Source organism: Dipodomys spectabilis, unplaced genomic scaffold (assembly GCF_019054845.1).
Source record: "Dipodomys spectabilis isolate Male_0828 unplaced genomic scaffold, ASM1905484v1 ptg000147l, whole genome shotgun sequence".
Classification (NCBI taxonomy): Eukaryota; Metazoa; Chordata; class Mammalia; order Rodentia; family Heteromyidae; genus Dipodomys; species Dipodomys spectabilis.
In genome coordinates, this window is record NW_024870824.1 from 17178822 (window position 1) to 17319794 (window position 140973).

Genomic DNA, 140973 nt, shown 5'->3' on the forward strand with positions numbered 1-140973 from the left:
TTGATTGAAGTATAAACGGAATACTCTCTCAGTGAAAGAGAACTGAAGAAACATAAATAACTGAAAATCTAATCCCGGCTTACAGTGTGGAGTTTAAGAACATGGTTCAAAGGGTTGTCAGAAAAGTGTGAACAGGTGGTCTGTATTAGACTCCCAACCTTCTAAGGATTACAAATGTGAGCCACCTCCAGCCTGTCTACAATCCCTTTTAGTAGGAAGGAAAAAAATGAGATATGAGCAAGAGAAAGGAGATAATCAAACCTTAAAGGGCTGGGTATCTGTGTACCAAGAGACAGAGAATGAGGTGGGGAGTGAGGGGAGGAGCATTAGAGTACGGAAAGCAGCTGGGAGCTGTTTAGAGAGTGGGGAGGATGATTAGGTGATTGCCTGTCTTGATACATTTCTAGATTGCTTAACTTGCTACTTTAGTAACAACTTGTAAACCTTAAGAAGCTACTGTGAGGTTGAACCAAAAGAAAAAGAAAAAGAAGGAAAATGACCATTCTATAAGAGAGAAGGGAGCTTCTGGACATGCACATCTACCAGCCAAAGTAACTAGAGCAGAAATAAGAGGAGCCATCTTTGGGTCCTAGGGTGAAGAGTAGTCATCCCAGAAGAGCTTCTCTCTTGAATCCAGTACTAAAGAAGGATCTTCATCTGGCAGGTCCATTTCATAGAAGGTAATGCTGAAGACCAGACAGAGCAAGAGACTTGATCAGGGTCACACAGCAGAACTAGAACAACAACAACAAAAAAAGTAATTGCTAGTCCAATAGCCCCCTTCCCTGCCATGATACCTCCCACCAGAGTGCCAGAACCTTTCCAGCTGGAAAGAAAAGGGTTCAGTGTCCCACCTGCTGGGCTTACAGTCTTTTATTCCCGTTCTGGCTGTGCCCTGCTTAGTAGTCTGGGGTGACTAAGGCCGGCTGCCTTGCCCAGTGGCACTGGCAGTTGAGTGGCCTGGAAGCTTCTGGCTCCTACCATTCACTGACAATGACATCTTTTCCTAACTGGGAGAAGAAATGCTCCAAGGTGAAATGTTTTTCAAAGCTCTGTTTTGTTGGACATTTCCTCTTTGTTTGCTGCTTCCTTAATTGTTGCCATGTTATATTTTATTGGTTTAATGTTTTAATTTTGAGCTTGGGTCCGGAGGCAATTCAGTGAAGGGTATGATTTGGAAAATCAAGGAAATAAAGAAATTGTCCTCAGAGGAAGCAGCCTCCCAGGAGCAGAGGACAAAGCTAAGTGCCAGCAACGAATTCTATTAGAGACCTAACAAAAACAAACAACCTGTTGCCAGACAAAGGTATTAGGCCATCTTGGTTTATTTAGGTTTGGACCTTCAAAAAAAAAAATCTCATTCTCTGTTTCTTCCAAGACTGGCCAAGAATGCATATCCAGGTCCTTGTCTGTCACCTCTGGAAATCTTGCTCTCCTCTCAATGAGTGCCTTTCTCTTTTGTAGGAGAGTCAGTCACCATCAACTCACAGACAGTGACTGAGAGCTTCCCGTGGGCCTGGGTCGTGGGCAAAGGCTGCACACCAGGGAGTTTGTATTTGGGTGTTGGTTTTCTCAGCTAGATCAAGGATGTCCTCAAGAAAGCGAAACAGGAGCTAGGTGCTGGTGCTCATGCCTGTAATCTCAGCTACTCAGGAGGCTGAGATCTGAAGATCAAGGTTCAATGCCAGCCAAAGGCAGAAAAGCCCATGAAATTTGTATCTCCAGTTAACCCCCCACAAAAGCCAAAGTGAAGATGTGGCTTACAGAGTAGAGTGCCAGCTTTTGGTGGAAAAAAAAAGCCAAGCTTAGAAAGAAGAGATATGCAAAGCAAGGACAATGTTTTTAACCAGAGAGTTCTGAACAGATTAGTACATCTAAAGATACACTGTCCAAAATGGAAAACACTAATCACATGTGGGGTCAGTACCCAAAATGTGACTAGTCAACATTGAGACTAGAATTCAAAAACTGAGTACACAAAGAGAAATTTTAAATCTCACTTGTATTTTTCACTTATTACATTGTTGAAATGGTAATATAGATATATTACATTCAATAAAATATAAGAAAATTTAAAAACAAGAAAAAGGCCAAGCTAAAACATGAGGCGTGGGCTGGGAATGTTAGGCTCAGTGCTAGAGTGCTTGTCTAGCATGCATGAAGTCCTGGGTTCCATTCCTCAGTACCACATACACAAAAAAAGTGCAAAGTGGTGCTGTGGCTCAAGTGGTAGAGAACTAGTTGAGCAAAAGAAGCTCAGGGACAGTGCCCAGGCCCTGAGTTCAAATCCCAGGACTGGCAAAAGACAAGTTCAAGCCCCAGTGTTTGCACTAAAAGAAAAAGAAAATCAGGTGAAATGGTTTCTGGGAGGAAAAGAAGATAGGGGACTGTGTAAAGAGATCTCAACTCTTATAGTGGTTTATATCCTCATCTTACATGCTAATTGCCCATCCAGCTGGAGCTTTCTCTGATCCCAGGCTTTTGGTTCCCCCTCTTAAAATGGCCCAGTCTGCAAAGACTTGCACTGTCTCCCTGAAAACCAATCCCACCTGGCTTCATTTTACTTCTTACCCAACCTAGATACAGAGACAATGTGTCTCTGCCAACACTTTAGAACCCCATGTCCTTTTCCCCTGCTCACCTGGCAAAACCCTCTACCAACATAAACCCTACTAAGTACTCTCCTCTGCCTGCACCTGGGCAGTTAAACCTTGCTGGTGGAAATCTCAGCAAGACAGGTTGGAACATACATTAAAGACCATCAACCCCATATGGGTTGCCAAGACTACCAGGAAACTGCAAATTCTGTAGGCAAGTTGCTTCTCAGCTCTCTCAATGATCCTTCTCCTCCTTCCTCCCAACACCTCACCACCTTTTCTTCACTCTCAGCAGACCTTACCTCCCACTTGTCAGAAAAAAATAGAAGCTCAAATGAAATCTCCCTTAACATCCCACTACAAACCTACATCTACATCGCACCCATTCTCTTTGTTCTCCCTTCAGGATTCTAGGGAAGTCCTCCCTCCTCATCTCCAAGACCAGCCTCTTCACCCACACTTCCCACTCCTCCTTTCACATTAGTTTCTTTCTTTTTTTTTTTGGGGGGGGGGGGGGGTCTGGTCGTGGGGCCTGAACTCTGGGCCTGGGTGCTGTCCCTCAGCTCTTCAGCTCAAGGCTAGCGCTCTACCACTTGAGCCATAGCGCCACTTCCGGCTTTTTTCTTTTTGCTTATGTGGTGCTGAGGAGTCGAACCCAGGGCCCCAAGCATGCAAGGAAGCACTCTACCACTGAGCCACCTTCCCAGCCCCTCACATTGGTTTCTTAAGATCACCCCAGGAATTAATCTCTCTCCCCCAGTACACATACACCACCACTAGCACCAACATCATCATCATCATCTCTCTTCCCCTTCACATAAACCTCAAAAAAAAACCTGCCTCCCTCGTTCTTCCTATACCCTTAGGATTTCCACTGTCATCTGACCCTCTCTATTACTCTATGTAATAGCCCTTCCTGAATCCCTCCTAGTCTCCATGCCAGTCATTTAAACCAAAGGTCTTTGTCTCCAGCCAGGACCTCTATGCTATCTTCAAACCAGGTTTCCAAGCACATACTTAGGGGCTGGGGATATAGCTCAGTTGTAGAAGGCTCACCGAGCAATAAAAAGGCCCTGCGTTTTACCTATAATACCTACCCTTGTTATCCACAGGCATTTTCAGCTTAAGATAGCTGAAGTAGGACTTGCATTCTCACTTCCCCCACACCATCCTCCTCCTTCAGTCCCTCCCACACATAGCCCTCTTACAGTTTTTCCATCTCAGAGCCAAATTCTATCTGCTGGTTTCCACAGTTTGTCCTGCACTGCCTCTCCCTCTCTCTTTCTCTCCCACTCAGCATCCTCCACTGGGCAGAACCCAAATGTGGCTGACCCTTAGCATGTACTAATCTGCATTCAGCTAGCCATTGAATAACTATCTATTGTGGATTAAAATCTCTATTAATAGAGTTTGAAGTTTAATGAAAGAAGCCATGCTAAACAAATGATCACATAATATAGTTAAAAATTGTAAGTGCTAGAAGAATAAAGATAAGATTTTTAAATGGAATAATAGTGCTGCAAAGTTACACTGCCGCCTGGATTTAAATTCTAGCTTTGCCTCTTAGATTAACTAAGTGAACCTGGACAAGTTATATATAATTTCTCTGTGCCTCAGTTTCTTTACCTATGAAATGGAGATCGTTTTCATTTCTACTATCCAAGGGTGTAACTGAGTTCTAATCAGAAAATGCATAAAAGAGCTGCTAACAATCGTGCATGTGACTGTGTGTGTGGCAGGATATGCAGTTAACACAGTCCAGGTCAAAGTGTTGCCTGGTTGTTCATTATTTCGGTCCTTATCCTTAGATGAATTCCAATGAAGCTATCATTCTATCATTGGAACCAAACAGGAACTAGTTGCTTGGCAAATGGTCTCCAAAGGCTTTTAAGATGATAAGCATCGGGCAGTTTGCCCTCTGACACCGGGTATTTATCAGTGAATCCTGTGTTTCCTGGAGCCCAGTGGTGAAGTGAGTGCAATGGGGAACAGCTCAGATCAAAGGGCACTGATATAAAGACGAGGGAGCCGGTTGCTCAGCTTTTAGTAAAACTGATGGACTTAACAAATTCAGTGAAGTTGCTGGGTGCTGACGGCTCACGCCTGTAACACTAGCTGCTCAGGAGGCTGAGGTCTGAGGATCGCGGTTCAAAGCCAGCCCAGGGAGAAACTTAACGCCAATTAGTTACCCAAAAAAGCCAGAAGTGGAGCTGTGGCTCAAGTCGCAGAGCACTAGCTTTGAGCAAAAGCAGCTCAGGGACTGCTGAGAGTGAGGAAAAGGTGGTAAGGTGTTGGGAGGAAGGAGGAGAAGGATCATGGGGGGGGGGGTAAGGTAAGTTGTCGCTTGCAATGGGTCCTACAGCATGTGTGAAATGAATGGATATTCTGGCAGCTCAAGTCCAGGGAGAAATGTAGCAAATGTGGCCACGGCTGTGAAAGAACTGGAGTGCAGAGGGGAAGGTATGGAAGAGAGGTATTCCTCCCCACCATGGCAGGCCCGGGGGCGGGCTTACGGCTGGCCACGTCCCCGAGCCAATGGGAGGGCCTTTAGGTCTCTACGTCTCCGCCCCCTTTCGCCCGCCAGGACAGGGTCGGCGGTCCACATCCGTACTACATTTCCCAGCGGGCTCAGCGGCCGAGGCGATGAGGAGCCGGAAGTGTGGTGCGCGAGGTCCTCGGGCGCGGGGGAAGTGGCGGGCGGGGTGGGGGGCCGAAGGGGGCGTGCGTGCGAGCAGGCCGGCCGGGGTCGCGGGCATGGCGGAGGCCCGGAAGCGGCGGGAGCTGCTTCCCCTGATCTACCAGCATCTGCTGCAGACGGGCTACGTGCGCGCAGCGCGAGAGGTGAAGGAGCAGAGCGGCCAGGTGAGCGTCCGCGGGCCGCGTGCACGATCCGGAGAGGCGGCCCGCACCCCCGCGGAGGCTGGCCGCTCCCGCGGGATCGGCGCGCGAACCCGGAGTGCGCGGCGGGGGGCGGCGGGGGCCGTGGCCTCCGCCGCCTGCTCGGCCTCAGTTTCCCCGTTTGTGCAGTGGGAGGGCCGACGACGTGGGCGCTGACGCTCGGGGCTTTGTAATTCCCGCGCCTCGTTTCTCCACCCCTTCCTGGTAGCCGTGGGGGTGGGGGGGTTAACGTTTCCTAAGTCTCCGGCCACGTGGCCCGGCGCGGTCCCCCCCCCCCCCCGGTGGTCGGGGTTGCTGCGAGTTGGGGTGGGTTGTGACCAGCCTTGGGGAGCGGCAAGAGAAGAGCCCCCATAATTGCCATCCTTAACACTGATAGGCCAGCTGTGGGACTCGAACTCGTCGTGGTGCACAGTCATTTCAAACGAACTTCATCCGCTGACTTAAGCTGATGGAACAAGGAGCCTGGAAATTACAGTCTGTTAGGTAGAGTCAGAGAATCACGAAGTTGGCCGCACTGTATTGATTGAAGTAGAAGGGCTAGTCTCTCTGAGAAAGGGAAACAGAGTTTGAAGCTAACCATATGGATACTCACCTGATTAGTTTTGGGGGAGGTGGGGTTGTTTTTGCCGGTCGTGGGGCTTAAACTCAGGACCTAGGCGCTGTCCCTGAGCTTCTTTTGCTCAAAGCTAGCTTTTTCTGTGTATGTGGTACTGAGGAATCAAACTCAGGGCTTCATGCATGCTGGGCAAGCACTCTACCACTAAGCCACAGTCCCAGTCCCTGATTGGTTTGAAAGAAATCTCAGGACCTTGGGAAGGGCCAAAGGATGATGGGCCCCAAAACTATATCGCAAGAGAGAGTGTCCACCTTCGTTTGGCATGCAAGAGTGTCTTGTTGCCGGTCACCAGTGGCTTACATCTGTAATCTTAGTTACTCCGGAGGCTAAGGTCTGAGGATCACAGTTTAAAGCCGGCCCAGGCAGGAAAGTCTATGAGGCTCTTATCTCTAATTAACCACCAGAAAACTGGAGTGGCGCTGTGGCTCAAGTGGTAGAACACTGGCTTTGAACTGAAAAGCTGAGGGACAGCACCCAGGCCCAGAGTTCAAGCCCCACGATCATTTGACAAAAAAAAAAAAAAAAGAGTATTTGTTCTATTAGGATCAGACATAATCATAACAAATATACAAATAACAAGCTTGAGCCAGGAGCCAGTGGCTCAGCCTGTATCCCTAACTATTCATGAGGCTGAGATCTGGGGGGGTCACAGTTCAAAGCCAGCCTGGGCAAGAAAGTACATGAGACTCTTACCGATTAACCACCAAAAAGCTGAAAGTGAATTCAAGTGGTAGAGCTAGCCTTAAGCACAAAATCTCAGGGACAGCGCCAAGGCCCTGAGTTCAAGCCCCAAGACTGGCACATAAAAGCAAATGGCAAAAGAAACCCCCACAAACTTGTAGTTCGTTATATCTGATAGATGGAAGGTCTAAATGTCACAAGAAGCTGTGTAAGGGGTAAGGAATGGCAGCATTCGATTATAAGTAGAGTGGTCAGGGAAGCCTTCTTGAGGAGATGACATATGAGAAGAATATGGGAGAATGAGTTATGTATTGCCAGAGAAGAGAGCATTTCACCTAACAAGAATGGCAAAGCCCTTTTGGGAGCTCAGCCACCAGTATTCCCAGGGTGGAAAAGAGTGAAACTGACAGTCTTGGTGTTAGTAGCTTATGGTGCTAGGCCCTGACATGAACTATCTCAGACGTGAGTGTGTCTACAATACATTTCCCATGTTATGATGAAAGTTCTTGAAGTTTGAAGATGTGAGGAGATGAGTGCAACCAGCTGACAGGATCTCTGCCTGACTCTAGGTACATCTGCTCAGGTGTGACACCCTCTGTTCTTGTCACATGACTCAGCTTCCTTAGAACACTGATACACTGGCACTTCTGTTTGCATGGCATGGGCTTGTTGCCCCAGATTCAGGGGCTTAGATTTCACCTAGATGCTTTCTGCTACTGAGAGACTGGCACCATTTGGGTTAAGTTTCTTCCTAGCTACCAGGGGACTGTGGTCATGCCACATGGATGCCTCAAGTGTCTGGGTTGTGGTTTGAGCATCAGAGAGATTGACTAGGCAGACCTTTGAAAGGCTTCTAAAAGGTCAGAAGAAGGAAAAGCCCTGTCTCATAGCCGCTAAGTGAGTAGTGCCAATGGGCCTGGAAAAATGTTATCCTGAAACATTTCAACTCCAGCTTCTCAAAAGTGCCTCTCAGCAATGTACTATTTCAAAATGTTTTTAGCTAGAATTACATGATTGCCCTTCTTGTGTCTGGAAGAACTTGAATGGTACTGTCAAGGCCAAGTAGACATTCTTTCTCAGCAAAAGACCCTCTGTAAAGTGCTTGTGTGTTCAGGCCCCAGGGTTGGGGAGGGAACTGGGTCCAAAAAGGACATTACTGCACTGGGAGGTCATTGTAGTGTTCTCTTTACTTTTTTACAGAAGAATCTTCTGGCTCAGCCTGTCACCCTTTTGGACATCTATACACACTGGCAACAGTAAGTATGGTGGGACTGGGGACCCCCACCCCCCCACCTCCCGTCAGTCATCTAGGAAGCAGCCAGCATATTGGTCTGGTCTCAGATCTGTGACACGCGTTGCCTCCAGAAGCCAGGTCCTACCACATGCCGCAACTTCTGTGTGGACATTTGGTAGGGGAGAGGATATTGAAAGTTATAATCACTTTTATCAACAAGCAGTTATTGAACTCCTGAAGAATGGCCAGTCCTGTTTTAAGAATGGTGGTACTGTCATAAATGATACAGAACTGGTTGCTCCTTTCCTGTTGCTGACTTTAGAGTCAAGGAGGTAGGATAAAACAAGTGGCCATAAAATGCTTCTAGGAAAGACAAAGGCTTGGGGACATGGAACATAACTTAGCAAATCTAGCCTCTAGTTTTGGGGGCTTCTCTGGGGGGGCTGTAACATAAGAGCTCTTGGAAGTAGTGGAGTGAACTAGCTATTGCATTAAAGAGGCAGGCAGAGTACCCGGCAGTGGGTGCTGCTGGTGCTGAGGCCTATAGCTGAGGAACAATGTAGATGAAGCCAGGCAACTGACAGGGCCAGTCCCTGCAGCCTAGCCACAAGTGTCTAGTTGACCCCCAGATCTGGCTTGTGCACCAGTTAGAAGGTAAGCCCGTGCACTGAGCTGGAAGGGAACACATTTGGAGGGAAAACCTCCAAGGACACATGGAGTGTAAAATGGAAATGTAAACACTTTTTCAAGGAGGGGGTCAGTTAAGGGTGCATCATCAGAGAAATGGCTTGTGAATGGATGACTGTTTTCTCTCCCTGCCCTGAGCGTAGCTGAGATGAAGAAGCAGTAGATATACCTCCTAAGGAGTGGTAGTAATCAAAGACGAGTTTTAATTTCTAAATACAAGCACTTGCTCATCAGAGTTATCCAAAAATGAAGTAGATGACAGTAGGAATGAGCCTCCTGCCCTCTGGTATGCAAACAAAGGATGCCAGTCTGTAGTGGAAAGCTAATGTCATGAAAAACCCTATCCACCTTGGTGCTTAGGTGAGCTCAGAGCACATGGCATGCCCTATACTTCTCTCCTTCTCCTTCTTGCTGATGTAGGTGGGGGTTACTTACAGTACTTCTTTTCCTAGCAGATGGTTCTGGTGAGCTATACCACACAACCTTCCTGCTGCTAGCCCCTTCTGTGGGACAAGTGTCTTTCCTGTGCTGCCTAGCTAGTCTTTTTTTTTTTTTTTTGGGTCCGGTCGTGGGGCCTGAACTCTGGGCCTGGGAGCTGTCCCTCAGCTCTTCAGCTCAAGGCTAGTGCTCTACCACTTGAGCCACAGCGCCACTTCCGGCTTTTTTCTTTTTGCTTATGTGGTGCTGAGGAATCGAACCCTGGGCCTCAGGCATGCAAGGCAAGCACTCTACCACTGAGCCACCTTCCCATCCCCATGCCTAGCTAGTCATTCAAACCCAACTACTTGTATAACTTTGTGCAACTTCCTTGACTTCATCTATGAAATGAAAAATAATAGCTATCTCATTGCATTGTAAAGGTTTAATAGTACTGTATGTAATTAAAAAAAAAAAAGTGGCTCAGTGGTAGAGTGCTTGTCTCGCATGCCTGAGGCCCTGGGTTTGATTCCTACGCAGAAAAAGCCAGAAGTGATGCTGTGGCTCAAGTGGTAGAGCTGTCCCTCAGCTCAAGGTAAGTGCCCAGACCCAGAGTTCAAAACCCAGGACCGACCTAGAAAAAAAAAAATCATTATTGGGGCTGGGAAGGTGGCTCAGTGGTAGAGCGCTTGCCTTGCATGCGTGAGGCCCTGGGTTCAATTCCTCAGCACCACATAAGCAAAAAAAAAAAAACCGGAAGTGGCTCTGTGGCTCAAGTGGTAGAGTGCTAGCCTTGAGCTGAAGAGCTGAGGGACAGCACCCAGGCCCAGAGTTCAGGCCCAGGACCGGACCCAAAAAAAAAAAAAAATCATTATTTATGGAGCAGCTACTACAAGCCAAGCATTGTTCTGTGTGTGTGTGTGTGTGTGTGTGTGTGTGTGTGTGTGTATATGTATATATGTGTGTGTGTGCCAGTATTGGAGCTTGAACTCAGAGCTTGAGTGCTGTCTCCTGGCTTTTTTGCTGAAGGCTGGTGCTCTACTACTTGAGCCACAGCTCACCTTTCTATACGAGTCTCACCAGACTTTTGAAGCTAGATCCTCCGATCTCAGCCTCCTGAGCAGGATTACAAATATAAGCCACCAGTGCTGAACTAGAACTCCTCTGTTGGGAGGAAAGAAAACAGGACAAGTTAATACATCACATGTAATAAGTGAAACCTGTAATAAGATGCTCCTGAGAAGTGGCCTTCCTGAGAAGAAGGCAACTGAGTAGTGCTTCCCAGCCTGGGAGAGCCATGTCCTTCTTAGCTGGAAACATAAGACACAGATTGACTCCTGGGAGAAATGGGGAGCAGCGGGGCCAAAGAAAGTGATACTTGAAATGTGGGGGGGCTCATCCACGTGGGTGCTCATCTAACAGTGCTCCAAACTTAACTCCTTGACTCTGGGCAAGGTACTTAGTGACTCCTTTTTCTAGGTGTGTGCAAGGAATTGGGAGATGCTGGGGTAAGCTTGTAGCCCTCCTCTTGGGCCTGTGATTTGGGTGATGAATCAGGCCTGAAGTAAGTAGAACAACAGAGAAAGAGAGAAGTGCTCAGAAGGAAATGAAACCTGATGACAGGGCCTAGAATGTGGTGGGGGGAAGGGAACAGTTGCCAGGGTACATAGAAGGTTTAACTAGACTTCAGTCAGGGAAAGTTCAGCCTGGTACAGGAGGAAAAGGGAGGGCACTGCTGGTGGGGTAAGTTCTGGGGGTGGAGCCCAGAAGTTGTACACAGAGCCTGTCATCGAATGGCCATTAGCTACTGCTGTAATCCTCTGTAACATACCTGGTTCTATTCAAGACTAATCAACAATTATTAGGAGCACTTTTCCAAATGAATAAAAATGCAGTATACAAAATTACATCCATGCTATATTATCATCACTGCACTTAAAATTTTTTTATTATTTAAAAAGTAAACTGGGCACCAGTGACACATCTACAATCCTAGCTACTCAGGAAGCTGAGATCTAAGGAATGTGGCTCAAAGCCAACCCTGGCAGGAAAATCTGTGAGACTCTTAACCAAAAAGCCAGAAGTGGAGTTGGGTCTAAAGTGGTAGAACACTAGCCTTGACCAAAAAGGTTTCAGGGACAGTACCCAGACCCTGAGTTTAAGCCCAAGGACCAGCACAACAACAAAACAGATTTATTGAATTAGGTCTTTTTTAGTGTTTCTAATTAGAACAAATTACTTTTGCTCAGGAAAATAATTGTATGAAAGTTTCAGAAAAAAAAAAAAACAGGATAAAAACTTGAAAGCAGCTCAGCCTATACAAGATTGACTTCATCAGACAAGTCATACTTAGCCCTCCCGGTGGTCCCCATAAGAAGAAATGCTATTTACATTCTACAGATGTGGTAGAGACTACTACAGTGTATGTATAACTTAGATGGCTCAGAGCCCGACAATTCCCTTATTTGAATTTCCACTGAGAGGGGCTGGGAAGGTGGCTCAGTGGTAGAATGCTTGCCTTGCATACATGAGCCCCTGAGTTTGATTCCTCAGCACCACATAAGCAAGAAAAGGCCAGAAGTGGCCCTGTGGCTCAAGTGGTAGAGCGCTAGCCCTTAGCTGAAGAGTTCAAAGACAACACCCAGTAGGAATTCAGGCCCCACAACCACCAAAAAAATAAAAATAAAAATAAATTCCATTGAAATAGAGGTGCAAGATACAAAATTACCTACAGGGCAATTTTGGTCATTGACAAAGAGAAACTTGAAACACTGTTTCAGTCAGCTTGACAAGAACTATTAAGCACAGCAGGAGGTAGCTAAAACCCCATTTAGAACCTTCTACAGAAGTAGAGAGTTAGGAGCCAAAAGTACATATGCTGCTACTATTGTCACTGCTGCCCCTTCTCTGCTGTCTTCTCACCTATGGGTTCCTGGGCTGCTGCAGAGAGTTTGTTTCCTAAGGCCTCTAGGTCCAGCAGTGCAATGTCTATCTTTTGCAGGTCATTGGCCAATAACTGCATGCTGGCACAGTGAGGGAGATCTCTTTGCTATAAGCACGAGGGCTACCATTGGCTAAGGTGTAAATCTCCTTTCTGGCTGCTGGAGTATGAAGGCCCAGTTCTTCAAGATCCTAGAGTCAAACCCAAGTATCAGGCCTGGGGTTTATTTCACCATGGACAACTTTAGTCTGCCCATGCCTGCGGTCACAGTGGTGTTATGTTTACCCTTTTGCTTCTGCCTTTTGCTACTATGGACTGTGTTCTGTTCTTGGATAGAAGACACTTTTTTTTTTTTGTCTTTAAACATTTGTACAAAGGAGTTGCTATTCAACAAAACAGTTTATGAATATGTTGTGTCTTGATCAATGTCACCCCTTTCAACATTCTCATTCAGCACTCCAATCCACCCCTCCCTCACTTTCCTTAATTTTCTAGAGTTTGTATTGAATTTTTTTGCCATTTAACAATGCATGTTGATCTGTGTCACTCCTTCCAATATTTTCACCCCCTTTGACCCACCCCTTCCCTTGGTTTTTTTTTTTTTTTTTTAATTTTTGGGTATATACAATGAATTCTTAACTATATTTCTACTTTTTTTTTTTTTTGTCGGGTCATACAGCTTGTACTCTGGGCCTGGGCACTGTCCCTCAGCTCTTCAGCTCAAGGCTACCACTCTACCATTTGAGCCACTGCACATTTCCAGCTTTTTCTGTTTATATGATACTGAGGAATCAAACCTAGGGCCTCATGCATGTGAGACAAGCACTCTACCACTGAGCCACCTTCCCAACCTTATATTCTGGTTATTTTTTATTTTTATTGTGAAAATACCGTACAGAGGGGTTACAATTACATGGGCAAGATAATGAGTATATTTCTTATCAAGCATTATTGTCTCCTCCTTTGTTTCCCCTTCCCATCCCTTCCCCACCCCCCCCCCAACCCTGCCCGCAAATTCTAGTTCTTTAAAAAAAAAAAATTCATGCCGGGCGCCAGTGGCTCACGCCTGTAATCCTAGCTACTCAAGAGGCTGAGATCTGAGGATCATGGTTCAAAGCTAGCCCGCTTCAAAACTAGCTGAGCAGGAAAGTCCATGAGACTCTTATCTCCAATAAACCACTCAGGAAACCGGAAGTGGCACTGTGGCTCAAGTGGTAGAGTCCAAGCCTTGAACTGAAGAGCTGAAGAACAGTGCCCAGACCCAGAATTCAATCCCCATGACCAACAAAAAAAAAAATCACCTTGATTCCTACCTCTTATCCTCATTGGTTTTTTTGAGGGGGTTTTTTGGTCGGTTGTAGGGCTTGAACTCTGGGCTTGGGTGCTGTCCCTGTGCTCTTCAGATCAAGGCAAGCGCTCTACCACTTGAGCCACAGCGCCACTTCCGGTTTTCTAGTGGAGATAATAGTCTCACAGAGTTTCCTGAGTTTCCTGTCCTGGCTGGCTTTGAACAGCAATCCTCAAATCTCAGCCTCCTGAGTAGCTAGGATTACAGGCGTGAGCCACCGGCGCCCGGCCTCCTCATTGTTTCTTTTTCTTCCCATTCCCTGTTATCTTTCAGTCTTCTTCTCTTCCTAATACTGCCCTGCTGTATGGGGAAGACACCTCTTGACCCTTGTTGTTACAAGAGTTCTGTTTATTTTTCCTTCTCTGTCATTTCATCAACTAGTACTACCTTTGGTTTTCTAAAAGAGTTCTGAGGTGTCTGAACAATTTCTACTGTTACTTTATTCCTGTGATATCCATGTCAGCTGTGGCTGCCTTTTCCAGGGCCTATTTGTTTCCTATAAGAATAAACTACTCAAGCCATTTTGTGTCATACAGCACCCTAGGAGCCATGTTATCTCAGTGTTGCAGAGATTGTCCTGTCTGCCTAGTTTGCTTCATTTATACTTGTACCTCACGATCAAAGTCTTTAAGAAGGGCTGGATAGTGACTTATTGGTAGAGTGCTTGCCTAGCATGCATGAAGCCCTAGGTTCGATTCCTCACTACCACATAAACAGAAAAGGCCAGAAGTAGCACTGTGGCTCAAGTGGTAGAGGTTTAGCCTTGAGCAAAAGCAGCTCAGGAACAGTGCCCAGGCTTTGAGTTAGTGTTGGCCACTCAACTTGCATACTTCCTAGAAACCATGGCACTTGCATGGAGGTTGAGGTTCTTCAAGAAAAGAAATCTCACTGGTCCAACTGAGAAGCAACTGTACTATTAACTGCCACCCAGGTCAAACCTAACTATTTAAGTTCTTCACATTTCCTGTAGAGCCTGGGGACCTGACTATTTAAATTCTTCACATTTCCTGTAGAGCCTGGGAGTGTGGGGAGGTCTGTTCTCAGATGCCGCTAAGGTGTCCTGTCACTGAGTTGGGATAGACAATCTCCCCTGTCCTGCAGGACCTCAGAGCTTGGCCAGAAGCAGAAGGCTGAAGATGACGCAGCACTGCAAGCCAAGAAGACTCGTGTGTCAGACCCCATTACCACCTCTGAGAGTTCGGAGGAGGAGGAGGAGGAGGCAGAAGCTGAAGCCACCAAAGCCAGTAAGCCCCCTGTGTTTTAGGTGCCCCAGAGGACTGGGGAGTGTGCAGGTGCTTGCAGCTACACCCCTAGAACAGTGGCTTGCCTTAGAGGTACAGTGCTCTTCTGCCTTTGCCCTCAGTGTAAATCCTAGAAGGAACTTTTAGGGAAGAAAGGCTTGAGCCTGCCCTTCCTTTGTGGCAGACAATTGTGTGTCTAAGTTCTGAGGATCCAGGGGTGAACCTCATACAGTTGGCCCCCCTGTGAGACCCAGGACTGCATCTCCACAAAGTCCTGGGGGGTTCTGATGGATATGGAAAAAAAACCACATTTGTGCAAGTCCTGTGACCATCCTGGATGTATAATTTATATCCTGTTTAATCTCTGTAAATTATAAATGCAAAGAATGCAACCACATAGTCAAATAGACAGCCATCCATGCAGTAGACCCCTCGTCTGAGTGGCCCAGGGCTATTTGAGAGTCACCTTCCCCTTGGCAGTGTGCATGTGAGTGCTGGGACTGGTTTCAAGCTTAGACAGAGTGGCCCATGGAGGACTCCAAGCCCCTGCTTTTTGATTCTCTTTTTGCCAGCAACAGCCTGAGCTCTACAGAGCCATTGCTGTGTCTCCTAGGCATTGTAGAGCCATGTTTTACTCTCATAGAAAGCAATTTCTTGATTTTTAAAGTAGATTTTCTGATTAGAAAAGTAATGCAGGATTCATATAACATATTCATTACAGAATTTTGAAAACCTGAAAGAAGGCTGGGAATGCTCAGTTGGTAGAGAGCTTATCTAGTGTACACAAGGCTCCTAGTTCAATCTTTAGTACTGAAAAAGGCAGAGAAGCAGGAAAAGAAGTTATCTATATTCTCATAGCCTGTATGTGAATATATGTATGTATACTTCTAATTTCAACACTTGGGCAATGAAGATGAGTAAATAGTTTGAGGCCAACCTATGCTACATAGCATGTCCTAGGGTAGTTCAGGCTGTATAGCAAGACCCTATCTTTGAAACAAACAAAATAATTAACTGATATTTTTGCCTCCTATAATTCAGCAAATTTTATTTATTTTTCCACAGCCTGTGGTGTTTTGTTTTGTTTTGGGCAGTACTGGAGTTTGAACTTGTGACATCATACTTGCTAGGCAGGCTCTCTACCACTCAAGCAGTGAGGCATCCTGTCAACTCTTTGTATTGGTTAATTTTGAGATAAGGTCCTGCTTTCTGCCTCACTAATCTGGACCAAGATCCTCCTACTAGTACTTTGTCCCACATAATTGGGATGACAGGTATATGCATTCAGCTATTGATTGAGATGAACTCATAAAGAACCACAGTCCTCCAGATCTCTGCCTTCCAAATAGCCAGGATTACAGGCTTGAGTCTGGTATCCAGAATCTGGTTTTAAAAGTATTTGTAAGTTGGGCCCAGGGGCTCACACCTGTAATCCTAGCTACTCAGGAGACTAAGTTCTGAGGATCATGGTTCAAAGCCAGCCCATGTAGAAAGTCCATGAGACTTATCTCCAGTTAACCACCAAAAAGGTGAAAGTGAATTGTGGCTAAAGTGGTAGAGTGCTAGCCTTGAGCACAAAAGCTCAAGCACCAGGAATGGCACCAAACCAAACAAATGCCATGTGATCACACTGGATGTATATTTATATCTTGTATAATCTTTTAAAATTACAAACGTAAAACAAATTTATGTTAAACTTTACAAAAACATATAGAAAAAAAGGGAAGTTTCTTTCTTAAACCCTTCCTTGTTTGCATATCTGTGGGTAGCCTGTAAACCTTCTTCTGCATCCACTGTCAAATAGCCATCACACACGCTTGTGTTCAGACAGTATCACTCCATACTGACAGGCTACTAAATTTAATCAAAAAAATTATTTATTTTATTTTTTGGTCCTGGGGCTTGAGCTCTGGGCCTGGGTGCTGTCCCTGAGCTCTTCAGCTCAAGGCTAGCACTCTACCACTTGAGCCACAGTGCCACTTCCGGTTTGCTGGTGGTTAATTGGAGATAAAGAGTCTCATGGACTTTACTGCCCAGGGCTGGCTTTGAACCATGATCCTTAGATCTCAGCCTCCTGAGTAGCTAGGATTACAGGCGTGAGCCATTAGTGCCCAGCTAAATTTAATCAATTTTTAAAGCTATGATAATAGAGTTGGACTTACTTTTTTGGGGTTCTTATTGAGAGAAGTAAGTTAGCATATTTATGGACAACATGTCAGTACGTCTAGCATTTTTTAGATAAGTGATCTTCCTGGGAAAAGGGAATGTGAGCAGTATACCCCAGCTGTCACAGAACAGTGTCTATCCCCAGGAAAACCTGGGGCATGCAGGATGGGGTAGCAAAGGTACACAACGGATGAACTCAGTTGGCCACAAGCTGATAGTGAATAAAGCTGAGAGTTTAATTTTACTTTCTTATAACTTCTGACTATGTTTCAACTTTTCTGTAATTGCCAAAAGAGAAAGTTTTAAGTACCAGGAAGAGAATTAGATCATTCCATTCATTTCAGCAACATTCTCTGTAATAACAGCTTAAAAGTCTTGTCTGTCTAGGATGGAAGAGGAAGTTATCTATAATTTTGTTTAAAGCATTAATAATCTATAAATCTCTACATCTAAGTAGGCCCAGACTCGTGTTCAACCACCTCTTTATTAGGAAATCATCCAGAGTTATGTACTTCCATCTCCTGTATAAGTAGCAGGAAGTATTTCTCTCGTTCCCCCCATTTATCTTTGCTTTATCCTAATATACTTAAAAAAAATTTTTTTAATAAAATAAAAAAAATCTTGCTAATAAAAAAGAAAAAGGAGCCACTTGATTTCCAAGCATTTTCTCTGTGGACATGGAGCTAACTGCTGTACCTTCCTGCTGAGGATTTTCAGGGCTACTATGTACCAGCTGCTATGGAAAGCACCCACCAGAGTTATGTAGGGGTGGCAGGAATGTGACCCAGTTCTTTCCCTCTAGAGGCCTCAGCATCTTACATTACCAGGCACATGGGGAGTCCCTTAAAAGGTGCAAGTGTATCTCTCACGTGACTGTGGTGGGCGTGGCTAATGTATCACAGCACTCTTTCCTGCAAGTGGGGGCTCAGCCTCAGCATCAGGCAACCAGTACCAATTGAATTGTTAGGTGAGGCCTGGCCTAGCTGTCCTTAGATGAGAAAAACCTACCTGGTTCGTTTACCTGTATTTGTTTGTGTTTTGCAGCCCTAAGAGTAGCATCTACCAACTCTTCAATGATAGGAGTGGATTTTCCACCAAATCTGAAAGAAAAGGTCCAGGTGAGTGGGACCACTTTTCAAACTGTTGCCTGTGGGTCTGGAAGTGCCCGGTGGAGAACAATCACCTTAGATTGAGAAGGATAGGGTTGTATTTGCCCAACTGGGATTCAGAGATTGGCCAGCATGGTCTTAGTGAGTCTGTGTGCCTCTCTAGATCTCTTTCCTTTTCTGTAAGATGGGGTCCACTCGGGCTCTGTAGTGGACCACCAGACACATCCTGCACCTGGGATTTGCATTTTCATTCCTCCGTCATCCTTGCACTCCCATCTTCTGAGGAGCACATTGCTAATACCTGGTGAGTTCTAGTCAAAGGATTGAACCCCAGGTGAAGTCCAGATAGTGGAGGCACTGTGGTAAACAAGACACTTGCATTTCTAAAACTAATGACATTTTCTTCATGTCCTTTCTTTCCTTTTTTTAAACGTTTTTTAAATTTTATTTTTTTGTACTAGGACTTGAACTGAGACCCTTGAGCTCTCTCTTGGCTTTTTCAAACTCATGGCTGGTGCCCTACCACTCAAACCTTACCTTCACTTCTAGCTTTTTACTCGTTAGTTGGAGATTAAAAGTCTTAGATCTACCTGGTGAGGCTGACTTCACATCTCAATCCTCAGATCTTAACCTCCTGAGCAGCTAGGATATTGTCATGAAGCACTAGCTCCCAGCATTTAATAGCATTTTCTACATTAGAAATTAGAGGGCTGGGAATGTGTCTCAGTGGTAGAGTGTTTGCCTTGCCTGCACAAAGCCCTGGGTTCAATTCCTCAGTGCCACATAAACAGAAAAGGCTGTAAGTGGCACTGTGGCACAAGTGGTAGAGTGCTAGCCTTGAGCAAAAGAAGTTCAGGGGCAGTGCCCAGGCCCTGAGTTCAAGCCCCAGGACTGGCCAAAAAGAAAAAAGAAACTATTAAGAAGTAGGATATTCATAAGGTTATGCATTCACCAATCAAAATATAAATTAAAAATAAGTAATAATATAGAATGGCATTTTCTAGTAATTCATAAAGTGTTACAGACATAGAAAGGTATGTGTCCCTGCAGCTTGAACATTAGCAGTAATATAAAAGGAATTATGAAGATGAAGTGTGAGACTCAGGGAGGCAGGTTACCCAAACACACCCAACTAGGAGTAGCCTTGCCAGGCCCCCACACAGCAGGCTGAGCTTCTCAAACATCCTGCCATGCAAGATGTTCCTGGCCCTCTTTTCCATATAGGCAAAGACCAAGACTACCAGCAAGACAGTGAACTCCATGCCACATGCTGACTCGGGGAAAGCACTGATCCATCTGCTCTCTGGAAAGTCACCCAAGAAGGCTGCAGAGCCCTCAGCAAGTATCATCTTGGCCCCAGAAACTGAGGAGGAAGGCAGTGTTCAGACCCTCAGAACCACTGCCAGGCCTGGTGAGAAGCCCCCACCTCAAAGATCCAGTTGCTCAGAATTAGGGCTAGAGCCTAGACTGATATGGCTGAAGCTCTGCTTTGTTAAGCTCTGAGACATTCTGGAATCCAGAAGGTTGTCTGTATGACAGGAGGCTCCTGCACCTCGGGCCATTTCCCTTCTCCTGACTCCTAGGTCAGCTCCACGGGCACTGCTGGGGCTTTTCAGAGGGGTAGCCAGAGAATGCTCTGACTCCTCTCTTTCGGGCAGGACACAAGGACCACTGTGGTGGTGCAGAGACTTAAGTGGAAAGGCCTGAATTGGTCTCCATTTTTACATAAATGACGTTCTTGCCTACTTCCATGGACATAATAGCAAATGGAGATTTACAAACTATCAGGTCCTGGAGCATGTTTCTAAGGTCCTATCCTGGCCTTAAGAGGCCCTTAGAGCTGTGCAGGAAAACAGGGATAATGAAGGGCCCCCACTTGGGGCGGGGTGGGGGAGGTTGCATAGGAGACAGTAGACCTATACTCTGTACAGGAGTAGCAAGTGCTGAGCTGGGCTTTCACTAGCAGCTGGCGTTACAGAGGTGCTAGGGAGGGCTGGTGGGTGGGAGAGGGTGTCCCTTAATGTCTCATGTCCACCCTTTAGGAAAGCTGTCAGTGACCCAGGCCAGCAACTCCAGCGAAGACACCACCAGTTCAAGTGATGAGACGGACGTTGAGGTAATTGCCACCCATCTTCAGGACTTTCCTTCTCTGATCCTACAGGACCCTGGTGGGGCTCAACCTCCATGACCAAATCAGATTAGAAGTTGGAAAGGTTGTGGCTGCAGTTAGGAGGAGTCCGGGGCTGCTCATGGCACACCACATAACAGAAGGGCCAGGGTTATGGAAATGAGATGCCATACAGGGCCTTGGAGCACAGTGAAGGGGTGAGGTGGAGACAGCTTGTGTAACTAAATTTGTAAGAGAGAAAGTGGGATACAAGCAGTCGTCACGTATAGATTAGGAAGCTCCACCACCCAGCCTGGAGGGCCACTACAGGAGTTTCATTCTGAGGCTCAGAGAAGCCACTGTAGTTTCCATCTCAAAGGTAAGGTGGCCTGAATTGTGTTTCAGAAAGATTGCTGGCCATGTCCGGCCTTGGAAGATGTTGTATAATAGGAATAGTGGGGCCAGCTGGGGGCTGTTGGAGTGCCTCAGCAAATGCCAGTAGCTGGGACCGGGTGTCCATTTCAAACACTGCTTTAGAAAAGAGATCAGCTAGAGTCAAAGTGGATCAGTGTGATTCCCAGGCTGCTGTCTCAACCACCCAGGGACCCTGTAAAGACTGAGCTTCCCCATATACCACAGTCCTGGTATGGGCTGTTCCTGCCTTGCCTCTTCACTTTTGGGACCTGGATATGACCAGCATAAGGACATTCTTGGCTCTCAGCACTCCATGGCAATGAGGAGTTTGAAGGAGGGTGAAGGACAAGAATACCCCCAGGTTCTGTGGGTCTGTCCAAGCTTGGAGGTGGATCAGGACACTGAATGACTACCTTGGAAATATCAGAATTTTAGAAGCTTCAAGGAAGTCTCGCAAAAAGAATGCAAGTGTGGGGCAGGGACTGTGGCTTAATGGTAGAGTGCTTGTTTACCATGCCTGAAGCCCTGGGTTTGATTCCTCAGTACCACATAAACAGAAATAGCCAGAAGTAGTGCTACAGCTCAAGTGGTAAAATGGCAAAAGCAGCTCAGGGACAGTGCCCAGTCCCTAAGTTCAAGCCCCAGGACTGGCAAAAACAAATAAACAAACATGCAAGTAGGCAAGCCAGGGGGAGGATTGGCCTTCAGATTCCTCCAAGACACCAGCTACTTGAAAGAGCACACATGGATACCCTCTCAGGCTAGATTCTGAGTGTGCCAGGAGGGGAACAAGTGAAATGACTAAATCTGCTCCCCAAGCCTAGTGATCAGTGGTCCCTGAGAGCTGGCCTTGAGTGTTCCGCGCCATAGAAAATGGGTGTGAAGATAATGTCTGTTTCAGGAAATTGTTTGAAGGAAAGGAGTTTTATGAACTAAAGTACTTTCACCACCTAAACCACAATGTCTGTTCATTTCATACTTCTCTCTTCTGATGCCAGGTAAAGCCAGCTCAAGCCAAAACCTTGCCAGCCCCTACTAAAGAGTCTCCAGCAAGAAGGGCTGCCCTGGGCCCTGAAAAGGTGGGTAATGTGATGACACCCCATATCAGGGGAGCTGTCTTCACTCCAACCAGGAGGGCCACTAAACCAGAAGCAGAATCTGAGGGCAGCAAGGAATCTAAGAGTGAGGAGGAGGCCCCCACAGGGACACCTAACCAGGTGAGGGACAGGGGGAAGGCTGCCTGTGGCCGGCCCCTGATGCTGGCAGATCCCCTGTGTGATAAACATCCTAGCCAGAGAATACCTATCCTTGAGATTGGGGCAAAGGAGCTGGGCTAGTGGACTTGTCTTTCCAGCCTAGATGGCTTCTTGCAGAGGGTGAGTGCTGCATCCCACTGCACTGATGATCACTCTGTTAGCCTCAGTCTGTATTTTTGGGGGGTCCGGTCATGGGGCCTGAACTCTGGGCCTGGGTGCTGTCCCTCAGCTCTTCAGTTCAAGGCTAGTGCTCTACCACTTGAGCCACAACGTCACTTCCAGCTTTTTTCTTTTTGCTTATGTGGTGCTGAGGAATTGACCCCAGGGCCTCAGGCGTGCGAGGCAAGCGCTCTACCACTGAGCCACTTTCCCAGCCCGCCTCAGTCTGCATTTCTATTAAACAGGCTACGGTCCTGCACCCAGCCAGTTCTGCTGTGAAGATGATTGAACTTTTAGTTTGGTTTTTGAAACAAGCTCTCTCTATAGCTCAAGATCCTCCTGTCGATTTCTCTCAAGTGCTAGGATAACTGGTATCCTTTAATCCTCCTGCTGAGACTCAAAGTTTTGTGGGGGGGTTTTTTGTTTTGGTTTGTCAGTCATGGGGCTTGAACTCTGGGCTTGAACACTGTCCCTCAGCTCTTCAGCTCAAGGCTAGCTCTCTACCACTTGAGCCACAGCGCCACTTCCAGTTTTCTGATTGGTTTATTGGAGATAAGAATCTCACGGACAGGCTGGGCAGGCTGGGAAGGTGGCTCAGTGGTAGAGCGCTTGCCTTGCATGCATGAGGCCCTGGGTTCGATTCCTCAGCACCACAAAAAAGCCGGAAGTGGTGCTGTGGTTCAGGTGGTAGAGTGCCAGCCTTGAGCTGAAGAGCTGAGGGACAGAGTTTAGGCCCCACAACTAGACCCAAAAAAGAAAAAAGAAAAGAATCTCACAGACTTTCCTGCCCAGGCTGACTTTGAACTGTGATACTCAGATCTTAGCTTCTTGAGTAGCTAGGATTACAGGCCTGAGCCACACCGGTGCCCAGCAAACTCAAAGTTTTGTCTGTCCTATCTGCTTCTCATGTCAAGACCCTGAGCAGGCAACCACTGTGCTAGTTAAAGGAGATCCATTACCTTCCTGGTCTGCTGGAGCCTTTCCCCTGGGATATACATCCCAGGGACAAGGCTACAGAACTAGAAAGCTGTTGGATTAGAGCTGGGAGAAGAGTGAGTGCCCACACCCAGGACTGATAGGCAGGGTAGGGTCACAGCAATATGAAGTGAGTAGGCAGAGAAGACAAGATGGATTGAGCAGAGACCTGGAGCTGAAAAGGTAGGAAACACATGGACATTGTAGGAGGTCATACTTGAAGGATGTTGAGCCCTGAGGTAGGAATAAGCATATATAAAGGCCTGCATGTCAGGGCAGAGTGGAGGCTCAGGGTAGTTTTGCTATGGTTAGAGGCTAGCAGTGTGAGTATCTACTTTTCAGAAGGAACCCACATGAACTTTCACAAAAACTCTGTGTTCTCCATTTTGGTTTAGAATTTGAAAAGAAGCAAATCAAGCAAAGTATGTGTGAAGTATCTGTTCCTTCTACCTGAGAAAGTTCTTAGATGTTAGTTGCCACTTTCTGGGAAAGATTGGTTCAAGGCTGAATCCCAGAACCATTCTGGGAAGATGGCATGTTGCTGATCTTGCCAGAGAAGAGGCCAGGCTGATTTCTTGCCCTAAGAAGCTAAGGACAGGTTTCTGGGGTCAAGGGCCTCAAACCATCCCTCCACATTCAGACTGCAGCGTGCGTGCGTGCGTGCGTGCGTGGGTGCATGCGCATACAAGTTCACTGGGGTTTGAATTAAGAGCCTCTGGCTCTTGCTTGGTGCTTTCGCCCAAGGCTAGTGCTTTACCACTTGAGACATAGCTCTACTTCTGCCTTTTTGGTGGTTAATTGGAGATAAGAGGCTCATGGACTTTTCTCCCTTAGGAGATCCTCAGATCTCAGCTTCCAAAGTAGCTAGGATTACAGGCCAACTCAAACTGTCTCTTGCTTGCCATAGCTCAGTTTCCATTGTTCTCTAGCATGTCCTCCCATTCCTTTCCCCGGCCTAGTCAGATAGGCACTGGGGCTTCCAGCAAGGGACCGACCAGCTATCACCACCCTGGGTATGGAGCAGTACAGAATAGTTCAGAGCAGAATGACATCTGCCATGTAAAGTGTCTACTGGGTCCTTGCAGGGTTGTGAAGTAGAGCAGGGACCATGAAGACCTCAGGTGAGGAGGGATAAAGCCTGATCAGTGTTGATCATAGATGCACCTGGAGATGAGCATAGTCATGGTCAGGGGGAAGCCCTAGAGTGTCTCCAAGCTTTCTCCTGAAGGCATCATGGGAGTAAACCACTCTTCTCCTTTACTACGTAAAGGGCTCTGAGAAAGTTCCCCAAGTTAGAGCTGCTTCAGCCTCAGCCAAGCAGACGCCTGCAAAATGGACTTCTCCAGTGACCCCTGGAAAGACAGGGGCCTTGGCTACCCAAGCCACGAAAGGAAGGCCTGAGCAAGATGCCAAGAGCAGCAGTGAGGAGGAGTCTGACAGTGAGGAAGAGATGCCAGTAATCATTACCCCACTTCAGGTGAGGTCCGCAGGGAGTCCCCTGCAGCCCTGGGCTCCCAGGGTCCTCGCCCTGGGTAGTGCCATCTGTACTATGAGGTATACTCATCCCCAGCCTGTGGCTCTCTCACTCCCATTTCTCATGACAGGCAAAACCCTCAGTGAAGACAGCTCAGGTCAGAGCAACCTCGTTGCCTACCAAGGAGTCCCCCCAGAAACGAGCACCTCCAGTGGCCCCTACAAAGATAGGACCTGCAGTGACCCAGACCCGGGTCCAGGTAGGAAAGCAGGAGGACTCAGACAGCAACAGCGAAGAGGAGTCTGACAGTGAAGTGGAAGCACCAGCAGCTGTGAGCCCCGCTCAGGTGAGGCTGGGGAGATACCATACTCTGCCAAGAAGGGTCTTAGGAAGACTACAGTAATCCCTGTGGGCAGAAAAGGTAGAAGGACTTAGAACATTAATGCAAAGGAAGAGGATGATAAAGGGGAGCCAACCCCAGCCCAAGTGAGGCCCATTCCAGATTTTTGCCCCCAGCATCCAGACCCCCACAAAGGGGAGAGGGGCCCTAAGCCCTGGCTCCTTTGCACTGGGACTGGTGGCTGTCTTGGTCTCTGGTCTGGAAACATCCTTCCTTGAGCTCTCTCTCCCTATTTGTCTCACTCCAGGCAAAACCCTCAGGGAAGAACCTCCCGATCAGACCTGCCTCAGATCCTGCCAAGGGTTCCTTGGGGAAAGGAACTGCCCCAGTGTCCCCTCAGAAGACAGGGCCCAGGACCACCCATGTCAAGGCTGAAAAGTCCAAGGAGGAAGACTCCGAGAGCAGCGAGGACTCCTCGGACAGTGAGGAAGAGGAGGCGGCGGCGGCAGTGGTGACTCCAGCTCAGGTGAGATGGGACAGAAGGCGGCTAGGTGGCCTTACCCTGGTTGCCCTCATGTCAGGCCAGCAGCAAGGAGTCTGCCGCTGGGTCAGGATGTGGGGAAGGACAGCGGGGGCCTGCACCCTAGAACAGATGGGGCTTCCAAATGTATGTACCTCCAGCTGTTTGCCTCCCTGTGGACAAAACCAGCTTTGAAAACCCAGATCAAGGCTTTTCCCTGGAGAGGTGCCCTTGTTACCTCAGATCTGCCAGGTGGCCCCCATATAAGCTAACACCCTAGCCCCCTGGATTGCAGAACATGATTGCAGCCTGCCCTCATCTCTTGCTGTAAACTCATATCCAGAGGCCCTGGGAATGTCCTTTCAGAAGTGAGGAGGCAAAGGGCCAGGACATTACTCCTGAATTTGCCCAGCCACCTCTGCACCAATCTGCCTAGCTTCCCTGGGCTCCTGTAGACCCCCTCTTTTCCACTATTTATCTCAGGGAAAGTCTATGGGGAAAGGACTCCCAAGGGAGAGCTGCCTCAGGACAGGGAATCACTCTAGCATGCCCTGGGAAGACCGGGCCTACAGTTGCCCAGATCAGAGCAAAGGCTTCTGAAGACTGAGAGCAGCAAGAAAGAGTCCAACTGTGAGGAGGCAGCTGTGGCCCCAGCACAGGTGAGGCCCTGAGGGAGGCAGGCCAGGTTACCACTCCTGCTGTTGGGTGTTCAGAAGCCTCTGGACAGCCTCCCTCCCTGCTTTTGTTTTCCACCCAGCCAAGCTCCAGGGTCTCCTCCATAGCCCTGTTGAGTTCACACACACACTTTGCTCAGTCACTGCTAGGTACTGTCAGGGTACTGGTGCCCATGCCTGTAATCCTATCTACCAGGAGGCTGAGAATCTGAGGATCACGGTTTAAAGCCAGCCCGGGCAGGAAAGTCCCCTTGAGACTATTATCTCCAATTAGCCACCAGAAAACTGGAAGTGGTGCTGTGACTCAAGTGGTAGAGCACTAGCCTTGAGCTGAAAAGCTGAGGGACAGTGCCCAGGCCTGGAGTTCAAGCCCTATGACAGACCAAAAAAAAAAGGAAGGCCTACCAAGTAGCCATGTAAGTATGTGTAGGTTGTTCCACTGGATCAAAGTGTGCAGTGAGGCTTGCTGAGTGAAACAGGTGGTCACCTAGGGCTTTTCAGGAAGACTGGCAGCCAATCCAGAGTTGAAAGTCTCCCAGGAGGCAGAGAGTAGAGGCAGAGAAGGAAGCCTGATTTGCCAGTGCCTGTGTGGTATGTATGCCAGGGCCAGAAGCAGACTCTCTGGAGCTACCTAAAAGGTCTACCAGGGCTTTGATTGTTTTTTCTACCCTAGAAATGAGCTCTCCCACGTTGAGTGAGACTATGCACACCAGTCAGGGACCTGTGTCTGGTAATCTCTGGACCATTTATCCCCTGAGGAATGGCTGGGCTTGATGTGCAACAGCCAGGATTCAGACTTCCCACCCTGGGAGATCAAGGGGAAATGAAGATGTTGCCTCTCCCCTTCTGTCACTTGTTTATTACTTTAGTTACCACTTTCTTTTTTCAGTAACCACTCAGACATGGATTGATCCTTTTTCCCCCCTGTACTACAGAACATCTTTCTTGGGATCTTGGCTTCCCCATCTTGCTATTGTCTTGTGACACCGCAGGTCCCAAGATTCTTCTTCTGGGGTTCAAGCTATGTAGTCTTACTGGGAAGACTTCCCCTCTTCTCAGGCTGCAGACACATGCCAGGCCCAGCTCCGCAAAGGATGTCACTGTGTAGGTCACTGGAGTATTTGTCTTCCCACCTGAGCCACCCACCTCTACCTTGAGGAGGCTGTTTTATTTTTATTCTCTGAACCATGGTTTATTTAGAAATGAGTTGTTTAATTTCCAGATAATCTAGGATTACCCAGGTGCCTTTCTATTGTTGATTTCTAATTTAGCTGCACTGTGGTTGGAGAACATGCTCTGTGGCTTTGGTCCTATTTTCCAATGGCTTATTGGATCAAGGTGGGCTTCATGACTTTGATTTTCTCCCATCTGTGAAAGAATGTGTCTATTTTCTGTCTCCTGAGCCCCTTAATGTAGCAAATGCTGTTCTGATGAGCTCTCAGCTGGAACGTTTGAGTCTTGACTTCACCGTGCAGATGAGAGGTGCTAGGGTGGGATGTCTTCTGGCACTAGCCATATGGCATCCCTGTGAGGCATGGCCTTGAGATGCTGCAGATTCTGCATGCCATCTCTCAGCAGCCGGGCTGCTATCTGATCCTGCAGAGTGCTTATTCCTCATAGTTCCCTCTTGGTTGTGCTTATCTCTCTCTTACCTGTATTCACTGAAGACTCTGTCAGGCATTACAGTTCTCTGGATATCACTTAAGATTAGGTTTAAGCAGAAGAAAATTTGCAGTGTTTTTCTGTCTTGCTCTTAGCTCCTGCCTCATAGACCTAAGATAGCTGTCTGAATTCTAGCTGTTACCTTAGCATCCCATCCCAGAGGAGGGAGAAATGTATTTCTATCTTTATGGCTTTTAACTTAGATTTTCTTGACCTGAATTTAATGACATGGACACCAAACTAGAAGGGAGCCTAGAAACATCTTTATTCTGGGTAACTTCATTACAGTGGTGAATTTGAGCATATAGCATGATACCTGTTACTAGGTTTAAGTACTAAAACTCCTATTGAAGTCTCACAAAATCCTACAGGTAGTTGGGCTCTGGTGGCTCACACCTGTCATCCTAGCCTCTCAGGAGGCTGATATCTTGAGGATCACAGTTTAAAGCCAGCCCAGGCAGGAAAGTTTGAGAGACCCTTATCTTTAGCTAACCAACAAAGAGCCAAAAATGGAGTTATGCCTCAAGTGGTAGAGCTGCAGCCTTGATCACAAAAACTCAGAAACAGCACCTAGGGCCCTAAGTTCAAGTCCCTGTACCAACACCAAAAAAATAAAAAATGCTATAGGTGAGCCTTGTTACTAGGCTCATGTTACAGAGGATGAAATGATCAGATGAGCTGGGAACATGGCTCAGTGATAGAGTGCTTGCCTAGCATGTGTGAAGCCCTGGGTTCGATTCCTCAGCACCACATAAACAGAAAAGGCTGGAAGCAGCACTGTGGCTCAAGTGGTGTAGTGGTAACCTTGAGCAAAAGAAACTCAAGGACAGTGCCCAGGCCCTGAGTTCAAGCCCCAGGACTGGCAAAAAAAAAAAAAACGATCAGATGATTTACTCCAGTTTACACAGTTGTTAGATGAAGGAGCCAGAATCCTAGCTTTAGTGTAGATCTGACTGCAGAATGAGTGTTCTTGGCTCCCCCAGATTGCTACTCTCACTTTCTCTCTTCTCTAATTCCCTTCTGTTCCTCCAGACCAAGCCCTTGGGGAAAGCCTCTGAGGCCAAAGCCAGCCCAGCTTCCACAAAGGCACCTTCAGTCAAGGGGGTGGCTCCTGGGAAGGTGGCCACTGCAGTTGCCCAAGCAAGACAGGTCACCCCAGCCACGGTAAGTGGAGCAGAAGGGCCCCCCCCAACAGTGACTTAGCTGGACCAGGCTATGTGTGGCCAGAGCAGCCTCATGATCACCCATCACACCATGAAGTGGGAGCTTAATCCAGAAGAACCACGCTTTCCCCTTCCTCCTCCAATGCCTTTACCCCTCCCATTGTAGGAAAAGCCACCTGCAAGAGCCCCTCAGAATAGCACCATCACTCCAAGGGGTCAGGCACAGAAGGGGTCAATTGTAGAGGCAGAAGAGGACTCAGAGAGCAGCAGCAAGGAATCAGACAGCGAGGAGGAGGCAGCACCAGCCCAGGTAGGCCCAGGGAAAACCACAAGTGTGCCTTGGTCCCTCTTTCTGTAGGGCCCAGCTCCTGGCTCCTGCATACCCACCCTCTCGCTATTCCCTTTCACTCATTTTCACTGCAGACAAAGCCCTCAGCTAAGACAGCTCAGGTCAGCACTATCTCAGCCCCTACTAAAGAGTCCTCCAAGAAAGCCCCTCCAGCACTCACTGGGAAGACGGGGCCTGCAGCTGCCCCGGCCCAGACTGGGAAGCTAGAGGAAGACTCCGACGACGACAGCAGCAGTGAGGAGTCTGATAGTGAGGAGGAGGCAGCACCAGCCCAGGTAGGCCCAGGGAGAGCTATACATGTTCCTTGGGCCCTCACTGTGTAGGGCCTAGCTTTTCAGGTTCTTGCTTACCTACCTTCCAGCTCTCTCTACTTCCTCATTTTCACTGCAGATAAAGCCCTCAGCTAAGACAGCTCAGGTCAGCACTATCTCAGGCCCTACTAAAGAGTCCTCCAAGAAAGCCCCTCCTGCATCCACTAGGAAGACAGGATCTGCAGCTGCCCAGGCCCAGACTGGGAAGCTAGAGGAAGACTCCGACAACAGCAGTAGTGAGGAGTCTGATAGTGAAGAGGAGGCAGCACCAGCCCAGGTAGGCCCAGGGAGAGCTATATGTGTGCCTTGAGCCCTCACTGTGTAGGGCCTACATTTTCTGGCTCTTGCCTACCCACCTTCCAGCTCTCTCTACCTCCTCATTATCACTGCAGATAAAGCCCTCAGCTAAGTCAGCTCAGGTCAGCACCACTTCAGCCCCTACCAAGGGATCCTCAAAGAAAACAAGCCCTCCAGCACCCTCTGAGAAGACGGGGCCTGCAGCTGCTCATACCCAGACTGAGAAGCTAGAGGAAGATTCTGACGTCAGCAGCAGCGAGGAGTCTGATAGTGAGGAGGAGGCAGCACCAGCCCAGGTAGGCCCAAGGAGAGCTCTGTGTGTGCCTTGAGCCCTCACTGTAGGGCTCAGCTTTTCTAGTTCTTGCCTACCTACCTTCCAGCTTTCTCTACTTCCTCATTTTCACTACAGATAAAGCCCTCAGCTAAGGCAGCTCAGGTCAGCACTATCTCAGCCCCTACTAAAGAGTCCTCCAAGAAAACCCCTCCAGCACCCACTGGGAAGACAGGACCTGCAGCTGCCCAGGCCCAGACTGGGAAGCTAGAGGAAGACTCTAACACCAGCAGCGAGGAGTCACAGAGTGATGAGACTCCAGCAGCTGTGACCCCAGTCCAGGTGAGGCCTTCAAGCCACCACAACCTACATGTTATTTAAATTATGACTATAGGACCATATAGGAAAGAAGCACAGATGAATTTGGCCCCACTGCTGGCCTCCTTGTCTCGTAGGTGGAACCTGTAGCCCCTCACCTGGTCCGATAAAGGACATCCTTAGCACCCCATAACCAGCGGGGCTTTGTCAGCACTGGGATGGAGCTGCCCATGCAGTCAAGGCTAGCTCTTGCCAACTTCAATCATAACCTGTTAGAATAAGAAATCTGGGACCACCATGCAGGGGCCTTAGGCTGTGAGGAGGTAGGGAACTCCTTCCTCTGGGCCCACAGAGGCAGGTGCTCCCAGGGGTCTGATCTAGCTTAGTGTGTGGCATCTGGGCAGTGGGAAGGAAGGAAGAGAAGAAGGAGAATCTCTTTTCTGAGAAGTTTTCCTCTCCCTAGCTACAGCAGGCAGCAGAACTGGCTATGTCCAGGGTGACAAATTCCAGTTGGACTCAAGCATGTAATGAAAACAGTGATAAGTGATGGAGGCGGCAGCTAGGGGAAACGAGGTGGATAGTGCCTTTCAGTTTCAGCCATTTGAGACCTTATAGAAATGTGTCCTTGTTATAGGTAGATCTTCCATTTCTTCTTTTTTTGTTTGTGATACAGGAGTTTAATACGTATTGGAGTTTGAACTCAGAGCCTTGTATTTGCTGGATAAAGGTGTTCTATAAGTTGATCATGCCTCCAGCTCTAGATCTTGCATTTCTAAAAGAAGCCAAAGTCCCTACCCCACACCAGACTCTACCCCCTCTTAGGTTTGTTCTGTTTTTTTCATACATAAATGTAAGCACTGAGAATGGAGATGCAGGCTGGGGGTGCAGCTCGGTGATGATGCTGAGATTGAAGGAAAACTGGGTATTCACAAGACCCAGATGGAGATAAGCACTTCACAGAGCAGTGTGTACACATGGGTTGGCGGTGGTCAACACAGGCAGCATCCTGCTGGTTACACACTACTGGAAATTATTATTTTTTTTGTCGGTTGTAGGGCTTGAACTCTGGGCCTGGGCGCTGTCCCTCAGCTCTTCAGCTCAAAGTGAGCACTCATCACTTGAGCCACAACGCCACTTCCAGTTTTCCTGGTTTACTGGAGATAAGAGTCACATGGACTTTCCTGCCAGAGCTGGCTTTGAACCGTGATCCTCAGGTCTTGGCCTGAGTAGCTAGGATTACAGGCATGAGCCCCTGCCACCCAGGTACTAGTGGAAATGTTAAGAGCATAAATTCCAGACTGAGCTATGTGCCCAACCTGGATAGCTGTTATGTTAAGGTTTCAGTGAGGTGCTATGTCAGAAAGTACCACAGTATGGAGGATACAGGTGGGCAGAGCAGAGTACCAGGCCCAGAGGTTGGTTACTGCAAAGACTAGTCCTTCAGCAGCCTGGCATCCATGGTAACCTGGATTTCTTCCATCTCTCAGCTCCACCCACTTTAGTAACCATAGGACTATAGCACTACCTTACAGGCCTTTCCATATCTCAGGCTGGGATTCCCTGCCCCTCTCCAGAGCATGTGAGAAACACCAGAATAGATCTGGGAATATGGAAGAAAGGAAGATTTGCAGGGCAGAGTTGTTGGGGGTTGGTCAACAGTGTACATTATAGTTGCCCAATTAAAAATTAGGAAATGAAACCAGGTGCTCACACCAGTAATCATGGCTACTCAGAAGGCTGAGATCTGAGGATCACAGTGAAGCCAGCCCTGGCAGGAAAGTCTGTGAAACTGTTATCTCCAATAAACTAAAATGCCAGAAGTAGAGCTGTGGCTGAAGTGGTAGAGTGTTCAAGCCCCAGGATCAGCATGCATACACACACGCACACGCACACGCACACGCGTGCGCGCACAGAAATAAGTCTGGCAAGTGGCTCACACCTATAATCCTAGCTACTTGGGAAGCTGAGATTGGAAGGATGTCAGAGTAAAAAAGTTTACAAGAACCTTTCTGAACCAATAGCTGGGCACAGTGGCACATACCTGTCATCCTAGCTGAAATTGGGAGGATTACATTTCCAGGCCAGCCTGGGCAGAAAAATCTGTGAAACTCCATCACGATGAAATAGGCTGGTGTGGTAGCACATGCCTTTTCTCCCAGCTCTGATGGGCAGATCCTGGTTCAAGTGCATTCCTGGGCAGGAAGGAAGACCCTTATCAAAAGTAGCCACTTCTAAAAAGGGATAGAAGTATGGCTCAGCAGTAAAATGTCTAACTAGCAAGCACAAAGCTGGTACCACATAAAGAAGAAGTTTTTAAAAATAGAAATGACATGTACAGATTAGAATCAGAAAGCCAAGTGGGGGTGTGTTTCCATTGGCTGTGGTCATGATAGGCAGCATGCTCACTGGTTGCACTTCCTCAGCTAACGTTCCCCTGTCATATTCTGTTGAATCTTGTCTTCTCTAAAGGATGGTACTTCAAACACTGCCAAAAGCAAGACGCTGACCTCAGCCCCCACGCAGGACACAGAGGAGTCCACAGATAGCAGTGATGAGGAGCTGCCGTGCAGCCAGGTAGGCTGTGCCTTCTCCAGACACGGCTCAGAGTCAAGCTCGGGGCTCAGAGAGGGCAGGGGGAGATCTTCCTCAGAGGAATCTCAATATTCAAGGCCGCATTCCACAATTCTGGAGCTCTTTACTCTCTCAGCACACTGGTCTGCGTAGTTGACCATTGGGGCAGGGTCAAGCCCAGCTCCACACCCCAACTCCTCCATCCTGGGCCAGCCTCCTCCACACTGGGGTGTTTGAGCTGTAAAGTAGGGTCACTGTGGTGTTTATGTATGGATGTTAAGCATCTCAGATCCTGTCACTGTCCTCACCTGAGCAGGAGTGCCTGTTGTCAGGAGCCAGCTGATATTGCCCATTTGAAGGTCAGGCTTGAGCTCTGTGTGTGAACTGAAGTGACATGCTGAGGGAGCACACACACTGCTCCCAGATCCCTGTCTTCCTGTTTCCTGTTGGGAATCAAGAGGCTTCATTGTGGGCCTCGCCTGGGATTGTGCCTGAGTATCCGAGGCTCCTCAAAGGTTTTGCCACTCTCCTCGTTCTGGGTCCCCAAAGGTTTGGTTAAGACTGCCTTTGCTTGCCTTCAGAGGCTCATCTCTTGTGTGGCATGCACTGTTGGTGAACCTAGGCCTTTCTGGTAAGAACAACCTCCTCAGTCCTCAGCCCTTTGGCTAGACCCTCACATGGTGCTGGCATCTTGTAGCCCCACACTTGCAGGGGTCTTTCCCATCACCCCCACCATGTGTGCCATGTTCTTGTCAGTCCATCAAGCAGGTCCAGTGCTGCTTGTGTACCCAGGGTTGGTGCACTCAAATGCCCATCTCAGTAGCCCAAGCTACAGAGGATGATGAACACACTCCCTAGGTGCCAAGCACTGTGTTGAGCCCAGAGAACCTGTGGGAACCTCTTTTTTGTTCTTGTTCTGAGGAGTAAGGCTCAGAGAAGGGGAGAGTTCTGCCCCAGCACCTTTTTGAACCCAGTCAGGATGCATACACTCATCCCTGCCTTGCTGCCTTTACACTCCCTCTCTGGGGCTCAGCCTTTGTCTTTGCCTTCCTGCTCTCTGTGGAATGCTAATCAGGCACCTTCTGAGGTGTTCCACACAGCTGGAAGGGAGAGGGGTGCTGCCTCACCTTTCTCTGTGGGGGCGGGTTAACACAATTAAAAGGAACACCACGCTCAAGCTGAACCAGTCAATTGCTGCACTAGTACTGAGTCCCTATTTTTAAAAAAAAAAAAGTTTTTAAACGGTTGGGAAAAAAGCCAGCAGCTAGAATTCTCCAGGGAGGATTCAGGGAAGAGGGGTACAGCTTGAGACTGTGTCCTCTCCTAACTGGAGGAGTTTTAGCTCTTCAGTGCCCACCTCCGTAATTGTGATCACTGTCATTATTATACAGCATTTCTCTACTGACAAAATTTCTCACTGTGTAACCCATGCTAGCCTGGGTTTTTGACCCTCCTACCTTAGTCTCCTGTGTCATTTTCCTCATTAGCCCATGAGTGGGAGAAAGGGCTGGGTGTCGGGGTGGCTGCAGGGCATGAATAGACACTGACTCAGGCCAGAGTACTTTGCAACCTGGAGTGAATTAGGAAATACATATATTATAATACATATATATATACATATATATATAAGCATATCAACAACAATTAGTACAGTATATCCTCACTATGTCTGAAACCACAAATACATAGTTTTTAATTATTTTAAAGCCCCCCTTATATCACTGCCCAAACCAAAAGCCCTCCAGTTTGAGATTGCATCTGAAAGAAGAGAGAAATAGTAAGAAAACAAACCGAGGATTGACAGCCAGGGCCTTCAGCACCACCTGAACACCATGCAACCCTTTCTAGAAAGAGGCACCATGGATGGCAGGGGTGTCGTGGATCCCTTCTGGATCCTCAGTGCCTGGAGCCCACAGGGAAGAAGCCAACGGCTCGCTGATTGGCTCGACTGCTTCAGTTCTAGATAGAGGTGCACCCCTATGTGCTGTTTCCCCTGCATCGAGCAGGCCCAGGGAGGAATTTTTGGTGGCCCTTCCAACAGTTGGGAAACGAGACTCCAGGAGTCAGAGGGCTTAACCACAAAGCACTCATGACAGAGGTGGGAACAAAAGTGAGGCCACACAGCCTTTAGACCTGATCGTTGCTCCCTGCAGCCCCTCTCCCCTACCCCTGTCCCAGCCCACCCTCCATATCCAGGCCCCCACATCAGCTCCCTGCTACTGCCCTGCGGCTGGGATAGGGTGGCGTGGGCAGGTGGAGTGAGGAGGAGGCTTGTGCTGCTGAGCTGCTTTTAACATCCTGAGACGCTATTGTTTGCCTCAGTGGGTTCGCTGCCTCTCTTGGTCCCTGACAATCTGTTCCTCTGTCTTCTCTCATATATATAGATCCCCTCCCTCCACTGCAAGCCTTCTCCCACTTTCCATCCTTCTCCTTCTCATCTCGTGGGAAGAAAGGCTCTGGAAGTAGCAGATCAGAGTGGCTGTGGGGGAGGCTATTTGGCAGGGGTAGGAAGGGCCTAAGCCCAACAGAGCCTCCACCCCCCAATGGGTAGTGTTCTGCTTTGCTTTATTGCTTTACTTCTCTTTCCATAGCCCTTGGGGATGATGGATACCCAGGAGGTGGCTAGAGCAAAGTGGCAGAGACCTAGCCCTGATTGCCTCCAGGTTCTTAGGCAGCCCTCTTGTCTTTTGTCCCTTCCCCCCCTCCCCCACCCCCCACACACACTGGCCAGGAAGTGAATAGACTTCCAGCCAGTTCTGGCATTTTAGGGGTAGAGCCCCCCTGGCTCAGTAGAGCTACACGTGGGTCTCACTAGCTGGGAGATTGGAGAAGGAAACAGTCCTGTAATCCTCTGGGATGTGGTGTTATATTCCAGACAAAGGGGTTCCTAGCCAGATGAATTTGTCCAATGGTAAGGAGCTACTCTTGCTCCTTGCCTTTTCTCTTACCAGTAAGAATTGGGAAGTACAAAGAACTTCTCAAGATCAAATGATAATGGGCATTATGGTGGACACCTGTAATCCCAGTGCTCAGAGGGCTGAGGCAGGAGGATCACAAATTTAAGGCCAGTCTGAGCTCCATAGGGACCCTATCTTTTTTTATCTTTTGGCAATCATGGGGCTTGAACTCTGGGCCTGAATGCTGTCCCTCAGCTCTTGAGCTCAAATTAGTGCTCTACCACTTGAGCCACTGGGTCACTTCTGGTTTTCTGAGTGGTTTATTGGAGATAAGAGTCTCGGGACCCTTCCTGCCGGGTTACTTTGAACTGCAATCCTCAGGTCTCAGCCTCCTGAGTAGCTAGGATTACAGGCATGAGCCACCAGCGTCCAGCATTAGAGACCCTATCTTTTTTTTGGGGGGGGGGGCTTACTGGTGGAGTGCTTGCCTAGCATGCATGAAGCCCTAGGTTCGATTCCTCAGTACCACATAAACAGAAAAAGCCGGAAGTGACTCAAGTGGTAGAGTGCTAGCCTTGAGCAAAATAAGTTCAGGTACAGCACCTGAGGTGAAGTCCCAAGACTGGTTTAAAAAAAAAAAAGATAATACAAAGAATCTAGACAGGTGCCTGTGGCTTATACCTATAATCCTAGTTACTCCGGAGGCTGAGATCTGAAGATCATAGTTCAAAGCCAGCCTGGGCAGGAAAGTCCATGAGACTCTTATCTCCAATTAACCACAAGAAAACCGGAAGGGGCCCTGTGGCTCAAGTGGTAGAGTGCTCGCCTTGAGCTGAATACAGCTCAGGGATAGTGCCCAGCCCGAGTTCAAGCCCCACAACCCACCAAAAGAAAAAAATCTATACCTTATTCCTATCCTCCTCAGTCACATATTACTGAGTAGGCTCGTTACATATACACCCTACCCTCACGTCCCCAGCATTCTTGGCTTGCTTTGAAGCTGATCTTAGATCTTCCATTTCATCCACCAAGATTGCACTTTGCACCTTGACCCAAAATGGTAAGGACTCTTTTTTTTATTGTTCTTTTTTAAATTTTAATCATAACCACAATATAATATCACACCTAAAAAAATGGCAATCTTATTTCCCCAGTTATCTCATGAATGCTATTTTTATATCTAATGTGTTTAAATAGTAAGAGTCCAAATCAGGGTCATGCACTGTGTTTGTTTACTGAGCCCTTCAGTCTTAATCTATGGGTTCTTCCCTGCCTGCCCACCCCTGTTCGCTTGTGTTGAAGAAACCAGGTTAGTGGGGCTGAGTGCCGCCTCCGAGTCTCGAGTAGGGCAGTGCAACTGCAAACACCTCCCCAGGGAAGTCCTACTTTACAGCCAGATTGCTGATTTTACAGCCCTCATTAGGGGATCATCAATAAAATCAGCCAGAAGAAAGAAAATTAAATTGGCATTCTGATCATGGCCTTGCTTCTAGAAGGCTATGTGACCTTGGCACCTCTCTCCTCTCTGGACTTGTTTGTGGCTTTGACACCTATCTCTTCAGTAGAGATGACCCTGCTGCTCTCAGGTGCTTAGCATGGGGGTCAGTTGGGCTTCTGGGAGCTATGAGGTGGTGTACTAGATCTTGGCAGGTACCTAGGGTGGAAAGGGATGGAGAGGGCCCTGGGCAGCTAGAAAGACCTCTGCCTAGGTGTTCCTGAGGTCCTCTACCCACTTCCCATTGTTTTGGCCAAGCCTTTAATCACTGGGGGGGTGTTTTGTTTTTGTTTTTCAAGGTGATTAAACCCCCTCTGATTTTTGTCGACCCTAATCGTAGTCCAGCTGGCCCAGCTGCTACCCCCACACAATCCCGGGCCGCAAGCACCCCAAGGAAGACCCGGGCCTCGGACAGCTCCACCGAATGTTCTTCCTCCGAGAGTGAGGACGATGACAATGTGATCCCTGCCACACAGTCCTCCACTGGTGAGCCAGGTCACAGCGCCTCTTGTGACAGCCTTGCTGCTCCTGCCAGGCTCAGCTGGGAAGGGCTGCCACCACTGCTGCCCCTTGAGACGAGACATAACAGGCCTCTGGCTGAGTGGCCTAGCAGAGTGCCATGGGGGCCAGGGCTCAGGGTTCTACAGGAGCATTCTGATGGGGCTGACTGAGACCTTATTCTGGAGGATTTGGGTCTCTGCCAGCTCCAAGCATGGAGTCCAGCACAGTATCTGGAAGCTGCAGGGACTAGAACCCTAGAGTCTAAGGAAGAACATATAACTGGCTAGGGTAGCCATCCCTAGTGGCATGTGAAGAGAATTAGGCTGATCCTAAGCCGAGATATTGCAGGGGGAATTCATCCATCAGCACAAGAACCAAGCCAGGCACCAGTGGCTCATGCCTCTAATCAGTCTTAGCTACCATGACCTAGAGGATCATGGTGCAGAGCCAGCCTCTTAAAAATAACCCATAAAAAGCAGGACTGGTGGCATAGCTCAAGTGGTAGAGCACCAGCCAAGCAAGTGCAAGGCCCTGATTTTAAAGCACAGTACTGTGGAGGGAGGGTGAGAGGGAGAGTTCCGAGATTCTTACACTGTCAATAATAGCAAAAAGTTGTTGGTATTGCTGTTATTATAACATGTTAATCAAGAAATAGTGCTTGAAGATGAGAAATACAGCTAGGCACTGGTGGCTCACGCCTATAATCCTACTACTCAGGAGGCTGAGATCTGAGAATCACTGTTCAAAGCCAGCCCAGGCAGGAAAGTCCATGAGACTCTGTCTCCAGTTAACCACTAGAAAATTAAGTGGCACTGGTACTGTAGCTCAAGTAGTAGAGCACTAGCTTTGAGCAAAAGAGCTCAGGGACAGCACCCAAGCCCTTAGTTCAAGCCCTACAACAACCAAGAGAAAAGAAAAGAAAGGCTCACCAAAGAAAAAATACTATAATCCCCTTCCTTCACATAATGCTGCTGACAATTATACTCACTGACTTTCATGAAAATATAAGATACACTTGGGTGTTTTTACATTGAGATCGTCCTGCACCCAGTACCCTGTCCTCATCAACAGATGTATTGGAGTACTGTTGAGCACATGTATTAGAACACTGGAGGTTTCTTGTTACACATTTGAAACGTGAATCCTATTGGCTGCAAAGTAGTACCATAGTTCATTCAGCCAGTACTGCTACTGCATTGGAGACATGAAGAGTCTTTTAGGGCTGTGACAGGGGATGTGTCCAACCCTGTGCACCTCTCCCTGCTGGTTCTCAGAAAGGATGTCTGAACTGAGAAGAGTGTGACACTTGTGGCATGTGGCTCAGGAGTGCTATCCTGCCTGCTGAGAAGAGAGGTGCTGAGAAGACCTAGAACCATTTGTTATCCCTGAGCCTTACCAATTGATAAAGCAACAGCTCCTGCCTGGGAGCTTGGGGAGAGGGGTGAACCAGCTCTCCTGTGTGATCCCTGGGCATAGTACCAGGTCCCTGGTCAGGGCTGGTGATTGGGTAACACCCAGCTGAGGGGTCCAGGTAGCTTCTGTGTCCTGATGTGCTCCTCTCCTCCTTTCAGCTGGTGAAACCAAGGGGGAGACTATGCCTGCTGCTCCCACAAAGGCAGCTCCCAGAGTTGGCAGCAACAAGGAATCTAGTTGGGTACCAAAAGGCAAGAAACAGGAGGCGGCCACCACTCAGGTACAACAGCTAAGGGAGTGGTATGGGCCCCACTCTCCACTACCTTGGCAGGTGCCAGTGAATAGCACAGTGTTTCCTGCCACTGACAGTTACTGCCAGCTGGTGGCAGTCATTGTGGGCTTCAGGTCACTGCCCTGATGCCAGGCTTCCAAGCCAGCTTTACACTGTCAGGAGCAGCAGCCTGGGAACTCGCCCAGGAGCCTGCTGCGCTTTGGGAGCTCTTTCCCCCATCAGCTTTTCCAGTGTGCATGCTAGGCTTTGCTTGTGTTCTTCCCCCTCCCCCATAGTTTTGAAATGCCATGAGCAATAGTTGCCCTGTTTTAGCATTCAGTGCGTGTTCTTCCCAACTCTCCCTATTTTCACTGCATTTTTTTTTTGGCCCTTCCTAAATCTAAAACCAACAGGGTAAGTTAATAACCTATTGTTAATAAAACTGAGCACAGCCTGGCACTGGTGGTTCATGCCTATAATTCTAGCTACTCAGAAGAGTAAGATCAGAGGGTTGTGGTTTGAAGCCAGGTGGGCAGCAAAATCCACTAAACAATCAGAAAAGCCAGAAGTGGAGCTGTGGCCCAAGTGGTAGAATGCTAGCCTTGAGCAAAAATAAGGTCAAGGACAAAACCCAGGCCCTGAGTTCAAGTCCCAGGACTAACACCAGGGGAAAAAACAAAACAGGATACCCCACCCAAGGCTTGGTCAGGATTAGACAAGGTCAGCACCCAGGTTCTAACTCCTATTCCATGCTCTCTGCCTTCTGAGTTTGTCCTCCCATCTCATATAAAGGGAGGAGACCCCTGTATACCATTCCTTCTGAGCAAGCAGTGGTGCTGGGGAATTGGGTATCTGTAGCTTGAAGGGACTGGTGTGCCACCCAGGTGCATGAACAGACTACAGCCCAAGAGCTTATGTAGTGTGGATGCTGAGTGGATTGCTTGACTGTGGTCCCTGTACCCAGAAATTCCACATCTGCCCCTGCCAGGCACCATTTAGGAACAAGGCAGGGAGAATCGTTCCCTCATGGAGCTCCCAAGCCATTGATCAAGGAAAGCAGATGTAGGTGGTCTTCACCAGCTGCTAGGTGCTGTGAAGGAAGTTAGCAGAGAAAAATGGGGTGACCTGCTTTAGGAAGGAGGGGCAGGGAATGTCCTGCACTTAGGAAGCCAGCAGGTACCAGAAACTCAGGGGACTCAAGTAGGGCGAGGGGACCTCACCAACAGGATGAGGTGGTAAGGGGCAGGGCCAGGCGGTGATAGGCTGTGTAGCATAGGAAGGCCCATGGGAGGCTTGGAAAGGTCATCCAGGTTCTTTACATGGCTGTTGGGGGACATAAGGGAGGGAGTACACATGCCCAGGGAAGGCACCAGCTGAGTGCTGGACTTCCAGTCTCTGCCCTGGCCCAGGAGCTCTCTCTGCTCTTTGAGAACATGGTGATTCATTATCTCCCGAGTCCTGTCACGTCTATTCTATTTTAAGTGGCAGTGTTGACCTTTGATTGCTCCTAAGTCCTTACTCCATGCTGTCATGGCATAGGAGGTAGCATCCTAAGAACCCATGGTCTCAAGGTTGCCTGTCACTGTCCAAGTGACAAAGAAGAACCAGGCATCCCTCCCACTGACACAGGCCACCCTGAAGGTCCTGACCTAGAAAGCCAGTGAGGCTCAGTCTCCTTCCCAGACCTTCATCGAGTAGGGTGAGCTTGGGGCGATGAGGGAACCCAACTCACCCAGCTCTGCTCCTAGAGGTGTGGTTTACATTTCAGCTCCACCACATGGCCTGTGCTCTAGCACCAGTCCTTGCCTTTAGCTCTCTTGGCATCCTATGTGCAGGAAGGAACTGGAGAGTATTCACCTGAAAATGGTGGGAAGCCTCACACGAGGCCATGTGTGTGGAGCTTCCTGCATGGGGCCATCCCTGTTGTGCTGGGCAAACACCAGCCCCCTCTAACCTTGATTTCCCTTACACTCTTTTTGCCAATTTAGGTTGGTAATGCCGTGGGAGCTCTCCCTGTGACATCTCCCCAGAGCACCCCTGTCCAGGCCCAAGTGACCAAGAAGCTCAGAAAACCCAAGCTTCCCGGGGGCCAACAGGCCACAAGCACTCCCTTGGGCCACCCCAAAGCCAAAACCCTCAAGAGCCCAGATAACAGCAATAATGGCAGCAGCACCTCTTCAGAGTGCAAGCAGGATGGTAAGGAACCCCAGATGGCCATGTTAGCCCCAAAGCCGGGTAGAGTTACTGGAGGAGAGAGGAGAGCATGAGATGTAGCCTGGTAAGAACTCTGGTCTCAGCTCTGTTTCCCAACCTCATCAGAGGACTTGATCACAACATCCCATACTGGGCTCCAGTTTACTCACTTTTACAACTCCATGAGGAAGTTCATCCAAATGATTCTGCCTTTGAACCACTGGCAGCTTAGTGGATATTTTTGGCTCTCTTTATTGAATTCCCCCGGGTCCCTAGGGTACATATCCACCTTAGAGGTAACCAAAAGGCTTGGGAATTAGAAATGAAAACTGCCAGGTTCCGGTGGTTCATGCCTGTAATTTCAGCTACTCAGGAGGTTAAAATCTGAAGATGTGGCTCAAAGCCAGCCTGGGCAGTAAGTAAGTCCATGAAATTCTTTTCTCCAACTAACCACCAAAAAAACCACAAGTGGAGCTGTGGCTCAAGTGATAGAGCACTAGTATTAAGTACAAATGATAGTATCCAATTCCTGATTTCAAGCCCCAAGACTGGTACCAAAAAAAAAAAGAAAGAAAGAAATGAAACCTATGGCATTTGAGCATCTCCTCTTGAATACTGTGGCTAGTGGGGTTTTGTTGTTGTTTGTTTTTGTCGGTCATGGGGCTTAAACTCTGGGCCTGGGCGCTGTCCCTCAGCTCTTCAGCTCAAGGCTAGCACACTATCACTTGAGCCACAGCACCACTTCTGGCTTTTTCTGCTTATATGGTGCTGAGGAATCGAACCCAGGGCTTCATGCATGTAAGGCAAGCACTCTACCATTGAGCCACCTTCCCAGCCCTGCTGTGGCTAGTGTTGATGGAGGCAATAGGAGGCTTGGGCAGAAGACTGGGGCAGCACAGGCCCACCTGTAACTCTTCTTGCCTGGCTGACAGGACCCCAGGACTCCCAACAGGAGACCTTTGCTTCTTTGGTAGGTTCAGCTCTGACCAAGAGAGAGACCCTGGTGGAGGAGACCACATCTGATTCCAGCGAGGATGAGATAGTAGCACCTTCACAGGTAACTTTCAGTAGGGGCTAGGACATCCTTCACCTGAGGCGTCGTCCTCCCCCCAAGGTCCACAGTAGTTAACCTTCCTTCCAGTCTGTGGAAAGATTTACCTTGACACTAAGTCATGCCCAAACAGAAACATGCCTTAACAGAACTCTTCTTTGGTTACTCCCAACTCTAGTGATTTTCCATTTGCATCAGTAATGAGAAATTTCCTTTTCAAAGAAAAAAAAAAAGAAATTTCCTTTTCAAATGTGCCTAAAATAAGTACTAATGAAAATGGTTCAGGAGGCACATTTGCAGGGCTAAGCCCCTCTCCGGTGTCAGTGCCGCCTGCTTTGCATGGACAGGGTCAGCTTGATCCAGAGCCTTCAGGGCTGCTTTCCTCACCACAGGCCATGAGTATGTATCGGGCCCCGGATGGGCGGGCCCACAGCCTCTTTTACACTGGGCTTCTTCAGTCTCTCCTCTCAGGTTATGCGAGTCCCGGGCTGACCCTGGCCAATTCCCAAGCTTCAAAGGCCACTCCTAAGCCAGACCCAAATCCCTCCATTCCCTCTGCTTTGGCCAAAGATGACCCAGATGGGAAGCAGGAAGCAGACTCCCAACACACAGCAGGCACCATGTCCCCTAAAGCAGGTGAGTCAAGGGCAACAGGACAAAGAACAAGGCCATGGGCCGCCATGTCCCATCCATAAGGTCCTGTATGGGAGTTGGATTCTGGGGATCCAGCTTTGTCCAGCCCCAGAAAGCTGGTGCAGCTGTGAGTGATTATAGAACAATTGTCTTAGACTTGTGGAGTAGGCCTTGACTTTCTCCAGCAATCCCGGCTGACTTCCTCACAAATGGACTCAGTGTCGATGTCAAGATTCAGAGGTAACAAATCTCAGGAGATCCTGGTCAATGGACTGACCCCAGGGCTGCTTTGACTTACTTTGAAGCCTGAACAAGCCTCTGGCCACCTTGGACCCCTGTGTCCTAACCATTAGTCAGGGGGCTACGTTAGGTCATATCAAGGCATGATGCTCAGAAAATAGACAAATGGCATGGGGAGGTGGTGGGAGTGGGCACTGTGAAGTTCTCTGCATGGCCCCAGCCTCATTTGGCATGGAGTGCCCATTTGGACTCTTGAGGTGTGAGCACCTCCACGTCCCAACCTGAGCCCCTTGTAGAGCCCACCATTAGAAGCTTCATGTAGGCCTGAAAGGGGGTGGTGACCATCCCAGGTGACCTGAGAAATGAAGCAGTGGCAGCCCCCAGTATCAGCTGCAGCTTCCCTGCTCAGAGCCAGGGGTGGAATCATTGCTCACTTTCTTCACCATCTTTTTTCTTTACATGAGAGGCGGGTGTGACAAGGAGACATTTTAGAGGGGGCTGTAGGTTTTTTTTTTTTTTTTTACACGTGTAGTCAGCACACAATTATCAAAGGCAAGCAGAGGCGTGGAAAATTCTAAACAAAGGCAGCACCAGAAGTCACTCTGGCAGGCAGTAAACCTGCTTAGTCAGACACCACGTGTGTGCACAGCACACCCCAGCCCAGCACTCCCCCGGGCTGCTGGGAGCCCTGGTCAGGAAGGGCAAGGACTCACTGTGCATCAAAGCTGATGAGCTGAATGTCTGAGTCTGTGGCTTATAATAAGGGACCTCATTACTTATCTAGCTCCTCAGTTCACACTCAAGGACAAAGCCCCCAAGAAGAGCTAGTACCTGACTGGTATCCCAGTAAGGTGGGATACCACATCAACCCTGTCTCCTGTCTCCCAGTACTGCCAGCAAGAATTCCTCCTCCTGTCTGACCTGGCATCTCCCTGTTGGGTGCAGGCCTCTAGTTTAACATCCTATATCCATTATCCATCCTCATCTGGAACTTGAGTGGGGTATTGGCATGAAGACAAAGACAAAGAAGAGCTTTAAGTTAGGAGTAAGGTCTGAGGTGGTGTGAATTGAGATTAGAGAGGACCTTTACTTGCCCCATCTGTTCTGTTGTTAGAGAAATAGTCTTCCCTGTCACCCCTCAGCTTGTAGATCTGTCTCCCAACTCGCAGACTTGTGACCCCAAGCCTCTCCACAGGTAGAAAAGATGCTGCCTCAGGCATACCTCGGAAGCCCCGGAAGCCCAAGAAGGGAGCCATGGGCTTGGCAGCATCCACGCAGGCGCTTCAGAGCAGCATCACCCAGCACCTGCTGGGCCAGCCCTGGCCCCTGAGTGAGGCCCAGGTGCAGGCGTCAGTGGTGAAGGTCCTGACACAGCTGCTAGAACAAGAAAGGAAGAAGGTCACAGACACCACTAAAGAGAGTAGCAAGAAGAGCCGGAAGCGGAAGTTGTCAGGGGACCAGTCAGCCTCCGGGCCCCCCAAGAGCAAGAAGAAGCAGTCAACAGCTGGAGAAGGTGGAGAGGGTACTGTTTTCCCAGAAAAGATCTCCAGGACTTCCAAAAAGAAAGCAAAGAAGGACAAAGGGAGTGGTGACATCAAAGAGAAGAAGGGGAAGGGACTTCCTGGCTCTCCAGGGGCCAAAGACAAGCTTGAAGGGAAGCTGGGGATGGTGAAGGCCGAGGGTGATGATGAAATGAACTCAAAGAGCAAGAAAGAAAAGAAGAAATCCAATAAGAGTAAGTGACATCACGTCCCCTGGTGCGCACGGAGGGCGGCTAGGGACCACATTCAGTGGCATGATCCCCATGCAGAATAAGAGACTCAGAGGTAGTTGTCTAGGGTCCTGGGGCAGCTAGTGGCAAAACCAAGAGTAGATGAGGGGCACCTAGGCCCACACTGTATACCCTGCCTCTGGAGCCCATTCAGCAATCACATCCACTTTCAGCCCTGGGCTCAAGGCTGGGGAAAAGTAGCTCCTCTGCCTCTAACCCAAGGTAGCAAGCAGATCTTGGAGGTGCCTGCTTTTCCTTTCAGTTCTGTAGGTGCTGAATGGACCAGAACCCCTGACCAAGCCTCATCTTCTCTCTAGACTTGTTTCTCCTAAGTAACAGCCTTTTACAGAGCTCTGTGGCTGTGCTAGAGTCTACATGTAGTAGGACTTCTGACTTCCTTCTACCAGCCCTGTAACAGAAGCAGGTATTTCATTCTCATTTTCCAGTGGAAAAAGGCTCAAAGGAGAAAAGCTGCATTTACTAGGCAGAGCCATCCCCTAACCTAGTCCTCTTGAGCACTGCTCTGAGTTTGCCAAGGCAGGTATGCCTATAGATGCCTGGTGCCTAATTGCCGCAGAGCACAGAGCCTAGCTGCTGGGGCCACCCTCACAGCGGGGCTGCCATCACCCCTTGGCGTGCAGAACTTGACTGGATTCCCACTGTCATCTTTAAATGTGTTGAAGTTTGTGTGTGTGTGTGTGTGTGTGTGTGTGTGTGTGTGTGTGTGTGTGTGTACACACATGTATGTGCGTGTGTTGCGTGTATGCCTGTCCTGGGACTTGAACTTGGGTGTGGGAGCTGTCCCTGAGCTGCTTTTGCTCAAGGCTAGCACTCTGCCACTTGAGCCTCAGCTCCACTTCTGGCATTTTTGGTAGTTAATTGGCAATGAGTCTCTTCCTGCCCAGGCCAGCTTTGAACAGTGATCCTCGGATCTCAGCCTCCTGAGTAGCTAGTCTCCTGATGAACCACCAGCTCCTGGCAAGAGAGTTTTCATTTAAAATTCAGCTGAGTTAGCCGGGCTCCGGTGGTTTCATGCCTCTAATCCTAGCAACTCAGGAGGCTCAGATCTGAGGATCGCTGTTCAAACCAGCCCAGGGAAGAGACTCGGTGAGACTCTTATCTCCAATAAATCACTCAGAAAACCAGAAGTGGCACTGTGGCTCAAGCGGTAGAGTGCTAGCCTTGAGCTGAAGAGCTGAGGGACAGCGCCCAAGCCCAGAGTTCAAGCCCCACAACTGGCAAAAACAAAAAACAAAAACAGCTGATTTCCTGGACATGGCGGAACACCTGTAATCCCAACCCTTGGGATACAGACCCAGAAGAATAAGCAATTCCAGGACAGCTTAGAACTACATAGTATGACCCAAAAAAAAAAAAGGCTAAAGTTATGGCTCAGTGGTAGAGCACATGTCTCTTATGCTTGAGGCCCCACCACTTGGAGTTGGGTAGGAAGACTAAAGAAAAATAGAACCAGGTGCTGGTGGCTCACACCTGTAATCCTACTAGTCAGAAGGCTGAGATCTGAGAATCATGGTTCAAAGCCAGCCCAGGCAGTTAAATCCTTGAGACTTTTTTGTTGTCAGCCATGGGACTTGAACTCTGGGCCTGAGTGCTGCCCCTCAGCTCTTCAGCCCAAGGCTAGCACTCTACCACTTGAGCCACAGTGCCACTTCCGGTGGTTAATTGGAAATAAGAGTCTCATGGACTTTTCCTGCCCAGGCTGGCTTTGAACCACGATCCTCTGATCTCAACCTGAGTAGCTAGGATTACAGGCGTGAGCCACCGGTGCCTGGCACCTATGAGACTCTTATCTCATTAAACAACAGAAAACTGGAGGTGGCAGTGAGCACTGTCCTTGAGCAAAAGAGCTCAGGGACAGCACCCAAGCCCCATGATCAAAAAAAAAAAAAAGAGGCTGGGAAGGTGGCTCAGTATGCATGAGGCCCTGGATTCTATTCTGCAGCACCACATAAGCAGAAAAACCCGGAAGTGGTGTGGTGGCTCAAGTAGTAGAGCGCTAGCCTTAAGCTGAAGAGCTGAGGCTCTTCAGCGCCCAGGCCCAGAGTTCAGGCCCCACGACCAACAAGAAAAAGAAAAGAAAAGTAAAATACTTGGTTGGAAAGGAATCATGAAGCTGGACCCTGAAAAATAGTAGGTGTCCTAGCCCAGCTACAGCCTGTTTTGATGGCTTTCCAGGTGTGTGAGGAGAGCTGGGGACCAACGGAGCCCCATGGGCTGAGAAGTTGACTAATCCAATAACGAGGAGTAATCTTGGCTTAGAAAGTTTATTTTATTCCCTCAGAAAAAAAAGACAAAGAGAAAAAAGAAAAGAAGAAGAAAGCAAAAACTATAACCAAAGATCCTGACTCACCATTCCAGAAGAAAAAGAAGAAAAAGGTTGGGAACTTGTGAGGGGTGTGAACCCAGGAAGGGCCTCCTGGGGTGGATGTTAACCCCCTTCCACACTCTGGCCTGGTCATTGCCTTTTTTCCATTCTGGAGCTATAGAAGACCTAACAAGAGGCTGGGAATGTGGCTAGTGGTAGAGCACTTGCCTAGCATGCATGAAGCCCTGGGTACCATCCTTTAGTACCACATAAAAAGAAAAGGGTGGAAGTGGCACTGTGGCTCAAGGGGTAGAGTGCTAGCCTTGAGCACAAGAAGCTCAGGCACAGTGCCCAGGCCCTGAGTACAAGCCCCAGGACTGGCAAAAAAGAAGAAGAAGGAGACCTAACAAGGAAGCGCCTAGGCAGGTGTCTCCCCTCCTAGCCTCTAAAGACCATAGGAGGGTAAAAGGATGTGGGAGGTTGAAGTAAGGAGAGGGAGCAGAAGACCATGGAGTTGTGGGGGAGTTGCCAGGCTTCAGTGGGTGCATGGTGGTGAGTAGAGGGTGGGGGACCCACAGGGACAAGAGCCTTTTGCACTTTCCTTTACAGAAGAAGACAGCAGAGCAGGCGGTGTGAAGGCATATGCCAGGCACAGGGCGCAGGTATGCTTCCTGATCGTCCCAACACCCTGGGGACCATAAGAGAAGGTGGGGCCAAGGTTGATGCCAAAGGCTGGAGCTGCAGCAACCACGGGGCCCACATGGTCACGTGGAGTGGTTAGTTGGTGCCCCTGAACTGCAGTGGGAGGCCTGACTTCATCCTTGGTGGAGAAAAGAGTTGGGCAATCTGACATCTGACTATTTCCTTCCCCTAGGGATATCTTAGCAGAGAAGTGACCATCTCCAGGCCTCTGCCCTCTCCCCATCGTGGATTGGGACTGGATTTTTATCTTCCTCTCCCTCCACAAGACGACAGCCAGCCCTAGGGTCCCGTGCTGGCCAAGCCAGTGAGCCTGCCGGAGGCTGGTCCAAGGAGGAAGTGGCCCCTCCCACAACACAAGGCGCTTCGTATAGATGTGTATAATATATATATTTTTTTTAAGTCACCTGCCTTTCCCTCTACAAGTCCAACATGCTGAAGTCCTTGAGATCTACACACACACACACTCTCTCTCTCTCTCTCTCTCTCTCCTTTCTGCAGACCCAGTGAGGCTCAGCTTAACCCATCCCATGCTGCTGAGTCTCTGGATGATCCCAACTGAGGCTTTGTCCTCTTGCTGTCAGTTTTTCTGGTTAATAGGGTTCTGTTTTGTTTTCTTTTGTTTTAATAAAGTAAAAGACTTAAAAGAAAGGTAGATATTTCCAATGCACTGGAGGAAATGCTGTGAAGTTGGCTACTTAAAGAAAGGCAGTCTGGTGACCCTTAGAGACATCTTGAGAGTCATTCAGAGCCATGCACTTTTAATCCTAGCTATCCAGAAGGCTGAGATCTGAGGATTGCAGCTTGAAGCCAAACCAGGCAAACAAATTTGAAAGACTTAACCTTCAGTTAATCAGTAAAAAGCCAGAAGTGGTATAGCTCAAATGGTAGAGCGCCAGCTATAAGAGAACAAAACAGCTCGGGCTGGGAAAGGTGGTTCAGTGGTAGAGTGCTTGCCTCGCGTGCATGAGGCTCTGGGTTCGATTTCTCAGCACCACATATGCAAAAAAAAGCCAAGAAGTGGCACTGTAACTCAAGTGGTAGAGCACTAGCCTTGAGCTGAAGAGCTGAGCGACAGCACCCAGGCCAAGTTCAGGCCCCATGACTGACCAAAATAAAAAAAGCTCAAGCTCCTGTACCGGCACTACAAAAAAAGATCATTCTTGCCAGGCACAGGTGACTCATGCCTCTAATCCTAGCTACTCAGGAGGCTGAATCTGAGGATCACGATTCAAAGCCAGCCAGCCTAGGCAGGAAACAGACATTTCCAATAAATGACCAGAAAACCAGAAGTGGCGCTGTGGCTCAAGTGGTAGAGCACTAGCCTTGAGCTGAAGAGCTTAGGGACAGCGCCCAGGCCCAGAGTTCAAGTCCAATGACTGACACCCCCCCCCCCAAAAAAAAAAAAGTCATTCTGACTCCAAGGCAACAAGGAGTCCTTTTAGGCTGCATGTTGAGGCTCAGTCTGAGATGGATTGTCGCAGAGCTTCAGTGAAGTGGGAAGCTCCCTGGGCTGAATTGGTAGGGGAGCCTTCCTGGAGGAAGTGTCATTGTAAGTATGAAGGATGAACGATGTTGGTCTCCAAATGCTAGGGTAGACAGGAAAGGGGCTTGCAAAGCAGTTTGGGGGGTTGGGCTTGAGGGCCAGGAGCTTTGGAGGTAGTTGGTGGAATATTGCTGTGACAGTCACAGGAGACACAAGAAAAGGAACTAGACATGTATTAGCCTTGCCTCCAGGCAGTGTGTGCTGGAAGGGCAGGAAGAGGCAAACCTGCAGAATATGTTGGGTATGGACTATTGGGACTCTTTATAGCTCCCCTGTGGACTGAGGGAAGGGAGGGTGGTAGAGATGTTGCCTGCTGCCCCACCCTGGGTATGCAGAGGCCTACCTCTTCCCTGATCAGTGAGGAACACCAGACATTTAGAAGGCTCTGGTAATAGCCAGAACCCAGACAGAAAAAGCATGAGTGGCAGTCTTGGAGACCCAGATTGGCATCCAGCTGGGCACCCCTGCATTTGAGGCCTTGGGTACCCCACCTCATCTCTACAAGTGTGTTGCTTTAGATCAGCGGCTGCAGAGAAGTGTCCTCGTTGAGCAATTTTGACCCACAGAAGTCTTTAAACTTAGAAGTGGTGTGATTTCACTAATGTCAGCTTCTGCAGAACCTCAACCACCTGACAGCCAGAACCTGCACCACCTTGGGACAAACGGCAGGAGCTGAAGAGTGGTTGGCCCATGGGTCCCACAAGGCACCTGGTTGGCTGCAGCCCCTATTCCTGACATGGAGGCCTCAGTCCGTTGTCATCTGTCATCACACCCATGCTGCTCTTAGTATAGAAATGGAATTGAGGACATGGTGGGGGGAAGGGGGGGGGGGGACGGGAGCTGGAACACAAGGAACTTGTGCTTTAGAACTGCAGGCAAGTCTCTTCTCAGAAGTAAGTAAGAGTATTTGCATATTGAACGTGCCACCCAAAATGTCTGTGTCCACAGGCCCCAGTCTGGACCCCTGGGGCTGCATTGTCTTCTTCCTGATGGGTGGATTTAGGTTCTTCAGCCTTATAGTGAGCTGACTTCATCCCCACAGAAGAGCTAGGAACCAGAACATTCTACTTACTACATTTTATTCTCAATGTGCACTATGGCCCAGCCCTGATGGCTGCTTACAAGCTAGCTGAGCAGGGGACCTGGCATTGGCTGGGGTTGCAGGTGTTGAGCAGAGAAACTGCCCCTCCTTGGGGAGTGAGGTGGAAAAGGCCTGAGGGGAAAGGTCAGCAAACGTGCAGCCTAGGGTTTGGGGTAGTGTCCCTCCTCCCTGCCCATGAACCTAGATAATTGATGTTAGGGACTGCAGTGATGTGATCAGGAGTCCACCTCTGGCTTTGCATCCATGCCAACAGATGGGAGTGGACAGGCTGACAGCCCAGGAGGGGCTGCAGGGATGGGAACTTGGGGGACACTGGAGGCACAGGGGAGGGGCTGAGGCAGAGGGGAGCAGGAAACCCGTGGTCACACAAAGCTGGCTGGGTGCTGGAGATTTCTGCTATCTTCACATGATGACTGGAAAAAGAAGAGGCAGGTTGAGGTTAGGGGACGCTCATTTGTTGTCCTTACCCGTTCCTAGCATCACAGAACCACAGAGCAAGAAGACTTGACATACCTTACATACCCCTGTTGAGCTCAAGTAGTGCCCATCAGAGGCTCAAGTAACCTCCCCTAGCATGTCTCCCTCCCCCCCCCCCCCCACGCCATCACTTTACGATGAGATGTGGGAGAATGGCCAGTGGTCATGCTGTGCAACTAGGGATGGCTGCAGGTGACCCCTACTCCACCAGGCCTTACCTTGGCCCAAATCCTGCTTTGTCACACCCAGCCCAGAAGACTGGTCCTCCATGTCCAGTGGCTCTACAAAGAAGCAAGTCAAGTTGTTACTTGCAGGTGTCCAATAACATCCTTCCTAAAGATGCAGGCCTGCAGTACAGGAGTGTAACTGGGGGCCAAGTAGGGTGGTACAGGAGTAGGGAGGTCTGTGGGACTCCCGGTGCATGGAGAGATGTGTGGGTGTGAGAGGAGACATGGCAGAGACAGAAGGATGGCTGGATAGGTGGAAAGGGCAGGACACGTGACAGAGCCAACCACCCGGAAGCTGACATCCCCAGTACCCTGACCCATGGGCACAGGGGGGACCTCTTGCCCCTCAGCTTTCCTAGTCCTTCCTCGTCCTTCAGCTGCTGGCATCTTGGCCCCTGCTTACCACTGCAGTTATGGTGCCCACGGCTCCTGGTGTGGGGGATCTCGGTGCCATTGGGGAAGACGCACCAGCAGTAGCCAGTGCTCCCATGGCACTGGAGTGGCATATAGTTGCCATTCTCATCACATTTGGGACGGAATGTGCCGGGGTGGACGGCAGGGATGTGGCTGACCTCTTCCTGGCACTTGGTCAGTACTGAAGCGACAGGCATGATGGAGACAGTGAGTGAGTAAGCTCCGGCTCTGCAAGACCCACACACTGCTGCTGTGGGCCTAGGATTTGCACTAGTAGCTTCTCTTTACCAACTGCACAGATGGAAAACGGAGGCCTACATAGGGTCCTAGACTAAAGAGGGAGTGGAAGACTGTGTGGCTAATTCACTCTAGAACTTGACTGTGTCTGTCCTTCCTTCCCTTTTTCTTTTTTTTTCTTGCTTTTTTTTTTTTGGGGGGGGGGTGGTCCTGGGATTTGAACACAGGGCCTAGGTGTTTCTGAGCTTTTTTTTTTTGCTCAAGGTTAGCACTCTACCACTTCAGTCACAGCTCCATTTTCATCTTTTAGGTGGTTCACTGGAGATAATGAATCTCAAGGACTTTCCTGCCTGGACTGGTTTTGAACTATGATCCTCAGATCTCAGCCCCTTGAGTAGCTAGGATAACAGGTGTGAATCACTGGCGCTGGACTAATCTTGACCATTTCTTATCCCCCGTGGTTCTGGAAGAAAGCAGCCTACACCTTGAGAATTCTCAGCATGCTACTATTGGGAGCACCCAAGTAGAAGTCAGAAGTGCCCTTTGTTAATGCAAAGAGGTGAAGTAGCAAGGGTCACCTCTTCTGTATGTTGAAAGGGATCACTCACTGGGCTAGGGCCAGATGAGCCATTGGCCAGTCCAGTCTTAGAACTGCACAGTGAATTAGAGAAGTGGGGTGTTGGGAATGCAGCTTTAGGGCTAAAGCATCTTGGTATGTGATGTTGCTGAGGTGGGAGACACCCAGGGCCCTTTCCAAGTGGTGAGGACAGGAATTCCTGCCTGGTAGGCTTTAGGTTGCATTTGCTCCAGAACATCATGTGATCACCCTCCTAGAGTGAGGTGTAGGCTAGGTTTGAGCTGTGTCTATACCCCATGGCATATGTGGTGGGCAAAAGCAAACCCACAAATAAGATGGGGCCAGGGCAGCTGAGCCCAGAGACAGGAAGTTGTGAGGATGGGAGGTGGCATGATGCAGTCACCTGGGACAGCTGGAAATCCTAGCACCCTGTAGGCCCACCCTACCTTTGGTCGGAGCCTCAGTAGGCTTCTCTTCCAGGGAGTTCTTGCTCATTTCAAACAGGAGCCACTGGTGCATCCAGTTCTCAAAGACCTGGTGGGGATAAAGCAGGTGGTTAAGCCTGGTAGCCATCATGGAGCCCTACCCCGTTCAATATGCTGTACTGGGCCAGGCCCCCAGGAACAGAAACATGGTGGCTCAACACCTGGAGTCCACTGCAGCCTGGGTCCGCCTTAAAAGACCCTCAGGACTCTGTCCACGTGGTTCTGTGACTCCAAGTGTTCTTTGGTGCTCAGAGTTTTGTAGAAGCTGGCCCTGCAGCCTCATGAGAACGGCTCACAGCCCTCCCCTCCTTCCACTTAGGGCCAAGTCTCACAAGACATCAGGGAAAAGAGGGTTCCAATGCATGGAAGCCTGCTGACCTTCCAGTTCAGGTTGTCCATGGTGTTTTTCAGGTGTTTCAGGTTCTCTGGGAAGTTCCCTTTCAGCTGTGGGTATACCTGCAGGGGGTTAGACCTCTGCAGAGGAGCAGAGCAGAAAGAAGGTTAAAAAGAGCTCCCTGGCAGGCAATGAGAAATATGTAAGTTATGTTCCTTTGTCCTTCACTCTAAGGAGTGAGCTGTACTAAGCCTGGACCTTGGACTTTAGCCATGATAGGGGCTGAGCCTTATATATAGGATAGAAGCCTGGGCCATGGGCTGGGAAGGTGGCTCAGTGGTAGAGCACTTGCCTTGTATGCTCGAGCCCCTGGGTTTGATTCCTCAGCACCACATAAGAAAAAAGCCAGAAGTGGTGCTATGACTCAAGTGGTAGAGTGCTAGCCTTGAGCTGAAGAGCTGAGGGACAGCACCCAGGCCCAGAGTTCAGGCCCCACAACCGGACCCAAAAAAAAAAAAAAAGAAGAAGAAGCCTGGGCCATATATCCTATGCAGCTGCAAGGCCCCGGGCTGGGAGTTGGGGTCCAGCTTCCAGAACACCTCTACCAATATCCCTAGCCTTCTACTTCCAGACAAGCATCTTCAGGTTTCTACCTCAAAGAAGACCACCACCACCACCACTTCCCCCCCCCACACACACACACACATGGGCTTTCCTCATACAGCCACTATAGTTCCCTGTCACCTGGTCACTTTTCTGCCTTCTATACTAACCAGGAGCTGGTTAGGCCAACAGCCTTGCATAGTGCCTGGCACAGCAGAGACATGCAACAAAAATTTGGGAAGGTGCCAGGTACCAATGGCTCACACCTAGCTACTCTGGAGCCTGAGATCTCAGGATAACAATTCAAAGCCAGCCCAAGCTGGAAAACCTGTGAGACTCTAATCTCCAACCAACCTCTAAAAAATCTGGAAGTGCATCAGATGCCAGTGGCTCACGCCTATAATCCTAGCTACTCAGGAGGCTGAAATCTGAGGATCACAGAAGCCAGAAGGCAGAAAAGGCCAAGAGACTCTTAATCTCCAGTAAACCACTCAGAAAAAGCCAGAAGTGGAGCTGTGGCTCAAGTAGTAGAGCACTAGCCTTGAGCACAAAAGCTCAGGGACAGCATCCAGAGCCAGAGTTCAAGCCCCAGGTCCAGCACCAAAAAAAAAAAAAGGCAGGGAAATCAGGGTGTCTAAGCAAGTCATCCCCAAGATTTTGGCCTGTTTCTACATCTCAAAAATGGTGGCGAGGGGAAGCTGGATTAAACAGGTCTCCTGTGGGTGAGTTTCAGTGAGGCTGGTGTGACGTGGGCCCCCTGTTTGGTAGAGGGGCACCTACTGGCTCCCACACTCACCAGGAGCAGGTGCATCACATGGTCCTGGGTGGTGTTGCCATATTTGGTAGCATTCTGCGGGGGCTGTGGAAGGAGAGGACAGCATTATTAGCCTTGGCTCAGAGGAGAGGGAGCCTGAAGCTGGGGTCTGGATAAGAGTCAGGTCCAGGAACTCAGTTCACCCCAGCCACTTCCAAACATGGGAGCTGGAGTGTATGTCACTACCTTTCTGCCTCTGTGTCCTCATTGGTTACACTAGCATAAGTGTAATAGTGTAATAGTTTTGTGAACAGAAATAGTATTAGTAAATGAAATCAAAGACTTGGAGGAAGAGTAAGGACTATAAAACGCTATGGAAAATAAGTACTTTGTGAACCAGACTGGGGGAGAGAAAGGTACTGGGCCCTCCTAGATGACCAGAATAGCTTTGCCCTCTCACCCTGAGGTGTGCCCTACTCCTCCCCAGCGGAGAAGACTTCTCCCCTTGGCACCTGTCCTCCATCCAGGCTGGACAGCACTCCCCTCCCTCTTCCCTCAGCTGTCCTTACCCCGTGAAGCAGACTCTCCATGGGCAGTGCCTGCATCAGCATGGGGGTAGCCATCCGAATCTGGTTCACCGGCTTGGGGGCTGGAGGGAAGGGAGTACAACATGAGTGTGGTCCCCGTGCCCAGGAGGGGTCAGGGACTGATCTTAGCCCCCAAGGGAGAGGACAGTGGCCTGGTTAGGTACAGAGGTGTGCTCTCTAAGGTGAGAGACAGTGGGTGGTGAGGAAAGTGGATACACACGCTTAGGAAGCTTCATGCGCAGGTTCTCCAGCTGCAGGTTCTGGGAGGTGACTGTCAGCTTGTTCAGCCGGCCCTGCTGCTGATACAGGAAGTAGGCAGTGGTGGCCTGGCCAGCCAGGAGCAGAGCCACCAGGACTGAGAAGCCTGTGTACAGGGCTCCACGGCTGCACTTCCTGTAGAGAGAGGAGTTTAAGTCAGAGGATAATGCAAGGAGCTGTTCCAGTGACAGACAGAGTGTAAGGGAATATGTCTGTTAGCCACCCTAGCAGACACACGTTAAACCCATTCACTGAGCTCCCGGTGGACGTGCAGCTTAAAGACACTCCCAGATTCTTTCAACCACTCAGGTTCCTAAAGTCCTCTTAAGTAGAAATCCCAGAGCTTCCCTTGGACTGTTTGAATGAGAAGGAGTCAAGTTCCTTGCCCTCTTGGCACCTAGTTGTGCCATCTTGCAGTCAAAGTAGGAGTGCCTCCTTTGTTACCTCTGCCATGAGGACCTTTCGAGGATCAAGGCAACCCTCGCTGTTGTTTTTTATTATTTTTATTATCATTATTATTACTTTGGGGGACAGTCCTGGAGCTTGAACTCAAGGTCTAAGTGTTCTCCCTGAGCTTCTTTTTGCTCAAGGCTAGAGCTCTATCACTGGAACCACAGCTCCACTTCTGCCTTTTTGGGTAGGTTAGTGGAGATAAGAGTCTTACAGACTTTCCTGACTGGGCTGGCTTCAAACTACAATACTCATATCTCAGCCTTTTGAGTTGCTAGGATTACAGGCCTGACCCACTGATGCCTGGCTTGAGTTGTCGTTTTGTTGTTGTTGTTAGCAAAAAGGTACAAGCCATTTACCATATAAGGAGTGTCCCTCCCGCGCCCCACCCCCTGCCCATCCCTGGGCAGTGAGATCAGATTTAAGGAGAAAAAGGAAGGAAAAGTGGACCATTAGAAAAGGGGAAGTGGAGCCTGGACATTCTAAGACTTTGGCATTATCCCTCAGGGACATTCCTACACCAGATTTTCTGTGTGTCCTGGACAGCCTTTGAGCCCTAGTGCTTTCATCTGCCTCAGCTTTGGCTTTCTTCTTGGAAACAAGATCTAACAATGAGCACAGAATTATCTCATGGTGATATCTGCAGAGCTGTAGGCATCTATGCCTAGCTGAACTACTCATGTTCTTTGGACTGGTCAGCTGCCCAATGAGGGATGGTCAGACCCTCAAACCTCAGGGAGCCCTTGCAGCTGTAGGCCTTGGATAAAGTTTCAGGGTGCAAACACATGTTACTATACAGGACCCTGTCCTCCCTCCACTCACCCAGTGAGGGGACTACTGGGATCCTGTCATCATCTCAACAGATCCCCTCAAATTCATCTGATGCCAATGTGATGATGAATGGGAATAGAAGCTTTGGCAGAGGGACTGGGTTTTTTTTCTCCCTTCTGCTTTCTGCCTTGTAAAATCACAGCCAGATGCAAACACTTGATCTTGGGCTTCACAGTCTCCATTATGGTGAGGGATCAATTTGTTCGTTATAAACTACCAGCCTTTGGTATTCTGTTACAGCCGCTTAAACTGGCCAAGGCACACCCTGCTAGAAATTGTCCAGATGCATCCTTGCCCCCTTCCTTACTCCAGGGAGGATAGTTTTAGGAACCGCTTAAGATACCCTTCTGCCTAGTAACTCATGATGTCACAGACATGGCTGATTCTCATTGGCTCTATGCTTGCCAGCCCCCCTTGCTTCCTGTTCTAAGGTCCAGGACAAGGGAGAAACACTATTGTAAGGGGAAAGGGAGGAGATCAGCAAGAGAGGGAAACAAATTCCACTTCTTGACCTTCCCAAAGGATGAGCCTGGGCTCTAAAGCCAGTAACAAGTTTAGTTCAAGCTTCATCACCTGCACTCAGGCACCCCAGAGTACAACCTACACCTAGTTCTAGTCCTGGCTTTTCCTCACACCATGTGAGTTTATGGAAGCCCAGGGCCTTCTCCTCTCAAAAAGCAAATAAAACCGGGCTCCAGTGGCTCACACCTTTAATCTTAGCTACTCAGGAGGTTGAAATCTGAGGATCACAGTTCAAAGCCAGCCTAGGCAGGAAAGGCCATGAAACTCTTATCTCCAATTAACCACCAGAATAAAACAGAAGTGGCATTTGTAGCTCAAGTGGTAGAGGACTAGCCTTGAGCTGAAGAGCTAAAGGACAGCACTTAGGCCCAGAGTTTAAGCCCCATGACCGGCAAAAAAAAAAGAAAAAGAAAAAAGCAAATAAACTGACAGATTCCTATTGAAAATGAGATCATGTAACCTGGCTTGGAATCCTGGCTCTGTCACTTACTTAGCATTGGGACCATGGAAAAAAAATCACTTAGCCTAACACAGAGAAAGAGGATTAACTAAAAGAGAAGTAAATAAGAAAATGGAGTAACATTCTTGGCTCATAGTGAGCATGTTATTAATGCTCTATAGGTAAATAAAGTACTATTCTCAGAGGAGCTAATAGTTAAGGTGAGCATCAGACTTCCTTCCTCTTTATGCCTCTGGTTGTCTGTCCCCTGGCTCTGCTAGAATGCAGCTCTTGTCACTTCCCCTTTTCACTTCCTCCTTTGCTTTGTCTCCTTGTGGAATTAAAAAAAAAAAAGTAATTGGCCAAAGTCAGGAGCCAATCAGAACTAGCAAGAACCATGATGTAGCTGTTGCCGGGCAGAAGTGTTCAGGAAAGGCTCTGAATGAGGTTTGGTCTGTGATGGCCTGAGCACACAGGGCTAGGTCAGTTTTTAGAACCAAAGTGAAAACTAGAGAAACTGACGGGCCACCCTCTGAACACTGAGTCCACATGGATCTGCAACTCACTGGGTGGCCTATGGTCAGAAGAGTACATCTCTGCTCCCCACAAATCCTGCCTTCTAAAGGGAGCTCAAATTGAAGTCAAACTAAGTCCTGGTTTAAATGCTGTCTCATGGGCTGGCTCACTGGTAGAGAGCTTGCCTTGCATGCATGAAGCGCTGGGTTTGATTCCTCAGCACCACATAAGCAGAAAAAGCCAGAAGTGGTGCTGTGGCTCCAGTGGTAGAGCACTAATCTTGAGCTGAAGAGCTGAGGATCAGCGCCCAGGCCCAGAGTTCAGGCCCCACAACCAACAAAAGAAAAAAAAATTTTTTGTCTCAAGTACACCAGCTGTGTGAGCTCAGGAAAGTTAATTAACAATATAAGCCCCAATTTTGTATAAAAATGGTGATGAATATGCCCAACTCAAGATCACAAAGAATGAAGTTTAGCTTTTGGTTACTGCCTGGGATGTAACCAGATAAACAGTTGATGAGGACTGGTAACCAGCAGAATAGACGAGAACTATTATTGGGACCATGGTTATTATTACTGAGACCTATAGAGAAGCAGTGATTTATCCAAGGTCCAACCATGGCACTAGCAGAAACTGGACCCGAATCCATTCCTCACAACAGATAGGAGGAGATGGGATCCCATAGGATAGCCATGGGAGTTCACAGGCTGCTGCTCTAATACTCTATAGTTACCTTCACATGACTTCTTTCAGAGTCTCTCTCAAGCTCCTGTCTGCCTGGCAACAGCTGACATCACATCTGGCTGCAAGTCTCTACAGATAACAAATTACTTCCTGAAGTAATGGGTATGGGGGCGGGCAGCTGAATTTTAGTCACATTTAGGGAGTTTCAGGGGGAAATACATGGTTGAGGCAATCTTGTGTCTGGGATAAGGGCCAGGGGTTCTCTAGATAGCCGTGCCAACTTTTTGCTGTGAAAGAGGGGTCCAGTGCACCATATGCCCTACATTGACCCTGAGCCCCTTCTAGAAACTCAGTCAGGGCTCCTGCATGCACTCTGAGCTGCACTGTGATCGCAGACGCTTTCCTCTGCCCCTCACAGAGAGGCTGATTCCCTTCACTCAGATACCTGTGCCCACTGAAATTGGGGAATTCTGTGAGGAACTGCTTCTAGCATCCTCTTTTAGAAACTTCCTCCAGGGGCTGGGAAGGTAGCTCAGCGGTAGAGTGCATGCCTTGCAAGCATGAGGCCCTGGGTTCGATTCCTCAGCACCACATAAACAGAAAAAGCCGGAAGTGGCGCTGTGGCTCCAGTGGTAGAGCGCTAGCCTTGAGCTGAAGAGCTGAGGGACAGTGCCCAGACCCAGAGTTCAGGCCCCATGACCGGCAAAAAAAAAAAAAAGAAAGAAACTTCCTCCACTAGGATCCAGAACATTTTTAAATTTGGTCCAAATTTTCTAACCTGGGATTTATAGCCCAGCTTCAAGGGTGATAGGTGAAATTCTCAATAGTGAGCAGCTCTAGGAGGCAAATTCGGGCTTTCTTCTGATTTTCAGAAGTGAGGAGGGAGAATTGTACAGAGAAATTGACAAACCCAGGGCTCCGAAGGTAGCTCAGTGGTAGAGTGCTTGCCTTGCATGTATGAGGCCCTGGGTTTGATTCCTCAGCACCACATAAGCAGAAAAAGCCGGAAGTTGCTAAAATGGTAGAGTGCTAGCCTTGAGCTGAAGAGCTGAGAGACAGCGCCCAGGCCCTGAGTTCAGGCCCCATGACCAGCAAAAAAAAAAAAAAAAAGAAGGAAAGAAAGAGAGAGAAAGAAAGAAAGAGAGAGAGAGAGAAAGAAAGAGAGAGAGAGAAAGAGAAAGAAAGAAAGAAAGAAAGAAAGAAAGAAAGAAAGAAAGAAAGAAAGAAAGAAAGAAAGAAAGAAAGAAAGAAAGAAAGAAAGAAAGAAAGAAAGAAATTTACAAACCCTTGCTCATTTTCAAGGGAGGGAACTAAGAACCAGAGGGGACAGAAACTGGCTCAAAATCACTCAGAAAGTCAGTGTTGGCACCAAAGAGTCAAGGCCACCTTCATGTGGTTCAGACCAGTGTTCCTGGATACCTGCAAGTCTGAATTATCTAGAATTTGCCCTCTTCTGGTGTTCACACATACCTCTCCTGGGTTCCAGGGCGCTGACCCAAAATGGGCAGTTGCTCGTGGTTAGAGATTAAATCATTCTGGTCTTCCATGGCTCTGGCCTCTGGTCTTCCCCACGGTCTTTGCTGCTGCTGCTGCTGCTACTGCTGCTGCCTCCACCACCAAGTAGTCTGGGACCCGAGCCTCTGCTCACTTCTTAAAGTTGGTGCTGAGGAGGAATCTGATTGGTCCACAGGAGGACACTCCACCTACCTGGTAGATGTGGAAGTGAAAGCCACCAAGTTGGAAATACCCCACTCAAGCAAAGTTGCCTCTTATCTGGGGGGAGGAAGGGGCAGGGGAGCTCCCCAGGCAGGTGGAAAGGCCAGCACAATCTCATTGGCTGACCAGGAATCTCATCACTTGTTTCCAGGCAGACCTTTGGATTCATAAGGCTCTTTGGATGTTTCCAGAAACAGGCAAACAAATATTCTCCCTTGACAGGAAATCACTTTGAAGCAGAAAGTCTTTTATTTGTCTTCGTTTCTCATGGGGCAAGGAGGGTATATGTCTCCCCTGTGAGCTTAGATAAGGTCTCTTCTCCCTTACCTAACATGGACTCAGCCCATCTGAGAGTATTGGTGTGAAGGCTCTAACAGTAATACTTGCCACCATTTACTAAACCTCCTTTGTGTCAGACACAGTGACTGTCATGCTCATGTTGTAGTACCTTCGTTCCAGGTGGAATCCCTGAGGCCTGGAGCCCTTGTGTTCTTAGCTGTTCTACTCTCTTCCTAGTACTGAAATTATGTGGTTCAAATGCAGGAGAATGGGGGCCTCTTCAGGGAGTGAAAAAGGAAGAGCTGGCAAAGGGCTCAGGAGAGATTTAACATATTGGCAAAGTTTTATCACCTTGTCTCTGTACCTGTACACTGACACAGTAAGAAATATGTTTGATCTCTGTCTCTAGTTCTTGACACAACAGCTGCTAAGACCTTGGAATTTTGGAGTGATGTTTATTGGTTGTTTTTGTACTAGTACTGGGTTTAAGCTTAAAGCCCTGTCCTCTTACTTGGCTTTTTCACTCAAGTCTGGCTCCATGTGGAGCCATGCCTCCACTTCTGGCTTTTTGCTGATAATTGGAGAAGAGTCTCAGATTTGTCTGTCCAGCCTGGTTTGAACTCAAATCCTCAGATCTCAGGCTCCTGAGTAGTTAGAATTTCAGGAATAAGCCACCAGTGCCCAGCTTTAAAATGTCATTTTGGGGCTAGGAATGTGGCTTAGTGGTGGAGTACTTGCCAGCATGCATGAAACCCTGGATTCAATTCCTCAGTACCACATAAACAGAAAAGGCTGGAAGTGGTGCTGTGGCTCTAGTGGTAGAGCACTAGCCTTGAGCAAAAAAAGGGCAGGCTTAAGCCAGGTGCTGGTGGTTCCCACCTGTAATCCTAGGTACTCAGGAGGCTGAGATCTGAGGATCATTGGTTCAAAGCCAGTCCAGGCAGAAAAAAATCCCCATGAGACTCTTTTTTTTTTTTTTAATTTTATTTTATTTTATTTGAGAACATACTGTACAGAGGGGTTATAATTACATGGGCAGGATTATGCATACATTTCTTACCAAGCATTGCAGCCTCCTCCTTTGTTTACCCTTCACCTCCCTTCCCAGCCTCCCCCCTCCCCCCCACCAAATCCTTCCCCCCCTCGCCCATGAGACTCTTATCTCCAATTAACCACTCAAAACTGGAAGTGGCACTGTGACTCAAATGGTAGATGGCTAGCCTTGAGCACAAAGAGGCTCAGAGACAGCACCTAGACCCTGAGTTCAAGCCCTACGACCAGCAAAAAAAAAAAAAAAAAAAGATGTCTTTTTGGCCAAGTTTCAGTGGCTCATACCTGTAATCCTAGCTACTCAGGAGGCTGAGATCTAAGGACTGAGGTTCCAAGCCTGTCCAGGCAGGAAAGTCTGTGAGACTCTTATCTTTAATTAATCACAGAAAGAGCTGGAAGAGGAGCTGTGACTCAGGTGGTAGAACACTATCCTTGAGCAAAAGGAGATCAAGAACAGCGCCCAGGCTCAGAGTTCAAGTCCCAGCACTGGCAAAAAGAAAAACAAGATGGCTGGTGGCTGAAAGCTGCCCATCAGCTTCAGGATGGGGACTGGTTGCCAGAGGAACCAACCACGTGAGGAAAGGCTTGGGACATTGAGGGAGGAGAGGGAATGAAATGGAGTTCAGTCACTGCTGGTCAATTATTTCTTCATGTCTTCATCATGGAACTTCCATAAAATCTCTCAACAGGGCTTCTGTGCCCCTGCCCCAGGAGAGGGGCTCACCCCATTCTACAGATTTTCTTGTGCCAGAAATCCTTCCCATACACCTCACCTGGTATACCTCTTTATCTGACTGGTCTTATGTGTCCTTCCTAATCCACTGGTAATAGAGCAATGTGAGCCCGAGTGCTTTACTCCCTCCCAGAAAACAGACTGGAAGCGTCTTCCCAAATACAAGGAACAGAAGCCAGGACTTTTTCTTCTGTCACCATCCTGAACCCCAAGACTGGTGAATGATAGCACCTGTTGGGGAAAAGATTCAGTTGCAGCTAAGGTGGGAAATGTCCAAGCTGCAGGCCATGGAAGGCCTAAGAAGGCATTTGGTCTGGCCTGGCCAAGGCAACTGTAGGAAGGTTTCAAAGTTCAGTCAATCCAGAAACTTTATTCATAGCAACATAAAGTTATATTAAGTGAATCCCAAGGATTTGGAAGGACAATCAAGGAATGTCCACCATAGGAGAGACAAGTACACAACAGGCTGCTCAAGTGTACTTGCCATTAGCTCCCCGTAGCTAGTCCACCTGTATTGTGGTGACTCAAGCTAGTCAGTGCCAGATAGGCTGAGAGTGTACATGTGAGAATGTTAACACACTGTGGCAAAACTACAGATCCATGATGAGAGAAGGTGCAAGGAAATGTCTCCTCTTCAGGTTGATGATCTTGCCTCCAAGATCAACGATGTTGTTGATTTCCCTGTCAATATAGATAACTCCAAACCAACATTTGTCTGTATATCTAAGATCAAGAATCCTTAAAGAACCTGGGCACCTGTGACTTATGCCTGTAATCCTAGCTATTCAGGAGGCTGAAATCTGAGGATCACAGTTCAAAGCTAGCCCAGGCAGGAAAATCTGTGAGACTCTCATCTCCAATAAACCACCAGAAAACCAGAAGTGGTGCTGTGGCTCAAGTGGTAGAGTGCTAGCTTTGAGCTGAAGAGCTGAGGGACAGTGCCCAGGCCCAGAGTTCAAGACCCATCACCAAAAAAAAGAAAAAAGGGACAGCACCTAGGCCTGGGGGGAGGGGGATGCGCATGCATGCATGCATGCGCGCGTGCGCACACACATATACACACACACACACACACACACACACACACAGAGTGTTAGTTTGACCCATCTCACCACTGCACATCAGATTCCTGACTTAGCACAAGATATTTTAAGACATTGAAGGGGGGCTGGGAAGGTGGCTCAATGGTAGAGCGCTTGCCTCGCATGCATGAGGCCCTGGGTTCGATTCCTCAGCACCACATAAGCAGAAAAAGCCAGACGTGGCACTGTGGCTCAAGTGGTAGAGCACTAGCCTTGAGCTGAAGAGATGAGGGACAGTGCCCAGACCCAGAATTCAGGCCCTACTACCAACCAAAAAAAAAAAAAAAAAGACCTTAAAGGATTCTGCAGGAGGTTTCTCTCTGGCTTGTAATGAGACATGCACTTAACACCTGCACAGCTGGCTTTGTGTGTGGGATAACTACAGTATGACAAGCAAGAACTACTGTCATTAGGAGCTATGCATGGCACTACAAGAGGTGAGGACTTGTTTAAGAGACTTGTTTTTACCAATTAAAATCTTGAGCAAGTATTTAAAAAGTTAACTGGGGGCTGGGAAGGTGGCTCAGTGGTAGAGCGCTTGCCTTGCATGCATGAGGCCCTGGGTTCGATTCCTCAGCACCACATAAGCAAAAAGAAAAAAGCCGGAAGTGGTGCTGTGGCTCAAGTGGTAGAGCGCTAGCCTTGAGCTGAAGAGCTGAGGGATAGCGTCCAGGCCCAGAGTTAAGGCCCCACAACCGGACCAAAAAAATAAAAATAAAAAAATAAAAAGTTAATTGGACACCCGTAGCTCACATCTATAATCTTAGCTACTTAGGAGGATGAGATCTGAAGATTGTAGTTCAAAGCCAGCGCTGGCAGGAAAATCCATGAGACTATTAGCCCCAATAAACTACTAAAATAGCTAGAAGTGGAGCTCAATTGGAAGAATGATAGCCTTGAGCAAAAGAAGCTCAGGGAAAATGCTGAAGCTCTGAATTCAAGCCCAGGACCAACACACACACAATAATTTCAGTGTTTTGTTTTGTTTGCCAGTATTAGAGCTTGTACTGAGGGCCTCATGTTCTCATGTGCTTATTTTACTTAAAATTGATACTCTTAGCTTAGGTGGCTCACGCCTGTAATCCTAGCTACTCAGGAGACAGAGATCTGAGGATCACAGTTCAAAGTCAGCCTGGCAGGAGAGTAGTGAGACTCTTATCTCCAATTAACCACGAGAAAATCGGAAGTGGTGCTGTGGCTCAAGCAGTAGCACTTGCCTTGAGCTGAAGAGTGCAGGGACAGCACCCAGGCCCAGAGTTCAAGCCCCAAGACCGACCAAAAAAAATTTTTTTTGATTCCCTGGACTGGCTTTGAGCTGTGATCTGTAGATCTTAGGTTCCTGAGATTATAGTCCTGAGCCATCAGTTCCTGGTTTATTTCAGTTTTTTGGGTTTTTTTTGCCAGTCCTGAGTCTTGAACTCATTGCCTGGGCACTGTCCTTGAACTTCTTTTTGCTCAAGGCTAGCACTCTACTAATTGAGCCACGGTGCCACGTCTGGCTTTTTCTATTTATGTGGTACAGAAGAATCAAACCCAGGGCTTCATTCATGGTAGACAGTACTCTACTACTAAGCCACATTCCCAGCCCTTATTTCAGTCTTAATCCAAATAACTTAATAATATGTCATTTCATCATATACTAAGAAAGTCTTTGTGCACAATCATTGCAGTTCAACAATGTGATGTCAACAGTAGAGTCATACACACATTTTTGTTAAAAGCAGTTTAACAGCTGTCAGTTTAAGGAATTATTGAATGATCTTGACTTGGAGTATGGAGATCTTGCTTATCACCATCAATGGCACAGAAACTCATGAGGTTTTTATGAACTGAAGCATCAAGTTAAGCAGTTCATGGAGACAAAAGGAAGACCTGTCGGAAAACTCAGTGATAGCAAGCGGCTGTGTGACCTAGGATTTACACTGAACATTTCCAAGTACCTCCCAGAGCTGTGTGGCAAACTACAAGGCTCCACTCTGCTTCTTACCCTTGGTTTTCAAAAGTGAAGTAATCACCTGTAATCCTAGCTACACAAGAGCCTGAGACCTGAGGATTATGGTTCAAAGCCCGCCTGGGCAACGAAAGTCCCTGGGCAACGAAAGTCCGTGAGACTCTTATCTCTAATAAACCACCAGAAAACTGGAAGTGGTGCTGTAGCTCAAGTAGTAGAGCTCTAGCCTTGAGCTGAAGAGCTCAGGACAGCGCCCCGGCCCAGAGTTCAAGCCCCACAACCGACAAAAAAAAAAAATACGGTGAAGTCATTTGAAGCTTAAGGCTGTGGAAAGCGCCATTTGAAAGAAATTACCAGAGCACATTTCCCCGCCACGGAAGGACAAAAGGCTTCCATATCACTTGAATATGCCGGTGAATGTGTAAAACTAACTGAAGCATTTAGTGAAAGAGTCAAGAATGTGAAAAGTAAACAGATGGAACTGAACATCTTCACTTCACCATTCAAAGTGGAACCAGCTGACATGCCTGAGAATTTACAACAAGAAATTATTCACCTGCTAATCGATGATGAGTTGAAAGCTAGATACCACAGCCTCACACTGCTTGAGTCCTATTGGTGTTACATAAGCCATGATGAATTTCCCACTTAGAGGAGACAAGCATCGAAACATACATCTGTGTTCACAACTTACTGCTATGAGAAGTTGTGTTCAAAACTTATTATCCCAAATAGTTGTGTGAGCTCCAGATGAATGGATGCAAACCTGCAAAAGCAGGACCAGCTAGCACCATCAGCACCAGCTAACATCACATCAAAGAGACACACTTTCAGCATTAGGAGTGAATTAATTAAATGTTTGACTAAATATATCAGGCTGGATTTTTTGTTTTTGTTTTTGTCAGTCCTGGGGCTTGAACTCAGAGCCTGGGTACTGTCCTTGAGCTCTTTTGCTCAAGGCTAGCGCTCTCCCACTTTAAGCCACAATGCCACTTCTGGTTTTCTGATAGTTAATTGGAGATTAGAGTCTCACAGACTTTCCTGCCTGAGCTAGTTATAAGCAGTGATCCTCAGATCTCAGCCTCCTGAGTGGCTAGGATTATAGGCATGAGCCACCAGGCTCCACAGGTTGTTTTTGTAAGCTGATAATTCTATATTGCTCCCAAACAATTACAAATATCCAAATGGCTCTTGGCAGAAAAAAGAGTTCTGAGCCAGACGCCGGTGGCTCATGCCTGTAATCCTAGCTACTCAGGAAGCTGAGATCTGAGGATCATGGTTAAAGCCAGCCCAAGCTGGAAAGTCCACGAGACTCTTATCTCCAGCAAACTACTCAGAAAAGGCTGGAAGTGGCTCTGTGGCTCAAGTGGTAGAGTACTAGCCTTGAGTACATAGAGCACAGGGACAGCACCTAGGCCCAGAGTTCAAGCCCCACGACCAACAAAAAAGAAAAGGAAAGAAAGAAAGAAAGAAAGAAAGAAAGAAAGAAAGAAAGAAAGAAAGAAAGAAAGAAAGAAAGAAAGAAAGAAAGAAAGAAAGAAAGAAAGAAAGAAAGAAAGAAAGAGAAAGAAAGAAAGAAAGACAGGTTCTTTACCCCTGCTTTAGGGATGTCTTCCCTTCTCTGTTCATTGGCCATTGCATAAAATGTCCTGCCTGCTCCTTCTAGAACTATTTATTTATTGGTGAACACAGGAAAAGAAACTGCACATTTGGAGATAGTTCAGGCAATAGAATGGAGCTGACTTCTCTGGGGATTATGATTATCACAGGAGGAGGCACCCAAAAATTCTGAAATTGGGGTTCCCTAGTGAAAGCCCCAGGACTGGCAAAAAAAAAAAATGACTGAAACAACTAAACAGAAAAAAAATGGTGAGAATAAATTATTTTACCTTAGGGAGATAAAGGGCAGGTCTGCATCCATGTTTCAGAACAAGATGTTATGAAAATGTAAGCACTATAAAATAAAAACATCCCCCAAGAAAAAGCTCTTAAGAATACAGTCTTGCCTTTATATTTTTAGTATAAATGGCATGTGAATGTAATCCTAGCTACTGAGGGGACAGAAAGTCCACGGGAGCCTAGGCAAAGGCACATGAAAAACAAACTAAAGCAAAAAGAGTGGGAGGTGTGGCTTAAGTGGTATAATGCTTCTCTAACAAATATGAAGCCTTAAGTTCAAACCTAAGTACTACCAAAAATCAAAACAAAGGCAGACATCAAGCAATCAGTAAATGGAAGATTTTTTTAAACCTTATAGAAAATAGGCCACAGGTATTTTTTTCAATCAGAGAGAAAAGATAAGAATGTTAAAAACTAAGCTGGGTGCTGATGGCTCACGCCTATAATCCTAGCTACTCAGGAGACTGAGATCTGAGGATCGTAGCTCAAAGCCAGCCCAGGCAGGAAAATCCCTTATCTCCAGTTAATCACCAGAAAATGCGAAGTGGTACTGTGGCTCAAAGTGGTAGAGTGCTAGTCTGAGAAAAAGAGCTCAGGGACTGCTCCCAGGCCCTGAGTTAAAGCCCCCAACCACTACCACCAACAACAAAGAATATTAAAACTAGTTTAGAGCTGGGAATGTGGCTTTGTGGTAAAGTGCTTGCCTAGCATGTTAGAGGTCCTAGGTTTGATTCCTCAGTACTACATAAACAGAAGAAGCCAAAAATGTCGCTATGGTTCAAGTGGTAGAGTGCTAGCCTTGAGCAAAAGGGACAAAGCCCAGGCCCTGAGTTCAAGCCCCAGGACTGGCAAAACAAACAAACAAAAACAAAAAACAAAAAAAACTAGCCTAAAAGGACCAACACCCAAATATGAGTTCCAGAAATAGAGAACAGAAAAAAACAGAAGAGAAGAAACAACTCAATACAATTTCCAGAACTCAAGGACAGAAATTTCCAAACTGAAAAGGCCCATTGAGTACAAAGGACATGAAAGTAATTCCATAGCAGGGCACATCATTGTAAAAGTTCCAGAAAAATAAAGAGGGAGGGAAAATCTACCACTTTTCAGAAGGAAAAAAGCAAGATGGATACAAAAATCAGGAACCTTTGATTTCTCTGTAATAACCCTGGAAACCATAGATAAACAAGGCCTCATCATTGAATAGGGAATGTCATTAAGACCTCTGCAGACTCTTTCTCCCATGATTTCCTTCCTCCACAAAATGGAGGAATTTTCCAAGGATAAAGGAAGACATGAGAGACAAGAAGCTAAAATTCCTCTCATGACAGAAGACAAGGAGCTCTAGGATACCAGTGAGAACTCCCAAGAGAAAAAGCAGCAGGGGGGCTGGGAAGGTGGCTCAGTGGTAGAGCGCTTGCCTTGCATGCATGAGGCCCTGGGTTCGATTCCTCAGTACCACATAAGCAAAAAGAAAAAAAGCCAGAAGTGGCGCTGTGGCTCAAGTGGTAGAGCGCTAGCCTTGAGCTAAAGAGCTGAGGGACAGCGCCCAGGCCCAGAGTTCAGGCCCCACGACCGGACCAAAAAAAAAAAAGCAGGTCCAGATTGGGTCAGGCCTAAAGGCCTTAAAGACATACCCTCAACAAGGTAAAAGGATAACAAGCTGAAGTAATCTTTGTCTGAATGTACTGACAGGCAATTTAGGTCATTTTTTGGAGAGTATGAGATTTGAATTATATAATAATTTCACAGAAGATGAAGCAAAAGAAAAATCAAGATCCCTATTATTTCTTGGGAAGACAGAAATCAATAGTAAAAATGAAATCTATAGAAAATGAATAGCAAACACAGTTGAGCTCTGCTATGGATAACATTCCCATTACCACACATGGTAGATATTGAATTCTACCAAACAGCAGAAACATACCCTGAGGATGAAATGACAAGAAAGGAGACGCGGGTGTAGAGGGAGCAGGGGAGGAGAGAGAATTAAATTTTCATTTTCCATCGTGAAAAGCCAACCAGAGAATGTCGCAAGTAACAAAATCAGGAAGCAAGAATACCAGAAAGTTATTCAGAGATATGGCGGTAAATAACCAAGAGAGAATCATCTGGACAAGTATGAAAGTGTAATGAAAAGGAGGCTGAGGACCTGGTGTGTTTCACAGCAAGCCTTGAAGAATATTTGATTCTTGAAACGGTGTGAATTCATCACTTTGATTCAAAGTAAAACTAAATTTAAAAGAAGGAAAAAATACATCAAAGTCAATAGATTCTGAGCTGATTGTGGTAAAATGGCCGTCCATGCCCTCACTCTGTGAGGCAGGATAGGACGAGCTAAGGATGGTCCCAGGTCATCCCAGAGAAGCTGTCTCCTAACACTGAGTTTCCAGGGTAGACTGAGTCATGGCTCCCTTTATCACTCCTAACAGGGTACGAGGTCACAATCTCCTAGTTGACCCACAAACCCACCACTGTCCAGTAGAAGAGCTTAATGCCACCTGGGGAGGGAAGGCAAGTAGTAGGAAGGAGGAAGACGGACGCCATACCCTCCATGGAGTTGGGTGTAGTGACACACAGTTCCTCCATTGTTCTAGGGCAAAATCTAACTGGAGAGGGGAAAGGAACTGGCCCAGGGTCACCCTGCCAGGTCCTCAGAGCTGGCACCGGCCCTAAAGTGTGGCACAAAGTTTCAAAACCAAACTTGGGACATAGGAGGGCTAAGGAAAAGAATGAATATTATCAAAATAGTTTATTTGCAGGTATGAAAACAAAACAATGAGCTGAGTTACAATGGTTCATACTTGTCATCCTAGCTACTCAAGAGGTTGATTATCTGAAGATCACAGTTTGAAGCCAGGCTGGGCAGGCAAGTCCATAAGACTCATATCTCCAATTAACCACCAAAAAGTTGGAAGCAAGCTGGGTACTGGTGGTTCACGCCTGTGATCCAAGCTACTCAAGAGGTTGAGATTTGAGGATCATGGTTCGAAGCCAGCCCAGGCAAGAAAGTCCTTCAGACTTTTATCTCCAATTAACCACTCAAAAAACTGGAAGTGGTGCTGTGGTTCAAGTGGTAGAGTGCTAGCCTTGAGCACAAAGAGGCTTAGGGACAGTACCAGGCCCTGAGTGCAAGCCCCACAACTGACAAAAAAAAGCTGAAAGTAGAGATTTGGCTCAGTGGTAAAGTACCTTGAGGGAAGAATCTAAGGGACAGCACTCAGGCCCTGAGTCCAAGCTCCAGGAGCAGCACACACACATGCACATGTATGCACACACACACACACAGAGAGAGAGAGAGAGAGGAGAATGAGATGGTGGAGAGCAAAACAGTTGAATGGGATATGTTGTATATGTGTATGGAAATGTCACAGTGAAACTTCAAGGGAAGTATACGCTAATTGAAAATAATAATAAAGATAGAATTGGGATATAGCTGAGGAGTAGAACACTTTCCTTGAATACACAATGCCCTGGATTTGATCCTGAATACATAAAAAACGAATTGACATTTAAACCTTTCTTTTAAAAAAAAAGCCTGCAAATGATCAATATAGAAAAATGTTTGTTAATAATTAAATGTGGGGCTGGGAAGGTGGCTCAGTGGTAGAGCGCTTGCCTTGCATGCCTGAGGCCCTGGGTTCGATTCCTCAGCACCACATAAGCAAAAAGAAAAAATCCGGAAGTGGTGCTGTGGCTCAAGTGGTAGAGCACTAGCCTTGAGCTGAAGAACTGAGGGACAGCACTCAGGCCCAGAGTTCAGGCCCCATGACCAGACCCCCTCCCCCCCCAAAAAAAAACAGCTACTAAAAAAAATTGAAATGACAATATTTGGCTCATTTTGTAGCCTGTATTATACTTACTTTCTTTCTGTGTGTCTGTCTTTCTTTCTTTTTCTTTCTTTCCCTTCCTTCCCTTCCTTCCTTCCTTCCTCCCTTCCTTCCTTCCTCCTTCCTTTCTTTCTTTCTTATTCTTTCTTTCCTTTGTTTTTGTGCCAGTCCTATTGTCCTTGACCTTCTTTTGCTCAAGGCTAGTACTCTACCTCTTGAGCCACAGTACCACTTCTGGCTTTTTCTGAGTAAGAGTCTCATGGACTTTCCTGCCCTGGCTGGCTTCAAACTGGGATCCTCAGATCTTAGCCTTGTGAGTAGCTAGGATTACAGGCATAAACCATAGGCACCTGGCTGTGTATTATATTTCTTTTTTATAGGTTTGTTCATTTTCAGCAGGGAGAAAAGATTTGAATTTTATGGGCTTTGTTTGTCTCTTGAAACCATCATACCTGAACTACAAGAGTTTCTTGAACTTCCTTTCAACAAAGATGAAGAAACTCAACCCAGTAAGAAATGGGCAATTATAAGCTCACAACTATAATCCTAGCTACTCTAGAGCCTGAGACCTGGGGATTGAGGCTCAAAGTCAACCCAGGCAGAAAAGTCTGCAAGACTCCATCTCCAAATAACCAGCAAAAAAATCTGGACTGGAAACATGACTCAAGTGGTAGAGTGCCAGCTGTGAGTGGGAAAAACAAACAAACAAACAAAAAAAGAGCATGACGCCCTGAGTTCAGGCCCTAATCCCAGCACAAAAAGAAAGAAAAGAAGGAAGGAAGGAAGGAAGGAGAGAAGAAAGAGAAAGAAAGAAAGAAAGAAAGAAAGAAAGGAAAGAAAGAAAGAAAGAAAGAAAGGAAGGAAGGAAGGAAGGAAGGAAGGAAGGAAGGAAGGAAGGAAGGAAGGAAGGAAGGAAGGAAGGAAGGAAGAAAGAAAAAGAGAGAGAGGGGCTGGGAAGGTGGCTCAATGGTAGAGCGCTTGCCTTGCATGCCTGAGGCCCTGGGTTCGATTCCTCAGCACCACATAAGCAAAAAGAAAAAAAGCCGGAAGTGGCACTGTGGCTCAAGTGGTAGAGCACTAGCCTTGAGCTGAAGAGCTAAGGGACAGCACACAGACCCAGAGTTCAGGCCCCACGACTGGACTCCCCCCCCAAAAAAAAAAAAGAAAGGAAGGAAGGAAGGAAAGAAAGAAAGAAAAGAAAAAGAAAGAAAGAGAGAGAGAAAAGAAAGAAAAATATAGATATTGGGCTGTACTAAAAACCATGAAATCAGAACTCAGGCACCTCCAAGGCCCACAACTTCCTGTCATAACAATGCTGCCACCTGGTGGTCATCTTATATAATGCTCTCTTGACTAATGGACTCCCTGCACACAAGACTCAATTATCTCCTTCTCTCTGAAAATGCTAAGACAAGGGAGGGTCCACTCCTCACGACTTTATTTTTATTTTTATTTTTGTCGGTAGTGGGGCTTGAACTTTGGGCCTGGGCGCTGTCCCTCAGCTCTTCAGCTCAAGGTGAGCGCTCTACCACTTGAGCTACAGCGCCACTTCCGGTTTTCTGGTGATTTATTGGAGATAGGAGTCTCACGGTCTTTCTTGCCTGGGCTGGCTTTAAACCGCGATCCTCAGATCTCAGCCTCCTGAGTAGCTAGGATTACAGGCGTGAGCCACCAGCGCCCGGCTCTCCTCACGACTTTATTGACAGCCTGAGTGCTCTGAGGCCCAGCCTGCTAGGGATGAGCTTGTGTGGTGATTAAGGATACAATCTGTAGTTATAGACAAGTACAGATTTGACACTTGGTTCTGCCCCTTTTCTAGCCCCTTTCTCATCTCAAAGCAATTAAATGAGATAGCTGTAATTTGAGTCAATAAATATTTATAGAACACCTAACACTGTTTCAGGTGCTAGTATAGAACAGTGACCTAAACAGACAGCTCCAATAGCCTAAGGCCTGTAGTTTTGGTTTTGTTTTTTTTTTTCTTTTTCTTTTTGCCAGTCCTAGGACTTGAACTCAGAGCCTGGGCAGTGTCCCTGAGTATCTTTTGCTCAAGGCTAGTACTCTATCACTTGAGCCACGCCGCCACTTCTGGTTTTTTCTGTTTATGTGGTACTGAGGAACTGAGCCCAGGGTTTCAGGCATGTTAGGCAAACACTCTGCCACTACGCCACATTCCAAGCCCAGGCCTGTAGTTTTCTAAGTGAGGTCTCTGAACCATCAACATCAGCAGAACTTAGTAATGTATCCTTGATCTACTGAGACAGAAGCTGAGGATATGAGGCTTTACAATCTGAATCTAATATGTGTTCTTTTCTGGAGTGCACTGAACTCAGGGGAAGACACTCACGTCTATCAGGGGAAGTTAAGGGCTATACATGTGGCAGAAAAATAGATTGCTGGAGGAAAATGCTAATGATAGCCAGGGGAGATCCAAAAGCAAGCACCCAGAGGAAGTATCTCCATACAGCCACATTTTAGGAAAAATCTTCCTGGTCCTGTATGATTTGACTTTGGTAACTGCTTCTCTGGACCAAAGGCACACACCCCGTCATCATCCATCCAGGTGATTTCTGGCTGCTGAGAAGCCAGAAACAGTTGGCAGGGCTAGTGCTGTATCTTAGGTAGAATCAGAGGAAGTTGTACAGAAATAGTCCCAATGCAACTGTTTTATAATAACTTTAGCTTGATTTAGCAGTTAAGTAATTCTTCCTCCAGCTGACTCTAATTTGCCATTTAACATATCCATTGAGTATTTAATTTCAATGATCATATGATCATATGCAGTCTTGAGAATTTCCTTTGGTTCTTTTCAAATAATACAGAGAGAGAGAGAGAAGAGAGAGTACGTGCTTGCTGGCTCATTTCTATCCTGTTGCATATTTTTCAGCATTTTATTTATAGTTATCTTTCATTGTGATTCTAATATCTGAAGTCCTTGGGAAACTCTAAATCTGTTTCATATTTCCACTGTCTCCTGTTCTGGTGCTTATTTGGACCTGTATTTGTTTTATCTAATTTGTTGGAAATCAGAGGGCTCAATGGGGCATGGCTTCCAACACTGCTGTGCTTTCACTTCTGCCAAGAACTGAGGCAAATTTGTCCAGAAATCTTAGTATTTCTGGTTCAATATAAACATCAAGTTCATTTGGCTCCCTGACCTTAGGCCTGGGAAAGGATGTGAAAACAGACTTGACCTAACCTCTAGACCACTGTATTTGTTCTCAGGGCTAATGCCTCTGTGTGCTTAGCCATTTCATCTGGATGGCCCTTTCCTCTCTCTTCAAAGGCCTTGGAAATTCCCTTCACTTTTTTGATTTTTTAATTTTTTTTTTTTTGGGTCCAGTTGTGGGGCCTGAACTCTGGGCCTGGGCACTGTCCCTCAGCTCTTCAGCTCAAGGCTGGCGCTCTACCACTTGAACCACAGCACCACTTCTGGCTTTTTTCTTTTTGTTTATGTGGTGCTGAGGAATTGAACCCAGGGCCTCAGGCATGCAAGGCAAGCGCTCTACCACTGAGCCAACTTCCCAGCCCTCCTTCACTTTTTTGGAGCTCTAGGTTGAATGTTTTGTTTAAATGTACTCTATCAAGAGTACTTCAAAATACTGACGTGGCTCAACTACAGAAGGTAGAAATCCATTCATCTGATATACTTCATCCATCTTTATGGAGTCCCTACTTTGTGTAGAACCTGGGCTCGGTATCTGTGGGGGAAGTAGATATAGAGCAAAGTGTACTTCTTGCCCACAGCAAAAAGGGAAAATGGGCATTACTTTTTTCTGTGAGTACTGGGGCTTGAACTCAGTGTCTCAATGCTCATGCTTGGCTTTTTGCTCAATGATGGCATTTTACCACTTAAGCCACACCTCTACTTTTGGCTTTTTGGTGATTAGAAGATGACTAGCAGACTTTCCTGCCCAGACTGGTCTTGATCTTCAATCCTCAATCTCAGCCCCCTGAGAGGCTAAAATTACAGGTGTGAGCTACTAGCACCTCATGGAAATGGGCATTATAATAAGGTTGCCACTTGGGAATAGTGGTGCTTTGGGAGAACGAGGAGGAATGAAGAATATAACTGTGAGAACAATTCTAACAGATGAGCAGAAGGTGGTGAGGCCGGATGGAGAGATGCTGAATGAGCCAAGCTGGAGGAATGGGGGAAGCATGGGCCAAAGCTGAAGGCACGAGGCTGAAGGGTGTGGCCAGGCCACATTTCCATCCGGATTCCATTTTGAAGAAACAGGGTGGGCAGTGTCTAAACAGAAGGGAAGAACCAGTAGCTTTATTTTATTTACTTAGTTTTTTTTTTGCCAGTCCTGGGGCTTGAACTTAGGGCCTGGATACTGCCCTTGACCTCTGTGCTCAAGGCTAGCACTCTACCACTTGAGCCACAGCGCCACTTCTAGCTTTTTCTGTTTATATGGTACTGAGGAATTGGACCCAGGGCTTCATGCATGCTAGGTAAGCACTGTACCACTAAGCCACCTTCCCAGCCTCCCATTAGCTTTCTTTTATTTTGTGGTACTGGCAATGAACTCAGATGAAGCAGGAAGTACTCCACCCCAGAGCTACATTGCCTGGCAGATTCAAGTTACACAGCAGCAAGGTGGTTTAGTGACAGGAGGGGCCAGAAGGAAGAGAGGGGACTATTTCAGCTCATGGAAGAGCCCATAGCCAGGAGAGAAAGTGGAAAGAGGGGCTGTCTCCAGGGATCTGGGCCGTCAGCTGTAGGCTCCTCTGCTAAGGCTGGGCTGCTTTTCCTTGTTCCCTAAGCTCAGGTGGGCAGCACCCCATCCATTTCCTTCAGCCTGCTTCAGTAACCCAGTCTGCTAGGTTCCAAGCTGAGCTGCATCACAGTTTGGCTCTTTGCAAACAAAACCCTGAAAGGATCTGCTTTCAAAGGGATGCTGATTGAATCCCTGGTTACCAGGAAACAGCAGGACAAGCTGCAATGTCCCATCACAGAAGATAAAGAATGCTCCAGTAACTGCCAAGCCTTCTCCCACCAGGACTCCAGCCAGCTGTCCTTGATGTGGCCTGGCACAAGAACTGAGCAGATGTAGGAATAGCAGCAGCTTCTTTGGTGCTAGGCACTCGTCCTATGATCCTTTTGGGCTGCGTCATCACACGAGTTCTCACTTTATGGCTGAGAAGGGAAACATTTGGGCGAACATTGCAGGCCAAGGCTGTGGAGTTAGAATGCTCATCCCAGCATGGCCACCTCTCCAGGGTCTTGGGACCACGTGTTGCCTTGAAACCAAGGCTGACAGTAACAAAGGTTCCCCTCATTTTCCCTTCCCATAATGATTTGGGAGTAATTTTACATTTATCAGTTGTAGAGTATTCCCATATACCACTTACCTGGCAGCCTGGATCTCTACCAGATTACATTTACTGTGATGCGTACATTGGGGCATGCTCCTCACTCTTCCATGGGTTTTGCTTTTTTTTTTTTTTTAATTTTATTTGAGAACATACTGTACAGAGGGGTTACAATTACATGGGCAGGATAATGCATACATTTCTTACCAAGCATTGCAGCCTCCTCCTTTGTTTACCCTTCACCTCCCTTCCCACCCTCCCCCCTCCCCCCCGGGTTTTGCTCTTGATCTTCATGCTAAGTGACCATTTGAGGATTCTGTAGGCTGTCGTTAAATGGCAGACTTCTGCCTAGATTGGGATTGTGGATGTTGAGGAACAACGCTACAAGTGAGCCGCTCTGTTCACTTGGTCAAGTCAGAAGGCACATGTCTGACATCAACCTTGGGCTGTTGGTGAGCCTGGTTGCTTCAACAGCAAGTTACTATCCTCCCTCGTCCATATTCTGTTATTTGCAGTGAGTCACCCAAGCCAGTCCACTGTAAAGAGTACCTCTTATGGAAAAGTTACCCACATATACCACTTGGAATCCTTTTTAGGTTTATAACCCCTTTACCTTGCTTGTTAAAGTTTTTAAAAAGCTGGGCACTGGTGGCTCACAGCTGAATCCTAACTACTCAGGAGGCTGAGATCTGAGGATCACGGTTCAAAGCCAGACTGGACAGCGAAGTCTGAGACTCTTCTTTCCAGTTAACCACCAGAAAACTGGAAGTGGCACTGTACCTTGAGTGGTAGAGTGCTAGCCTTGAGCTGGAGCTGAAGGACAGCACCCAGGCCCAGAGTTCAAGCCCTACAAGCAACTGGAAAAAGTCTACTGCTTTCCTGCCAGGGGTGGCTTTGAACCACAATCCTCAGATCACAGCCTGTAGCCAGGATTACAGGGAGCCATTGGGACCTGCCTCATTAAAACTTTTTCTCTTTCAGTTGTGGGGCTTGACAGGGCCTGGGCACTGTCCCCCAGTTCTTCAGCCCAAGGCCAGCACTCTACTACTTGAGCCACAGAGCCACTCCTGGTTTTCTGGGTGGTTTATTAGAGGTAAGTCTCATAGCCTTTCCTGCCCAGGCTGGCTTTAAACCGAGATCCTCAGATCTCAGGATAACATTATCGAGCCACCACACCCAGCTTAAACAGATTTTAAAGGCTGACTTGTCCGCCACCATAGGTTAAGTTTTGGCAAGGGGCCATAAACTAGAGCCTAGACCAGGTCTCCAGTTGTAGCGGTTTGGTTATCCTGACAATACACTTTATCTGGAAATACAGAGGAATGAAGTTCTGGCACACAATGTAGACGAAGCTTAAACATATATTATGCTGGGTACTTTAACTGATTCAAGACCACAGAATGCCCATAGCATTTTGAATATACTAAAACCCACCAAGTAGCATCTGAATTGCATGCTGGATAAAGCTCAATTAAGCTGAAGCTCAGGGTTTCCACCTCTGCTAAGTTACTTTGTTTTCTTAGCTAGATTATAGGGGAAGAGGACCATCTTTATCATGTTTAGGATTCAGAGATGAGTAAAGTAAGGTCTGCACAGACATACCCAGAGCTGCTTCACTTCAGTACACCCAGGGCCTCAGGCTCTACCATTTGCTTCTTCCGTCTGACTTCACTGTACTGCTTACATGATGGCACCAGGTTTGCCAACAAACCCCTTGTAGAATGTGACTTAAATTGCTGCATATTCTTAGTGCTCTCACCTCTAGCCCAGGCCACACCTGACCTGGCCAACCCTATTCCCCATCAGCCCATCCTCTAACCAAGGCCTGCAGCAACCAAAGGAACGTACAGAATCATCTTGTCATTCTGTCCTTGGAACTGGATGCAAGCTTCCGGAAAGCCAGAACTTTATTTTTTACTGCTGATGAAAATAGGACTTGCTGTGTATTTGTGGGGCAAATCTTTATGTACTTTATGTACCGACGTGGAACAACCTCCAAGATGTGCCAAGTGAAGCAAAGCAGTTGAGCGAGCTCCCCAATTCTGCACAGACGGTGTGCGGGGAGCTACACACCCACGTGTGTTTATATATGGCTCGGGTCTGGAAGGCTCCTCTTCTGCTTAGGCTACACTTGGATCAACAGTTCCCACTCCGCTCTGGCTCTTTAAGAATCCATCCATTTTTAGAACATCTCCACTTGCAAAACAAGGTCTTAAAGGCCTGATTTGCTTTAAATGACAACTTAGAAACTGTGGAAAGACCCAATCACAGCACTCGACATCCCTTCTCCCCACCAGTATGCAGAATGCAGGCTCACCTGTCCCACCAAGGCCCGAAACAATTTTGCTGTGTTCTTCTCAAGCAATCCTCTGACTTGTTTGGCACTGCCCAAGGACCTCAAATCAGCCTGTGCCCTGATCGCAACTAGAAAGAAGGAAACAAATGCCCCTGGCCTCTACCCAACAAGAAAACACTAACATTTAAGTAGCTCACAGGAAGGCAATTTATTAACAGAAAATAAGTTGAGGAGTCCAGTTCACAGCCGACGACCACGGCGACCTCCCTTCCTGCGGGTGCTGTCTGAGGGGATGGGGGTGACATCCTCTGTGGGAGAGAAGGAAATGCCATCAGCTACAGCTGAACAGGAGGTCCAGGCTTCCTCAGGCCACAGGCTAACCAGCTGACAGCAGACCCTGATTGTTTCTCAACATGTGATCTTAGGTCCCAATAGGTAAACGAAGAGCTGCCCTACCTAATTCCTCAGATTTTGGAGTCTCAACTCAGTACCACAAAGGGAAATGGCTCCAAGGGGCCCACGGGATGGCAAGAGAAGAAGGGCACATCCAAGTTCCTGACACCCATTCACCAGCACTCTAGGGCAAATACCTTTCCACTGAGCAACTGTGGAAGTCTCCTTTTCAGTAGGTAGGAGGAGGCTGAACAACAGTTTGGAAACATCCCCCCCCACCCCCCGTCGTGGGGCCTGAACTCTGGGCCTGGGCGCTGTCCCTCAGCTCTTTAGCTCAAGGCTAGTGTTCTAACCACTTGAGCCACAGCACCACTTCTGGCCTTTTCTGCTTATGTGGTGCTGAGGAATCCAACCCAGGGCCTCATACATGCAAGGCAAGCCCTCTACCACTGAACCACCTTCCCAGCCCTGGAAACATCTTTTAAACCTGGCCAGATTACTGGAAGTTTCTAGACCAATGTCAGGACACTGTACAGAAACAATAGGGCAAAAACCTCCTCCTTCTAGAAGTGTCTGGAGACACTGACATGAGGAGTTACTGCCTTTTCCTCCTCCATGCTTGGCTGTCACCGATGACATGTCTTACTGCTATTAGTAGGCAGAGACCAAGGCTACTGCACCAGATTCAGAAATGGCACTAAGACGTCCAAGGCAAATGGAAAGGATAGTCACATCATAGCTATATATTCAGGGAGTTTAAATCTCACTGTACCTTTGCAGTTCCTTTTAATGAAATGGCAACTAGACCAGGCTTGAGTCCTGGTGAGCACATCACATGGCTTTGAGAGTTAAATCATTAAAGCAACTGGTGTTCGCCAGCAAGAGCACTTACCAATCCTCCCAATCTTCATACCCGAGCGAGCCAGGGCCCGAAGGGCTGACTGGGCTCCAGGTCCAGGTGTCTTGGTCCTAGGAAAAGGATTGTTAATTAGGTTAATGAGAATTCTAAGATTCCATGTCATCTAGTTCAGTGATCTGAAAGCCTTTTGCCTGGGCTGGCTTTGAACCACAATCCTCAGATCTCAGCCTCCTGAGGAGCTAGGATTACAGGTGTGAGCCACTGGCACCTGGCTTCTGAAAGCTTTTTTTTTTTTGTCGGTAGTGGGGCTTTTACTCTGGGCCTGGGCGCTGTCCCTCAGCTCTTCAGCTCAAGGCGAGCGCTCTACCACTTGAGCTACAGCGCCACTTCCGGTTTTCTGGTGGTTTATTGGAGATAGGAGTCTCACGGTCTTTCCTGCCCGGGCTGGCTTTGAACCGCGATCCTCAGATCTCAGCCTCCTGAGTAGCTAGGATTAGGATTACAGGCGTGAGCCACCAGCCTTTCAGCCCGGCCTGAAAGCTTTTTGAAAAGGGCTATACTTAAATATCTTAAGACTTTGTGGGCTGCTATGTTCTTTTTTTGCGCTGGTTCTGGGGCTTGAGCTCAAGGCCTGAATGTTGTTCCTAAGCTTTTCTTTTTCATTCAAGGCTAGATTTTTCCAATTAACAACCAAAAAGCTGAAATGGAGCTTTGGCTCAAGTGCTAAAATGCTACCCTTAGCAAAAAAAAGCTCAGGGATAGCACATAGGCCCAGCACACACACAACAATAAATAAAAATAAAATTTAGGGCTGGGAATGTGGCTTAGTGGTAGAGTGCTTGCCTAGCATGCATGAAGCCCTGGGTTCAATTCCTCATCACAACATCAACAGAAAAAAAGACAGATGTGGCACTGTGGCTCAATTGGTAGAGTGCTAGCCTTGAGCAAAAAGAAGCTCAGGGACAGTCCAGGCCCTGAGTTCAAGCCCCAGGACTGGCAAAAAATAAAAAGTAATCTTCAGAAGCTAGGTATTAGTGACAAATGTCTAATGCTAACTACTCAGGAGGCTGAGAGTTGAGGACTTAGGCTCAAAACCAGTCTGGGCAAACAAATCTGAGATTTGCATCTCCAACTAACCATTCAAAAGCCAAAGCGGAAGCATAACTCCAGTGGTAAAACTCAGCCTTGAGCGAAAAGAGCACCAGGCCAATTTCAAGCTGATCATATAGATATCACCTTCTCCTCCATAGGACTCCTTGAACAACATCCTACCCAGTAATTAACCATTCTCATCTTCGTGTCCAGCTAAAGCCCAGATCCTTGCCTTGTTTCACAAGACGCAAGGTTCCACCACCTCTGCCAATCAGATCACTCACCTACACTTTCCTTCACATCTGCCCAAGGTTCAGTTTTTATGTCTAGCTCTCCCATCTTTCCCTTACTGGAAAAGGATTCCTAGATCATTTATGCTTTGCTTTACTATCAACTCCATACTTTCACTTCCTAGCACTTGCAAATGGAAACCACAAGACCTCTGCCGTTTAAAGCCTGACTTTTGTGTGTGGGTGTGTGCGTGCACAGGCGCACTAGCGCCAGTCTTAGGGCTTGAACTCAGGACCTAAGCGCTGTCCTTAAACTTCTTTTGCTCAAGGCTAGCATTCTACTACTTGAGTCATAGCTCCATTTCTGGTATTTACTGGAGATAAGTCTCATGGACTTTGATGCTTGGGCTGGCTCTGAACTACAATCCTCAGATCTGATACCCGAGTAGCTAAGATTACAGATTACAGCATGAGCTCCCAGTGCCCTGTTTAATGTCTAACTTTGTATCTAGCACAGATCCCACAGGCAGTGTGGGGCTTGCACATTCCTAAACTATCCTGTTCTGGGTCACAACAGAAAGCATAGTCTCAAACTCAGCCATTCTAGCCTCCACACCTAGTTCCAAGTTTCTTTACCTGTTTCCTCCTGTGGCCCGAAGTTTGATATGTAGGGCAGTGATGCCCAACTCCTTGCACCTCTGGGCCACATCCTGAGCAGCCAACATGGCAGCATATGGAGAGGACTCATCTCGATCAGCCTTCACCTTCATTCCACCAGTCACCCGGCAGATGGTTTCTCTGAGGACAAAAGCAGTCATTATTTTTCTGACAAGGTTCAGAGTAGTTAGTATGTCCTAACAAAGAATGCCAATGGCCAGGTGCAACAGATGATCAACCTGAACTTACCTCCTGATCTTGGACAAAAAGACAGCTCCCCTGTCCTCACAGGGCTCACTGCTTAGTGGAGTCACTTGGTGAGGTCTGTACTATTATCTTTACTTTACATATCAGGAACCAAAACTCACAGAAGTCACAAGAGTTTATTAATGGTAATGAGCCTGTACGCAGGGCTGAGGTACAACCCATGGCTACCCCCACATGGAGTACTTAAATCAAGACAGACATACTGTAAGGTTGCAAGGACACAGAATAAGTTTTGCAACCCTTGGCAGATTACATTATTTGTGGGCAAAATGACCAAGCATATTTCTTATACTTTTCCAAGTCCCTGGATCATTTCTTTCAGCCTCTTGACAGCTGGCTTTTATGCCTCTCCACCCAGATACTCACTTGCCAGAAAGATCAGTGACATGGACAAAGGTGTCATTGAAGGATGCAAAGATGTGGCAGACACCAAACACATTCTCTCCTTCAGCCACCTGTGGTCCAAGGCTGATGACCTGTTCTTCCTTCTTTTCCTTCCCCTTGCGAGGTGCCATTTCTAAACAGAAGAACCTCAACGTCAAAAAAGTTTTATTGAACCCTCTTTCCTGCTAACTTTCATCTTGTGGAGCTCTGAAATAACAACATCACACTGGCTAACTTTGGAGATAGTTCTAAAACACTGGGCAAACGAACTTTTCTATTTCCTATAGGAAATAGAGATATTTTTGTTGATTGGTCCATGGTGACAAAGCAAGCCAATTCAGTTGGACAGTAGAGATCAAAATAAAGTTAGGGATTCACAGTCTACCCACCTTACTTCAATGCTAGGAGCACCTTTGGGTTTCTTGGCTCTCAGACACCACTTATAGGCTAGAGTCAAATAAGTCAGAAAAACTGTAACCCTAAAGGCAAACAGGCCAAAATGTGTGTGCCGATAGTATTCTGGGCCTGGGCGCTGTTCCTTAGCTCTATCAGTTCAAAGCTAGCCCTCTACCACTTGAGCCACAGTGCCACTTCTGCCTTTTTCTGCTTATGTGGTACTGAGGAATCGAACCCAGGGCTTCATGCATGCCAGGCAAGCACATTACCACTAGGCCACATTCCCAGCCAGCTAATAGTATTAAGACCTTGACCAGAGAAAAGGGTAGGAAATCTTCCTGCCTGAAGCCTTAGACCCTTCTAAGGCTTTAATATGGGGGGGTGGGGGGGGTGGGGGAGAACTACTTTCAGAAGACACTAGAAGTGAGAAGGGTTCCAATGAAATCAGACTGCACCCTGCAAATGAGAACAGGGGAACGTATCTAGGATCCTAACATACATTTGTCAAGATGAACCCGCCTCACAACCACCCTAGAGGGGCTAGGAAGATAGCTCAGTGGTAGAGTGCTTGCCTTGCATGCCTGAGGCTCTGGGTTCGATTCCTCAACAACATATAAGAAGAAAAAAGCCGGAGGTGGCTCAAGTGGTAGAGTGCTAGCCTTGAGCTGAAGAGCTGAGGGACAGCGCTCAGGCCCAGAGTTCAGGCCCCACGACCGGACTCCCCCCCCCCCCAAAAAAAAAGAGTCCCTAGATCTCTCTGAGCTTTACAAGGCACACATGTTTAGTGTCTGATCACAATATTCAACAGTGCAGGCTTTGGGTGACCAAAATCACTTGCTTTTTAAGGCTTTAATAAGCACAATCTAGTGAGCTAAGAATTACAAGATGCCATACAAGTTAGTCTGGGAAAAGCCTCGGAAGGTTCCACTGATCTAAAGTTCCTGCCCTTAAGAAGCCCACCCAAGAGCACACAGCACACAATGACCGATTAGTTACAAAATGTATTGACTTAAAAAACACCTAGGGGGCCGGGTTCTCGGCAGTCACTCCTGGAATCTTCACTACACCACCACGGGACTGGTGCTGTTATCCTTCCTGCTCTCCAGACCCGGAACCCAAGCTGCGATAAGGCCCACCACCGCTCCGACGGGAGCGCCCTTGAAAGCACGCGGTGGAGCGGCGCGGGGCCGAGACTTAGGGGCAGATCCACACTCACTCCCACTCCGCGAGCTTCCCTACGAAACAGGGCCGCCTTCCAAGACCCGGCGCCAACCTGACTCCGGGCAGGCCCGGTTCCGGCCGTCTGGCCGCACGTCTCTCGCCTAGAACCTGGCTTAGCTTCGGGGGAAAGTCCCCAGGTTCGCGCCTCGGACCCCGAAACCCACCCTGGTCACAGGATGCCAAACGATTGTCCGAGCCCAGGCCTCCTACCTGCGCGTTGTCGCTACCAGACTCCGCCACCGGAAAGAGAGGGCGGGAAGAGGCGGGGCGACGGGTCACTTCCGTGTCCCGGAAGTACCTCTGGGGTCAACGGGCGAGGCGAGCTTCGGAAGACGCCGCCTTTATTGTTAGGACTCGCCCTTGGGGAACGCGGCCTGCTTATCGGAGAGCAGAAGAGGTAGGGATCCGGATGGGCCGCCGGCCGCACTGCTGTGCTACTGTAGGACGCAGGTAATTCGCGGGCGAGGCGGGCCTCCGTTCCAAGACAGCGTGGCCGCAGGTAGACCAGTTTCCGCTGTCCCGCCTCCCAGCCCCGCCTCCCGGCAGTCATAGCGCCCCTCGCGGCGCGGAAGGGAATAGCAACGACACCGCGGTTACGCAGCCGCTTCACCTACACTGTGTAGAAAGCAAGAATGAATTGCTCGGTACTTACTACATGCCAGCCTGCCCCAAGAGATACATATGCATAAGACTCTCACAATACTATCAAACAGATGATTGCTTCGATTTCCTTTGCACAGATGAAGGATGCTATGTAAGATCACATTTTGTGGCAGATTTGGGGTTCTGACTTAAGACACATTTCATAGCCGTTCTATATATCCCTCTAATAGGGATGAGGACTGAGAGAGTCTGTGGATAGAGCTATAACGAAGGCCAAGACATGTACCCAGCAGAGCTTGGCAAACAGAGGGTACAATATACATACACCCAGACACACATATATACAACCTGTATGATGCAGTCTACATAGTGGATGCATAAAACTTTTTAAACCAAATGAGCATTAATTCAAAGTAGTACAAGTTAGGGGCTGGGAATGTGGCTTAGTGGTAGAGTGTTTGTCTAGCATGCATGAAACCCTAGATTCTATTCCTCAGCACCACATAAACAGAAAAAGCCAGAAGTGGTGCTGTGGCTCAAGTGGTTGAGTCAAAGCAGCTTAGGGACAGTGCCCAGGCCTTGAGTTCAAGCCCCAGGACTGGCAAAAAAAGAAAAAAAGGAATTAAAAAAGTAGTATAAGATCTTTTTATGCTGGAATTGGCTTTGCTAAAAGACTTCAGCTTAGTTTAGGGAAATTTTTCTTTAAAAGAAAAAATTGCAGTGCAGGTGCCAGTGGCTCATACCTGTAATTCTAGCTACTCAGGAGGCTGAGATCTGAGGATCATGATTCAAAGCCAGCCCAGGCAGGAAAGTCCATGAGACTCTTATCTCCAATTAACCAGAGCACTTGTCTTGAGCTGAAGCACTTAGGGACAATGCCCAGGCCCAGAGTTCAAGCCCCACGACCGACCAGAAAAAAAAAAAAAAAACAGTGTTCTCTTTCCCCTTTATAAAAGCAGTTAATTATAGGAAACCCAGAAACCAGGAACTTGAAGAAAGGAGAACAGGCTGGGAGCAGGTGGCTCATGCCTATAATCCTAGCTATTTGGGAGACTGAAATCTGAGGATCATGGTTCAAAGCCAGCCTGGGCAGAAAAGTCTGTGAGACTCTTTTCTGTAATTAATCACCAGAAAACAAGAAGTGGAGTTGTGGCTCAGAGTGGTAGAGCACTAGCCTTGAGTGAAAGAGCTCAGGGATAGCTCTTAGACCCTGAATTCAAACTCCATGACCAACCAAAAAAAAGAAAAACTAAGGGGCTGGGAAGGTAGCTCAGTGGTAGTATGCTTACCTTGCATGAATGAGACCCTGGGTTCGACTCCAAAGCACTATATTAGGAGAAAAAGCCAGAAGTGGTGCTGTGACTCAAGTGGTAGAGTGGTAGCCTTGAGTTTAAGAGCTGAGGAACAATGTCCAGGCTCAGAGTTCAGGCCCCATGACCTACAATTAAAAAAAAAAAAAAAAAGAACAAGAAATAGACGTCTAGGCATAATTATGACTATTATCTCAGCTACCCACAAGATAGAGATGGGGAGGATTGAGGTTTGAGGCCAAGGTAGGCAAAAAGGTAGACCCTATCTTAATCAATACACTAGTCATGGTAGTTCTCTTATACTCCCAGCTACACAGAGGAAGGTTTCCACATGAGGCATCTGCCTATCAAGTACAGGACCCTGAGTTCCCCCCCCCTCAAAAAAAATGCCATACTCCCATTGCAACAATGAGATGTACAAGTCGTTATGTCGAAAAATGAACTTTACAACTTTGAGGGGTGGGATGGGAAGGGATGGGAAGAGGAAACAAAGGAGGAGGAAACAATGCTTGATAAGAAATGTACTCATGGGGCTGGGAAGGTAGCTCAGTGGTAGAGTGCTTGCCTTGTATGCATGAGGCCCTGGGTTCCATTCCTCAGCACCACATAAGCAGAAAAAGCTGTAAGTGGCACTGTGGTTCAAGTGGTAGAGCGCTAGCCTTGAGCTGAAGAGCTGAGGGATAGTGCCCAGGCCCAGAGTTCTGGCCCATGACTGGCAAAAAAGAAAAAGAGAAAGAAATGTATTTTCACAATAAAAAAAAAAAAACAATAAAAAATAAAAAAATATTTTTTTAAAGCCACACTTACTGTATACAACTCACAATATAGAAAACTAGGTAGAAAAAAGAATCCTAAATTCTCTCTTCTTTAGATACATTATTAACAAATTATAGCATCATCCCAAAACAACTTCCTATACCAATATCCGTAACTACTATCTAATCTACAGTTTACATAGATGAATTGTATTTTATTTGCTATCTTGCACTGTTTTCATTTAGCATCATTCTGAGCATCTTTTCACAACAACTAATAAAGGTTTATGACTTTCTTCTTTTTTTTTTTTTGGGTCCGGTTGTGGGTCCTGAACTCTGGGTCTGGGCGCTGTCCCTCAGCTCTTCAGCTCAAGGCTAGCGCTCTACCACTTGAGCCACAGCGCCACTTCCGGCTTTTTTCTTTTTGCTTATGTGGTGCTGAGGAATCGAACCCAGGGCCTTGAGCATGCAAGGCAAGCGCTCTACCACTGAGCCACCTTCCCAGCCCACTTTCTTCTTTTTTTGTTTTTTCCAGTATTAGGGGTTGAACTCAGGACCTTGTGCATATTAGGCAAGTGCTCTATCACCAAGGTATTTTTCCAGTTTTATAGCTTTTTTTTTTTTTTTTTATGCTGATCTTGGGGCTTGAACTCAGGGCGTAGGCACTGTCCCTGAGTTTTTTTTGCTCAAGGTTAGCACTCTAGGGCTGGGAAGGTGGCTCAGTGGTAGAGCGCATGCCTTGCATGCCAGAGGCCCTGGGTTCGATTCCTCAGCACCACATAAGCAAAAAGAAAAAAGCCGGAAGTGGCGCTGTGGCTCAAGTGGTAGAGCGTTAGCCTTGAGCTGAAGAGCTGAGGGACAGCGCCCAGGCCCAGAGTTCAGGCCCCATGACCGGACCCAAAAAAAAAAAAAAAAAAAAAGATTAGCACTCTACCACTTGAGCCATAGCTCTATTTCCAGCTCTTTGAGAGTGGTTGATTGAGATAAGAGTCTCATGGACTTTAATGCCTGGGGTGGCTTTGAACTGTGATCCTCAGATCCCATCCTCTTGAGTAGCTAGGACTATAGATGTGAGCCACCAGTGTCTCTGTAGTGCCACTGAAATATTTTTTAAGAAAATATTTTAATTTTAGCCTTAAAAAAAAAATTGTTGGCCATGGGGCTTGAACTCAGGACCTGGGTGCTGTCCCTGAGCTCTTTCACTTAAGGCTGGTGCTGTACCAGTTTGAGCTACAGTGTCGTTTCCAGTTTTTTGGTGTTAATTGGAGGTAAGACTCATTCAGCTTTCTTTCCAAACTAGCTTTGAATCTTGATCCTCAGATTTCAGTCTCCTGAATATCTAGGATTACAGGTGTGGCTATTTTTTTTTTTTTTTTCAGTTGTGGGGCTTGAATTCTATTTTTTGTTTGTTTTGTTTTTGCTAGTAGTAAGGCTTGAAATCTGGGCTTGGGCACTGTCCCTGAGATCTTCAGTTCAAGGTTAGCACTGGACCCCTTGAGCCACAGGGCCACTTCTGGTTTTCTGGTGGCTAATTGGACATAAGAGTCTCACGGGGGGCTGGGAAGGTGGCTCAGTGGTAGAGCGCTTGCCTTGCATGCATGAGGCCCTGGGTTTGATTCCTCAGCACCACATAAACAGAAAAAATAAAAAAGCCGGAAGTGGCACTGTGGCTCAAGTGGTAGAGCGCTAGCCTTGAGCTGAAGAGCTGAGGCACAGTGGCCAGGCCCAGAGTTCAGGCCCCACGACCGGACCCAAAAAAAAAAAAAAGAGTCTCATGGGTACTGTATTTCCATAATTTAAAAAAAAAGAGTCTCACGGATTTTTCTGCCCGAATTGGCTTTGAACTGTGATCCTCAGAGTTCAGCCTCCTGAGTAGCTAGGATTACAGGCATGAGCCACCCATGCCTTGCCAACTCTTATGTTTTATTTTTTGTTTTTTGACTGTTCTGGGGCTTGATCTCAGGGTTTAGGTGCTGTCCCTGAACTCTTTTGCTCAAGGCTAGCACTCTACTTCTTTGAGCCACAGCACCACTTCCAGTTTTCTGGTGGTTAATTGTAGATAAGAGTCACACAGAAATTTCTACATGGCACAGCTTAGAACCAGGATCTTCAGTTCTCAGCCACCTCAGTAGCTAGGATTACAAGGCATGACCCACTGTGCCTGGCTTATTTTCTTATTAAATATTTCTGTTGTGATTATAAAGGTGATGTACAGAGGGGTTATGGTTTCATAAGTCAGGTAATGAGTACATTTTTGTTGCTGTTGGTTATGTGACTTGAATTCAGAGCGTGGTCACTGTCCCTTAGGTTTTCTGCTCACCACTGCTCCACTTCCAGTTTTTTTTTTGGTGGTTAATTGGAGATAAGAATTTCACAGCCTGGCTCCAGTGATCCTAGCTACTCAGAAGGCTAAGATCTGAGGATCACGCGTTCAAAGCCAGCCTGAGCAAGAAAATCCATGAAACTTTTTTTTTTTGTCTGTCGGTCGTGAGGCTTGAACTCTGGGCTTGGGTGCTATCCCTGCGCTCTTCAGCTCAAGGCGAGCTCTCTACTGCTTGAGCCACAGCACCACTTCCGGTTTTCTAGTAGTTTATTGGAGGTAAGAGCCTCACGGACTTTTCTGTCTGGGCTGGCTTTGAACCGTGATTCTCAGATCTCAGCCTCTTCAGTAGCTAGGATTACAGGCTTAAGCCACCAGCGCCTGGCTCAAGAGACTCTTATCTACAACGATCTACTTAGAAAAGGGTGGAAGTGGCCTGTGGCTCAAAATAGTAGAGTGCTAGCTTTGAACACAAAGAGGCTCAAGGACGGCGCCCAGGTCCTGAGTTCAAGCTCCAGGACTAGTTTTAAAAAGTAAAAAAAAGGGGGCTGGGAAGGTGGCTCAGTGGTAGAAGCGCTTGCCTTGCATGCCTGAGGCCCTGGGTTCAATTCCTCAGCACCATATAAGCAAAAAGCTGGAAGTGGCGCTATGGCTCAAGTGGTAGAGCGCTGGCCTTGAGCTGAAGAGCTGAGGGACAGCGCCCAGGCCCAGAGTTCAGGCCCCACGACCAGATCCAAAAATAAATAAATAAATAAATTTAAAAAAAAAATAAAAAGTAAAAAAAAGAGCCAGGTACCAGTGGCTCACACCTGTAATCCTAGCTACTCAGAAGGCTGAGATCTGAGGATCTAGGTTCAAAGCCAGCCAGGGCAGGAAAGTCCGTGAGACTCTTACCTCCAATTAACCACTAGAAAACCAGAAGTGGCGCTGTGGCTCAAGAGGTAGAGTGCTAGCCTTTAGCTGAAGAGCTGTGGGACAGCATCCAGGCCTAGAGTTCAAGCCCCAAGACTGACAAAAAAAAAGGTTTCACAGACTTTCCTGCTGGGCTGGCATCGAACCATGATCCTCAGATCTCATCCTCCCAAGTCGCTAGGATCATAGGCATGAGCCACCAGTGCCTGGCTATGAGTACATTTCTCTTTGGATAGTGTCACCTCTTCCTTCACTCTCTCCCAGTTTTCTTTTCTTTTTTAAATTAAGTAGTTGTACAAAGGGATTACAATTCTGTAAGTCAGGTTATGAGTACAGTGCTTCTTGGTCAATATCACCCTTCCCCATCATGAAATTACATAGTGCATTTTTTACATAAGTTTTATCATTTTGGGTATAAAATTTATTGAAGCTGGGAGCTAGTGACTCACGCCTGTAATCATAGCTACTCAGGCTGAGATCTGAGAATCATGGTTCAAAGCCAGCCAGGGCAGGAAAGTTTATGAGACTCTTTTTTTTTTTTGGGGGGGGGGGGGGGCCTCCGGTCATGAGGCCTGAACTCTGGGCCTGCGCGTTGTCCCTCAGCTCTTCAGCTCAAGGCTAGTGCTCTTACCACTTGAGCCACAGCTCCACTTCCAGTTTTTTTTCTTTTTTCTTTTTTCTTTTGGGGGGGGGGTCCGGTCATGGGGCCTGAACTCTGGGCCTGGGCACTGTCCCTCAGCTCTTCAGCTCAAGGCTAACGCTTTACCACTTGAGCCACAGTGCCACTTCTGGCTTTTTCTTTTTGCTCATGTGGTGCTTAGGAATCGAACCCAGGGCTTCATGCATGCAAGGCAAGCCCTCTACCACTGAGCCACCTTTCCAGCCGAGACTCTTATCTCTAATTAACCACTCAGAAAAATGGAAGTGGCACTGTGGCTCAATTGGTAGAGTGCTAGCCTTTAGCTGAAGAGCTGAGGGACAGCACCCAGGCCCAGAGTTCAAGCCCCATAATCAACAACAACAAAAAAAACTTATTGAAAAAAGTAAGTTTACCAAGAAAGTATACCAAAAAAACAACAGTAGTTCTCAGTCCCAGCAACTGACTTCAATCATCTTCCAAACAAGCAAACATACTGCATCTTTTGTGTGTGTGTGTGTGTGCGCGCGCGCGCGTGTGTGTGTGTGTGTGTGTGTGTGTGTGTGTGTTTGAGACAGGTCTTGCTATATAGCCCAGCCTTGACTCTTATCTTACAATCCACCTGTTTGAGTCACCTGTGTGCTAAGATTACAAATACGTAGAACCAAACTTAACCCATATTGCATCTGTTAACCTACTAATGATACTCCTTTATGTAGCTGTATTATTGTTCATTTAACCATTCAAATACAAAGAAAACTTGTACTGGATACAGTGTTGTGTGCCTGGGATTCTATCTACTCAGGAGACTGAAGCCTGAGAATTGAGACTTAAAGTCAGTCTGGGCAGGACTGTCCATAAGACCCTTATCACAACCACCAAAAATCCAAAAGTGGAGTTCTGACTCAAAAGGTAGAGTGCTAGCTCTGAACACAAAAGCTTAGGGACAGCACTCAGTCCCTGAGTTCAAGCCCCAGGACTGACACATGCACAAAAAAATTAACCAATCACACAGTGGCACATGTCTGTAATCTCAGCTGCTCAGGAGGCTAAGATCTGAAGATTGCAGGTCAGAGCCAGCCTTGGCAGGAAAGTCATGGGACTTTTTTTTTCTTTTTTTTTTTGGTCGGTCATGGGGCTTGAATTCCGGGTTTGGTCACTGTCCCTGTGCTCTTCAGCTCAAGGCGAGCTCTCTACTGCTTGAGCCACAGTACCACTTCCGGTTTTCTAGTGGTTTATTGGAGATAAGAGTCTCACGGACTTTCCTGCCCTGTCTGGCTTTGAACCGGGATCCTCAGATCTCAGCCTCCTGAGTAGCTAGGATTACAGGCGTGAGCCACTGGCGCCTGGCTAGTCATGAGACTTTTATCTCCAGTTAACCACCAGAAAACTGGAAGTGGTCTATACCTCAAGTGGTAGAGCTCTTGCCTTGAGCTGAAGAAACTCAGGGACAGGCCCAGGCCCAGAGTTCAAGCCCCATGAACAAAAAATAAAAATAAAACAACTAAGGAGCAATACCAGGCCCTGAATTTAAGCCCCAGTATTGGCATACACACACTGTGTGCCCGCGTGCATGGGCACACACACACATATGACATCAATAATAGCCATGTGTATGTAGATAGAAGTGGTCCAGTAGAGAGCGTAAAGCCAGTGGTGTCTCTTAGTCAGGGAGGTGAGGGACTGGGGTACAGGGTACGGTAGAAGGATTGCTTTAGGAGTGTGGGCAGAAGGAAGCTGTGGAGAACAGGCATGTGTGGGAGTAAGGACATGAGGAAGTTCTCCACAGGGAAGTGAGAAATGGCCACTTACGAGGATACAGGCAGGGGAGAAATTGAAAATCTGATCAGGAGGTTGTTACTAAGACTTGGGACTAGTAGATGTGTCCTGAGCAGTACCGGGTTAGTAAGTGGATGTTTTATACAGACGAGTCATTTGTGTTATACAGACCAGTCAGCTGCATGGGTGCAGGGGTGGGATGGGATTGAACTACTAGGGTGTAGGACTTAAATGTTGTGATTTTGCCAAGAAGAGACAACTTGGGGAAGGGACTAAGGAACACAGACGTGAGCACAAAGGAACAATGGTAATGACTGAGACAACTATTGAAGTTGGGTAGCTGGAGTTAAAGTGCCAAGACGGGATGGGAGGGGGGAGTGGCGGGAGAGGCAGCACATAGCAGTGGCAGCAATGGGTTAGGGTCCTAACCGAGTAAAGAGATGACTAATGTCAACAAACTAGATCATAAGGAGCATTGTGGGCAGACTGAGGGGTGCTCCGGGGAGGGTTTGGGGTATTAGAAGTAAGTAGGCAGATGAGGAGCAAGACAAAATGGCCAGACAAGAAAAGGTCAAAGGATGGCCTGGGAATGTGGTTTAATGGTAGAGTGCTTGCCTAGTATGATGAGGCCCTAGGTTCAATTCTTCTGTACAACATAAATAGAAAAAGCTAGAAATGGCGCTGTGGATCAGGTGGTAGAATGCTAGCCTTGAGCAAAAGAAGCTCAGGGGCATTGCCCAGGCCCTGACTTCAAGCCCCAGGACTTGCCAAAAAAAAAAAGAAAAGAAAAGGTCAAGGGACAGAGGCTGAAGAAGTGGTTGTGCATTGGATGCACCATCAATGCAAAAGTTCAAACACGGGCTGGGAAGCTGGCTCAGTGGTAGAGCCCTTGCCTTGCATGCATGAGGCCCTGGGTTCGATTCCTCAGCACCACATAAGCAGAAAGAAAAAAGCCAGAAGTGGTGCTGTGGCTCAAGTGGTAGAGTGCTAGCCTTGAGCTGAAGAGCTGAGGGACAGCGCCCAGGCCCAGAGTTCAGGCCCCACAACTGGACCAAAAAAAAAAAAGTTCAAACACCAACGGACCAACCACCAACGGACCAAGGGTGACGAGGTCCAGGGCCAACCCTTCCAGGGAGAGGGTGTGACTTAGGGGTTGGAGATGTTTTGTGCCTAGAGAAGGAGAAGTCGTGTCATGAAGTGACATGAGATTAAAGCAGGTCTTTTAGGGAAGACAGAGTGACAGACTGAGAGTGACAATGAGGGTTGGGCAGGGTGACATCCTGCTTTCTCTTTCTCCTTCCTTTGCTTTCCCAGGCTGTGGCAGCAAAAAAGAAGGGTGCAGGTAGCTCATGTCTGCAATCCTATCTACTAAGGAGGTAGAAGCTGAGATCTGAGGATTGTGGTTCAAACCCAACCCAGGCAGAAAAGTCCATGAGACTATTGTTAATTGGAGAATTAACAACCAAAAAACCAGAAGTGATACCTTTGCCTCAAAGAGGTAGAGCACTAGCCTTGAGTACAAAAGCTCAGGGATCATGCGCAGGCCCTGTGTTCAAGCCCCACGATGGACCAAAAAAAAAAGAAGAAAAGAAAAGAAAGAAGTGTCCTCATTACCTGATTTATGAAATAGTAACCTCTGTATATCCCATTAATAATAACAAAAATTTCTTTTAATTTATTTTTTTTTATTTTTTATTTATTTATTTATTTTTGCCAGTCATGAGGCCCGAACTCTGGGCCTGGGCACTGTCCCTCAGCTCTTCAGCTCAAGGCTAGTGCTCTACCACTTGAGCCACAGCGCCACTTCCAGCTTTTTTCTGCTTATGTGGTGCTGAGGAATCGAACCCAGGGCCTCATGCATGCAAGGCAAGCACTGTACCACTGAGCCACCTTCCCAGCCCCCTCTTTTAATTTAAAAAAGAAAATGATGGGGGCAGGGAATGCGGCTTAGTGGCAGAGTGCTTGCCTGGCATGCATGAAGCCCTGGGTTCAGTTCCTCAGTACCACATAAACAGTAAAAGTGGAAGTAGCGCTGTTGCTCAAGTGGTTGAGTGCTAGCCTTGAGCAATAGAAGCTCAGGGACAGTGCCCTGAGTTCAAGCCCCAGGACTGGCAAAAAAAAAAAAAGTTCTGAATTCAAGCTCCAGTACCAACACACACACACAGGCACGCACACACGCGCGCACCATTTAAAGGCCTACAGAGGATGTGGCAGCGGGGACAGCCAGAACAGAGTGAAATTCATGACAGAAAAATGGGGGACAGAGGAGATTCTGGTGCTGAGGTTCTGGAGCTCCTGAGGGCAGTGGAAGTCTTTGAAGATTTGAGCAGGGATCTAAGGAGAGGCCACAGAGTGGCTGTCCAGGGCCTCACCAGCATTAGTGCCCAAGTCGGTTTGCCTGGATGTGGGGTGGGCAAACAGAGGACAGTGGGATTAGTGGCTGATCACATGGTAGCTTCCATGAATAAAGATGGCAGCAGCCATAACCTAAGGTTAGTGGGATACTTGCACATCAGCTGTGTACGGTGGGTCACAGGGCATAGGCCTCAAGAAAGGGGAACTGGGAAGCCCCATGCTTTCCATTTCTGGCACCCGTTCTTATTTCATTTGTCCATTGGCTCCATCCTCTCCTCCCCTTGCCAGTGAGAGGGAAGAGGCAGCTGTGGCCCAGAGGGAGTTAGTTCCACCGCAGCCCAGTTGGCCTTGAGTCTTTACCCTGCTTGGCAGTGCTGGCTGCTGTGAAGCTTTTGTGAAGGCTTGGCTGGGGTGGGAGCCCCAATCCATGTCAGCCATAGAGTGTGTGTCTGAGTGTGGCAGCCAGGTCAGGAGAGAGGAGCAGAGGTGAGGGCTGGGCTAAGAACATGCTCTAGGGCCTGGAGATGGCTCAGGCTAAGACAGCATCCTCATTTCCATCTTCTGGCTGTGACTGACCAGTTCAAATACACAGCACTGTGTTTCCTTGAGCTCTAGTAGCCCAAGGCCCTTCCTGCACTTACCACACAGACACAATGTAACAGAGCCTGCTGCCAAAGTACTGTTTGTCTGAGGAGCAATATGCAGAGGGAGGGGAGAGGGAGAATGGGGTGGGGGACAGATGCGTAGAGCCAGTGGTGGCTGGAGAGCTCTGACTTGGGAGCTCTCTGGGAAGGTGCCCAGCCTCCAAGGAATAAAAGGAGTCAGGAATCCCCAGTCTGAGGACAGGTATGGGAAGGTCCTGAGTAGAAGGGAAAACTTGGGTCTCAGGGATCTGAGGTCTGGGTGGTTGAGGAAAGGGAGTGGTGGAGGTGAGCTCAAAGACTGGAGGATTGGCCCCAACAGGACTGGCCAGGTGAGGATTTGTGAAGGACACAGGGGCAGCCCTCTGAACACACAGGCCCAGCTCTGGTTCTGGGAAAGGCCTAGCCAGGTCCCCAGCCACCACTGGACAGTGGACCCGAGGGGCAGGAAGATACTTGCTTTTGCAGAAGTACCCGCTAGATGGCGCCTGACTCCATCCTGCCCTGGAAGGCCAGCCTTGACTGAGGCCCAGCAAAGAGCGTGCACTTCAGTTTCTCAGCCAGGAGAGGGGGAGAGAGGGGAGGGAGAGAGGAAGGCAAGACAGCCTCCCTAGGATATGGTGATGGTGGACATGCCCTGTACCTTGGCACACCCAGGAGCCCTGGTTGCTCTCATTTTAGAGTGAGAAACTGAAGCAGGAGGAGGTCAAAGTGGTTCACAGTGTCACTGCCATCGTTCAGAATGGAGCAAGTAGGTAAAAATGCATCCAGTGCCAGGTACCCGTGGCTCATGCCTGTAGTCCTAATTACTTAGGGGGCTGAGATCTGAGACTCACGGTTCAAAACCAGCTGGAGCAGGGAAGTCTGAGACTCTTATCACCAATTAACCACCAAAAGGCCAGAAGTGGAGCTGTAGCTCAAGGGGTAGAACCCTGGCCTTGAGCAAAAAATGCTCTGAGTTCAAGCCCCAGGACTGGCATGAGTGCACACACATACACAACCACACATTCACGTATATATACACACACATGCACCCGTGCTAAGTAAAAATGCCATCTGGATCTTTGGTACTTTGCCACCCCACAGGAAGACTTACAGAGGACCTTCTCTGTGTCCCCTTAAGGGGAGCATAGGACCACTGGGTTGGCAGCACTGAGATTTAGCTCTGAGGTCATTTCTTCCTTAAACACATTCTCTGAACAATGTGTCAGGTGTTACTAGTATCTTACAAAGCAAAGAATAAAGTGGATACAGGGACAGTCAGCATATATCTCTTTCCTCTTAGAAGAGACATTCTAACATAGGAGACAGACAGGAGCACAAGTAAACCAGCAAGTGACTTTATCATTACAGACTGTGCTAAGTGCTGTGAGGGAGGCTGCGTTGCAGAGGTCACAAGAGGCATTGGGGTGGGGCAAAATATGCCAAGGGTGGCCAGGCACCTGTGGCTCATGCCTGTAATCCTAGCTACTCAGGAGGCTGAGATAGGATCATGGTTCAAACCAAGCCTGAGCAGGAAAACTCTGTGAGGCTCTTATCTCCAATAAACCACTGGAAGTGGCACTGTGGTTCAAGTGGTAGAGTACTAGCCTTGAGCTGAAGAGCTGAGACAGCGCCCAGGCCCAGAGTTCAAGCCCCACGACTGACCAAAAAAAAAAAAAAAAGATGCCAAGAGTAGAAGAGAGCCTGAGGAGCATGGAAAAAGGGAGGGGTATGGTGAAGGGAAGGGGATTGGTAAAGTCACCCAGGAAGACAGGGGCCCAGTGGATTATATTCTAAATGCTACATGAAGGCAATGAAGAGCCAGCCCTAAGCAATGAAGAGCCAGCCCTAAGCAATGAAGAGCCAGCCCTAAGCAATGACCAATCTGTTGTAATCAATGTCTTTAAAAGTCCACTCCAAACAACTATTATCTTAGCTATTCTGGAAGTGGAGACAGGAGGATCACAGTTCCAGATCATTCAGGGAAAAAGTAGCGAAATCCTATTTCAAAAACAAACTGGGGCGGATCGGGCGGCGGCGCTCGGCTGAGCCCATCTGGACGAGCATCTTCTCCGGTGTCGTCTGCTGCAAAACACTGTCTCCTGGAAAAAGGAGAAGATGGCGACGGGGCAGTAGGGAAACGCCACAGCTCTCTCCAACCAAAAAGAGAGTTCGAGTTCCAACCTTTAATCTCCCCAAGAGACCGACAACAACAAAAAGACGAACACTCAGAGAAAAACCAGAGGTGGAAAATAACAAAAAAAGAAAGAGAGGAAAAGAAGAATTTCAGAACAGAGAAGAGCGAAGACCCCTCCCCCAACCTTTACTGGCCGCGCGGCAGTGCGCCAAGCCGCCGGCCAGCCGGCCCAGCCCGGCGGGGGCTGCCGGAGCCACAGAGACACAGGGGGCTGCTTGCAGATCACCAGGTACCGGATTGCAGAACAGCGGATCGCCAGGAACAGAGAAACCTACCAGCCGGGAGTCTCCAGGAGGATCCCACCCCACCCATCACTCTCCACCGGAGCGGAGAGGCTCCATCCCGCCAAAGCCGCCCGGCACCAGCAGCGCCACAAAGGGACCTGTCCAATCGCGATCGCAACGACCCGGCGGGGGGCCGCCCAACCCAGCCCGCAACCACCCCAACTGAACTCGGACTGCAACAACAACTGACGGACTGCAACAACAACTGACGACCTACAGGGTGAGTACCCATCAGGGGACAGGGAATCCATCAAGGGAGACCAGAGCTGGAGGGAATCCCCAGACCCTGACCTAGACTCCCTACCCCAACACCCGGACCACAGGACCCACTAAAACTGGGAACTGTTCGAGAGCCCCACCAGCCGGTGGAGCACACTCTGCTGGCCAGGCCAGAGCAAGAGCGCCCCGGGAAGGGAGCTTAAATGCTCAAGCCAGGAACAGTGCCCCTGGGTCAAGACTACCAACAGTAGAAGAAATTTGAACTGTGTCCTCCAGGCTGCATAACCAAGGTGGTATACACATTAGCACAGGCCTAACGAGCGCGCTCCAGGCTGGGGCCGGAACCAGGCCAGGGGACCGGCGCCTGAACAAAGCAAAAAGGGTCAGAAGTGGGGCTGTGGCTCAAATGGTAGGGTGCCAGCCCTGAGCTGAAGAGCTGAGGGACAGCACCCAAACCTAGAGTTCAAGCCCACAACCAGCCCAAAACAAACAAACAAAAACACATCAGGAGCCCATAGCAGACTCCAGTATTTGGGAGAGTGCATCCAGAGCATCTGATCTTCCCAAGAGCACCCGCAGGAGCAAACACAAGCAGTCTAGGCTGCTCAACCCTTCCAAAGGCGGGAATTGCTACAGCAGAGAGCTGAGAATCCTAAGTGAATAGCAGCTGGAAATAGGCTCCCAACAGAATCCAGATCAGACACAGACTCTCTCTACCAATAGAGAATCAGCAACCAAGCAAAGACAGACACACCAAAACAAGATTGAAGAGCAGTCTCCTGAACCCCCATGCGAAAATCACAGAGAAAAATCACAAGGTTTACCACTACCCAGGACAGCAAGCTCACCTCAAAAGCCAGCAGCCACGCAGGGGAGAGCCCCAGTGGGAGCAAAGCAGGAATGGAAGACAAAAACTACATCCAAGGGTTGCTGGAGGCAATGACTCAAGAAATAAAGCGAGAAATGGATCAGAAATTGAAAGAGCACAAGGATGAACTATCAAAAGATATACAGGATATCAAACAAAAATTGGATGCAAAAATAGAAGCTGCACAAACCTCAGTAAGAAGTGAGATAAACGCCAAATTAGAGGTAATGCATACTGATATCACCTCATTGAGAGGTGAGATCAGTACTCTGAGAACCAACATTGAATCCATAAAGGGATCCATTTCCACCATGCAAACCACAATAGAAGCCACGGTCAACAGAGTGAATGAAATGGAAGGTAGAGTGTCAGATACAGAAGACAGAATACACCAACTGGACCAAAAAGTGACAGATATGGAAAAATCACTCAAATTAAACCAAAGGGAAATTCAAGAGCAAGCAGATAATGCTAAAAAATTTAACCTTCGCATAATCGGAGTGGACGAAGGTGAGGAATTCCAGAGCAAGGGAATGCAACACCTATTTAACAAGATAGTCAATGAAAATTTTCCCCACCTCAAAAACGACCATCTTAACTACATCACAAAAGCTTATCGAACACCCAACAAGCAAGATCCCAGGAGAAACACTTCTAGGCACATAATAGTAACAATGATGGATCTGAATAATAAGGAAACAATCCTGCATGCAGCAAAAATGAAGAAGGAGCTATACTACAACGGGAAAAAAATTAGAATCACTGCAGATCTCTCCACACAAACAATGAATGCAAGAAAAGCCTGGGAAAGCACCATACGAGCCCTGAGAGCCAATAACTGCCAACCCAGACTGATATACCCGGCAAAGCTAGCATTCACATTCGATGGAGAACTGAAAACTTTTAATAGCAAAGAAAAACTAAATGAATACATAAACACTAAGCCAGCATTACAAAGAATTCTAAGAGGGGGGACACAACCTGAAGAAAGCAACCAGGAACTGGGACCTGCCCCAAACAGGCATTACTCAAAGTCTAACTGAGCAAGCACAGGAGGAAAGGAAAGAAGAAAAACTTAGGAAAACGGAATGGCAGGGACAACAATGCATCTCTCTATACTTTCTCTTAATATAAATGGGCTGAATTCGCCAATTAAAAGAAAACGAACTGAGGACTGGATCAGAAAACAAGACCCATCCATCTGTTGCCTTCAGGAGACCCACCTCTCAGCCAAACATACAAACAAACTCAGAGTGAAGGGGTGGAAAAGGATCTACCAATCAAATTCCCCCAATAAGAAAGCAGGTGTAGCTATCCTGATATCTGACAAAATAAACTTTTCATTAAAATCAGTACAGAAAGACAAGGACGGACATTACATATTAATAAAGGGAACAATCCAAGAGGAGGATATAACCATCATCAACTTATATGCCCCAAATATCGGTGCACCCAGATATGTTAAACAAATGCTCTCAAACTTACAGAATAAAATAGATCCCAATACGATAATACTAGGAGACTTTAACACGCCACTCTCACCAAAGGACAGGTCTACCAACCAGAGGATTGGCAAAGAAGCTACCGAATTAAGTGAGGCCATACTTCAAGCGGAATTAACTGACATCTACCGAGTATTTCACCCTAAAACAACACAGTACACATTCTTCTCAGCAGCTCATGGAACTTTCTCCAAAATAGACCATATCATAGTTCATTCAAGGAACTTAAGCAAATACAAAGGGATCGACATAATCCCCTGTATCCTATCTGACCACAGTGGAATCAAGCTAGCTCTCAATAACAAAGCATACCGCAGAAATTTCTCTAATACATGGAAATTGAAGAGCACACTCCTTAACAAGGCCTGGGTAACAGAAGAGATCAGAGAAGAAATAAAGCATTTCCTAGAACTCAATGAAAATGAAAACACCTCACAAAGAAACTTGTGGGACACAGCAAAAGCAGTCCTGAGGGGCAAATTTATTGCCCTCAGTGCCCACATCAAGAGAATGGAGACAGACCAAGTAAATAATCTCATGTTGCAACTAAAACAGCTAGAAAAACAAGAAAAAATGGGACCTAAAGCTACTAGACGAAGCCAGATAACCAAATTGAGAGCAGAGATTAACCAATTAGAAAATCAGAAAACCATAACCAAAATAAACCAAACAAAAAGCTGGTTCTTTGAAAAAATAAACAAAATTGATGGCCCGTTGGCAAGATTAATTAAAAAAAGAAGAGAGGAAACCCATATTAATAGGATTAGGGATGCCACGGGAAACATCACAACACGTACCCAAGATATCCAAACAATTCTAACAGACTACTTTCAAAAGCTATACTCTCTAAAGGAAGAAAATCTGGCGGAAATGGATGCATTTTTAGAGAAATACAAGTTACCCAAACTGAGCAAAGAAGAAGTTAACCAATTAAATAAGCCAATATCCTATAATGAGATACAGGAAGCTATCAAAAGTCTTCCAACAAAAAAAAGCCCAGGACCAGATGGATTCACAGCAGAATTCTATAAGACCTTTAAAGAAGAACTAATACCCATACTCCTCAAGCTCTTCAGAGAAACAGAGAAGGAGGGAGCTATCCCAAACTCATTCTACGAAGCCAATATCACACTCATCCCCAAACCAGGCAAAGACCCAACCAAAAAGGAGAATTACAGGCCAATCTCCTTGATGAACACAGATGCAAAGATCCTTAACAAGATTCTAGCTAACAGAATCCAGAAACACATAAAAAAAATAATACACTATGATCAGGTAGGCTTCATCCCAGAGACACAGGGATGGTTTAACATACGTAAGTCAATAAATGTAATCCAGCATATCAACAGAGCCAAGGTCAAGAATCACATGATTATCGCCACAGATGCAGAAAAGGCCTTTGATAAAATTCAACATTCATTCATGCTAAAAGCTCTGGAGAAAATAGGAATAGAAGGAACATTTCTAAAAACAATAAAAGCCATTTATGACAGACCAATAGCCAATATTATACTTAATGGGGAAAAGCTACAACCAATCCTCCTAAAAACAGGAACAAGGCAAGGATGTCCACTGTCTCCACTCCTCTTCAACATAGTCCTAGAACCCTTAGCCAGGGCAATAAGGCAAGAAAAAGACATTAAAGGGATCCGCATAGGGAAAGAAGAAGTGAAACTATCCCTTTTTGCAGACGACATGATACTATACCTCCACGATCCCAAAAACTCCATCCCCAAACTTTTAGAAATCGTAAGTCACTTCGGCAAAATAGCAGGATACAAAATAAACCCACAAAAATCAGTTGCCTTCCTATACACTGATAACGCACAGGAAGAGAGGGAAATAAAGGGAGCAACCCCATTCACAATAACCTCCCAAAAAATAAAATATTTAGGAATTAACCTAACCAAAGATGTAAAAGAACTATTTAATGAGAACTATAAAAAGTTAAAGAAAGAAATTGCAGAAGACACTAGGAAATGGAAAGACCTCCCATGCTCCTGGATAGGCCGACTTAATATAGTAAAGATGGTGATACTTCCAAAATTAATATACAAATTCAATGCAATTCCTATTAAAATCCCAATGACGTACATCACTGAAATACAGAAAACAGTCCAAAAATTTATATGGAACAACAAAAGACCTAGAATAGCCAAAACAATTCTAGGGGATAAAGACAATATGGGAGGGCTATCCATGCCGAACTTCAAACTCTACTACAGAGCTATAATCACAAAGACAGCATGGTACTGGCACAAAAACAGACCCGAAGACCAATGGAACAGAATAGAAGATCCAGATATAAATCCACAGGCCTACAGCCAGCTGATATTCGACAAAGGAGCCAAAGACATACAATGGAAGAAACACAGCCTCTTCAACCGCTGGTGCTGGGAAAACTGGGCAGCCACATGCAGAAAACTAAAAGTGGACCCCAGCCTATCACCATGCACCAACATCAACTCAAAATGGATTAAAGACCTTAACATTAAACCTGAATCTCTGAAACTACTGCAGGACAGAGTAGGAGAGACACTTGAACTAATAGGCACAGGAAGGAACTTCCTGAACAGAGTCCCAGGGTCACAACAAGTTGGAGAGAGACTCGACAAATGGGACTACCTTAAAATAAAAAGCTTCTGCACAGCTAAATCTATCGCAACTAAGCTAGAAAGACAACCAACTAATTGGGAAAAAATATTTACCAGCAATATATCAGACAAGGGGTTAACATCCTGTATATACAGGGAACTCAAGAAACTAATCCCTCCCAAACCTAACAAACCAATTACTAAATGGGCAAGGGAACTAAAGAGGGACTTCTCAAATGAAGAAATAAAAATGGCAAAGAAACACATGAGGAAATGTTCATCATCCCTGGTGGTGAAGGAAATGCAAATAAAGACAACCCTGAGATACCACCTTACCCCAGTCAGAATGTCCCACATCCACAAATCAGCCAACGACAAATGCTGGAGGGGATGTGGAGAAAGAGGAACCCTATTACACTGCTGGTGGGAATGTACACTTATACAACCACTTTGGAAAGCAGTCTGGAGGGTCCTTAGAAAGCTAAAGATTGACCTCCCTTACGACCCAGTCATACCACTTCTAGGCATCTACCCTGAACAACAGGAACCAATATACAAGGACACGTGCACCTCCATGTTTATTGCAGCACTGTTCGCAATAGCTAGGATATGGAAACAACCTAGGTGCCCCACCACAGATGAATGGATCCAAAAATTGTGGTATCTATACACAATGGAATATTATGCAGCCATTAGAAATGACAAAATAATGGCATTTGCAGGGAAATGGATGGAGCTAGAAGGAATCATGTTGAGCGAGGTAAGCCAAGAACGAAGAGACAAACGGTACATGGTCTCCCTCATAAGTGGATGCTAAATCCAAAAGGTTAGTGATACGACAAAACTAACAGGACTTAAGAAACAAAGAACTCCCGCTCATCTGGTTGAACCACTACTAAATATCCTCATGCTGCTGATCACAAATATGGTATATAACATGTGAACACTGTTATATATTACAGACTGTGGTAGACAATTTGCTCCAGGGAAGTTAGAATGAACTTGTGACTTTGAAATTATGTAATCATTTAATCACAATCAAAAAAAAAAAAAAAAAAGAACCTCGGGGAAGGGAGGGAGGGAGGGGATGGTAGGGGGAAAACAATGGAGGGGGTAACAATGTTCAAGAGGAAGTGTACTCATAACCTCACTCATGTAACTGTGACCCTCTGTATAGTAGCTTTACAATAAAAAAAAAAAAAAAAAAAAAAAAAAAAAAAAAACCAAACTGGAAGCCAGGTGCCAGTGGCTCAAGCCTATAATCCTAGCTACTCAGGAGGTTGTGATCTGAAGATTGTGGTTTGAGACCAGCCTGGACAGAAAACCGTCAGACACTCATCTCCAATTAATCACAGAAAAAGCCAGAAGTGATGTTGTGGTTCTAGTGGTAAAGCAATGGCCTTGAGCAAAAAAACCCAGACACGGCTACCAGGTCCAGAGTTCAAGCCTGAAGCTTGGCAAAAAACAAAAGAACAAGGTCAGGCGCTGGTGGCTCACGCCTATAATCCTACCTACTCTGGAGGCTAAGATCTGAGGATTGAGGTTCAAAGCCAGCCTGGGCAGGAAAGTCCATGAGACTTTCCAGTTAACCACCAGAAAACCAGAAGTGGTGCTGTGGCTCAAGTGGTAGAGCACTCACCTTGAGCCCAGGGACAGTGCTCAGGCCCAGAGTTCAAGCCCCCCAATTAACAAAAAAAAAAAAAAAAAGATAGGCATGTTTGCAAAACCCTGGGGATGTGGCTCAAATGATAGAGTACTTGCCTAGCAAGGTCAAGATTCAAACCCCAGTACAACAGCCCAGTGCCAGTGGTTCACGCCTATAATCCTACCTACTCAGGAGGTTGAGATCTGAGGATCACAGTTCAAAGCTTACTTGGGCAGGAAAACCCATGAGACTCTTTATCTCCAATAAACTATTCAGAAAAAGCCAGAAGTGGCACTGTGCTCAAGTGGTAGAGCACTAATGGCTCAGGGACAGAGTCCAGGTGGTGAGTTCAAGCCCCAGGACACACACACACACACACACACACACACACACACACACACACACACACACACACACACACACACACGTGCTTTAGCTTTGTCAGAATAGCAGAAGGGAAGCAAGAATGAGAATAGGAGAAGTGAGAGCTGACTATGTAAATGAGAGATAATGATGGCTCAGACCACCATGTCTGTGATGATGGCGAACAATATCCATATATATTTATTTAATTTTTTGTGACTAAACCTAGGGCCTGGTGCATGCTAGGCAAAAGCTCTTATCACTGAATTACATTCCTAGCCCCCAATGTCCAGATGTCAGAGTGACTTTGGAAACAGACTGTAATGTGTTCAGATGAATCCAATGGTGAAGGTTCCAGATGTAGTCTTGATCAGGGGGGTGTATGTTGGGGCATTCACCTAGGTGGGCCTGCCTGAAGGAGGTCCTGCTTAGGTAAGAAGTGGAATTAGTTTGGAGTCATCCATGTGATAACCTAGTAGAAAGACAAGACAAGTAGTTGGAGTTCCTGGGTACAGTTAAGGCTGCCGATGTGACTTCCAGAGCCTCTAGATCATATTTGATGAAAGGACTGGATGAGATCTCTTCAAGCATGCCACTATCTGGGCAGCTACATTGCTGGAGCTAGCGAGGGCCCAGTCACTATAGGTCTGCAGGAGAGGATAACTGATCACTCATGGCTGCCACACAGAGCAAGTCTCTTTAAAGATGGATAGGATGAAACAGACCCCGAAGATAGATGGTAGAGACCAGGACTAGTCTGACCCAGAGTGGAGGAGCTGGACTTGCTGTCTTTGTCTGGCTAGATCCTCCATTCCCAGTGGCACCCTTCCCCCACTGCCATCTGGCAGAACACTGACTTGCAGACCCTGGGATGGGATGGGGGTGGGGGATGGCCTCAGGGATGGGGCTGTAATCTCAGCTAGTGGCTGGGCTCCTGAGTTTCAACCACCTGGGATGGGGTTCCTCTTTCTGGCACTTGGGCTAATTTGGCTTCCAGCCCCACCCCTCAACTGTAGCTGGGGAGAGGAGGAACAAGAGGCAAAGGGCCACTAGGCTCAGGGAGCACTCTCCTGGTGGCTCCCACCTGGAAAGGCATGAAGTCGGGTGGCACAGCATCCCTGGGAGATGAGAGGGGTAATTGGAGGGGCTACCAAGTTTAATTAGTGGTGTGAAGCCTTGGAACCGAAAGTACCCTCCTTCTACCAATCTTTCATCTTCAAAACCTCCCCAGCCTGGATGAAAGGGCCAGGTATTAATAGTAATTATTAGTTTCACTACTAAGGGAAAGAAAGGGGATTATCACCAGGTTCACCTTCTCACTTTTTGGTTTCCCTCCTCTCTCTTTCCTCTCTTCCTATTGTGCCTCTCTTCTCTAGACCTCACCAGTTCTGACTGGCCTGTTTCAAGGCCTCTCTTTTGTTAGTTGTCTGTATTGGGATGTCCTTGGTGGTAGGAATTTTGAAGAGTACTCCATGCTAGTCTGGGTTGTAGACTATAGGAGTGGGAGGATGTATGGGTTAGGGTGTTTGCGTCCATTCATTCATTACTTCACTGCCTTGCAACTACTGAACACACATTGCGTATCTGGGCCAGCTCAGAACAGGCATACACAGGCTCTGCTCCCACAAGCTGACATCCCAGCAGGGAAGATGGACACTAAACAATAAACTGAGGCCAGGTGCTAGTGGCTCACACCTGTAATCCTACCTACTCTGAGGATTGTGGTTCAAAGCCAGCCCAAGCAGGGAAGTCTGACACTCTTCAATATACCACTCAGAAAACTGGAAGTGGTGCTCTGGCTCAAGTGCTAAAGCACTAGCCTTGAGGTAAAGAGCTGAGGGACAACACCCAGGCCATGGGTTCAAACCCTTCAACCAAGAAAACAACAACAACAAAAAAAATCCAGTGAACTGATAGTCATGCATAAGAATTTTGGAGGCTGGGAATGTGGCTTAGTGGTAGAGTGCTTGCCTAGCATGTGTGAAGCCCTGGGTTTGATTCCTCAGTAAGTACCACATAAACAGAAAAAGCTGGAAGTGGCTCTGTGGCTCAAGTGGTAGAGTGCTAGTCTTGAACAGAAGAAGCTCAGGGGCAGTGCCCAGGCCCTGAATTCAAGCCCAAGGACTGGCCAAAAAAAAAAAAAAAATATATATATATATATATACACACACACTACACACATACATACACACACACACACACACACACACACACACACACACACACACACACAGAGAAAAGCATTCTCAGCAGGGGACTAGCCCTTGCAAAAGTCCTGAGATGGGAAGCCAGCAAGCATGAAGGTGTAAAAGGAGGCAAAGGGAGGGTGGGAGTGCAGAGAGTAAGAGGGGGAAGAGGAGATAAGGGACAGAGCTGGTGCCTTAAATGTGCAACTTCTATAATCCGACAAGTTCCTGTGAAGTCCTGAAGTTCTTCTTTTTATTTATTTATTTATTTTAATTTCTTTTTGTTGGTTGTAGGGCCTGAACTCTGGGCCTGAGCACCGTTCCTCAGCTTTTCAGCTCAAGGTTAGTGCTCTACCACTTTAGCCACAGCACCACTTACAGCTTTTTCTGCTTATGTGGTGCTGAGGAATCAAACCCAGGGCCTCATGCAAGCAAGGCAAGCACTCTACCACTGAGCCACCTTCCCAGCCCCCTCCCCTTTTTCTTAATTCGCTTATACCAGTTAGATAAAGAGACTTTCATTTCAACATTTCCATAATGCATGCAATGTATCTGGATCAACCTCACCATCTCTGTTATTCTCCTAATACTCTCCTGATCCAAATCCCCTTTTTCTTTTTCTCTTCCTTTTTCTTCTTTTGGTTTTATGCCCACACTGGGGCTTGAACTCAGGACTTGGGTGCTTTCTCTTAGGTGTTTTTTTTTTGTTGTTGTTGTTTAAACTATGAACCTGGGTGCTGTCCCTCAGCTCTTCAGCGCAAGGCCAGCGCTCTACCACTTGAGCCACAGCACCACTTCTGATTTTCTGGTGATTTTTTTTTTTTTTTTTTGAGATAAGAGTCTCATGGACTTTCCTGCCCAGCTGGCTGGCCTTGAACCGTGATCCTCAGATCTTAGCCTCCTGAGAAGCTAGGATTTACAAGCATGAACCATCAGTGCCTGGATAGTTTTTGTGATTCTTTTTTACTCAAGGTTGGCACTCAACTATTTGCATGAAGCTCTACTTCTGCTTTTTTTGCTGGTTCATTGGAGATAAAAGTCTCATGGACTTGCCTGCTTGGGCTGGCTTCAAATCTCAATCCTAGCCGGGCGCTGGTGGCTCACGCCTGTAATCCTAGCTACTCAGGAGGCTGAGATCTGAGGATCGCGGTTCAAAGCCAGCCCGGGCAGGAGAGACCGTGAGACTCCTATCTCCAATAAACCATCAGAAAACCGGAAGTGGCGCTGTAGCTCAAGTGGTAGAGCGCTCGCCTTGAGCTGAAGAGCTGAGGGACAGCGCCCAGGCCCAGAGTTCAAGCCCATGACCTACAAAAAAAAAAAAATCTCAATCCTAAATCTCAGCCTCCCGAGTAGCTAGGATTACAGGTGTGAGCCAGTGGCATTGGGCTTTGAGCCACACATTTTAATTTGGATTCTACATTTTACTCCTGTATGTGTCTACAGATTATGTAGCTGGTCTATTGGAGAATTTGACAAGAGAGTGTCTCTATATGTAGAAACATGAGGGCCTCTTTGTTGGTGATCAGTGAAAGAATGAATGAGTGGGTAAATGGAGTTGCATGTATCAGATGGAGCTCATCTATGTCTCTATCAGACAGGATATTGGCCTACACCAGGAGGGGCTGCTGCTATACGGAGAATTTTCTCCCACACACATGGCCTCTAGGGTGGCCCTGTAGTGCCTGCTACTCTCTAGTACCTACTGCCCACTGGGTTCCCAGGAAGATATGGGCAGAAAGGAAACAGTGCCATGAGCAGGTGGGTGGGGCAGGTTTGTTATGGGGTTTGCTTTGGGAGGCACAGTGACTCCTCCTCCACAAGTGGAGGTGGCTCTGTCTTGACTATGTATAGCCTGAGACTTTGGGGCCAGGCAAACTGAAGTTGCAAGTTTGTCTTTGACCCTCTGACTAATCTATGTGACTAAATAGACTTTGTGGAGGTGATTTGCTTTTTCTGAGGCTCAGTTTCCTCACCTGTGAAATATAGATCACTGCTTACAATTGCAAGGATTGAAGGAGATAATGAAATCTCTTGGCAGAGCTAAAGCCTGGGAAATATTTGTGACAGTGCACATGGAAATAGCCTGGTTTAATCCCTTGCTAGGATTAATACATGCTAAAAAACAAATACTGTTCCTGCTCATACTTATAATCCTTACTACTCAGAAGGCTAAGATCTGAGGATTGAGATTTGAAGCCAGCCAGGTGGGAAAGTTGATGAGATTCTTTTTTTTTTTTTTTTTTTTTGCCTGTTGTGGGGCCTGAACTCTGGGCCTGGGTGCTGTCCCTCAGCTCTTCAGCTCAAGGCTAGCACTCTACCACTTGAGCCACAGCATCACTTGCGGCTTTTTCTGCATATGTGGTGCTGAGGAATCGAACCCAGGGCCTCATGCATGCAAGGCAAGCACTCTACCACTGAGCCACCTTCCCAGCCCAAGTTGATGAGATTCTTATCTCCAATTAACTAACAAAAACCAAAACCTGGAAGTAGAGTTGTGCCTCAAGTGGTAGAATGCTAACCTTGAACAAAAAAGCTCTGGGATAGTATCTAGGTCCTGAGAACAAGTTCCAGGTCTGGCACATATGTGCCACACACATGTGCACACACTCCACACACGTACACACACAAAATATTCACAATTATAATAGTTGTTATTATTACCCTGCAATCTTTGAAGACTTGGGTAAACCTGTCCCCCTGCTCTCAATATCTGTATAATCTCCAACAAGTCATCCAAACCGCCTCAGCCTTAATGTTCTCTTCAGTGAGACTGGTGATAACCTTACCCATCTAACCTGAATGGTGAGAACAATCCAGCATTATCACTGTGAAGATTCTTTTTTGTGTGGGGGGTGGGGGGGGTGTAGGGGGAAGCAGTAATGGGAGTTGAACTCAGGACCTGGACATTATTCCTTAGCATTTCTGCTCAAGGCTTGCACTCCTCTACTTGAGCCACATTTCTACTTCTGGCTTTTTGGTGGTTAATTGGAGATAAGAGTCTCATGGACTTTACTGACTGGGCTGGCTTTGAACTAAGATTCTTAGGTCTGAGCCTCCTGAGTAGCTAGGATTACAGGCCCGAGCCACCAGCACCTGGCTTTAAGTGCGAAGATTTCTTGGTACTTGTGAGTTTGCTCGCATACTCCTGACCCCCGGGGACAGGCTTTCTCTGGATCTGCCCACGCTGGAAGAAAAGCACTAATTTCTGACAGCATGTAGAACTTGGTCCCTAGATTCCTTACTCTAGGTTGTTGTCTGTAAAGTGTGCCCAGGGTGAACTTCCAGCTCAAGGCCCATGGTTGGGCAAGAAAGAGGAAGGTCCAGAAGATGGGCATGGGAAAGGGAGACAAAGAAGCTGGACCCAAAATTCCTGGGGCCTTGCTTCCTGCCTTGCCCTGCAGCTGGAAGCCGCCAGGAAGCTGCAGAGAATTGGTTTCTGACTAAGCCCCACTTCTTCCACATATGCTTGCCAGAGATGGGTTTGCAGAGGTCACCAAAACTCTTGCTGTCCTGAGCAGCACCAGCTGGAGAAGGAGATCTGAAAGCCCTACAGGTCCTTGTCTGAGAAACCCAGAAGAGAAGGCTGAAAGAGCCCTCAAAGCCATATGAGAGCAGAGAATATGAGATCTGGAGTCAGGCTACTTGGACTTGGGTCTAAATCTGGGTTTGACTATAAAAGAGACCCCCCAAGGCTTCTTAGCCTCTTTGTACCTCAGCTTCCTCATCTGGAACACGTGGATAACAAGTCCAAGTTTCTCATAGTGCTGCTGGGAGAACTGATACCAGTTCTTTTTTTTTTTTTTTTGCCGGTCATGGGGCCTGAACTCTGGGCCTGGGCGCTGTCCCTCAGCTCTTCAGCTCAAGGCTAGCGCTCTACCACTGGAGCCACAGTGCCACTTCCGGCTTTTTCTGTTTATGTGGTGCTGAGGAATTGAACCCAGGGCCTCATGCTTGCAAGGCATGCACTCTACTGCTGAGCTACCTTCCCAGCCCGCCAGTTCTTAACAAAACAAGCAAAACACCAGTTTATTCACTCCTGTAATCCTAGCTATTCAGGAGGCTGAGATCTGAGGCTTAAGGTTCAAAGCCAGCCCAAGCAGAAAAGTCCAGGACTCTTCTATATCCAATTAATCACCACAAAACAAAAAAGCCAGAAGTGGAGCTTAAGTGGTAGAGGGCCAGCTTTGAGCAAAAAAGTTAAGAGACAGTGCTCAGACCCTGAGTTCAAGTCCCAGCACAACACACATGGAGGGTACACTCGCACCCATGGGCACACACACATACACACACACATACACACACACAAAGTTCCTAACAAAGCATACAGAGTACTTTAGAAAAGTTAATTATTACTATATTTGTGTAAAACTGAGGTGGCCCTGCTAATTGTGAGTCTTTCATATCTCCTGACACTAGTTCAAGCCTACCTCTATTATTTTGCCCTGTTGTTAGCTAATATTTAGCATTCATTCATTCATCTATTAAATATATACTTTTTTTTCCCCGCCAGTCCTGGGGCTTGAACTCAGAGCCTGAGCACAGTCCCTGAGCTTCTTTTGCTCAAGACTAGTACTTTACCACTTGAGCCACAGTGACACTTCTGGCTTTTTCTGTTTATATGGTACTGAGGAATCAAACCCAGGGCTTCATACATGCTAGACAAGCACTCTACCACTAAGCCACATTCCCAGCCCTCAATTTATGCTTAAGATCTATAACATCCTGGAGTGGCCCTGAGTAAGAATTAAGGTGTTTTTTTTTTCAGCATTTTTAGGCCTAAGTGGCTGTGCTTGGGTTCTCACTACTGTGGACATTGCACAGATAACAATGCAGGGAGTTGGGAGAAACCATGGACAAAGCTGCTGCTGGGGTACTTAAATCTAGGCCCACCTCACACCAATGTTTGTTCTTTCCAAATCTAGATTTCAGGTCTGCCTTCCTGCTGGACCCCAGCTCTCTCCCCCACCTCCACTTTGACACAGCTAGGTCCCTAGAGACAGAAAGTTGAGCTGTTTTTTTGTCACCTTCAACAGCAGGATCTCTGTCACTTCCTCCTGGTTCTCCTGACCTTGGGGATTTCCTCAGAGGGGAAGCCCAGCCTGGAACCAGCCATGGAAAATGTGGCTGTGTTTGTCTCCTTGGCTGTGGAACATTAGGTGCTAGAAAGCAGAGTGGGAGGGGTGCTGAGCCAATGTCTCTCAGGGGCCTAAACTGTCTTTGTGGATCAAAACAAGTCATGGACTCTCTGTGGGACTCAGTTTCTCACCTTTGACAAGGGGGACAGTGACAACAATCTGATAATACGTGGTGCCCAGTGACTCTGTCATCCTAGTGTCTGTCATCCTCACTATTCCAGAGGCTGAGATCTGAAGATTACATTTCCAAGCCAGCCTGGGCAGGAAAGTCTATGAGACTCTTACCTGCATGCTTGGGCTCTTGGGTGGATGTGGGGGACTAAATAAGTGGAATCCAGACTAGATAATGGAGCAGATGCAGAAGATGCCTGCTGTCAGCTGAGAGTTCTCCCCATCTAGCATGCAGCCCCAGCCCCTTGCATCCCAGGCTGCTGCCTGAGCTCACATCCTGAAAAAACTTGTGGTCTGGGTTCAAAAGGAGCCTGGGACAAGATTCTAGGTTCTAACCAGGACATTTCTGGGCTTGGCAGGACCACGTTGTATGTCCTAAATGTTTGTGTGGCCCGCAAATCCATACATTGAAATCCTACCCCACAAGCTGATGATATTAGGAGGGGAAAAGGTCTTAGGGAAGTGATTAGTTCATGAAGGCAGAATTCTCATGAGTGGAATTTGTGCCCTTAGAAAATAGGTGCCAAAGCCAGGCGCTGGTGGCTCACACCTGTAATCCTAGCTACTCAGGAGGCTGAGATCTGAGGATCACGGTTCAAAGCCAGCCCGGGCAGGAGAGACCATGAAACTCCTATCTCCAATAAACCACCAGAAAACTGGAAGTGTCGCTGTAGCTCAAGTGGTAGAGCGCTCGCCTTGAGCTGAAGAGCTGAGGGACAGCGCCCAGGCCCAGAGTTCAGGCCCCATGACCGACCAAAAAAAAAAAAAAAAAAGAAAATAGGTGCCAAGCCTGGCACTGGTGGCTGGCTCATGCCTGTAATCTAGCTGCTCAGGAGGCTTAGATCTGAGGATCACAGTTCAAAGCCAGCCCAGGCAGGAAAGTCCGTGAAACTCTTATTTCTAATAAACCACTAGAAAACCAGAAGTGGTTCTGTGGCTCAAGCAATAGAGCACAAGCCTTGAGCTGAAGAGTGCAGGGTCAGTGCCCAAGCCCAGAGTTAAAGCCCCATGATTGACAAAAAGAAAGACAGAGAGACAGAGAGCCAAGCGCTAGTGTTTCATGCCTGTAATCCTAGTTATTCAGGAGGCTGAGATCTGAGGATCATGATTCAAAGCCAGTCCAGGCAGGAAAAGCCATGAAACTCTTATCTCCAATAAACCACCAGAAAGCCCAGGCCCACAGTTCAAGCCCCACGACTAACAAAAAGCAAAACAAAAAAAGAAAGAGAAAGAGAGAGAGAAAGGGAGAGAAAGAGAAAGAAAGGAAGGAAGGAAGGAAGGAAGAAAGAAAGAAAGAAAGAAAGAAAGAAAGAAAGAAAGAAAGAAAGAAAGAAAGAAAGAAAGAAAGAAAGAAAGAAAGAAAGAAGAAGAAAGAAAGAAAGAAAGAAAATAGGTGCCAGAAGATGAGTGCTGGTGGCTCACACCTGTAATTCTAGCTACCCAGGAGGCTGAGATCTGAGGATCATGGCTCAAAGCCAGCCCAAGCTGGAAAGCCGGTGAGACTCTTATCTCCAGTTAACCACCAGAAAACCAGAAGTGGCCCTGTGGCTCAAGTGGTAGACCACTAGCCTTGAGCCGAACAGCTGAGGGACAGCTCCTAGGCCCACGACCGACCAAAAAAAAAAAAAAAAGGTGTCAGAACCAGTTGATGGTGGCTCATACCTGCAATCCTAGCTAATCAGGTAGCTGAGATCTGAGGATGACAGTTCAGAGCCATTCTGGGAAACAAAGTCATTGAGACTCTTTATCTCCAACTAACCATCACAACTGGAAATGGAGCTGTGGCTCAAAGTGGAAAAGGGCTAGATTTGAGCAAAAGAGCTTAGGGACAGTGCCTGGGGCCCTGAGTTCAAGTCACACAACTGAAAAAAGCAAAAAAGAAAAAGAAAATAGGCCCCAGAAGCCTTGCACAGTGGCTCATGACTGTAATCTTAGCATTTAGGAACCAAAGGAAGGAAGATCATGAGTTTGAGGCCAGGCTGGACTGTACAATGAGTGAGTCTTTGTTTCAAAAAAATGAACTTAAGAAAAAAAAAGACCCAATGGAACTCATTTGCCCTGTTTTCCACATGAGGACACATCAAGAAGGTACCCTCAGCCAGACACTGGTGGCTCACACCTGTAATCCTAGCTATTCAGGAGGCTGAGATCTGAGTATCACGGTTCAAAGCCAGCCTGGGCAGGAAAGTTCCTGAGACTCTTATCTCCAATTAACCACCAGAAGACCGGAAGTGGTGCTGTGGCTCAAGTGGTAGAGTGAGCACCTTGAGCTGTAAGAGCTGAGGGACAGCGCCCAGGCCCAGAGTTCAAGCCCCATGACTGACAAAAAAGAAGGTACCCTCAGCCAGATGCTGAGAGCAATATTAGCTATTCAGGAGGCTAAGACCTGAGAACTGTGGTTCAAAGCCAGCCTAGGCAGGAAAGTCTATGAGATTTTTTTTTTTTTTTTTTGCCAGTCATGGGGCCTGAACTCTGGGCCTGGGCGCTGTCCCTCAGCTCTTCAGTCAAGGCCAGCGCTCTACCACTTGAGACACTGTACCACTTCCAGCTTTTTCTGCTTTTGTGGTGTTGAGGAATGGAACCCAGGGCCTCATGCGTGCAAGGCAAGCACTTTACCACTGAGCCACCTTCCCAGCCCAAGTCTATGAGATTCTTTTTTTTTTTCTATTTTATTTTGTTATTTTTTTTCATATTTTAACTTTCTATATTTTTTTTATTGTAAAAATACTGTACAGAGGGGTTACAATTACATGGGTAAGATAATGAGTACATTTCTTATCAAGCAGTGTAGCCTCCTCCTTTGTTTCCCCTTCCCATCCCTTGTCTATGAGATTCTTATCTCTAAAGAACTACTCAGAAAAAAACCAGAACTATTGCTGTAGCTCAAGTAATAGAGCGCTAGCCTGGAGCACAAAGAGGATCATGACTCAGCACCCATGCCCTGAGTTCAAGCCTCAGGACTGGCAAAAAAAAAAAAAGAAGAAGAAGAAGAAGAAGGAGGAGGAGGAGGAGGAGGAGGAGGAAGAGAAGGAGGAGGAGGAGGGGGAGGAAGAAGGGAAGGAGGAGGGGGAGGAGGGGGAGGAGGGTACCCTCTAGCTGTGCGATGGTGGCTCATGCCTGTAATCCTAGCTACTCAGGAGGCTGTGATCTGAGGATTGTGGTTTGAAACCAGCCTGAGCAGGAAACTCTGTCAGACTCTCATCTCCAATTAATCACAAAAAAGTCCAGAAGTGGCGCTGTGGTTCTAGTGGTAAAGCAATGGCCTTGAGCAAAAAAGAGCCCAGGGACAGCAGCGACCAGGTCCAGAGTTCAAGCCTGAAGCTTGGCAAACAAAACCCCAAAAGAACAAGGTCGGGCACTGGTAGCTCACGCCTGTAATCCTAGCTACTCAGGAGGCTGAGATCTGAGGATCATGGTTCAAAGCCAGCCAGGGCAGGAAAGTCACTGAGATTCTTATTTCCAATAAACTCACTCAGAAAACCAGAAGGAGCACTGTGGCTCTAGTGGTAGAGCGCTAGCCTTGAGCTGAAGAGCTGAGGGACAGCACCCAGGCCCAGAGTTCAAGACCTGTGACTTACAAAAAGAGAGAGAGAGAGAAAAGAGAGAGAGAGAGTATCTCATGGACTTTCCTTCCTGGGCAGTCTTCCAGGAATCCTCAGATCTCAGCCTCCTGTGTAGTTGGGATTCCCGGTACCTGGTACACCTGGCACTTTATATTTTGTGCCTGTCTTGGGGCTTGAACTTGGGGCCTAGGCACTGTCCCTGAGCTGCTTTGTTGAAGTGCTCTACCACTTGAGCCCAGATCAAGTGTTTCTTTTGACAGAGTGCAAATCTGTTATGTTCACCTTGTGCCCAAATTGGAAAATCCCTTCTGCTTTTGGGCCTACAATCCCCCATCTGCACTGTGAAAAACACATATCGTATGACTTCAGAGAGATCTTCTGTTTGTCCAAGCTCCACACTATGGGCCTCTGACTTCTCCCTCCCATCTCCTCAGGCTCCAGGCTTCAGCCAAATGGAAACCAATCCCCCTCTCAGGGATTCCATCTGGGTTTTTAACTCCCCAGCCCCATCTGCTGCAGCAACCCCCTGATGCTCTCCATAGTGGACAGAAACCAAGGCTCACCCCTCCCCCAGGGATCCTGGAAGACAGGAGTCTCCCTTCCAGGCTAGTGCACATGGATGGAGAACTGATGATCTGGAGAGATAGGCAGGAGGCACCTCTACATGGAGAGGCACCCCCACCCCCACTCCCTCTCCCACAGGCTGAGCCAGATGGTAGGGGCAACAATGTGGAAGGCTTCTGGCTCCCAACTACCCCACAGGCTCTGTGGGAATTAGACACTGTATTCTCCTTTAGCTTTTTGGCTCAAGGCTGGCTTTTTACCACTTGAGCTGCAGCTCTATTTCCAGCTTGTGTGTGTATGTGTGTGTGTGAGTGTGTTTGTGCATGTGTGCATGTGTACCAATCCTGGGGCTTGAGCTCAAGGCCTGGGCACTATCCCTAGGCTGTTGTGCTCAAAAATAGCACTCTGCCACTTGAGCCACAGCTCCACTTCCAGCTTTTTAGTAGTTAATTAGAGATATAAGTCTCATGGGGGCTTGGAGGCCTGGCTCAGGTGGTAGAGCCCCAGACAATGAATGTGAAAGTGTCAGATACCAAGTTTGAGTCCCAGTCCCAGGAAAAAAAAAAAAAGAATCTCGTAGAGTTTTTTGCCCAGGTTGGTTTTTAACCTTCTATCCTCAGATCTCAGCCTCTTGAGTAGCTAAGATTACAGGTATAAGCTACTAGCACCAGTTTGTGATTGGTGTTTCCACACAAAAGACAGAGGGAAGTGGCTGGGAAGGTGGCTTAGTGGAAGAGTGCTTGCCTTGCATGCATGAGGCCCTGGGTTCAATTCCTCAGCACCACAGAAGCAGAAAAAGCCAGAAGTGGTGCTGTGGCTCAAGTGGTAGAATGCTAGCCTTGAGCTGAAGAGCTGAGGGGCAGCGCCCAGGCCCAGAGTTCAGGCACCATGACCAACAACAACAAAAAAAGACAGAGGGAAGAAAGTTCTCTACAATCAGTCTTTGAGTTCATGAAACATGTTAATTTAGTGGAATCATTAAATTATAAAACCTTAGCATGCTTCAGAATTCTAGAATCTCAGAGGCCCACGTTCTTCAGTGTTAGAAAAATGAGTCATAGGATTTTAGTTTTTTATACTATGTCCCAGAATACTGAAGCTACTAGCCACATGTGACTTTAGAATACTCAGAATACAGGGGCTGGGAAGGTAGCTCAGCGGTAGAGTGCATGCCTTGCAAGCATGATGCCCTGGGCTCGATTCCTCAGCACCACATAACCAGAAAAAGCCGGAAGTGGTGCTGTGGCTCCAGTGGTAGAGCGCTAGCCTTGAGCTGAAGAGCTGAGGGAGAGCACCCAGACCCAGAGTTCAGGGCTCATCACCGGCAAAAAAAAAAAAGAATACTCAGAATATGACCAGTCTGGATTGAAATGTGTTACCAAAGTAGAACACAGGAATTTAAAACATATAATTGATTATTTATTTTTACATTTCAAACATCATATTTTGGGAAAATTGAGTAAAATACAGTATATTTCTTTTCTTTTAATGGGATGGCGATGATACTAGGATTTGAACTCAGAGGTTTGTGCTTCTGAGGTAGATGCTGTGCCACTTGACTCATTTCCAGACTAATATCTTTCTTTCTTTCTTTTTGTCATAGGGCTTGAAATCTGAGCCTGGGTACTGTCCCTGAGATCTTCAGGTCAAGGTAAGCACTACCACTTAAGCCACAGAGCCACCTGGAAATAAAAGTCTCATGGACTTTCCTGCTTGGGCTGGCTTTGAACTGGGATCCTCAGCTCTCAGCCTCTTGAGTAGCTAGGATTACAGGAATGAGCCACCGGCACCCAGCCAGACTAATATATTCCTAAATTAATTTCACCTCTCTACCTGGGTAATTGGCAGCCCTGAGGACTTTAGGCTCTTCTGGCTCCTACCTGAAGGGAAGGGAGGTGTGAATGGTGAGTGACTATTAGTGCTGGAACAAGGGACACAGGAACCCTCATTTCTTTTTTTTTTTTTTTTGTGATTAAGTGACTACATAAATTTCAAAAATTTCAGAGTATTATGAGATAGTGATACTTAAAGTCACAAACACATTACAACCTTCATGAGGCAAATTGTCATTATTGTGGTCTATAAAGTTTGTGAATTCTATGAGCTTTGATAATACAGCTATTTCTTCCACATCGGGTGATATGTACATTTCTTTCCTTTTGCATAGTGTCAGCTGTTCCCTCTTTCCCACTCATTCCCACCCTCCCATCGCTGCCCTTGAGTTGCTTAGTTCATTTTCATCAATGTCCAGGGCAGCTGATGGGTCCTGCTGTTGTGTTTTCCCCTGTTTGCCTCTGTTTCTATGTCCTCCTAGTTTCCCTCAGATGTGTGCATATATACCATAAATGTGGTCAGCAGCATGGGGTCATTTAGTAATGATATGACAAGATGAGTGGAAGTCCTTTGTTTCTCAAGTCTTGTTTACTTTGTTGTATCTCCTTAGGTTTTGGATTTAACATCCACATATCAGGGAGACCATGTGCTGTTTGTCTCTTTGCTCTTGGCTTACCTCACTCAAAATGATTTTTTTCTTGTGTGTGTGTGTGTGTGTGTGTGTGTGTGTGTGTGTGTGTGTGTGTGGAGAGAGAGAGAGAGAGACAGAAAGAGACAGAGACAGAGAGAGACAGAGATGGCTGGGTGCCAGTGGCTCACACCTGTAATCCTAGCTACTCAGAAGGCTGAAATCTGAAGATTGTGATTCTAAGACAGCCAAGGCAAGAAAAGTGTGTGAGACTTTTATCTCCAATTACCACAAAAACCCAGAAGTGGAGCTTAGCTCACAGTGGTAGAGCCTTGAGCAAAAGAGCTCAGGCACAGCACTTAAGCCTTAAGCTCAAGCACCAGAATTAGCAAAAAAGTAAAAAGACAGAGATTAGAGACACATGAGCAAGAAGAAGGAGGATGGCAAAGAGAGAAACTGAGCAAGCTGTAAGTCAAAATAATAATACCAACTAAATGTCAGGCATAGTACTAAGTAGTTCCCCATTAGTGTGTGTGTGTGTGTGTGTGTGTGTGTGTGTGTGTGTGTGTGTGTGTGTTAGTAATGGGCTTGAACTTTGGGCCTGGGCACTGAACCTCTCTGTGCTTAAGGTAAGGCTAGAGCTCTACCATTTGAACCACAGTGCCATTTCCAGCCTTTTTTTTTGGGGGGGGTCCGGTGATGGGGCCTGACCTCTGGGGCCTGGGTGCTGTCCCTCAGCTCTTCAGCTCAAGGCTAGCGCTCTACCATTTGAGCCACAGCGCCACTTCCGGCTTTTTTCTGTTTGCTTATGTGGTGCTGAGGAATCGAACCCAGGGCCTCATGCATGCAAGGCAAGCACTCTACCACTGAGCCACCTTCCCAGCCCCATTTCCAGCCTTTTCTATTTATGTGGTACTGAGGGATGGAACCCAGAGCTTCAACTTCATTCATGCTAGGCAAGTACTCTACCACTAAGCTACATCCCCTGATCTTTTTTTTTTTTTTTGGTGGGGCTTGAATTCTGGGCCTGGATGTTGTCCCTTAGCAATTCAGCTCAAGGCTAGTGCTCTACCACTTGAGCCACAGCACCACTTCTGGTTTTCTGGTGGTTAACTGGAGATAAGTCTCATGGACTTTCCTGCTGGCTTTGAATTGTGATCCTTATATCTCAGCCTCCTGAATGGCTAGGATTACAGGCATGAGCCACTGGTGCCCAGTGTAAATCGTTTTTTGTTGGTCATAGGGCTTGAACTCTGTGCCTGGACGCTGTCCCTGAGCTCTTCAACTCAAAGCGAGCACTCTACCACTTGAGCCACAGAGCCACTTTCCCTGATCTTTTTGTGCTCAAGGATAGTACTCTACCACTTGAGCCACAGCACCATTTCCAGTTTTCTTTTTTTGTTTGTTTTGTTTTGTTTTGTAGTTAACTGGAGATAAGAGTCAAAAATTTTACTTCCAGGGCTGTTTTTGAGCTGCTAGCCTCAGTTCTCAGCCTTCTGAGTAGCTAGGATTGCAGACATGAGCTGGGCCCCCATTATCTTATTTAATCCTCTCAACAAAAATTCGAGTTAACTTAAATATAATAACAAATTTTTCTTAAAAAAGCAAAAAAAAGAAAAAAATGCCGGGCACCGGTGGCTCACGCCTGTAATCCTAGCTACTCAAGAGGCTGAGGATCTGAGGATCGAGGTTCAAAGCCAGCCTGGGGCAGGAAAGTCCATGAGAGTCATATCTCCAATAAACTACTAGAAAATTGAGCGGTAGAGCACTCGCCTTGAGCTGAAGAGCGCAGGGACAGCGCCCAAGCCCAAAGTTCAAGCCCCACGACTGACAAAAAAAAAAAAATTCGAGTTAAGCTTGCTAGTGACTCACACTTGTAATCTTAGCTACTCTGGAGGCTGATATCTGATGATCACATTTGAAGTCAGCAGGAAAGTCTGTGAGATTGTCATCTCCAATTAACTACCAGAAAACCAAAAGTGGTGCTGTGGCTCAAACAGGTAGAATGTTAGTCTTGAGTGAAAGAGCTCAGAGACAGTGCCCAGACTCTGAGTTCAAACCCACAGCCGACCCCCCCAAAAAAGTGAGTTAACTACTGTTATATCTATTCTACAATAATTCATTGAAGCCGCATTAAATGATAATAAGCCAAGGGTGATGCCGGATTTTAAAAGAGAACCATTAGATTCCAGAGTTCTTTATGTACTGGATGGAGGGCAGGTTGTGGGAAGAAGGAGGTTGGTTGAGGGTTATGACACATATATGACATATGAGGGTGACTATTTGCTGTGTGTGTGTGTCCTTGTTATCTCCTCACTCTTCCCTCCTTGAACCCCTGTTCCAGTTCAAATCCAGGCTAAGCAGATGGGAGTAAAAGAAGAACTTGGAATGAGAGGAATCTCTGTGCCTACAGGGAGCAAATACAGAAGAAGAGTAGCTGGCACCATGACAGACTGCAGCCAACTTCCTGTCAAGGTCTGTACTTCTCCCTTTCCCATGATAACGAACTCTCCAAGGTACCCAGGAATGGAGTCTAGACTGGACCTGGGAGTTTAGAGTCCATTGAGTCTAGACTTAAACTTGCTTTCCAGACACTAGCAGCTCTCCTAAACCCTCCCTGGGCCTCAGTTTCTCCATACCTATAAAGACAAGAATTGAATTAGTTCATGAGCCATAAACTCAGATGCTAACAGGAACCTGGAGAATAACAATAAACCAAGTGGGTTGGAAATAGGGACAAGTCTCAGGAAGAGATGGCTTGTCTAGCACATGCAAAGCCCAAGCTCCATTCACTGCCAGTAAAACAAAACAAACAAACTCCCCCCCCCCAAAAAAAAAAATTGCATTGCTTGCAATCCTAGCTACTCAGGAATTTGAGAACTGAGGATCTCAGTTCAAAGCTAGCCCAGGGGCTGGGAAGGTAGCTCAGTGGTAGAGTGCTTGCCTTGCATGCAAGAGGCCCTGGGTTTGATTCCTCAGTACCACAAAAGCAGAAAAAGCTGAAGTGGCGCTGTGGCTCAAGTGGTAGAGCGTTAGCCTTGAGCTAAAGAGCTGAGGGACAGTGCCCAGGCCCAGAGTTCAGGCCCCATGACCGACCAAAAAAGAAGAAAGAAGAAGAAAAAAAAGAAAAGAAAAAGCTAAAGAGCTACCCTAGGCAGGAAAGTCTATGATACTTTTTTTTTTTGGCCAGGCCTGGGCTTGAACCTGCACACTGTCCCTGAGCTGCTTTTTGCTCAAGGCTAGCACTCTACCTCTTGAGCCACAGCACTACTTCCAGCTCTTGCTGTTTATGTGGTACTGAGGCTTCATGCATGGTAGGTATACACTTTACTACTAAGCCACATTTCCAGCCCCTGTCTGTGATGCTATTATCTCAAACTAGCCAGCAAAAAAACAGAAGTGGAGCTGTGGCTCAAGTGGTTGAGTGCTGTCTGTGAGCAAAACTGCTAAGGGACAGCTCCCAGCCTCTGAATTCAAGTCCTAGTACCAGCACAGATGGAAGGAAAACAGGAAGGAAGGGAAGAAGGAAGGGAGGATAGAAAGAAAGAAAGAGAAAAGAAGGAAGAAAATGAAAGAAACCAAAGTAAACTGGGCTGGGGTTGTAGCTCAGGGGGAGATGGCTTGTTTGCTTAGTATAAGCAAGGCCCATGTTCCATCCACTGTAAGCAAGGCAAAATAAAAAATAAAAACACCACCACCACCACCACAAATTAAGCAGAACCAAAGTAGGCTGCATGCATGTGTGAGTACAGGGCATGAGGGGAAAGTATATGGTATCTGCACCTACTGCGGGGGCTAGGAGGGGGGGTGGCCCTGGCTCAGCTGGGGCTCTGCTGGTGCCCCCAGAACTGCCCTTGGCCTCCACCTGACCCTGCCCTTGGGGAACTTTGAGCCTCTTCTCCATAAAGGCCACTTAGGAAGCTGGGTGGTGTTTTCTTTTTCCTTTGTCAGCTTGTAATTGGTGTATTACAATGGACACTGTAAAAGGGGAAATTATCTGATTTACATCTGTTTGCAGAAGCCTTTTCCTCTTGGGGGTAGGATTTGAAAGATCTTTCCCTTTCCCTTAAGGTTATCTCCTTCAAGTTAAACTAAAGTTTAACTGCTGCTGTTTTCCCTGTCCCTTTCCCCCCATATCCAGCGGGCAGGGCTGCAGGTTGGCCAAGCCTCCCTGTTCTTTTCTGTAAAATGGGTTCTGATACACTGTGATCTCTATCTCAGAGCTGCTCTGGGCCCCAGGAATTTGGTATTTGGAATGGATATTATTAAAAATGAAGGAAAGGGCTTGGAAAAAGTTATGCCAGTGGAATCTGAGTTCTCTGGGTGATCTGGGGGAGACTTGATGTGCATCTCTGCTCTCCCCCCTCCCCCCTTGCAGAGCTGCTCTTCAAAGAGCACCCTCACTGGGTGGGGGTGGCTCACGCCTGTAATCCTAGCTATTCAAAGGCTTAGAGCTGAGGATTTTGGTTGGAAGCCAGCCTGGGAGGGAAAATCTACAAAACTCTTATCTCCACTTAAGCACCAAAAAGCCAGAAGTGAAGGTGTGTTTCAAGTGGTAGAACGACCACTTTGAGCAAACAATCCAAGAGACATTGCCCAGGCCCTTAGTTCTAGACCCAGTATGGGGGTGGGGGTGGGAGAGAAAGAAAGAAAAAACAATCTTATCAGTGAATGCTGTGGTGCTGTGTAGTTCTGAGAACTTAATTGTTTAGTTGTGTGCACGTGGATCCGAAGCCTCTTCTGCCACTGTTGTGGGAACGTGAAGAGCTTGCTTTGCATCTCTGAGCTTTGTGCTCTCTGGGTACCAAAGAGAAGGTGGCATGCTCCTGTGAGGTGCTGCCATGCCCATCTTAGACAAGTTTTGGTTTCCAAATATTTCATAATAGTTTTCAGTTTGAAGAATGGAAAATCTGACCATTTTACAGATTGTTTCTTTTGTTTGTTTAACAAATACTTTGTTCTTGAGAAACTGTGTGTGTGAGAGAGAGAGCGAGAGAGAGAGAGAGTCTGAGTCTGTGGGGGGGTGCAACAAAGAAAGAGGAAACTGCTACACCATGTAGTCAATGCTGTAATTATGGCGACCATGTTCTCCAAACCACAAATCAGTCACATGGTTTGGCAGAGGCTATTTTCTGCCTCTACTAAAGTCCAAACGCGAGATCACGTGTAGTTATACATTTGCTGAGTTACTTTTTATTTATTTATATTTATTTATTTTTTGCCAGTCCTGGGGCTTGAACCCAGGGCCTGGACACTGTCCTTGAACTTCTTTGCTCAAGGTTGGTACTATCACTTGAGCCACAGTGCCCCTTCCGGCTTTTTCTGTTGATGTAGTTGGTATTGAGGAATTGAACCCAGGACATTCACACACGCTAGGCATGAATCTATCACTAAGCCATCTTCCCAGCCCCACTTTTTATTTTTTAAAGAAGTAAATGGCGGAAGTGGCGCTGTAGCTCAAGTGGTAGAGCGCTCGCCTTGAGCTGAAGAGCTGAGGGACAGCGCCCAGGCCCAGAGTTCAAGCCCCACAACCGACAAAAAAAAATAAAATAAAAAATAACTGCTAAGAAGTAAATGGCATGAAATTTGGATTCTCCTTGACAAATCTTGCTATAGTCTCAGGAAATCAGTAGAACCATGATCAGGTCCTATTCAGACTTCTAGCAGCAGCAACAAAGTTTTCCTGGAAGTATTGGTTATGTGGGGCTTCAAAGACTGAATAGGAGTTCTGCAGGCAGAGAAACAGAGATGGTCAGAATATAGTTGGAATACATCCTAGTCTTCTTGCTCCAGACAGTTCTGCTGGAAACTATGCTGGCTACAAAAGTCAATCATGTTTTCTTTTTCTTTTTGTCAGATGTGGGACTTGAACTCAGGACCTGGGTGCCGTCCTTGAGCTTTTATACTCAGGTCTAGCACTCTACCACTTTGAGCCACAGAGCCACTTCCAGTTTGGGGGTGATTAATTGGAAATAAAAGTATCACAGGGGCACGGGGTGCCAGTGGCACACGCCTGTAATCCTAGCTACTCAGGAGGCTGAGATCTGAGGATCACCGTTCAAAGCCAGCCCGGGCAGGAAAGTCTGTGAGACTCTTATCTCCAATAAACCACTAGAAGAGCGGAAGTGGTGCTGTGGCTCAAGCGGTAGAGCACTTGCCTTGAGCTGAAGAGCACAGGGACAGCACCCAAGCCCAGAGTTCAAGCCCTACGACCGACCAAAAAAAGAAAAAAAGTATCACAGGGGCTGGGAATATGGCTTAGTGGTAGAGTGCTTGTCCAGCATGCATGAAACCCTGGGTTCAATTCCTCAGTACCACATAAACAATAAGAGCTGGAAATGGTGCTGTGGCTCAAGTGGTAGAGTGCTAGTCTTGAGCCACAGGCCCTAAATTTCAGCCACAGGACTGGCAAAGAGAGAGAGTGAGAGAAAGAGAGAGAGAGAGACAGAGAGACAGAGAGAGAGAGAGTCACAGATTTTCCTGCCTGGGCTAGATTTGAACCACAATCTTCAGATCTCAGCTTCCTGAATAGCTAGGCTTACACACATGAACCACCAGAGCCTGGCCACCAATTTTGTTGTCATTGTCGTTGTCCTCCTCCTCCTCCTCCTCTTCCTCCTCCTCTTCTTTTGCCAGTCCTGGGGCTTGAACTCAGGGTCTGGGCACTGTCCCTGAGCTTCTTTTGCTCAAGGCTAGCACTCTACCACTTAAGCTACAGCACCACTTCTGGCTTTTTGTTGTTTTTGTTTTTGTCAGTCCTGGGGCCTGAACTCTGGGTCTGGGCACTGTCCCTCAGCTCTTCAGCTCAAGGCTAGCACTCTACCACTTGAGCCACAGCAACACTTCCGGTTTTCTGGTGGTTAATTTGGAGATAAGAGTCTCAGGACTTAGCCGGGCGCTGGTGGCTCACACCTGTAATCCTAGCTACTCAGGAGGCTGAGATCTGAGGATCGCAGTTAAAAGCCAGCCCGGGCAGGAGAGACCGTGAGACTCCTATCTCCAATAAACCACCAGAAAACCGGAAGTGGCGCTGTAGCTCAAGCGGTAGAGTGCTAGCCTTGAGCTGAAGAGCTGAGGGACAGCGCCCAGGCCCAGAGTTCAAGCCCCACGACCGACAAAAAAAAAAAAAAAGAGTCTCAGGACTTTCCTGCCCAGGCTGGCTCTGAACTGTGATCCTCAGATCTCAGCCTCCTAAGTAGCTAGGATTATAAACTTGAGCCGCCAGTGCTTGGCCCACTAGTGGCTTTTTCTATTTATGTGATACTGAGGAATCAAGCCCAAGGTTTCATGTGTGTTAGGCAAGTCCTCTGCCACTAAGCTACATTCTCAGCCCAATTACATTTTCTTTAACTTTTTTTTTTTTTTTTTTTTTTTTTGGGGTCCGGTCCTGGGACCTGAACTCTGGGCCTGGGTGCTGTCCCTCAGCTCTTCAGCTCAAGGCTAGCACTCTACCACTTGAGCCACAGTGCCACTTCCGGCTTTTTTCTTATGTAGTGCTGAGGAATTGAACCCAGGGCCTCGAGCATGCAAGGCAAGTGCTCTACCACTGAGCCACCTTCCCAGCCCCATTTTCTTTAATTTTTTTTTCCCCCAGTTTTTACTTTTACTGATGTAAATCACCTTAGCCTTCCTGTGAACAAAATTGTTGGAACATTCAAACAGCATGATTATATGGACATGTACCCTCCAGTGTATTTACATGTGTCACTGATAGTAGACTGTAGGTCAGTTCCTGAGGACAAAGGACACATTTGTCTTGTTCATCCAAATATTTCTCTCTACCTGGACTCTAGAAGAAGTACTAATAAATGTCAAATGAAGGATGTTTTTATATGTCACTGGTGAACATCTTGTACCTACAAGATGATTGTGACATGTTTTGAAATGAATATTAAGCCGGGCGCCGGTGGCTCACGCCTTTAATCCTAGCTACTCAGGAGGCTGAGATCTGAGAATCACGGTTCAAAGCCAGCCCGGGCAGGAAAGACCATGAGACTCCTATCTCCAATAAACCACTAGAAAACTGGAAGTGGCGCTGTAGCTCAAGTGGTAGAGCGCTCGCCTTGAGCTGAAGAGCTGAGGGACAGTGCCCAGGCCCAGAGTTCAAGCCCCATGACCGACAAAAAAAAAAGAAATGAATGTTAATTTTCATCAGTTTAGCAACAAATATAAACTGACTAACTGCTATGTGTTTGGTACTGTTTGGGGTACTTGGGGCTTAGTGTTGCCTGTGACAAACTCAGTCCTGCCCAAACAAGGAACCAGGAGAGTGGTGAGCCAGGTATGATGTGTTCACTAGGAGTTCTGGACTAGATACAGGATTGAGGGAAAGTCTGGGAATAAAGTTTAACCTGATACCTAGGACATAGGAACAGATCAATTAGCTGATGTTTATATAATACTTATGAAATGGCAGACTCTACCCTATGCACTAAGGGCTTTATATATTTAACCCATTTAAATTCTTACAACAACCCCAGGAGGTACATACATTATTAATTAGTTAATGCTGGTAGGGGGTGTGAACTCAGGGCCAGGGTATTCTCCCTTAGAGGTTTAGCTCAAATCTGGGTTTTATCACTTGAGCCATACCTCCACTTTTGGGTTTTGGGTAGTTAATTGGAGATAAGAGTTTGAAAGACTTTCCTAACTAGGCTGGCTTCAAATTATGATCCTTAGATCTCAGCCTCCCGAGTAGCTAGGATTACAAGCATGAGCCACTGGTGCCCAGCTTCTTTACCTTCCTTTTGGAGATGAGGAAACTGAGTACAGACAGGCTGAGAAACTGACGAAGATCACAGTGTTTTTTTTGTTTTTGTTTTTTGGGTCCGGTCATGGGTCTGAACTCTGGGCCTGGGCGCTGTCCCTCAGCTCTTCAGCTCAAGGCTAGCTCTCTACCACTTGAGCCACAGCGCCACTTCCAGCTTTATTTTTTTCTGCTTATGTGGTGCTGAGGAATCGAACCCAGGGCCTCATGCATGCAAGGCAAGTGCTCTACCACTGAGCCACCTTCCCAGCCCTATCACAGTGTTTATGTGTGGTAGTGTCAGGGTTCAAACCTGGGAAATCTGGCTGGAGGCTATGTCCTTGACAAGAAGTTGGGTAAAGGAATAATTGGTGATATAAGAGGGAGAAATAGGGTTGGATGAGAGGGGGGAAAATCCAGTACATTGGACCAACAGGGTTGACTTGTGAGTGGGATATGCAAAGGGCAGTTTCTGGAAGGGGCATGGTGACTGGGTGTGTGAGGGTTGCCTGAGACTGAGGAGGGGCTTGGATATGGAAGTCCAACAGAGAGCCAGCAGCTCCCCTCAGAATCTGGGGGTGTGGTTAGAAATGCAGGTCATCTGTCCCATCAAGATCTCCTCAGCCCTTCCCTGCAAGGGCCCGGCCTTGCCTTCTTACAGTCTCCCCAGGTGATTCTGAGCTGGAAACCTTCAGGAAACAGCAACTCCGGAAGTGTCTAGTAGTAGGAAAGGCTGTCAGAGATGTGGAGTGACCCCAGTTCACAGGCCGCCCCTCAGCAAGCTGAGGGCAAGCTTCTTGGAGGAACCCCAGGGACACTGGCCTGCTAAGACCAGAGCCAGGTATCCTTGACCTAACCCCTGAGCTCACTTCTCTTCCCTTCACACCTCCACGTTGTCACCTTTACTGTTTACTCCCAAGCCCAAAGAAGCCAGTTCAGCTCAGGGGTCACTAGCCATCTGCTCCTGATCCCTCCCCTCAACTTTGTTTTCTTTCTCACTCTTTCCTTCCAACATCCCTGCTCTCACCCCCAGGGCAGCACTCAGCTTTTCCTGAGCCTCTTCCTCAGCCCCGTGCATGGGTTGTTCCTGGCCTGGGAGCGTCCAGCTCCCCTTCTGAATCCCATCTGCTCTCTTCTCCCTGATCCTGTTCTCAGGTTACTTCCTTCAAATCCCCTTATTTGCTCCCCTCTTCCCATGAGGCCCAGTACTTGCCACCTACCTCACCAGCAAACTCAGCCTGGCCAGCCTCTGGACACAAGACATAGATGACCTGTACATCATTTCCAAACTAGCATAAACCTATGTCTCTTTTAACTCTGCCCCTGCCTTACCAAGAGCACCATGTCGGAGCGCTGATGATGCTTGCTGGCTGCCTGCAGATGGAATAAACCTTCTAACGTAGAGATTGGTATGCATGAGGTTCTAGAGGCTTGTTTCACCTGCCCAAGACTCAAGTCATCTTTGAGGACTTTAGACTGCCTGCCACAGGAACCCCAATCACCAAGAATTTGATAGTGAACCAAGGCCAAATTGGTGGCTGGAGAATATACTAGAAAGTCAGTCTTATTTATGTGTGGCCTGCAGTTTTTGCAATTGCAGCTAGCATCCTTAGGCTCAGTCCTATCTGATTGTACTGCACCCAGAGGAGTCACATGAGCACAGACAGCAGTCAGAAGCCTGGTCCCATCATCTCTGTGTTTTGGGTCTCAACTTTTTTCTCCATTGGAGGTGAGAATAGGGAACAGAAAGCCCTAGAATTACTCTAGGGCTTTTACTCTTTGCCACATTGAGGGGATACAGTAGGGCTATGTTGTACTTCAAGTATCTTGCTTGGCTTCTCTGTACTCTTTTGCTTTGCTCTTACATTTCTTGAGTTTAGTTCCTACAATTAATAATCTTGAAAGTCGAGTGCCACTCTTATCTGTAATCCTAGCTTCTTGGGAGGCTGAGATCTGAGGATCTCAGTTCAAAGTCAGCTCTGGCAGGCAAGTCTTATCTCTTATCTCCAATTAAGCACTGAAAAAAGTTGGACATGGAGTTGTGGCTCAAGCGGTATGTACAGCAAGAAAACTAAGGGTCAGTGCCCAGGTGCTGAGTTCAAGCCTCAGTACTGGCACTCTCTCTCTCTCTCTCTCTCTCTCTCTCTCTCTTGCCTGTAAAGGCCCTTAAGAATTCAATCTGTTTTCCAAATTTTTAGCCTTACCCCCAAAGCACAGAATCAGGATCTTCTGGGGGAGGGGCTGGCAATGTCAGTAGTGAGGTCCTTAAAGGATTCACAGTCCAATACCCTCACCTCCACTTTGACCCGGTTTACAGGTTGGCTAACAGACGGCTGCGTCCTGAACTGGAGATCAGTCAGACCTCAGCACCAGCTGTCGGGGCGGATCCGCTGGCTCCATCGGCACGGAGTGCTACCACTACAACCTTGCCTAGCTTGCAGGGCCCCCCCCAGCTGGGGACAGTCTCCGGAAGACGGCTACCTGCTCCAGGTCTGTCCGTCTGTCTGGAACTTAGGGGAGATGACATTCTAGCAAACAATGAAACCAGCAAGTGAACCGGATAATCACGCAAAAGGAAAACCCCCACGTTTTCCAAAACGGGCAAGCCAGGGGGGAGGTGGAGGGAGGTCCTGCCCAGGACCGGTCCCTCGGGCTGGACCTGTGTAGGGAGGAGGCGGAGCAGGCCCCGAGGGCCGCCTCCAGCCCGGGGCGCGCGGGGGGCGCGCGTCTTTGTCTCCCTCCTCCCCCCGCCGCCTCCTCGACCCCCAACACTGTTCCCCCTCTGACCCCAAACAGCTCGTGGGTTTCCCCTGGGCTGTTTCCCGGGGGGAGGGGTGTCATCGCCTCCTAGACCCCGGCCACCCGGCCGTGGCGGGTCCCGCATCCTACACCCCGCCGGCCCCCGCCCCCGACTCTCTCCGAGACCGGGGTCAAAGGCAGCCGCGTCACGTGGTCGCCGAGCAGCACCGAATCGGCCGGGAGAGCCGAGGGAGAATCCGGGTGGAAGCCGAGAAATCCAGCCCCGAGAGCAGCGCCGGGTCCCGCCCCGGCCCCCGCCCCAGGGCGCTCGCCCCGCGCCCGCCGGCCGCCGGCCTCAGCGCGCGTCCTGGGCCGGCACCACGCGCCACCGCCGGGTCGCACGCGCCCGCCGCGGCCGCGGATCGGGGAGGTACGCGGGCCGGCGGGGTGAAGGGAGACGGCTGGGGGTGGGGAGACCCCGGCGGGCGGGTCCGCCCCTCTGCTCCGCGAGCCCGAGCGGCCTCGGGGACCCCTCCCCGCCGCGGGGCGTGGGGGGCGGCGGCGGGGCCGGGGCCGGGGGCTGGGCTCCGGCGGGGGGCGGCGGCGGCGGCGGCGCGGAGCCGGGGTGGAGCGGCGCGAGGCGGCCGCGGAGGGGTTAACCCCGGCCCGGGCCGGAGCCGGCGGCTCCCCACCCCTGCTAGGGGAGGGGAGGACCCAGGCGTCCGGAGCCTCTCCCCGGCGGCGCTTGGGCCGTGGCAGGTAAGAGGCCGAGAGGACCGGGGCTGGCTTGGTCTCCCGGCGCCCGGCCGGCGGAGCCCGAGCCCGCGTGCAGGCCGCGCGGGGCCCGAGCGGCCGGCGGCGCAAGTTTGGTTCGGGCGGGCGCCGGGCGGGCGGGTGGCGTCGGCCCGGGCCCCCGCGGGCGCGCGGGGTAGGAGGACAATGGGGTGGGGGCCGCGTGGAGGCTCGGCCGGGCCGGGCGCGGCCGGGCGGGCGGCAGCTGTGGGTCACGGATAATGTCACTCACGAGGAATGCCCCCTCCCCCTCCGCGCCCGAACAGGGGAAACTTTTGTCTAGCGAGGGAGGGGGTGCGAGGCCGGTCCCGGCTCCGGGAAGAGAGAGGCAGCCCGACCGGTTTTCTCCGGGCTCCCGGCGGCCTGGTCTCGGGCTCCCCTCCTCCCTCCGGTTCTCCCGGGCCAGGACTCCCAGTGCTGCTTGGTGCCTCGGGACCGGCGAGGGGAGGGGGGCGCCGGCCAGGCGCTGGGGCTCTCCACCTGGCCCTTTAGAGTCAGGAGCCGAGCCAAGCCGGGGTTACAGACCCCCCCCCCCATTGTTTGTCCTCCCGCGGTCCCCTGGAGAGAAGGTCCTGGGGCACTATTTACTGCCCTCTGGTTAGAAGGTCAGTCAGACCTGGGTGTTTGTCATTTCCCAGCAGTGTGACCTTGAGCTGGTTCCTTACCTGTAAAGTGGGAAAACTAAAGTCTCTGTTAGAGAGGATGGAATGAGCCCTTGGGCCCTCTGTAAATGTTAGCATTGCTTACATTCAACAAGTATTTATTTCAGGTTTACGGTGTGCCAGGCCCTGGGCTGACTAATTGCTTTGCCTATGTTGTTTAATTCCCCACATCACTCTTAAGCCACATTTACCGAGGGAAACTGAGGCACGAAGTGGTGGAGCTGGGATCTGACTTCTCTTCCCAGTTCTAAGTCTCAACCACAGGTCTCCCATGAAGTCTCCCCATATCAGGATCCATGGTTTAATTTGAATTCTGAGGACGCCTGCTTCCCTTCCCCATCACCCTTACCCCCAGGTGAGGCTCCCTTCTACCTAGCACTTGCCTGGGTGAGGTCTTGTGCCCTGGCTCTTGTTAGTACGGACAGCTGGAGCAAGAGGGGTGGTCAGATGGAGCCTGGCCTTGGGAGCTTCATGATGGTCCAAGTTGTGTTGGCCGAGTCGCCAGCAGGAATGCTCTCCCAGTGTGGGTGGTGCTGGGAGGAGCTTGTCTCTGCAACTGGGGACAGCTGGTGGCCTTGTCAACAGGCCTCTCCCCAACACCCAAGGGACAGCGGAGCCTCTCATCTACATTTAGACTAGGTGACTTTCTAATCAGCGGGGAGCTGAGGTAGGGCCCAGAAGTGGAGCTCTTAGGTAGATAGAAACCTAACCCACAAGTGCTCTTTCTTGTGTGACTTGGCTCTGGGGCCTTCACTGCTAAGCAAAAGCTAGGTTTCAAAGTTCTTCCCCCAAAGTTTTGGGGCTGGACTTTGAGTCATTATTGGAATCAAAACACTCGGGTGGAAATATGTGGAAATATGTATGTTTACAGGCTCTGGAGCGTTGCTCCAGTACTGGACACCTTGTTTACCCTTGGGAAGCATCCCAAGGAGGGAATTGGTAGGGTAGCTCAGGCTCCTACTGGCTTTCACACCCTAGGCTGGCCCATTGGTGACATCACATGACTACTAATCAAGCTCTTATTGGAGGTCTTGAATAATTACTTTAGAAATGGAAAACAAGGGGCTTTTTTTTTTTTTTTTTTGGTGGGTCGTGGGGCTTGAACTATGGCTGGGGTGCTGTCCCTGGGCTTTTCTGCTCAAACTCTTGCGCTTCCACTTTGAGCCGCAGAGCTACTTCCCAAATTGCTATTTAGTGAATGGCATTTTCAAACCTAGGGCTGAGGGGAATGTGATGGGTGGGGCAGATAGTGGATGGCGTTCTTGGGTGGGAAGCCTGACACACAGCCCGAAGTGTTCCAAGGCGCGTCCAGTGCAGAATGTGATATTTGCATGGTCTGTAGACTTTTCTTCAATTTGGGGAGTAGGGGCCCTCCTGGCCTGACATCACTGTCAGCTTGTAGGAACAAGAGTAGAAATTCTACTGTTTAGCTGGATATTGAGAGACTCAAGGGATTCAGTAAAGGGGCTGTACAGCTGAAAGAGGTCCTGACAGCTAGTCTGTCCCTGGCTAGACTCACTTTATCCTTGTGAGCAGAGCAAGATGAGAGGTCTGTGGAAGAATGAACAGGTTAAGGAAAGGAGCCAGCAAGCAGAAGATGGCTAATGAACCTCCTTTCACATAGGGTGTGTGATTTTCAACTGAAGATATGGTCAAGAATGAGAAATCATGGATTGGGAATATGGCTTAGGGGTAGAGTGCTTGCCTAGCGTGCATGAAGTGTTGGGTTTGATTCCTCAATACCATATAAACAAAAGGCCAGAAGTGGCACTATGGCTTAAGTGGTAGACTGCTAGCCTTGAGCACAGACAAGCCTAGGGACAGTGCCCGGGCTCAGAGTTCAAGCCTCAGGACCCACCAAAAAACAAAAAGTGAAATCATATACTGGGGTTGGTCCAAGAACTAATGGAGCTGCTCTCCATTTGAGAAACTTACAAATGGGCTCAGCAGTCCAAAGCTCTCTCTATCCTGAGCTCTGGACCTGCTTGGTTGAGCTCTGGGCCACGTGTTTATGCTTTGGGACCAGAGCCAGTTCTGCAAGTCTCTAGAGCCTGGGCAGACGTCTACTGGATTGGAATTTAGGTTTGAGTATGGCTTGAAATATCTGGACTGTTTGGAGGACTTGGACATGCTTTACTCAAAGTGGAATGTTTGGGTTATTCGTTAAATGAGTATGGAAAATGTCTGTGCCTCGGGTGACAAAGGACATAAAATGGGGTGAGGTACTGTTGGGTTTTGGCTGAAGAGACTCCTGGTCTGGCAGGGGAGGGAAACAAGGATCCAAGTGTGATATGTGGTCAGTGATAGCCGTGGCAGGTCAGTGTGGAAGGAAGCGCTCTGCTCTTTGGTTTCCTGGAAGGGGGGGGGGATGTTTATGAGGATGCAGGCTGTGGGAAAGGGCAAATAGGTACAAGATTGTATCATGGGGAGCCTGCAGCATCCTGCTCCAGAGTTTAGGTTTTATTCTGTAGCCTACAGAGAGGACAGAGGGTTGTAAGCAGCTAGTTGAGTCGAAGCCTGTTCCTGTGCCTTGTGTCAGGCACTATGCCAGGCTCTTTACAGACACCCTATTGAAATCTCACAATACCCTGCAAAGTAGCTGCTGCTGGCAACCCCACCCCTGCCCTATTTTCAGATGGGGAAATGGAGGCTCAGAGGGGTGCAATCACTTGCAGAGCTGAAATTTGAACCCACAGCTGGATCTGTTTGTGCCCATATATTGCTTTCCACAGAGTCCTTTAGATAAAGATGGTGGCAAAACTGACAGTCCAGAGAAGCTGCTCATTATGATCCCGCAGAACTGCCTGCAGTTTGGCTCACACAGAGGGACTGATGTGAGGGATGAGGATTTTGTAGCTGCCCGTGGGATCGGGGTCTTTACAGGTGACTTAAGGTTTGGAAGGATACTTAAGGCACAGCATCACTGGTTTCAAATTCTGGGAAGGTTCACTAAAGGGTGTGTGTGTGTGTGTGTGTGTGTGTGTGTGTATGTGTGTCTACATATGGTACACATGTACTTGGGTTTGAACTCAGGGCCTGGGTGCTGAGTTCACCAAAGGTTGGCCCTCTACCATTTGAACCACAGCTACACCTTTTATTTTTCTCATTTATTAGAGATACCGTCTCGTGGATTTTTCTGCCTGGGCTGGCTTCAAACCATGATCCACAGATCGTAGCCTCTCGAGTAGCTAGAATGACAGGTGTGAACCCCCAATGCCTGGCACCCTGTGGGGTTTTTGAAGGTAGAGATAGCATCCAAGGGGACAGCTCCAGGAAAGCTAACTTGGGAATGAGATGCCTAGGAGTAGGCCAGGGCCCTTTCACTGTGGTATGCCCACGGAGGAGAGGGATGACCCTCAAAGTCAAGCCTGGGTGACTGCTATCACTTCCCCTCAGCCCCCACTGGCTTTATCTGACACACAGGGAAAAGCAAGCAGAAGGTCCAAGTGTTCTGTGAAACTTAGCCCTCTACAGCCCAGTGGGGGACTGAGGTGGGGGGGTGGGAGAAGGTTTTTGTTATTGTGCCATTACTGGTGTTTGAACTGAACACTGTCTCTTAGCTTTTTCACTTAAAGCTGGCATTCTACCAACTTAAGACACAGCTCCACTTCCAGCTTTTTGCAGGTTAATTGGAGATAAAGAGTTTCATAAGCCGGGTGCTGGTGGTTCATGCCTATAATCCTAGCTGCTCAGGAGGCTGAGATCTGAGGATCACCATTCAAAGCTAGCTTGGGCAGAAAAGTCTGTGAGACTCTTATCTCTGATAAACTACCCCCGCACAAAAAAAAAAAAAGCCTCACAAACTTTCCAGCCTAGGCTGGTTTTGAACCACAGTCCTCAAATGTCATCCACCTGAGTAGCTAGGATTATAGGTGCCTAGCAGGGAGGAGAAAAAATGGGTTACGAGTGGATGGCAAGGTTGTTCGTGGTCTCTGTAGAAGTTGGAGGAGCGTCTTGGTCTTCAGCAAGTGTTTTCTCCTGCATGGGGGGCAGTGGCAAAGCTCTGCCCATCGTAGGTCTTGGAGTTTGGACGTAAGTTTGGAAGGTCATGTCTTGGATCATGTGGCCTCCAGGCTACAATCAGTTTGCCACTAATGTTCTTTTCTTTTTTTTTTTTTTCTTTTTTTATTGTAAAGATACTATACAGAGGGTTACAGTTACATGAGTGAGGTAATGAGTACACTTCCTCTTGAACATTGTTACCCCCTCCAACTAATGTTCTTTTCTAGTAGAAGAGACTTTGTGTTAATATGCCATCTCACTGTTCAATATAAGTTGGGTTAATCTAAAATTTAAAATGCATGGTAAAGGAGCACTTACTTATTTGAGAGCAAGGTTTGGGAGGAGGCAGCATCTCCTGTCCCAGCCCACTGAAGTACTGCCTGCCTCTTTCTCCTCCATAGCCATGCCCAGGCCTCTCCATTTCTGCTCAGAGTGAGGAGACTGCACTCTTGTCAGTGCTTTAGTGTTCCTCTTCCATTCTCAGTTCTCCTGATCTGGCTCTGCTGCTTTCTTCTTTATATATGTAAAACTTGCTGTCTTGGCTCCTCCTGTGGCCCTTGCATTCCTGCTTTAAAAAGGAATATCTCATCTCTATGATCTGTGTGACAGGTAAGGTGCTGCCTGCAACATATTACTAGAGTAGAGTCTAGTGTCCTGAGTTCAAATCCTACCTTGTAACTATGAGCTGTGGGCTATTTTTATTTTTATTGTTTTGGTGCCAGTCCTGGCACCTTGAACTTCTTTTGCTCAAAGATAGTGCTCTACCACTTGAGATTCATTTCTAGCTTTTTGGTAATAAATTGGAAAAAAGAGGAGTCTCATGTACTTTCCTGGCTGGGCTGGCTTTGAACCTTGATCCTCAGATCTCAGACTCGTTGAGTAGGATTACAGGCATAAGCCACTGGTGCCAGCTATGAGCTATGTTATAAGGGAAAAATACCTAACTCTCTCTGGTTATTGGCTTCCTCGCCTGCAAAACAGGAATAACAGACCTGTTTGGAAGAGAGGTTGAGTAACTCAGTGCTTGACACTAAGAATTCAGTAGGTAGAAGCAGTTCAAAGGAGCTAGTTTTTATTGTTTATGGATAGGAAGCCATCTGTTTATTTAGCAATACAGAGAACCCTCAGGACCTGTGGGGAGAGGACAGATTCTTCACTTTATGCTTGGTGGTGTGTAGAGACTCATACAGATGAATAGGCTTGGATAGATAGGGTGTTTGTATGGCATTCTGTACTGCCTTCATCCAGGAAGCCCGGAGGGACTTTTCCTTTTCCCTTCACTCCTGTCATCTTTGTTAGAATGCTCAAATTCCAGCTGAATATGGAAATACATGCCTGTAATCCTGGCACTCAGGAGTGCCACTCACCTAGCCTGGGCTAGATGATGAGTTCCTATCTCAAAAAAAAAACAGAACAAGCTAGGACATCAGTGGCTCATACCTATAGTCCTAGCTACTCAGGAGGCTGAGGATTGTGGTTTGAAGCCAGCCTGAGCTAGAGTCCCTGGGACTCTTCAATTAACCACCAAAAAGCCAGAGATGAAGGTGTGGCTCAAGTGAACAGAGTGCCAGCCAATATTGAAAAAGCTAAGGGGCAGTACCCAGGCCCTGAGTTCAAGTACGGACACAAAATAAAACATAAGATAGCATAAGGAAATGCAGTAAAAACTGAAAGGTGAACTTGTTCCAAGTACATTGTACACATCTATGAAGCTATCACAATGAACGCCCTTGTAATATTAATGTATACCGATTCAAAAATAAAATTAAAATGAAGGATGCTCATGTTCCACAGGCTTCGCCATCTTCCTGTTGGCCACATCATGAGATTTCTGAGAATTATACCATCTGAGTTGCATGGTGGCACTGTGGCTGTCCCCCGTGACCCCTCCTCTTCCCACATGGGCTATGGACTGCAGCTTGTCGAGGCCCTGCCCAGCCTCCCTCTGCCCTAGGAAGGCAGAGTAGGTGGTAGCAGGGGGATGTTACATGGGCTTGATCTTGAGATGGTGACTAGGAGATGCAAACAGAGCCAGGAGTGGAAGTGAGGCTCAGAGTCTTGCAGGCTGAGGTCAGATTCCTGATCACTTCTTGCTTATGGGACTTTGGGCAAGATTTAGCTCTTCATATGTACAAAAGGGATAATTGTCCTCAAGCCTTTAGAAAGATAATGCAAGGAATATTCTTACCTGTAACAGTATTAGTTAATGTGGTTGGTACTGTTAATTTTGACTTGAGAAGCTCAGTTAATCCCATAGCAGTGAAAGATGGTTGTCACCTCCCCTTTCATCCATCGGGTAGATAAGGCTTAGAGGGAGGGGCTGCTGAGTCTGCAGAAGTTTGGATTCAGGGATTACTGCTAGGTTTACTGATTTCCGGGGCTTCTCTGGCCAGCTCTTGTCCTGTCCTGAGAGACACAGGAAGGTAGATTCAATATGGGGAATGTTCCAGGAGAATCGGGCTTCATCAGTGTAAGGAGGGAATAACAACAAAAATATCACAGCAGGCTGAGATGGCAGGACATGTGTCTGGAGTGAGCAAGCTCTCTATTTTCCTGGAAGTGGGAACAGAATCCTAGAGCTCATGTGATTAGCATGTGGTTCTGGTCTCGTTCAGACCTGAGGCTCCACGAGGGAGGGCTTGGATTGTCAGTGTTTCCAAGCTGGTAAGGGTTGGCTTGTCTGGACAGGTCCCCAGGTGGCGGTAGATGGTTGGTTAGCATCATTACTTTAGCAGTAGATCTCCGGTTTGTACCACCAGCTCTGCTTACACATAGCTAGCTACCTGTCCAGGCAGAGGCTGGGTGAGACGTGAGTGTTATCATAGCAGTCCTTTTACTCATCCTGCTCTCTCTGCCTACATGCTCTCCTTCCTCACACCTGCGCAGCTCCTTGCTCATGCTTTTTTATTTTTGTGCTGGTACTGGGGCTTGAACACAGGGCCTGGGTGCTGTCCCTTAGTTTTTCACTCAAAGCTAAAGCTCTACCAATTGAGCCATAGCTCCATGTCCATTTTTTTTTTTTCTGACTTTGAACTGTGCTCTTCAGATCTCAGCCTCCTAAGTAGCTAGGATTACAAATGTGAGCCACGAGCCCACCTGCTAGTGCCTTTGTAGGAGTAGAAGCATTGTCTCCTCACAGGAACCCTCCTCATACTTGACTTGCAGGTTAAGCCAGTGGGTCTCCAAGTTAGCTTGTACATCAGCAGCATCAGCATCACTTGGGAACTTGTTAAAAGTGCAAATCACTAAGCCAGGCACCAGTGGCTTACACCTGTCAGCATAGCCCTTCCCCTGACCTACTGAGCCAGGTGCTCTCAGGGGGTCCTGTAGCCTGTTTTAAGACACTCTCCAAGTGATTCTTATGCATGAGATCTACTGGGTTAGGTCATAAAAAACGTTTGTGCCTCTTCTATGGGCTCTCCTATTTTATCATTATCAGACCCGCAGTGACTGGGGCGGGGGACCCAAAGAAACCTCGAGTTTCTATCTGTCCTATCTGTAAGGAGCCATAACCTTGGAATCACTGCCTACTCCTGGGAAACAGTCTTGTAACACAGTGGTGGTGTACATACAACTAAATACCATGATGATAGGGACAGTGAGAAGAAGACAGGAGTGGGGAGCTGGGAGAGTTGGGGGGTGCTTGTGAGTGATAATGTTGGACACCAGGAATAAACCAGCTATGTTCTGGGACTGGGGTCAGGACAGGGTTTGGGCAGAGTGTGGGTCCTTCTTAGAGAATGGTACAGTGTGTGTGTGTGTGTGTGTGTGTGTGTGTGTGTGTGTGTGTGTGTGTGTGTGTGTGTGTGTGAGATTGCAGTGCCAGATGTGGGCGAAGAGCCTTAGTTGTCAGCAGTTCAGTAGGTTTAAGCATCTCAGTAGTTTTAATACATGCTCACATGTATTGATGGCTTATCAGTACTTGTTAGGCACTTTCATACCACCTCTTCTCGAGGAATCCTGTAACAATTCTGAAAGCCACATGGTGCTAGAGATAGGGATT

The 140973-nt window shown here is 47.7% G+C and overlaps 3 protein-coding genes across 5 annotated transcripts; 1 reads left to right on the forward strand and 2 right to left on the reverse strand.

Moving 5' to 3' along the window:
- The first annotated feature begins 5311 nt into the window (after positions 1–5311).
- On the forward strand, positions 5312–48941 carry Tcof1 (treacle ribosome biogenesis factor 1). The gene is made up of 26 exons (XM_042691910.1): positions 5312–5459; positions 7993–8048; positions 14521–14663; positions 17871–17944; positions 19160–19346; positions 19978–20051; positions 21455–21535; positions 24117–24323; positions 24451–24666; positions 24968–25186; positions 28549–28680; positions 28846–28989; positions 29103–29303; positions 29419–29616; positions 29732–29932; positions 30046–30249; positions 32695–32799; positions 37488–37674; positions 39261–39382; positions 41362–41569; positions 42541–42623; positions 43076–43253; positions 44686–45225; positions 47564–47658; positions 48197–48249; positions 48462–48941. The coding sequence occupies exons 1-25, from the start codon at positions 5352–5354 to the stop codon at positions 48221–48223; spliced, it is 3990 nt and encodes a 1329-aa protein (XP_042547844.1). The 5' UTR covers positions 5312–5351; the 3' UTR covers positions 48224–48249; positions 48462–48941.
- Positions 48942–50894: 1953 nt separating this feature from the next.
- Cd74 (CD74 molecule) lies at positions 50895–60997 on the reverse strand. Of its 2 annotated transcripts, XM_042691911.1 has the most exons (9): positions 60800–60997; positions 55850–56022; positions 55612–55691; positions 55085–55147; positions 53730–53825; positions 53313–53400; positions 52042–52233; positions 51630–51692; positions 50895–51347 (listed from the first exon to the last, which is right to left on the reverse strand). In XM_042691911.1, the coding sequence occupies exons 1-9, from the start codon at positions 60874–60876 to the stop codon at positions 51337–51339; spliced, it is 843 nt and encodes a 280-aa protein (XP_042547845.1). In that variant the 5' UTR covers positions 60877–60997; the 3' UTR covers positions 50895–51336. The 2 variants fall into 2 exon arrangements, with proteins under 2 accessions (XP_042547845.1, XP_042547846.1); XM_042691912.1 differs by lacking the exon at positions 52042–52233 and having other exon boundaries at positions 60800–60966.
- An 18676-nt stretch (positions 60998–79673) lies between these two features.
- Rps14 (ribosomal protein S14) lies at positions 79674–85304 on the reverse strand. Of its 2 annotated transcripts, none has more exons than XM_042692166.1 (5): positions 85194–85304; positions 83349–83499; positions 82695–82856; positions 80770–80846; positions 79674–79792 (listed from the first exon to the last, which is right to left on the reverse strand). In XM_042692166.1, the coding sequence occupies exons 2-5, from the start codon at positions 83495–83497 to the stop codon at positions 79725–79727; spliced, it is 456 nt and encodes a 151-aa protein (XP_042548100.1). In that variant the 5' UTR covers positions 83498–83499; positions 85194–85304; the 3' UTR covers positions 79674–79724. The 2 variants fall into 2 exon arrangements, with proteins under 2 accessions (XP_042548100.1, XP_042548101.1); XM_042692167.1 differs by lacking the exon at positions 85194–85304 and adding an exon at positions 85148–85171.
- Between the last annotated feature and the right edge of the window lie 55669 nt (positions 85305–140973).

What these genes read in the sequence shown, in the direction of transcription:
- Tcof1 (XM_042691910.1), top strand. Translation starts at nt 5,352, where the DNA reads ATGGCGGAGGCCCGGAAGCGGCGGGAGCTGCTTCCCCTGATCTACCAG. An exon ending in CAGCTGTGAGCCCCGCTCAG is followed by an intron (nt 24,667 to 24,967) that starts GTGAGGCTGGGG and finishes GTCTCACTCCAG; the next exon opens with GCAAAACCCTCAGGGAAGAA. An exon ending in AGGAGGCAGCACCAGCCCAG is followed by an intron (nt 29,617 to 29,731) that starts GTAGGCCCAGGG and finishes TTATCACTGCAG; the next exon opens with ATAAAGCCCTCAGCTAAGTC.
- Cd74 (XM_042691911.1), bottom strand. Translation starts at nt 60,876, where the DNA reads ATGGAAGACCAGAATGATTTAATCTCTAACCACGAGCAACTGCCCATT. An exon ending in ATGTGATGCACCTGCTCCTG is followed by an intron (nt 53,826 to 55,084) that starts GTGAGTGTGGGA and finishes GCTCCTCTGCAG; the next exon opens with AGGTCTAACCCCCTGCAGGT. An exon ending in TACTGAGGCTCCGACCAAAG is followed by an intron (nt 52,234 to 53,312) that starts GTAGGGTGGGCC and finishes CTGTCGCTTCAG; the next exon opens with TACTGACCAAGTGCCAGGAA.
- Rps14 (XM_042692166.1), bottom strand. Translation starts at nt 83,497, where the DNA reads ATGGCACCTCGCAAGGGGAAGGAAAAGAAGGAAGAACAGGTCATCAGC. An exon ending in CGGGCCACAGGAGGAAACAG is followed by an intron (nt 80,847 to 82,694) that starts GTAAAGAAACTT and finishes TCCTTTTCCTAG; the next exon opens with GACCAAGACACCTGGACCTG. An exon ending in TATGAAGATTGGGAGGATTG is followed by an intron (nt 79,793 to 80,769) that starts GTAAGTGCTCTT and finishes TCTCTCCCACAG; the next exon opens with AGGATGTCACCCCCATCCCC.